A 144,179-nucleotide genomic window follows, 5' to 3' on the forward strand; every position below is an offset into this window, starting at 1 on the left:
GGCCCATAGCCTTTGCAGTATCCAGTGGTCTTCAGCTATTCTCATGATATCACATGGAGTGAATCGAATTGACGGAAGACTGATATCTGTGCTGCTGGAGAGCTCTGGAAGAGGCTGAGATGGATCAATGACCCGGCACATCTGGTTGAAGATTGTTGTGAATGCTTCAGCCTTGTGTTTTTGCAATGATGTGCTGGGCCCCTCTGTCATTGAGAGTGTGATATTTGTCAAACAATATAAGCTGGGAAAAGATAGTGGGAGGAAAGAGGGCTCACTGTATGAGTTGATTGTGATAAGTCGGTTCCAGAGCATAGACTAAGAACAATGTATTTAGTTCGGAGTAGAGAATGTGATTTGAGGATGTAAGAATATTGGGGAGCTCTTTCATCCCCTGAATCTCCTTCCTGTTTTCTCTGTTCCCCAATTTCTCTCATCCATATTGTCCCAGTCTTTGCCCCATCAGTCTTTGTTTTCTGGTTGCTCCACCTAGTTTTACACTATGACAACTCTCTCATCTTGTTTCTGTCATTCCCGTTATCCCCTTGATCAGATATGCAGACAATTCACTGAGGTCTACAAGAATAATAATGGGATAATTATACAAGGGGATTTCAACATCCTCAACATAAATTGGGATAGTCATTGTGTAAAGGGTTTAGAGGGGGTGGATTTCTTGAAATATATTCAGTAGATTTTTTTTCTATCAATGTGTAGAAGACCCAACAAGGGATGAAGCCATGCTAGATCTGGTTCTGGGGAACGAAGCTGGGCAAGTGTTCAGTGCAACAGTGGGACAGCATGTTAGTGATAGTGGTCACAACTTGGTATGGTTCAAGGGAAAAGATGGCCTGTAAAAGATGGCTCTGGGTTGGGACAGGACAGATTTTATTAAAAATAAGGCAGGATCTGGCCAAAGCTGACTGGGAACAGCTCCTCACAGTGCTGGGAAATTTACAGTGGAGCAGTGGGGGGTGTTCAGAAAGTAAATTAGGAGAATACAGGTCCAACATGCCCCCTATATGGGGAAACGTAGGAACAGAAAGCTCAGGGAACCCGGATGTCTAGGATAATTCAGGGCTAGATGAGGAAGAAGAGAAAGACTTTTTAGCAAGTCCAAAGTGAGTAATTCAGCTGCGACCCTAGAGGAATATAGGAAGTGCAAGAGGGAACTTAAGAAAGCAATTGGAAGAACAAAAAAGGGGCATGAAAAAGGACTAGCAAACAAGATTAGGGAGAATTCTAAGATATTCTATAAATACATTAAAGGGAAGATGTTACAGGAAAAGAATAGGGCCCATTAGAGACCAAAGGGGCAATCTGTGTATGAAGTTGCAGGACATTGAAAGGGTGTTAAATTAATACTTCTCATTGATCACCACTGAGACTGATGTAGGATGTAGATACAGAATTCAGGAAAAGAAACTGAGAGAACGTTAAGTAGTTTGACAAAGGAAATGAGGAGGTATTGGAAGTTTTGATGGGCCTAAAAATGTACATTCCCAGGTCCAGATGAATTACATCCCAGACTGCTGTGGGAGTTCAGGCAGGAAATCTGACACAATTTTTTGATTCCCCTTTTCCATGGGAGAAGTGTCAGGTGACTGAAAGATTGCTAATGTGGTTCCAATATTCAAGAAGGGTGGTGCAGATGAACTAGGGAATTACTGGTGAGTCTCATTATCAATGGTAGGGAAATTAGCAGAGAATATTTGAAGCAGAGAACGAATCGCCACTTGGAAAGGTATGGATTAATTAAGGATAGTCAGCATGACTTTATCAGAGGGAGATCATGCCTAACAAATTTTATAGAATTTTTTGAAAAAATAATTGTGTGTGTGGATGAGGGAAGTATAGTTGATGTGAATTTTAGGAAAGCCTTTGACAAGGTCACACATGGAATTCAAGAAACTTAGATCAGAAGCTGGCTTAGTAATGGGACACTAAGGGTCATGATAGAAGTCTGGTAGAGTGACTGGAGGTCAGTATCCAATGACGTACCACAAGGTTCAGTGCTGGGTCACTTATTATATACATAAATGATATAGATGATATGGGGTGAATGATCAATAAGTTTGAAGATGACACCAGATTAGTAAGGTGGTTGATAGTGGAGAAGGTCGTAGACTACCAGAAGATACAGATGGGTTGGGCAAATGGTATTTAATCCTGTTAAGTGTGAGGTGATTACTTTGGAAGTAATGACAAGGGAGTATTTAACGAATGGTAGGACACTAGGAAACTGAGATGAGTAGGTGGATCTTGGGGCACTTATTCACAAATCCCTGAACTGGTAGAGTAGGTGAATAGGGTAGTTAAGAAGGCATGTGGGACACTTGCTTTTATTAGTCATGGCATAGAGTATAAGAACAGAGAGGTTGTTGGAGTTGCATAATATGTTGGTTAGGCCATAGCTGGAGTACTGTGTGTGCAGTTCTTATCACCTCACTATAGGAAGGATGTGATTGCACAAGAGGGGATGCAGAGGAGATTCATCAGAATGTGGCCTGAAATGGAACATTTGAGTTGCAAGGAGAGATTGGACAGGCTTGGATCATTTTCTTTAGGGCAGAGCAGGTTGAGGGGGTGATTGAGGTGTATGAGATTGAGGATTTTGGGCATGGTTAATAGGGAGCAGCTTCCCCTTGGTTAAGAGGAAATTCAGAGGGGATTTGAGAAAAAAAAATTAGAGGATGGTGAGGATCTGGAATGCACTGCCTGGGAAGGTAATGGAAGCTGGAAACCTTATAACCTTTAAGAAGTATTTGGATGAGCACTTGAAATATCGTCACTTTCAAGGATATAGGATAAGTGCTGGAAAATGAGATTAGCAGATTTTAGTGGTAATTATTGTTAGTGCAGACTTAGCAGATCATAGAGTTGTACAGTGGCACATCTTTTGGTTCATCAAGTCTGCAGAACAGTAGATCATAGAGTTGTACAGTGGCACATCTTTTGGTTCATCAAGTCTGCAGAACAGTAGATCATAGAGTTGTACAGTGGCACATCTTTTGGTTCATCGTTCCTTGGCTCTTCCTATTTGTTTGATCCTGCCTCTCACCGCCCCTACCCCGACTCTCCCATCTCAAGGCCATGCGATCTTAACCCTTCAAAATCATCAGGATATTTAATTTCCCGTTTAAATAAATTGCGTTGAATGCCATTTCTGCATTGAAGGGTCAGCCTGAACCTAAAAGTGGGCAAATATTGACGTGCAGTAAGGGATTGAGTCTCTAGACCTGTTGAGTCAGGTGAGTGTGCTGTGACCTGGGCCCTTAGCGATGCCTGTTTTCATTTTAAAATACTTGGTGACCTTAAAAAAAAACAAACTTTCCTCCACCCAAATTAAGAGCTTACAGACTACAGCCTTCATCCAAGCTCAATGGCGCACTGGTTGATTGTAGAAGAGCTGCTGAGGCGCACGCGCAGAGTGGGCTGTGGCAGAGTGGGCTGTGGAGGAGATACGCAGGCGCAGACACGGTGGGGGTGACTGTGGAGGAGCCGCTGAGGCGCACCCGCAATGGGGATGGTTTGGAGGAGCTGCTGAGGCGCAGGCGCAGTGGGGGGTGTCGTGGAGAAGGCGCTGAGGCGCAGGCGCGGTGAGGGTGGTCGTGGAGGGGATGCTGAGGCGCAGGCGCGGTGAGGGTGGCTTGTGTGGGGTGGAGGAAGAGGCTGTCGCGGCTGCGCACCAGGATCAGTGGTTGCAGTTAGTTTTCAAGTGTGTGGTGGTGGTGGCGGCGGTGATGCGGTAGCTGGAGCCGGAGAGAAGGCGGTGAGGTAACCGGGCGGGAGCGAGGAAGGGCAGGGCTAGGCCGGGCACAAGCACGCAGGCTGGGCCTGAGGAAAGGAGCGTTCTGTGTTTTTAAGGCCGGAGAGGAGAGGTGGAAGAAAAACCTGTTAATTAATACGTCGTGAACGATTAATGTGACTGGAGAATTTCCACACGGAGAGAGAGGCCTGAGTTTCGCAGCCTGAGGGAGGGAAGGGGAGGCGATAGAGGAGAAGGGAAGGCGCCATGGCTGGTACCAATTACAATTGCCTGAACCGAGCTCAACTGACCTTCGAATACCTGCACACCAACTCGTGAGTACCAAAATAAGCGAGGAAATCGCCTGTATGTTGGGGCTAAGGGTTAAAACATCACATGGATTTTGTTTTGTAAATTTGGACGAACTGTGTATGTGTGTGCATTTTATGTGTGTATGTGCATACACATTTAATATAGTCACATTGTATGCATTTTTGTTTATGTAACTTCCAAATTGTAAAGCGTTTAATTTTTAAATATAAAACAAAAATCTGACTTAACAAAGTAATGTAATACGCATATCACTGTTATCTACTAATTTAAAATATGTAAATATGCTGTAACATAAATGTGGATGAATTGGAGCCCATCAAAATAAAAACAAATTTCTGTCAAGGCAAGGTACAGTGACTTGTTGACACAGATGTTCTTCTGACTAACTGAAGATGTTTGTCCATTAGCACAATTGTGAGGTGCCCAAATAGTGGTAATTGAAGAGCACAAGGCATGCAGACATTTTGTTAAAATAAAAGGTGATAAGAAATCAAAGCATTAAAATGACTCGCGGTCTTTCCACACAAGACCACTTTTCTGGTAATAGTGTTGTTCATGTTTACCATTTAGTCGCTTAGTTTAATTCCGTTTGACTATTCTTATGTGCCTAATTTGTATTTTTTGTCCTTTTTGTGAAGTGAACACATTGCAGAAATAGTAGGTGTTCTGTTTTGATTCTTCAGCCAAAAGAATTGGCTTGTGTTCTCCTGTATACTTTGAAATGGGGGTAAGGGAGACTAGCTAACTTGGTGATGTGGAAGTTTATTTTCAGACAGGGCTTGTTATGGTTATAACTTGCATCAAATCATAAAATTATTTAACATGGCTCATCTGTAAGGCAGACATATGGAATACACCAGGCAGAAAATGAAATATTTGACATTTAACTCAATCGGGTAGTATGTCAACAACTAATTGCATCAATATATAAATAAAATAGTATTTTATCTTAAAATTGTAAAAATGTTTGAGTGTGATTAGATCAGAAGACTGGGATTTATTCAGAGACTGTGTATTTGAATAGGCATAGGTAACACACCCACAAGACGAGCAGAAATGCAAATGCTTATTCAGTTTTTCACACCACCTGCCCCACGCTGGCACACTTTTAATTTGGAAAGGAAAGTGAATGTAAGTAGACCATGCAGCCTATCGAGCCTGTTTCATCATTCACTACAATCATAGCTGATTTATGGCTTCAGCACTACATTCCTATCTGCTCCCCATATCTCTAGATTTCCTGAGAGACCAAAAATCTATCTTGGCCTTGAATGGAGCATCTGCAACCGTCTAGAGTCAAGATTGCTAAGTATTTACAATCTGTTGGGTAAAGAAGTTTCTCACCTCGGGTCCTAAATGATCATCCTGTGTCCCCATGTTCTAGATTCCCCAGCCAACAGAAACATCTTGTCTATCCTGTCAAGCTGCTTCAGAATCTTATGTTTCAGTGAGATCACCCCTCATTCTTCTAAACTCCAAAGAATACAGACCTAGTTATCAGCCTCTGATCATAGAACAACTCTCTCCTCAGTTTTAGTACCTAGTTCAAATGTCACTGCAGAAGGCATCTTCGCAATGGGATATGCCTTTGCCTGATCTTGAATGCACTTTCCAGATGTCATTGAATAACAAAGTGTTTTTGCTCCAAATCTGAAGGTACTAGGGTCAACAAAACACAGCTTAGAAGCTGGATATGGAAAATTTCTTGATTTTGTACTGCACCCAGCCACATACAATTATCAAGGGAAGCAATGCCATCACTTGTCTCCCCCACGACCCCCGCATGTGTTTGAGGCAGCCGTTATTGGCCTTCCAGAGACTGATTCCACAGGTCATGGATCAGCTGCTGTAATCATAGCTACATATGTGCCACCTTTGTTGCCATGTACAGACCTAATGGGAACCTGTCAAATTGAAGGTTCTTAAAATGTAGGGGGATGTATGTTGAGGTTCAGTTATGTTTTGGGTTGGGTAAATAAACTGAAATTTTAAAGATGGCAGTTTTACAGAACTGCATTGATATGGCTGTAGACATAGTGTATTTGGACTTCCAACAGGTATTTGATACGGTGCTGCACAACAGGTTAATACACATGATAAGATCCCACAGAGTTGGGGTAATATATCAGCTTGGATAAAGGATTGGTTAGCCAACAGAAGGCAGGAAGTGGGGATAAATGGGTCTTTTTCTAATTTGCAATTCGTGTTGTGTCCAGTAAGGTTCAGTCCTCGGAGCCCCAGCTATTTGCAATCAGTATTAATGACTTAGATGCAAGGATGGAATGTGCTGAACCAGATTTGCAGATGATGCTAAAATAGGTGGGAAAGCAAGTTACAATGAGGAAATTTTAAAAATTGCAAATGGATAGGTTAGGTGAGTGGGGAAAAATTTGGCAGATCGAATTTAATGTAGATAAGTGTGAGGTTATCCATTTTGGTTGGAGAAATAAAAAGGCAATGTATTATCTATATGGAGAGAGACTTCTAAATGTTTTGGTGCAGAGGGATCTAGGTGGCCTTGTGTGTGAATCGCAGAAAGTTAGTATGCAGATATAGCAGTTAATAAGGAAGGCAAATGGAATTTTGATATTCATTGCTAATGGAATAGAGTATTAAAGTAGGGAAGTGATGTTAGTATATAGAGCGTTGGTGAGATTGCATCTGGACTGCTGCTCACAGTTTTGGTCCTCTTGAAAAAGGATGCAAATGCATTAGAGGCAGTTCAGAGAAGGTTCACTAGATTGATTCCAGGGATGAAAACCTTGTCTTATGAAGAGATTTGAATATTTAAGGCCTAAACTTGCGTTTAGAAGAATAAGAAAAGATCTAATTATGGTATATCAGATGATAAAGAGGGTTGACAGAGTAGACATTGAGTGGATATTTTCCCTTTTTGGACATTCTAGAATTAGAGGCCATAGTTTTAAGCTAAAGGTTGGTAGATTTAAGATAGGGAGGAATTATTTTACTCGATCATGAAACCTCTACTCAAGGTTGGACACCAGAACACTAAACAAATTTGAGGAGATAGAAGTATTTTCTCAGCAGTCAGAAGGAAAGTGGAGATGAGGAAGCAATAGTTAGTTTTTTAATGGGGAGTGGGCGGGAAGGTGAAGAATGAGATGAGATCAGCCATGATTGTGTTGAAGGGGCAGTCTGAGGGGCTGAATTGCTGACCGCTGATGGTGGCACAGTGGTTAGCACTGCTGCCTCACAGCGCCAGGGACCCGGGTTTGAGTCCGGCTTCGGTCACTGTCTGAACATAGAACATTACAGTGCAGTACAGGCCCTTCAGCTCTTGATGTTGCGCTGATCTGTGAAGCCAATCTAAAGCCCATCTAACTTACACTATTCCAATATCATCCATATGTTTATCCAATGACCGTTTAAATGCCTTTAATGTTGGCGAATCCACTACTGTTGCAGGCAGGGCATTCCACGCCCTTACTACTTTAAGTAAAGAACCTACCTCTGATATGTCTTTTATCTATCACCCCTCAATTCAAGGCTGTGTCCTGTCATGCTAGCCATCTCCATCTGAGGAAAAAGGCTCTCTCACTCTGTCCATCCTATCTAATCCTCTGATCATCTTGTATGCTTCAATTAAGTCACTTCTTAACCTTCTTATGTATAACGAAAACAGCCTCAAGTCCCTCAGCGTTTTCTCATAAGACCTTCCCACTATACCAGGCAACATCCTGGTAAATCTCCTCTGCACCCTTTCCAATGCTTCCACACCCTTCCTATAATGCAGCGACCAGAACTGTACGCAATACTCCAAGTGTGGCCGCAACAGAGTTTTGTACAGCTGCAACATGACCTCATGGCTGTAAAACTCAATCCCTCTACCAATAAAAGCTAACACACCGCATGCCTTCTTAATAACCCTATCAATCTGGGTGCCAACTTTCAGGAATCTATGCACATGGACACTGAAATCTCTTTGCTCAACCACACTACCAAGTAACTTACCATTACCCCGGTACTCTGTAATCCTGTTACTCCTTCCGAAGTGAATCACTTCACACTTTTCCGTATTAAATTCCATTTGCCACCTCTCAGCCCAGCTGTGCAGCTTATCTATGTCCCTCTGTAACCTGCAACATCCTTCTGCATTGCCCACAACTCCACCGACTTTAGTGTCATCTGCAAATTTTATAACCCATCCTTCTACGCCCTCATTCAAGTCATTTATAAAAATGACAAACAGCAGTGGCCCCAGAATAGATCCTTGCGATACACCACTCGTAATTGAACTCCAGGATGAACATTTCTCATCAACCACCGCCCTCCGTCTTCTTGCAGCTAGTCAATTTCTAATCCAAACCGTTAAATCACCTTCAATCCCGTGCCTCCGTATCTTCTACAATAGCTTATCGTGGGGAACCTTATCAAACACTTTACTGAAATCCATGTACACCACATCAACTTCTTTTCCCTCATCAACCTCTTTGGTCACCTTCTCAAAGAACTCTAAGGTTTGTGAGGCATGACCTACCCTTCACAAAACTGTGCTGGCTATCCCTAATCAAATTCCTTTCTAGATGATTATAAATCCTATCTCTTACAATCCTCCCCAAAACTTTGCCCACAACAGAAGTAAGGGTCACTGGTCTATAATTAGCAGGGTGTCTCTACTCCCCTTCTTGAACAAGGGGGCAACATTTGCTATCCTCCAGTCTTTTGGCACTATTCCTGTAGACAATGACAACCTAAACATCAAAGCCAAAGGCTCTGCAGTCTCCTCCTTAGCCTCCCAGAGAATCCTAGGATAAACCCCATCTGGCCCACAGGACTTATCTATTTTCACACTTTTCAGAATTGCTAACATCGCCTCCTTATGAACCTCTATCATTCTAGTCTAATAGCTTGTATGTCAGTGGATGAATCCTCATCAAACTTCCTTTCTGCCACCGTAATACTGTCCCTGACTAACAATGCCACACCTCCCCCTCTTTTACCACCTTCCCTGATCTTATCGAAACATCTAAACCCCGGAACCTGCAACAACCATTCCTGTCCCTGCTCTATCCATGTCTCCGAAATGGCCACAACATCGAAGTCCCAGGTACCAACCCATGCTGCAAGTTCATCCACCTTATTCCGGATGCTCCTGATGTTGAAGTAGACACATCTCAAACCACCTTCCTGCCCACTGGAACACTCCTGTGACCTTGAAACCTTATTCATGACCTCACCACTCTCAACCTCCAGTGCATTAGAGCTACAGTTCAGGCCCCCACCCACCCACCCACCCAGGATCTTGGTACCCCTCTGGTCCAGGTGTAGACCATCCCGTTTGTAGAGGTCCCACCTACCCCAGAATGAGCCCTGATTATCCAGGTATCTGAATCCCTCCCTTCTGCACTGTGCCTGATGGTTTGTGTGGAGTCTGCATGTTCTCCCCATCTCTGTGCGGGTTTCCTCTGGATGCTCTGGTTTCTTCCCACCGTCTGAAAGACATGCAGGCCATGTGCATTGGTCATGCTAAATTTTCCCTCAGTGTACCCAACAGGCGCTGGAGTGTGATGACTAGGGATTTTCACAGTAACTTCATTGCATTGTTAATGTAAGCCTACTTGTAACACTAATAAATAGATTTATGTTATGTGCTTATAAGATCTTCTGACTTCCATCTGAGCGAAGATTATTCCATCTATTACTTGCTTTGGAGGCTAATTAAAGCTTGGTGCCAGACATCCTAAGCCAATTGGTGTTTTTACACTCAGGAGACCTCTAATTGTCCTAAGAGAATAGATGCTCTAGGAGAGGTGATTGTTGAGTGAGTTATAAGCCTTTATTACATCATTCTTGATCATTTACCCGTTAGGTCTTCTGTTTGTTTGAGCAGAATTGTTCCTCATCAAGCTATTTCCATTGTGAGGATACCTGATGAAGTGCAGGTAATGAAGTATATGTTTGCAGGGACAAGGATCTCACTAGTTGTGCTGCATTGAGTTATGGGGAAGAAAGTTGAAGTTGATGGATTCATGTCAAGAGATGACTATTTGTAAATCAAGTAGATCCTTGTAAGACTTGAGGTGAACACTAGTTTTCTGAAAGATACTTGTAAACAGAGTATTTTAAAGGTGTACCTGATCCATTACATGAGGAAGGATTTCTTTGTGCCAAGATGCATTCCTTGGACTTTGATCTCAAATTGAAGGAGCTTCTGTTTTGAACTTTTTGTCAGCAGTTTGTTTCTGACATATGCATATGTGTAATAAGGTACAGTAAGTATCTTTTTTAATTTCTGTTATGTTGGCAGCCCATCAATTTTTACTCAGACTTTTGCCAACTAATTTGTTCTGTTACCAGGTAGTTCTATACCTTGTCATTGTGACTGGGCAATGGAGCTATAAATAAATTCTATTGAATGTTAGTCTCGATAAGGGCTAAATCTAAAGGACCCTTATGAGGCTGGATGCTGTCTTGTAGATTGAAGCTGTATGGGACATAACCAAATGGAGAATAACTTATAAAAATCTTGTTGAGGGCAACGATAAATGCTTCGAAGGTGAAGACAAGGGAATCCAGTTGAGAGGTTGCACAGAATGGGGGGAATCATTTTAAGGCGCTGATCAAGCCATGTGGAAATTGGAGATTGAGTGCCAGGAGCCGCTATTGGTGTAAATTGCATATGTTCTGTTGGAAGATTTTCACAGTAACTTCGTAAGTCTACTTGTGACAGTAATAAATAAACTTTTAAAAAGGGTTGGTACCAAAAGCATTGACCTGAATAAGAAAGATAGCTGTTTCACAAGCACCTCAGCATTTGGTGAAAGGAAAGATTTTTTTTAAAAAGTTGGCTGCTTTTGTTGTAGTATTAAATGCTCTGCTACTTGGAAAAGAGTAAGTTGCCTTTTATGTTGAAACACTAGGTTTGCAGCAATGGTTGCTTTTCAGAATATTGATATTTATATTTTGACTTTTACTGAAAATTGGTGAATTATACTACAGCAAAATGCTGATTCCTTTTCTTGGCTTGGATCACTTGAGTGTTCCTGTTGTCACTTATTCAACTGCACCCATCTCTTTTACAACTCTGAATCCTTCCAATGAGGTTTTCATCATTCCAGCAGCACCAAAGCGACTGTGGTATGTTAACTTTTTGTGTCTTGGGTGTGTTGATGGTGCATGGTTGCATGAATGGTTCATTTCTAGTTGCTTCTAAAAAGTTGTTGAGGCCACTTTATTACGTTAGCTCCATATTGTGAGGCAACAGTTGCATGTTGGCCGGATTGAGTAGGGATGGAAAGTTTGCATCTCAGAAAAACAAATAACTAATTGGATTGTTGCAGTAATCTTCAGCAATTTTTTTGTTGGCACGCTTTCGTGCATCAAGCTTCACTGAGTTTAGAGTTTTAACTTGCCTTAGTGAGATGTGAACTTATGACTTCTGGATTTCTAGTCTTGTCCCATGCTTCAAGGCCACTACACCCTTTTATCTTTGTACTATCTATTAGTATCTCCCCCATTGCCTAGTCTGCTGTTGGTTCACCTGCAACCGTCTGATCGCATCTAAATGCAATTGTTTCTCTTAAACTGCGCCAATATCCCTGGAATCCTCCTTTCCACTGAGACTGACTAAGCTGTTACTTTACGGAGGAAATGCCTTTAAAGTGAAATGATTTCTTGTGAAGCAAAATGGGTTCAAGGCATGACGTGGTTTATCTGTTGCTTTTTGTTAATTTAGATCTATAAATTGCATAAATACCATCCTTTTGAAATAGATTCTGATTGTAATAAACATTGTCTATTTTTAATAACTTGTTTACAGTGTCAAGTTGTATTCCCCACATAAACCACAATACAATTTGTTTTAATGGTGGTCTTTGCGATCTCAACAATGTGTATATTGTATTGTCGTCAATCATTATCTTTTAATTTCCATATGGAAAGTTGTCATTCTATCACCCTAAGAAGCACTTTTATAAATTGCTTTACAATATTCGGGTTATGCTGGTATAATTTCAACTGCCATTACATTTTCTAATTTTGAAGAAGTTCTTAATATGTTTGAACTTCCAGTATAGAAAAACCAGTGCATTGAACCTTGGAACAGTAACCTCAGCTCAGGCTGTAAGCAGGCAGTTCTTTGTAAATCGTGAAAGTTGATTTCTTTTTGGTCATTTATCTTGAAGCTGGTGTAGACTTGCAATAGGGTAAACTGGTCTGCATTGGTGGCATAAGCTCAGCAAATGTAACTTGCAGTTTTCTGTTTTTTATCATTCACCTAATGTGGGTGTTGCTGGCAGGTCTGACCTATTCCTAAATACCCTTGAAAAAGTGGTAGGTGAGCCTTCTGTTTGAAATGGCATCATTTCCTTGGGCTCTAAGACAAACCTCCTCTGTGCACCTGCAGCGTTGCTTAAGCTATTTAAATGCATTATAACCTGCCACCAAAACTGGCATGTTCCACTTTTTCCACAGTCTATAACCCAGTTACTCTTGTACCCTGAGCCCCGGCATATTAAAGAACCCCTTGATTAAAATTAAAACCATGCTTCTGGCTGAAATTATACCAATACCGTCAGAATATTGGGAAGCAATTTACAAAAGCATGCAATAAAATAATTTTCAATTTGGAGATAAAATGATATAATTAAAGGCAATAAAGTCATGAACACAGTTATGACAGTTATAAATCCTGGTTCATGGGTTGCAAAGGTCTGGCAACTGTAACTTCTGACAATGAAGAAATAATGCTTCTGTTGGTAGCTGTCAGGCTGACTTTATTACTCTGTCAAATGTGTGACATGATTGTTTTCAGGCATGACTTGTCTGCTTTATACTTTTTTTTTCACTGTCTCTTAGAACTGATTTACATTTCTGCCTCTGTTCATTTTCCAAAGTTAGAATGGTATAGCACACAGTGCACATGCACTGTTAAAGTGAGCAGGGAGTGGGTGGATACCATGGCCAAGTAGGCATCTGTGAATCTTTTGTATCTCAACCAGATGCTCATTCTTAATGTAAGGGTACAGACTTTGAGTGCTGACAGGCAAAATCTGTGATTATGCTTTAACCTGATATCATATGCTTGCTCCCCATGACAAGTCCACAGTTAATCTTGGGATTTTCCAGCATTACAGTACTTTTATAGAGATGTTGTAGTCTAGTATTTATTTTTGCAAATGCACGTTTGTTGGAACATTCTGAATATTTTTTAATATTTTGAAGATATTGCATCTTGACTAAATCACTTTATTTTATACAGGATGTTTAAATATTTTGAGATGCAAGTTCATTATTGAGAGGGAAATGTGTGTTCAGATGTAGTAGACTTCCTTAGCTTTATTACTCCCTTCAGATAGATCTGGTCTCTTACTTGCACACTAACCTTTGCCATTGATGGGAAAAAGTGTATCATCAACTGTGGGTGACGTGGGAATCGGATTTCACTGGAGCAGAACAATTTAATGGGGAAACTGCAGACTGACTTTGAGAATGAATCCCAGGAGTTTGTGAACATTTAACATCTCTGCTGATAGAAGGTTCTCAATTTGTAAAGTGTAGTGTAACTCTGCATTTGGCAGCTTGCAAAAGAAAAATATTCTGAAGGTTTCTGACAGTAAAATATTACAACTGTTGGTGTCTGCTTAAGTGTTGATGGGAACAGTGATGTCAGTGGGATTTAGGAAAATGTAATGGTGCACATTTTCAGATAGTTGCAATGCCCACTTAAATTTTAGAAAGTAGGTGATAGCTCCTTTCAGTTCAAAGTTGAATTGTACCGAAGGTGACCTATGTAATGCTGGAATGACTGGTTACAATTGGGAACAGTTTGAAGGATTGAATATTTCTCAAGAATTGTAGCATTGCATTAAACCACATTGACTAAAGTTGAAAAAAAATCTAAGCGCCATTACTGTCGATGTGCTGTAATACCAACTGACAACACTTTTTGATTTGTAAGTTACTTAATTTCAGATTTCACTCTTGCATGACTGTAACCTGACTTGATTTTTTTTTTGAATGCTCAAGTTGTTACTGTGCAACTACAGTAAGAAGTCCCACAACACCAGGTTGAAGTCCAACAGGTTTATTTGGTAGCAAAAGTCACTAGCTTTTGGAGCGCTTTGTTGAACAGAACTCCCACTTCCCTGACGAAGGAGTAGCATTCCGAAAGCTAGTGGCTTTTGCTACCAAATAAACCTGTTGGACTTTAGCCTGGTGTTGTGAGACTTCTTACTGCGTTTACCCCAGTCTAACACCATCATCTCCACATCATGACGGCAACTAGTCAGCAACTGTTGCAGAATTTTTTATTTCAAAAATATACTTTATTCATAAAAAAATCTCAATTAAACCATTGCAAACCTACATGTCTAAAAATTGCAAACAGTGCAGAAAAAAAAACATTTTTACAGTCCTTAACAAAATTACAGTCATTACATTTCAAAACTTAAAACTACATACGTGCCTCAAATTTTACTGCGTGCCGTTATTTCTCAGATTGGCACACAGTTATGCAGGCCGAGGGTATTCTGCAGTTCTTGGGCCCTTGGTCTGCCTCTGTTAAAGGGCCTTATAGTGTGGCCTTTCCCCATTGTGCCTTTGCGGCAGCTGTCCCAAGCTTCAGCGCATCCTTCAGCATGTAGCTTGGACCTTGGAATGTGCCAGTCTGCAACACCCAGTTGAGGACAGTTCTTTCAACTGGAGGATCAGCAAGTTTTGGGCAGACCAAAGTGTGTCCTTCACCGAGTTGATGACCCTCCAGCAGCAGTTGATATTTGTCTCGGTTTGCGTCACCTAGCTGCTTGGGATGAACCTCGACAAATACCACTGCGTCTCACTCCAGACCTTTGCAAAGGCACATTCCACAAGGAGGTGTGTGACCGTCTCATCAGCCCTGCAGCTGCTTCGAGGGCAGCGTGCGGTGATGTTGAGACCTCGAGCATGCATAAAGGACCTGACGGGGAGTGCCCTTCTCACCAGCAGCCAAGCCAGATCTTAGTGCTTGTTTGTGAGTTCTGGTGATGAGGCGTTCTGCCAGATGACACTGACAGTCTGCTCAGGGAACCAGCTGACAGGATCCACCATCTTTTTCTCTCTGAGCCTCCAGGATGTTACGTGCTGACCACTGCTTAATCGCCATGTGGTCAAAGGTGTGTTTGCGGAAATATTTCTCCACGAAGGGCAGGTGCTGCGGTACAGTCCAACTACTTAGAGCGTTCCGCGGCAGTGTGGCCAGACCCATCCTCTGCAATGCTTGGGACAGGTAGAACCTCAAAAAGTGGTGGCACTTGCTGTTAGTGTACCAAGGATCCCAACGCCGCCCTTGTCCTGATGACCACTTTTGTGTGCGGCTGCATCAAGCTGTGTGTAGATCCTCGGTACACTAACAGCAACTGTTGCAGAAATACTGCAACTGATCTGATGGCTTACGTAGATTGCACTGCTGTGCGCACAGTTTCCTTGTAGGGTTTTAGTAAACCTCTTCCAACAAACATGTACATTTGTGTCTATTGCTAAATTATTCTTCAATGTTAGTTGTTGTGTTATAGGCACGTAGCTGATTTAGGTGCACTGCTCACTCTCCTGGATATCTCAACTGAAGATTGATTTGACTGAATATTATAATTTGAGTTTGTAGAAGAAACACAATGGTGTGTTTAATGTAGGAGTTCACAGCAATGTATCTGGGTCTTTTTTTCAATACCTAATTACTGCAGCTGCTGATTTTGTTCCGTTATGGTAATAGCCAACGTTTCCCACTATCCATGTGTGCATTTTTCAAAAATGTTTCAAAAATAATTTATGGTGATAAGTTACATAACAATTTGCATAATAGTGTCAAGAATTTAAAAGAAATACTTGTTGCATATTTAATATGGTAATTTTATTTGATCACCACAAAGGGCTCCCAATATGTGTGACAGACCTGATAATTGGGAAGACTGAATATTTCACCCAGATTGCCGATCATGGGATCTTGCTGTGTGCTACCATGTTGGCCAACTTAACCATAATGATCATTGTACTTTCAAATTAATAAAGACTTGAAACATTTCTAAGGAATGTGAAAAGGCACTGAAGACATAATCACATAATTTAGAATACTATTTTTAGACACTCAAATTTGGAGGGAAAAGAATCTATAATAGTATTGATGTGCTAGGTTGACCATTCAAGTAGATATAATGTGAAAAGTTCACCTCATTGTTCTACTTGACTGTTCTAATACCAGATGGCGCTGAATTTTTTTGTATGCAACCAAGTTTTGCTGGCATTCTCATGGCAAGACTTGACTGAGAGTATCTTTTTCAAACAATTTCCTCCTTAAATTTCAGAACCACTCATGAGTTTCTTTTTGGAGCTTTGGCAGAACTAGTGGACAATGCCAGGTAAGAGAATGATTTTGCTGAGATCTTACAGCTCTTATCTCACATTTAGAAACTTCCTTGAAATGATCATGAGTGGAATAGTTGCAGGTGTTTACCATTGTCCTTTCTATACTTATTCAGTGAATTCAGTATCATTAAGGCCACTTGGCTTCTTTATTTTCTGCTTATCCATCTGAAAAATGTCTAACTGCACTCCCTTGTTCTTTTTTCCTCTCTTGTTTGCTTGCTGACAGTGAATTCTCCCTTGGTTTCCACTTGGTTTATGTAAATGCTCCTCCTCCTCGGTACCCTGATTTAATACCAAGTTGAAGCCCAAGGAAAATGCTTGGGCAATGTTGTTGTCATTAGAAATATCATCCGTGTGTGAAATAGTTTAATGTCTGCCTGATCCACTGGTCAAATAATATTAAAAGTTTCTACGCATTGGTTCTTTAGTGGGGAATTTCTGCAAAGTAATGTAAACGGGACTCATTGTCATAGGTATGGGCAGCTGGCCATTATTCTGATTTCCTTCATCCACTAAAGCAGCGCATCCATCCAAGAGCTCACGCACACAGGAGTTCGATATCGGCAGGGGTGGGTGCACCTGAAGGCATTACATTTGGACAGTGACACACTGGTAAGCGGCCATGACTACTGGGGCCAAGGCAGCTCTTGAAACAAGCATAACTGGATTGGTCCTGAACTGGGAGAATCTGAGAAAGGAGACAAGAAGAGTGGTGCAGTGGTTAGCACTGCTGTATCACGGTGCTGGGCACCCAGGTTCAATTCGGGCCTTGGATGTCAATGTGGCATTTGTGTGTCCTTCCTGTGTTTGTGTGGGTTTCCTCCACGTGCTCCGGTTTTTCCTCAGTAAGTTAGGGGGATTAGCCATGCTAAATGCAAAGGGTTATGGGGATACAGCAGGGGGATGGGTCTAGGTAAGATGCTGTTTCGGAGAGTAGGTGCAGATTCACTGGCCCAAATGGCTTCATCCTGCACTGCCCAGATTCTATGGAAAATGCCCCATTAGGAATGGATTTCCATAGCTGGGCTGGAAGAGGATTGGAAAGAGCTGGCATATGAGCCTTGTGTAGGAACCTAGAATAACAATCAAGCCAAGCTTCATGTTCTGTGTGTAACTGAGTGAAAATGGTTCCGGCTGTTGGAGCTGTGGTCTCCAGCTTCATTTTTATCCTTTGCTAATTGGGTACCCTTTAGGTTATCATCAATACCTTCCCAGGCAAATATGACAAGTGGGAAATCTGCTAACTCTGATAGTAAAACTTGCATTTATTTGGCGTATTTAATATTTACATGAAGTTTTTACATGTAAGTATTTACATCAAAGAAAATTTGATATCCAGTAACAGGAAATATTCAGGCAGATGAATGGGTGAAGATTTTTGTTCTCAGGAGTGTGTTAAAGGAAAGAGTGGTTAAGGAAGAGAATGCCAGAACTTGAGCCCATGGTAGATTAAAGCATGGGCAGCCATGCTGGATTGATTAAAATTGGGGATGCTTGATCAGAATTGGAGGGTTGCAGCTATATCTTGTATGTTGGTACTGGAGCAGATTACAGGAGTGGAGGTTGATGTTTGCAAATAGTTTCATCCGACCTTGGTCGCCAGGGAAAGGGATGAAGTTGGTGGCTTGGGGAATGGAGTTTGTAATTTTAAATAAATTACTGTGGCAGGCGGGATTAAACTGTGGAGTTCTAGGAAGGATGGGAAAGCATTCAAGGACTTTGGAGAGGAAGGTGGCAAAGATGGAGGGGGTTGACTTGTCTTTTTTTTGAAAGGATAGTGTCAATAGACTTGGAGATAGGACCGTTCACTGCTTTGGTTGCTGAGAAATACACGAGCAACCTACAGTTTTTTGCATGGGCCATGTGCTTTGCATTTACGCAGCCATAAGTGAATAACTCACTTATAACATTGAATGGGGCACACTATTTAGAAAATTTGCATGCCCTAAGCTTTATCCTGACATTTTGTTATAAACCTGCCAAATCTCTGGCACTCCTGCCATTCAATTCATTATTTAACGCTTGAAGCACTAGGGAAGGTTTCTAATGATTTTTCATGCATTCTGGGCATGACTGTGGGCTGTGTTTCCTACTGAAAATAGCAAACAGTCACATAACCCTACCACCATGGCTTAACCTACAATAGGATTTCAAGAAACTAATTCAGAACTGAACACAACAGCTGAAAGAGAAAGCCAGGACACCATTTTGTGTGGAATATCTGATGGAGAAATCTTAGTTTCCTATGGGATTGCTGTCTCCTTCAGTATCCTTTTTGCAGAAGTTTTAATTTCAGATTTTACCATTCCAGTTTTTTTCTTGAGCATTATGACCCTTAGAATGGGTCACAGAATTGTGTCAGCACAAAAGAGGCCATTTGGCTTCTTGTATCTGTACCGCTTGCTGCAAAGCAACTCAACTAACTCTTATGCAGCTATTCCCACTCCTGTGATTTTTTTTCCATGTAGCCCTGCAAGTCTTTTCTCTGAATAATTATCCAATTCCATTTGGGAAGTCATGATAGAAACTGACTCTTCCTTTCCAGACAGTGCATTCCAGAATCTTAATCATTTGTTGCAAGGAAGAAAAGTGACCTAAAAAGAGAACCTGTTTCGCTCAACACCTAATCTGAACATTTCCAACAATTTTTTATTTTTCTTTCCAATTTCCAGCACCTGCAGTATTTTGAATTTGATTTTTATTTGCTGTTTTTTCACTTTTGAGAAACCTTAATGCTTCCTAACTTATTTAACCTAGCTCTGAATAATTGGCGCGGTAATTTGTTTATGAAACGTTTATTCAGCAACTTGAAGTAAATAGTCTACAATGTTACCTTTCATGAGAAATGTTTTTCAACACAGTTCTGTGCCATGTGAGTCATGGTGAAAACTCCCTGCGTTAAGCTTGGTTTTCTCCTGTAACCTATGTAGCTATTGTAAACCATACTTAATTCAGTTGGAGGGTCCTTTATTATAAAACATAAAATGTAAATAAGGATTCTCCAGTTCAATTGATAAGAGTAGACCTGAATAGATCTGTGAGGTCCAGGGTCTGATGCCTGGCCTGATCTTAATCGAACGTAGCAATAGGAGTGCAAAAATTAACCCCATTGCACTTGGGTTGCAGAATGGAAATCAACTAAAATTTATCTTTCTGCTGGCACGCTCATAAGTGGCAATGTTAGACATTGTTGTAATATGCTACATATTTGAATAACCTGTTGATACTCCTTGTCTGGACTGACAGATGAATTGGATGAAATACTGGAGGATAACTGTCACTCATAAATCCCTGCACCAGCGAGGTTCAGTACTTTCAGCAAAGAGAACGAAACAAAAACTAGACAGCTTGCATACATGATCTGCAATGAGGGCATAGAAATTAAGTACAATGTATTGTGTGTAAAATTGTCATATTCTGAAATTGGGTTTGGAAGTTTTTCAAGCTTTTGTCAGATTTGCAGCAAGTGAGCACATCCACCTACAGTTACGCCTCTTAATGAATTCAGCACAGACTTGGGATGCAATTATGTTGCTACTTTGTTTATCTAGTGGGTATGAGGCCACAGATGATTACTTCCCTTAGTTTACTGAAAAGGCTGCTGTCTAGTTGAATGTGAGCATTGGGGCTAATATATTCACATGAATGGAGGATTGGTTAATGAACTGAAAAGATTAAGAGTAAACAGAACCATTTTCAAGTTGACAGGCTGTTTAGTGGAGAGTTGGATCAATGCTGGGGCTCAGGTATTTACAATCTATATCAATGAGTTGGGTGCATTATTGTTTCATCATCAAAGCTAGGTTAAATAGTAAGTTGTGAGGGGGCCATTGGTGTTGTAGAGGGATATAGGTCTGTTAAGCAGGTGGGCACATGGAATATAATGTGGGGAAATATAGAGTTATTCACTTTTGGTAGGGAGAATAGAAAATTAGAATACATTTTAATGATGAGAAATCTAGCAATGGATGCCATTGTATAAAAAACATAATGCAAGTACAGCAAGCAGTTCGTTAGACACAGAGCATGTTGTATTGCAAAGAGATTTGGGTGTAAGAGTAAGGAAGCCACAGTTGTATATGCTTTGGGGAGACCACATCTGTCTTGGTTTCTTTGTGAGGAAGGATATAATTGGCAGTGGAACAGAGGTTCACTGGATTAATTCCTGAGATAAGAATCTTGTCCGCCAATGAAAGTTTGAGGGGAATCGGCCCATACACAAGCTCAGAGAACGAGAAGGGATTTCATTGAAATGTAGGATTTGAAGGAGGCTTGACAAGGTAGACAGATTTGTTTCCCTGGCAGGAGAGTCTTGAACTAGGGGGCATGATCTCAGGATAGGGGGTCAATCATTGAAGATTGAGAAGGAATTTCTGCACTCCAGATTGTGAATTATTAAGATGTGTGGTGAAGGTGGTTGGAGGAGGCTTGTACATTCAAGTCTTATTTCTTAGGTTCTTACATAACTGAGTAAATCCTTTCTAAATCTGGTAACGTTTCTATTCAACATCTGATTTGCCTTCCAATTGGGGATGGAGAACGTTGCTGCACTAAAATGTTAGAAATGAAATTATATTGCATGTTTAATGGCTTCTGCATTAATTTTTCTCCATTCCAGTACCGTGAATAGAAATGACAAAATTAAAAACTAAACATGATAGAAACGCATATCAGTCAGTATCTGAAAAGAGAATAGTCAAGTTGCTGTTTTGGATAAAGTCATCTATCTAAAGGTATTGATAGAATTTCTGTAAATTTTTTCATTTTCTATGGATTGATCATTGCTACAACATATATTCTTAGCTGTGAAGCTGGTACAAATTTGGAAAAGGACAAGAGGTGCGGAGGAGGAATTAAGGCCAACAAGTAATAACGTGGGGTCTGTAATGTATCATGCCAAATGAATTGAATTGCTTTGAGTGCATATTTTCTGCCCCTACAACAAGCCTCATTTCCAACATATGCTAGTGTTCTGTAAAGCGTAAAGGCCCAAAATTTAAAAAGTGATTGTAGAGACCTTGAAAGATTTTACTTTCAGTCTCTTGGCAGTATGTTCTCAAATCTTCCATCGTAGATTTCAGTCAATTATTTCTTTGTGTTAAATTTTATAGGGATGCAGCTGCTACAAGAATGGACATTTACACTGGTAAGTTAAGGTGTAATCACTTCTATCTTTCTCAATTAATCAGGTGCTTAAAAAAAATCCTGAAACTATGGTTGTGCTATCCCGCAGATTGTCTCTGCAAGTCTGCACCCAGCAAATCCCCCAAACAGTGAGTTTAGATTTGTGTCGTGCTGAGGACATGAGCTAAATAGAGACTGAATGTTTCTGAGAAGAAAGAAAAATTGGCTAGGTGCTGTCCCTGGGCTGCTTTCCAACACCTAAGAACAGGTTGTTGAATACTGGCAAAAGTCTGGGAGCAGGTCTACTACCCACGCAGTCAGGCAGGAAATTTCATGTGGATTCTGCCTTGAGAAGCAGACGGATGATAGCTCTCAAAAGCACACGGTGTACACACCAGTTTCATGTTTTATCATTACCTGGGTCTTGATTACATCAGTTCTGCACTTGATTGGATGAATGTCACACCAAGGAACAATTATGTCTTCATGTACGCAGTGAGCTATAATAAAATTGAAAAAGTAGAATCTCAAGTTATTACCATTCAAGAACAGAATTGTTGAGATTGTTTGCATGAAGGCATAATTCATTTGACCTGTTTTTTTTTTGAGCGAAGTGGGTGCAGTATGAGAGATTTGAATTTTTTAATGGTCCCCAAAGCACCTTTCTGGAACACCTCTGTTTACTTTGTACAATGTAGCGACTATTTAAATTGCCTTTCTCACATTTTCTGCTCTTCATTCCACTCCTGGTGTAGAGTTCCAAGTCCACTGATAATTCTACAGTGCCACATCCAAGCAGCTATTGTTCATATAAATCTAGACATTGTAAGTTGCAGGCTGTCTAACCATGAAGGACATACTCTCCACGCCGCATCTTCAGGAGTTATTGTAAAATTATAATAGTTTGTCCCATGTTTTTTGTGTACATTATTTGTGCATCTGACCAACATACAGCATGGTGCCCACCCCTAAATTAATTGAATGAACGAAAAAACAAATTAAACTCCCTACTGATAATACTAAGACTTGTTGTCTTGGATAGTCGGTTGACATTTCCAATAATTTGGAAATTGGCAGATGGGAGGAACAAATTCAGGTCGTGCAGTAATAGCGAGAAATGATTGTAGTAATGAACAGGTGAAAAATAAAAGAACTTTGGTAATTTACTCACAGCTTCTCTGCAATTGCATCAACAAAAAAGGCAATGTAGACTAAGCGAATGGGAAATGACCTGAGGTATTTCAGTAGTCAAACTACATTAAACAAGGGTAACATTTTGACCACACAAGTGTTAGACAATGACCATCTCCAACAAGAAAGAATCTTAACTAACTTCACTTGATGCTCAGCTGTATTATCATCACTGAATCCCTGACCACCACCATCCTAGTATTCACCACAAACTTAAAACCAGATATATACTGAAGCCACAAGAGCAGGTCAGAGACTGGGAATTCTGTGACAAGTAACACACCATCTAACTCTGAAAATTCTGTCCACCATCTGCCAGGCACAAATCAGGAGTGTAATGGAATACTGTACTCTTGCCTGGTTGAGTGGAACTCTAACTGGGGAAGCTCAGCGCCATCTAGGACAAAGCAACCTGCTTGACTGGCACTCCACATGCTAGCTTAAACATTCACTCCCACCACCAGCACACAGTGGCAAAAGTGTATAAGATGCAGTGTAGCACTTATCAAGTCTTCTTTAACAGCACCTTTCAAACTTGTCATTTCTACCACTGAGAAGGACATGGGCATCAGATGCATGGGAGCACTGCCATTTGCAAGTTCCCCTCCAAGTTGCACATCATCCTGATTTAGAACTGCATCACCATTCCTTCATGGTTTTTGGATCAAACATCTCGAAATTCTCCCTATGGGTATACAGATACTGTGTGGACCCCAACAAACCATCATCACCTCAGGGCAACTATGAATGGGCAACAAATGCTGACCTTGCCACTGGCACTAATATTGTTTGAACAATTTTTTTAAACGTGCAAGAAGTGACTGCCATTTGCAGGATTTTTAATCTTAAGTGAGTACAAATTGCAAAACAATTGCTGTCAAATTACTGAAGTTAGTCAATTCCTTTATCTCATTCATCCCTCCCATGCCAACATATGCACACCATCCCTCCCTCCTATATTGTCCCCTTTTTAGTTCCCTATAAGCAGATGTGAATGGCAAAATATAGCAGTTTGCCATTTCCTTTTGCCTCAGAGACCTCCTAGGCCTATCTTGCATAGTATAGATGGCAGTCCTTTGTACCAATGACAATAAACTTAATGAAGGGAGAGGCAGTCTCCATTAATTTCTGGTGCTTGAAGATCCACAGTATAAACTACCCATTACTTGCCGTTTTAGGACATTAAATCGGTGGTGTTGTTCACCAGTGATGGCTGTTATGGGCATTACATGTTGCTTTGATGCTCTTCTGTGGGGAGGTTAGCTATTTCAAGTGTCTTTACTCAGCTCCTAAACCATGTTACGTCTGGCATGTGTTGCTTTGTGTTTACACTCTGATAGAAGTACTTCTGTGTATTTTGTGCCCCCAGTGGTTCTAACTAAAATTCAATATCTGTTTTTCAGTGCAGAATATAGATTTGCGAGGAACATTCATGCTATGTTTTCTGGACGATGGAGCTGGAATGGATTGCAGTAAGTAAACATCATCCTGATGTGATGCTTAAGAATTGGCATAAATAGGAATGCAATTCAAACAGTGGTATAATCTGAGATGGTGAATTTTCTTTCTTTAAAGTAACTGGAGATAAATAATTGCACAATGAGGGCTGTCTTTGCTCAAATATATTGTATCCGATGTATGTGTTCACAATTCTGCTCAGGGCAAGGTTCTGGATCCCCACCCTGCTGTCAAAGTGAAGAGAGGTGAGGAGTTCTTGCCATGGAAATAAGAAGTGCAAGACAATGCAGGCTGTTCAAGAGCAGTTGCCAATAGTGAGTTTAATTTGATGGCTATTAATTTTGGAAACAACCAATAGTAGTTACTGTTTTGTAAACTGCAATTGAAGCCAGATAGTGGACTCCAGGTAATAGAGCAGCTTGAGTTTCTTTTACTGCTGCAGTTTCTGGTTGGCTTTTTCAATACTACAATGCTTGCAATCTGCCATACAACCTTAAATCCAGAGTTTTATCTGATACTGCTAATAATTAAATTTGGCATTCTTTTTCCTGTCCCCAAAAATCCAAAGACTTGTTCAGCAGGCTTGAATATGGAACTTTTTTGATTCAGAGGTTTATAGCATGGAAACAGGCCCTTTGGCTCAACTTGTCCACGCCACCCTTTTTTTTGTACAACTATTGCCCCCGTTTGGCCCATATCCCTCTACATCCATCTTATCCACGAAACTGTCTAAATGCTTTTTAAAAGACAAATTTGTACCCACCTTGACTACTATCTCTGGCAACTCATTCTAGATGCTCATCACCCTCCTGCATGAAAATATTGCCCCTCTGGAACCTTTTGTATCTTTCCCCTCTCGCCACAAACCTATGCCCTCTAGTTTTAGACTCCCCTACCTTTGGGGAAAAATGTTGACTATCTATCTTATTTATGTTCCTCATTTTTATAAGCCTCTATAAGATCACCCTTAAGCCTCTTACATTCCAGAGGAAAAAGAAGTCACAGTCTACCCAGCCTCTCCTTTATAACTAAAGCCATCAAGCCCCAGTAGCATTCTAGTAAGTCTTTCCTGCACGCTTTTTATTTTAATATATCCTTTCTATAATAGGATGATCAGAACTATACACAGTATTCCAAGTTTGGCCTTACCAACGTCTTGTACAACTTCAACGAGACATCCCAACTCCTATATTCAATGTTCTGACCAGTGAAACCAAGCATGCAAATGTTGTCTTCACCATGGTGTCCACCTGTGATTCCACCTTTAAGAAGCTATGAACCAGTACCCCTAGAGCTCTTTGTTTTATAGCTCTCCCGAACGCCCTACCATTAACTGAGTTAAGCCCTGCACTGGTTCAGTCTACTAAAATGCATCGCCTTGCATTTATCTAAATTAAACTCCATCTGCCATTCATCAATCCACTGGCCCCATTGATCAAGATTCTGTTGCCCTATACCCTTCAAGGGATCCACTTGATTCCAACTGCCCACGCATGTCACATGCCTCCTTCTTTTGACCAGGGTCTCAATATTCAGAGTCATCCAGAGTTCCCTACTTCTATCAGCCTTGCCCCTCACTCTAAGAGGAATGTGTTTAGCCTGAACACACATCTGAAAGCCTCCCATTTACCAGATGTCCCTTTGCTTGCCAACAGATGCCTGCAATCAACTTTTGAAAGTTCCTGTCTAACACCATCAAAATTGGCCTTCCCCCAATTTAGAACTTTAACTTTTGGGCTAGACCTATCATTCTCCATAGCTATCTTAAAACTAATGGAATTATGGTCACTGGTCCCAAAGTGATCCCTGACTGTCACCTGCCCTTCCTTGTTCCCCAAGAGGAAGTCAAGTTTTGCCCCCTCTCTAGTTGGGCCATCCACCTATTGAATGAGAAATTCCTCCTGAATACACTCAACAAATTTTTCTCCATCTAACCTCCTAATACTATTCAATACCATACAATGGGAGTTTTCAAAATTACAGCCAGGCAATGCGAGAAAGGGATGGATTATTCATTGCACAGTTGAAGGCTACAAATCATTCTCATTATAGTGGGATTAATTACAATGAAGTTAATTTTGTTAGCAACATTAGGTGAAATCTTGACTAGAGTTTTCAGTTTATTTCTTTAAAGGGTACTGGGGGAAATGCAAATGAAGTTAATAAGTTATAAGGATTAATAAGCATTAATTTTTCATCAAGAATAAACTTGAAATTATACAGTCAGCTAATTATTTTGAAGTGTTGTCCCTGTTATGTTGACGATTTTAGACTTGTACTAACTTCAGTCATTGCTTGTGGTTGATAGTGCAGTTGATGGGACACAATTGTGGACCTTTGGTAAGAACTCAATAACCGTCTTCTCTCCATTATTTTAACTGGTATATCGGGTGTACCCACTACCCCTGCACAGTCAACATTTGCTCAAAAAAAACCTTACAAATTCTACATTATTGTCACCATTGTTGTTTTGGTTAGTTCACTTAAAGTTGATGGGGCAACACCACCCTAAGTTGTGCTTGAAATTACAGCTTTATTCATGGATTTCAGTCTTTGTCCAGCATCTTGCCTAAAGTGGAAACATGTTGGCCATCCTACATTTGTATGTAAAACTGATTATTATCCTCAGTACTGTCATTCTGCAGTGTGACAGTTTTTCAGTAAATAACTTGGCACAATTTGGGCTTTATCTCTTTAGTCTGAAGTTTGCTAAACTGTACCAGCAGAGTGTATAAAATGTAAGCTTATGTAAGGGCAGCACAGTGGTTAGCACAGCTGCTTCACAGCTCCAGGGACCTGGGTTTGATTCCTGGTTTGGGTCACTGTCTGTGTGGAGTTTGCACATTCTCCTCATGTCTGTGTGAGTTTCCTCTGGGTGCTCCGGTTACCTCCCACAGTCCAAAGATATGCAGGTTAGGTTGATTGGCCGTGCTAAAATTGCCCCTTGGTGTCCTGAGATGCTTAGGTTAGAGGGATTAGCGGGTAAATATGCAGGAGTATAGGAGTAGGGATTGGGTTGCATTGTGCTTGGTGCAGACTCGATGGACCAAATGGCCTCTTGCTGCACTGTAGGGTTTCTATAACTCTAATTGTGAATGTAGAAAAGCTAGAAGTTGACGAGAACCTAAATTGTACCAATCCAGATGGTGGGCAGAAAATAGTGTGACCGAGGAGTATTCATGCTGTTCTCTGCTGTTGTTACTCTTGATCTGTTCAAGCTACATGAAGGTGAGATTTTATTACTTCACTACTCCCCTTGTTCAAGATTGCAAACCACACACAATTTGTTTGCTCCAAGTAATCCCTGCTGGTAAACAAAAATGCCTCCTGATTGATATTGTTTATCCTTTAAGGGATTTAGTGAAGCATAATAGATTTCACAATGGGGTGGCAGATGCTGAAAAACTTTGTGTAGAACTGCATACTACTCCACTGCATGGTGCTCTGGAGTTGAATATGACTGCTTGAAAAAGCAGTATATATTGATTGTAAAAAGTAGTGCTGCAGTTCTGCCCAAGTATGCAAACTTTGACCTTGCTGTTTGCTGTCCCATGTAGCTTTAAACCTGGTGGTACTCAGAGTGGTGAATGAAGACAGCCATGGTTTGTTTCCCACTCCCAGCCACTAGCAAATTCTAACCATTTGTCATAATGTCATTTTCTTGGCTGTACTGCAACTTAATTTCAAGCTCCGTTAACTTGGCAAGCAACCATGGACAGGTTTATTCGCATAGGCCCAACCATGGTCTTAGCGTCATTGTCAATGCGTAGATCAGTGCTTAGATTTTATTTTTCTGGGGACCTTTCTAAGTTGTTTCTTCCCAACAGATGAGGCTGCCAGTGTCATCCAGTTTGGGAAATCTGCCAAAAGGACTCCAGAATCCACGCAGATTGGGCAGTATGGAAATGGACTCAAGTCGTATGTTTATCAATTTTTAGTGAATTCATATTTTCATTTTCATTTTGTGTTTATAATATGTTTTGGTGAAACACTGGCTTGTTCTTGTGACTCGATGGATATTGCTGACTGCTGTAGAAGTGCTTATTGGGTTTTTGTATTTTCCTTTGCCTTTTCACAATTGAAAGAACATTTAAGCAGTGGGAAAGTTAAATGCTTTAAAGCAAAAGTTCTCATCCTGCTTCTTTGAAGGTGTCGATCCTGTAGTCTTGGAAAATTTCTGCAGTCATACACCTGGAACTTGCCAAACTTCAACAAAGCCACCACTGTACAGCAGGCATAGGCAAAAGTGCTTCGGTTTGAACAACAGCTTGTGTTTTGATGTAGTCGACATTCCAAGCTTTTTTGGTGGTGGGTGGGTATTAAGCAATAGATTTTCTTTTTTAGTAGAGATAAAGGAAACAAGCAGTGGAGTAAGAAATTGGGAGGAGTGATTAAAAGCTTGCCCAAAGTTTTTTTTTTAAATGGGAAAGGGAAAATTTGAAAGATGTGGGCAGAAGAGTTTGAAAGAACGGGATGAAAGCAGTTGAGGACTTTGATTATTTTTGTGCAAGAGACATAAGATGTACAAAATGTCAGACACCTAAAATATGAGCCCTAAAATTGCAACAGATGAGACCATAGAAAGATGCATGAAGGACAAATGTAACAATGTTGTAGGAGTGTTATCGCCTCTCTGCAGATAGTTGTTAGGCATGTCAGGGAGCTAATGTTGAATAAAACATATTATAACATTTAAATCTCTTTGGTTTTCACTATACTTTGCACAGTGGTTCAATGCGAATTGGGAAAGACTTTATTCTATTCACAAAAAAAGAAGAGACAATGACCTGTGTTTTCCTCTCTCGAACATTTCACGAAGAGGAAGGGATTGATGAGGTTAGTTTTTATTTTGAAACTAAATATTCTACGTTTTTGTTTCGTTGTTGTCATTTTCCCTTTTATCTGACTTGCATAATCATTTTTTAAGGATGATATCAAGTATTTGGAGCGGAACGGTGGTGAGGTGGCACCATGGCCTAATGGTTAGCACTGCTGCCTCACAGCACCAGGGACTTGTTTGATTCTCTCCTGGAGGGACTGTCTTTTGCACATTCTCCCCATGTCTGCATGGGTTTTCTCTGGGTGCTTCAGTTTCCTCCCACAATCCGAAAGACATACTGGTTCAGTGCATTGATCATAAATTTTCCCTCAGTATACCTGAACAGGTGCCAGAATGTAGCAATTAGGGCATTTTCACACAACTTCATTGCAGTGTTAGTGTAAGCTGACTTGTGACAAATAAATAAACTTTAGCTTTAGTGCGCACCAAATGATCCCACTCCTATCCTCCCCTAATTTCCACATCAAAAGTTTATTTATTAGTCACGAGTTTACATTAACACTGCAATGAAGTTGCTGTGAAATTCCCTGGCGCTTGTTCAGGTGTACTGAGGGAGAATTTCAGTATGGTCAGTGCACCTAACAAGCACGTTTTTCGCACTGTGGGGGGGAAACTGCAGCATCCGGAGGAAACCTGTACAGAGACAGAGCGTACAGACTCCGCACAAACAGTGATCAAACCTGGGACCCTGGCAGAGGCAGTAGTGCTAACCACTGTGCCACCGTGCCGAATATCTTATTGCTCACAAGTAGGCGAAGATCGGGAACCCTGTCCGTTTCCCCTGTTTCAAACGCATGAAGCTGAAGAGAGTTTTGATACCCCTACTGCCAACCAAGCTGAGATCCAAATTTTTGAACAGAAATTGAGCTGGGGAGCTTCTGGTCTTTATCAGACAACCGTCACCAGTAAAGAAGCCTCTATATCTTGTGTTTAGTATCTTATGTTTATTAGCTGATGTGTGCACATAAGTCTGGGTGGTAATGTCCTGAACACATTGTCTGCATTCTCCATTTTAATGGCGCATGTGTCTTTTTTTTTGGGGAATGGAAAGGTGATAGTTCCACTTCCAACATGGAATTCCAAAACCAGAGAGCCCATCACTGACAACCCTGAGAAATTTGCCATTGAAACTGAACTTATCTACAAGTATTCGCCATTCAAATCTGAATCTGAGATCATGGAGCAGTTTGATAAAATCAAAGAAAGTAATGGTAAGGACCTTGTAATTTTGCAGCAATTACAACATAAAAAATGTATTTACAGTTTCACAGCTATTTTTGTGTAATGAAATGTGCCAGATGCTTTACTGAAGAAGTGATGAGCACCAAGAAGGAAGTAGAGGCATAGTGGCCTAAGAGGGCCTGGGTGCCTGTCTTGATCACTTGTCAATCCAAGTGTGCCTCTTGTGAGGTACCTTGTCAAACGCCTTCTGAAAATCAAGAAAGACCACATCCACCGGCTCTCCTCTATCCACCGCCCTAGACACATCCTCATAGAACTCCAATAAATTTGTCAGACACGACTTCCCCTTAACAAAACCGTGCTGTGTCTGCTCTATCAAGCAGTTCCCCTCAAGATGCCTCACTATTTCCTCCTTGATGACGGATTCTAACATTTTACCTACAACAGACGTTAAACTAACCGGCCTATAATTCCCTGCCTTTTGCCTGCCACCCTTCTTAAACAACGGCGTAACATTAGCCGTTTTCCAATCTTCCGGCACTTCCCCGGAATCCAGCGACATTTGGAAAATAACCACCAAGGCATCCACTATCACCTCCGCCATTTCTTTCAGAACGCTCGGATGCATTCCATCCGGTCCTGGGGACTTGTCCACAATCAGTCCCTCCAGCCTGTCGAGCACCGCCTCTCTAGTAACAATAATGTCATTGAGACCCTCCAGTCCTACCACCTTTCCATCGCTAACACCTGGCAAATTATTCACGTCTTCCTCCGTGAAGACCGAAACAAAGAAGTTATTCAAGACCTCAGCCATTTCCCCATTCCCTACCACTAAGTCCCCCCTCTCATCCTCTAAGGGTCCAACGTTCACCCTAGCCAGCCTCTTCCTTTTTATATATTTATAAAAACTCTTGCTGTCCTTTTTTATATTAAACGCTAGCCCAGCTTCATAGTTTCTCCTACCCTTCTTTATCAACTTCTTTGTCAATCTTTGTTGACATTTAAACGTCTCCCAATCCTCTTCTCACCCACTACTCTTAGCTACTCTAAACGCCTCCGCTTTTAATTTAACACTTTCCTTCACGTCCTTCGTTATCCACGGCTTATTACCTCTCCTCCTACGGTCCTTTTTAACCATCGGAATAAATTTCTGCTGAGCACCAAGAAAGATCTTAAAGATCCTCCACTGCTCCTCAGCAGACCTACCTTCCAACGCGCTCCCCCAGTCAACATTTCCTGTCCATGTCCATCATTATTGCCAGATGGCATCTGTAAAATCTTGGGCCGGTGTGTTCCATTATCCTTCACTTCGTGTTACTGTTTCAACAGGGACAGGTGTTAAGCTTGCATTCTCTTAGACCTAGCCTCATCCTCCCATTGTGCCTGCAGCCAACCACACAACTTGTGTCAGGCTGCATATTACAATTATGGTAATGAGACAGCATGAAGGTTGCCCCTTCCCCTCCCAATTAACAGCACAGATTAATTTTCAGCTGCCTTTGTTATGGATTCAAAGCACTCACAGAAATATTCAGGACCAATATGGTCACACTTTACCAATGTTGGAATTCTTTGGGAAAATGTAGTGGATATGGATTTTCAAAGCACTTGATAAGATTTATCACAAGAGGTAGATGGTAAAGGTTCAAGCATATGGAATTTGAAATATTGTGGACAAGTAGATTTGTGCTTTTAAGGTAGAAAACAAAATATAGGGACTAAAGGAAGATTCTTGAACTGGAAATAAATGATTCGTGTTTTATGGAATATAGCATTCTGTGTTGTGATTGCCAATAAGGATATAAATGACTTCAGGAAATTCGGTAATCCCCAATTTTGTGCTGTGGCAAATTACAGAAAAATGTGAAAGGTTACCAGAGGATATAAGATAATGAAGTGGGAAATTTTGGAAGTAAGAATGGGGTAGAAAAATTTGCAAAGATCTCAAACTGACGTACAGATACACAGGATGCTAAAAATGATAACATAAGTCACCACATTGTTAAAAGCAGACAACTAAACTTGTAACTATAAAGGGATTGAATGCGAAACTTAGGGAGTGTTGAATTGTTTGAGGAAAAGCGTTTGCATAGATGGATTGTGGAGAAACACATTGCAATCCTGGTACAATCTTGATGAGGTATGTGGCCTGTAATATTTGGATTCTTTCATAAATTGTTTAAAAATTGCTGAGGAAGCCTTAAGTAGTATATTTGAAATGTGACAAAGCTAAATGTGTTAATGGTGCATTATTCTGAAATATGTATTTATTTAATCCTATCCTGCATTCTGAACAATTTTCATTTAATCCTTTGTAGGGACTTTGGTGATTGTTTATAACCTTAAACTGATGGATAATGGGGAACCAGAACTGGATGTTACCTCTGATCCTACTGATATTCTGATGGCAGGACCACAACTTGAAGGAGTGTAAGTAATTAGTCTGAGGCACTCTGAGGACATTTTGGATTGGGGAACAGAAATCACCTGAAACAAACACTTAAAGTCAGAGTCTTATTGACTCAACGTTGGGAGTGAAATGGAGTTAGCAACTTCAAGTAACGAGTTCAAAGTGTAAACCCATGAGATTAGGCACAAGGCACGATATTAAAACGCTGTGTATAAAACTGGTAGTACTTTCTCACTGGTGCTGAAGTATCATTATGTAAGTTTGCTTTCTATTTCCAAGGAGAATTTGGGTTCTGCAGCTTTGTGTTATCCAGAATTGAAACTAGAACTTAAAACAATTGTTTTCTGAAATACGTTGACCCCACGGGCCCAACTTAAATTGAGTGTTGTAGTTGTCACATTGGTCAGTAAGACAGATTTAATTACAAATTGGTCTGTTTTTTCTAGTTTGTGGTTGTCACAATAATTACTCAATTTGATGTGAACCTTCCAGGCACCTTATCAATTCACTTTGAAAATTACAAGAAGAAAAGGGATGACGAGTAATCTAAAGATATAGTTCCAAGGTTACTGTCATCTGGAAACAATTATAAAGGCAAATGAGGTGTTTTCCTCTTCTTTCCACCCTTCCCCCTTTCATTTCACTGTGTGAGCAATTGTGGGGCGGCACAGTGGTTAGCACTGCTACCTCACAGCTTCAGTGACCCGGGTTTGATTCCCAGCTTGGGTCACTGTGTGTGTGGAGTTTGCATGTTCTCCCCGCATCTACGTGAGTTTCCTCTGTGTGCTCTGGCTTCCTCCCACAGACTGATAGATGTGCTGGTTAGGCGCATTGACCCGAACAGGTGATGGAGTGTGGCAACTAGGGGAATTTCACAGTGGCTTCATTGCAGTGTTAATGTAAGCCTTGTAACTAATAAATTTCAGGTGATTGAGGGGGGGAAAAAGCTCTGACAAACATCCATTAAAATATTTTTTAAAAATTTGCTCATTAACTTGATGCCCCTCTCTTTGTAATGCTGCCCCCTACATACTCACCAGAGCGTGTTCATAGGAGGATCCTGTGTTGGCATTTGCCCCTTTTTTGTTGCCCCACCCCCAATACACCCACCCCAAAACTCATTTTAGCTCATTGAGATTAATGTGAGAGTGATTCAGTCATTTAGCTTCGTACATGGAGGGACTGGCCTCTGATTTTCCCTAGTGAAAAGCTTCTCTTCCTGGAAACTGGATCACTCGTAAGATCAGGTTTCAAGTGAGTAAACAGCTGGTCCCCACTGAAGGTTACTGTGTGATTGTGAGCAACCAATAATTTTTTTGTTCTAATGTAGGTATCTATTTTACAGAAAACCAGAACGACGCTCCTTTAGGGCATACACAGCTGTACTGTACATTGACCCTCGCATGAGAATTTTTATCCAGGGTCACAAGGTGCGAACGAAACGACTCTCTTGCTGCTTGTTTAGACCCAGGTAAATAAAGGAACCTTTGTATCATCGATAAAAATTTGCATCTACGTAGTGCCTTTCGTTATCTTAGGCTGTCCTAAAATGCTCTGTAGCTAATTAAGTACAGTGCAGTTGTTATCGGGGTAAAGGTGTCAACCAATTTACAAACAGCAAGTTCTCACCAACAGTAATGTGATGATGAGCAGACTTTTTTAACAATGCTGGTTGAGATTAATATAAATTAGAACGTTGAGGAGAAATCCTTTGTTATTTTCAAATTAGCTTAGAATTTTTTACATTCGAGAGTGCAGATATGTGATCTCAGTTTAACAACTGAAACGGAGAACTCCTTGAAATTATAGCATTCCCTGTGCACTGCACTGGGACATCAGCCAAGATTTTGAGCTCGAGTCTCTGGAATGAGACTTGAACCCATCATTTGGATATGCAGAAACAATTTAACTGAATGATGGAGCAGGCTTGAGGAGCTGAATGACCTACTCTAGTATGGGTGGCACAGTGGTTAGCACTGCTGCTTCACAGCTCCAGGGACCTGGGTTTGATTCCTGGCTCGGGTGTGGCATATTCTCCTTGCGTCTGCGTGGGTTTCCTCCAGGAGCTCTGGTTTCCATAGTCCAGAGATGTGCGAGTTAGGTTGATTGGCCATTCTAAAATTGTCCTTAGTGTTGTGAGATGCGTAGGTTAGAGGGATTAGTGGGTAAATATGTAGGGATATTCTGATTGTTGGTTGGTGACTAGTGGAGTGCCGCAGGGATTGGTGCTGGGGCCTCAGCTATTTACCATTTATATAGACGATCTGGAGGAGGGGGCTGAGTGTAGGGTGTTGAAATTTGCTGATGACACGAAGATAAGTGGAAAAGCAAATTGTGCGGAGGGTGTGGAAAGTCTGCAGAGGGATCTAGATAGGCTGAGCGAGTGGCCGAGGACCAGGCAGATGGAGTACAATGTTAGCAAGTGTGAGGTTATCCACTTTGGCAGAAATAATAGTAGGAGGGATTACTATTTAAAGGGTGAAAAGCTGCAGCATGCTACGGTGCAGAGGGACCTGGGGGTCCTTGTGCATGAGTCGCAAAAACCCAGTCTGCAGGTGCAGCAGGTGATCAAGAAAGCGAATGGGGTGCTGGCCTTTATAGTGAGGGGGATAGAATATAAAAGCAGGGAGGTCTTGCTGCAACTGTACAGGGCACTGGTGAGGCCGTAGCCGGAGTAGTGTGTGCAGTTTTGGTCGCCGCACTTGCACAAAGATATTTTGGCCTTGGAGGGAGTGCAGAGGAGGTTCACTAGGCAGATACCGGAGATGAGGGGGTTGGACTATAAAGAGAGACTAAATAGACTGGGACTGTACTCAGAGTTTAGAAGGTTGAGGGGGGATCTTAGATGTATAACATAATGAGGGGGATGGATAGGGTAGAGATAGAGAGATTCTTCCTGCTCAAAGGACAGCAGGACTAGAGGGCACAGCCTCAAGATAAGCAGTGGGGGGGGACAGTTTAGAACGGAGTTGAGGAGGAACTTCTTCACTCAAAGGATGGTGAATCTCTGGAATTCTCTGCCTGTTGAAGTGGTGGAGGCTACCTCGCTAAATATATTTAAGACATGGGTAGATAGGTTTTTGGTAGGCAAGGGAATTAAAGGTTATGGGGAGAAAGTGGGAAAGTGGAACTGATCCACTTCAGATCAGCCGTGATCTTATTGAATGGCGGGGCCGGCTCGAAGGGCTAGATGGCCTACTCTTGCTCCTATTTCTTATGTTCTTACGTGGGGGGTAGGGCCTGGGTGGGATTGTGGCCGGTGCAGACTTGATGGGCTGACTGATCTCTTTCTGCACTATATGGATTCTATGATTCTAGTACCTACGTTCTTGTGAGCAAAGGCAGTGTTTTCTTGTGAATGGGATTTTCTTTACATTTGAGAGCCAATTCTACACCTAGAACCAAAATAATATCACCCAATAGTTTAAGATCTTGAAATAATGATTATGCTCGTCAAACATAATTTTTATATCTATATTTTGAATTGTGAAATACTTTGAAAATTATTTCTGCACAGACAATTTCCAGTTTGTCTTTACCTGTGCTCTGATTAACTTCTCTCCCTCCCTTTCACAGAATGTACAAGTATACATCAAATCGGTTTAAGACCCGTGCAGAACAGGAAGTGAAAAAAGCTGAACATCTAATGAAAATAGGTATGTAAGAGCAGGCGGAATAATGTTTAGCATTTTCCCATTGCATCGGTTTGAAGGATGCAAAACGTTTTTATGAATGATAAAGAATTAAATGATTTTCCACAGTGACACTTCATAAATAATTTCTTTGTTAAATGGAAGCCTTGGGTGGAAGCTAATTATATTGGTCAGCTATGACCCAAGTTCAGCTCTGAATTAAGAGTTCTCAGCTGTGGCTGAGATGGAAGATTGATCTAGCAGTCAGGGGTGGCACAGTGGTTAGCACTACTGTCTCTCAGTGCCAGGGATCTGGGTTCAGTTCGTGGCTTGGGTCACTCTGTGTGGAGTCTGCACATTCTATCCGTGTCTACATGGGTTTCCTCTGGTTTCCTTTCATAGTCCAAAAGACATTCTGGTTAGGTGCATTGACCATGCTAAATTCTTCCTCAGTTACCCGAACAGGCGCCGGAGTTTGGTGACTAGAGGATTTTCACAGTAACTTCTTCGCAATGTTAATATAAGCCTACTTGTGACACTGAAATAAACTTAGAAACTGGAGGTTTCCTGCTTCTGGTCTCTGTACTTCAGCTGAGATCACTAGATAATGTGTGTGTGCTTGGCTGAGAGGCCAATGGTGTGAAGCTACCATCGGACGCCTGTAGGTCAGATTCTCGCCTAAAAGTGATGTTCCTCTCATACTTCATTACCATTTTTCATTCAAACGCAAACTGTTTATATGTGAGATACTTGACTATGGGTCGGGAGAAAATGTAGAAGGTGGTATTGAAAGAGGGCAGGCATTAAATCATGGACATATTTCTAACTGATCTCTTATTTGGGGGTGCTAATGCCAATTGTATAATCCGACATAAAACAAGGAACAACTCAGTATTACATCATGCAAGTGTAACCACTACGCTACTGAGTCCCCATGCAATAACTTTGTCTATAACAGAGAGGCTGATTTTAGCATTTCTCAAAAGTAAACTTGGGAAATATTACAGGGTTTTCCCATGACCATTTTAAAAATACAGAACACAGTCCAGCTCCCATGATGAGCTGAATGACTGCCTCCTGTGGTATAATTATTGTGAACCTGTGATGGTGTTTTCAAGTAGGAGCTATAAGTAACCTATTGATATTCATGAGTAAGTCTAGACAATGAATGATATTAGGAAACCTTTGTCACCCATAAAAATAACTACTTGCGAACAGTCACACTATAGGAAAGGAAGGGAGTGAGGGAACAAATGGATAAACAGATTCAGAATTGAGCCTGTGCTTTATTGTATGAATTTAATTACCAAATTTATGTAAATCTTCTCAATTCTGATGGCAATACTATTTCAGTCTGTCTCAGACAAGATGAAGTCCTGGTTGTACAGAATGCAGAACAGGGATCAGGGTTTGATGGTGGGAATGCAGTGAGGAGGAGCTGAGAGAAAGATGAAGCACTTAGTCATGGGAGAAAAGTTGATGGACCAGCCTGTTGTCTGGTTTTTAATTTAAATGCCTGGCAAGCATTCAAATTTAATTAGACAAACAAGGACAGTAATTGACACACTCATTCATTCAATTATTTCTTTATTTAAATAATTGGTACCAACCCAAACAGTTGCAAGTCATTTTTTTTACTGAACTTTAATTTTTAATTGAACATCAACTCTAAACTGAACTTTAACTCTTAACTGCACACTAACTTTAACTGAACATCAACTTTAATTATTTAACTGAAAATAGCTATTACTGAGTTTAGGGAAAACCTTGGCCAAGAAATATCTTCAATGTAGAATCTATCATCTTCTCAGAAGCATCCTTCAGGGTACATGTCTTACAACGATTATTCTCTATAGAGCTGTCGCTGGCAAACACAGGACTGCACATGCCTTTCATCCATAAATTGTCCACTTGCTTCCAGAGGATTCTTAATTGGCTTCTGGTTACACAGTTGGCTGGATGACAGTGAAATTACTCTCAAACAACACCATTATACTTGCTTCACATGACATGTTCCATTCATAATGATAATAAATCGAAGCCATGATGTCTGAGTCATATGTAAACATCTTCCAGATCAGAGCCTTACCCAGAGCAACTTTACGACCTGCATCTGGTTTTAAATATAAGTTGACCGAACATCCCAGCATGCTTAACTCACAGCTAGAAAAACCATTTAAGCCACTATTGGCATTATTGATGTTAAGTCATTGTTGTAGCTGTTCTTTCTCCATCCACATGCCATTTTCATAGAATCCCTGTAGTGCAGAAGGAGGCCGTTTGTCCCGTCAAGGCTGCACCAACAACAATCCTACCCAAGCCTTTGACCTCACTTACTTACCCTGCTAATCCCCCTGACACTAAGGGGCAATTTAGCATGGCCAATTAACTTAATCTGCACATCTTTGGAATGTGAGAGGAAACCAGAGCATGTGAAGGAAACGCGCGCAGACATGGGGAGAACATGCAAACTCCACACAGATAATCATCCAAGGTTGGAGTTGAACCTGCGTCCATGGGGCTGTAAGGCAGCAGTGCTAACCATCATGCCACCCTTTTGCCTTCCTGTTTCACACACTGAGTATATGTTTAGTTTTTTTGAAACAATTGTCATTTTCATGAAGTTGAATGCTCAATGTGTTTTCTGCCCTTGCTGAAATTTATAAACATAGGAAATCAAGACATTAGGAAGCCATACGGCACTTAATGCTTGCTACACCATTTGTTAAAATCTTGATCCTTCCTTTCAACTCCACTTTTCCTCTGACCCTCTTATCCCTTGATTCCCTTAGTTTCCAAATCTCAGGTACCAAAGCATCCATTGTCCTCTGGGACAGAGAATTCCAAAGATCCATAACCCTCAGTGCAGAAATTTCACCTCATCTCACTCCAAATGTCTCTCCATTTATTCTGAGATTATGCCCCCTGGTTCTAGACTATTCACACAGTATAAGGTCTCAACACTAGGTTAAAGTCCAACAGGTTTATTTGGTAGCACAAGCCACTAGCTTTCGGAGCACTGGCTGCCCCTTCGTCAGGTGAGTGGGAGTTGTAATCACAAACAGGGCATATAAAGAGACAAACTTGATTTGCAGAATAATGATTGGAATGCTATTCTTTGCAGCTAACCAAGTCTTAAAGGTACAGACAATGTGAGTGGAGAGAGCATAAGCATAGGTTAAAGAGATGTGTATTGTCTCCAGACAGGACAGGTAGTAAGATTTTGCAAGTCCAGGCACATCGTGGGGGTTACAGGTAATGTGACATGAATCCAAGATCCCAGTTGAAGCTGTCCTCGTGCAAAACTTGGCTATCAGTCTCTGATCAGCGACTCTGCGCTGTTGTGTGTTGTGAAAGCTGCCTTGGAGAATGCTTACCTGAAGATCAGAGGCGAAATGCCTGTGACTGATGAAGTGTTCCCCAACGGGAAGAGCACAGTCTTGCCTGGGGATTATCGAGCAGTGTTCATTCATCTGTTGTCGTAGTGTCTGCATGGTCTCCCCAATGTACCATGCCTTGGGACATCCTTTTCTGCAGCGTATCAGGTAGACAACGTTGGCCGAGTTGCAAGAGTATGTGCCATGTGCCGTGTACCTCGTGGATGGTGTTCTCGCATGCGATGATGGCATCCGTGTCAATGATCGGGCATGTCTTGCAGAGGTTGTTGTGGCAGGGTTTGTGAGGTGTCGTGGTCACTGTTCAGAAGGCTGGGTAGTTTGCTGCGGACAGTGGTCTGTTTGAGGTTGTGTGGTTGTTTCAAGGCAAGAAGTGGGGGTGTGGGGATGTTGGCGAGATGTTCATCTTCATCAATGATCTGTTGAAAGCTCCAGAGAAGATGTTGTAACTTGTCTGCTCCGGGGACGTACTGGACGACAAAGGGTGCTCTGTCCACCGTGTCCTGTGTTTGTCTTCTGAGGAGGTCAGTGCGGTTTTTCGCTTTGGCGCATTGGAACTGTTGATCGATGAGTCAAGCGCAATATCCTGTTTTTTATGCGGGTATCTTTCAGTGTCTGTTGCGATCCTCCTCACCTGAACAGATCCTGTGTATACGGAGGGCTTGCCCGTAGGGGATGATGGCTTTAACGTATTTAGGGTGGAAGCTGGAGAAGTGGAGCATCGTGATGTTATCCATGGGCTTGCGGTACAGTGAAGTGCTGAGGTGACTGTACTTAATGGAGATGCGTGTGTCCAAGAATGCAACAGATTCTGGAGAGTAGTCCATGCTGAGTCTGATGGTGGGATGGAACTTGTTGATGTTGATGTTGATGTTGTCATATAGTTGTTTCAGTGATTGTTTATCATGAGGCCAAAGGAAGAAAAGTCATCGATATATCTAGTGTATAGCATTGGTTAACGGTCCTGTGCAGTGAAAATGTCTTGTTCGAATCTGTGCATGAAGATGTTGGCATATCGAGGTGCGAATTTGGGGGTTCTTTGAACAATGGGTTTCAGGATGCCCTTGACACAGCTGGAGAGGTTCTAGCACAGGGTCCCATGCCAATACGATGGGACGGCCAGGTGTGTTTGACTTGTGTATCTTCAAGAGGCAGTAGAGATCTCCAACACGGGGAGTACGTGGGATGAGAGCACAGAGGGTTCTCAGGTCTCGATCAGAGTGTTGAGTTGACGGGTGTGTTCTTTGGTTGGATCTGCGGGTAACTGTTGTGCTGCAGGAAAGGATGTCCTGAGACATGGTCCATCGAGGAGACCATGCAGACGCTATGACAATGGATGAATGGACACCAGTCGGTGATCACCAGGCAAGAGTGTTCTCTTCCTCTTGGGGAACACTTCAGCAGTCACGAGCATTCAGCCTCTGATCTTCGGGTAAGCGTTCTCCAAGGCGGCCTTCACGACACACGATAGCGCAGAGTCGCTGAGCAGAGACTGATAGCCAAGTTCCGCACACATGAGGACGGCCTCAACCGGGATCTTGGGTTCATGTCACACTACCTGTAACCACCCCCCCCCAACTTGCCTGGATTTGCAAAATCTCACTGACTGTCCTGTCTGGAGACACTACACATCTCTTTAATCTGTGCTTAATACTCTCTCCAGTCACGTCAGTTCCTTTTAAGACTTCATTAGCTGTAAAGAATAGCATTTTCCAATCGTTATTCTGTAAATTGAGTTTGTGTCTTTATATGCCCTGTTTGTGATTAGAACTCCCACTCACCTGACAAAGGGGCAGCCAGCACTCCGAAAGCTAGTGGCTTTTGCTACCAAATAAACCTGTTGGACTTTAACCTGGTGTTGAGACTTCTTACTGTGTTTACCCCAGTCCGATGCTGATATCTCCACATCTAGACTGTTCAGCCAAGAGAAACCAATTCTCAGCAACTACCTTGTCAACCTCTCAGAATCCTATGTGTTACAATGAGAACTTATTTTTAGGCCCATTCTACTCAATTTATTAAATCGTAAAATGGGTGATGGCAAAATGGCACAGTTGCCCATGCTAAATTGCCCCTCGTTATCCAAAGATGTGTAGGTTGGGTGGATTAGCCACGGTAAATGCACGGGGTTACAGAGATGGGGCAGAGGGATGGGCCTGGGTGGATGCTGTTTCAGCGGGAGAGTTGGTGCAAACTTGATAGGCCGGATGGCCTCTTTTTGCATTTTCTATGATTCTATGGTTCAGTAGCTTTTTTTGTTAATAGTAAAGATAACATATTAAATATCCTTATGGTTCGGAGGAGAAATGCATGATAAACTGCAGAAGAAGAGTTGAACAAGAGTTGGCATTCAGCTGGTCAATCCTGCACCACCATTTAATACGATCATGGCTGATCAGATATTTCATAACTACTTACATCGTTGTTAAAGTTATCAATCTCTATCTCAAACATACTCAATGAGCTTCCACAGCTCTTTGGGTAGAGTTTCAAAGATTCAGAACCCTTTGTGACAAAATTTTTCAATCTTGGTCCTTGAAATTACAGCCCCTGGTTCCAGACTCCCAATCAAGGGAAATATCTTACCTGCATCTACCCTGGTCTACTCCTTTTAAGTATTTTGTAGGTTTCGCCTGAGATTACTTCATTCTCAGGCGAGAATAGTGAGTTTAAGAACATCCTACCATCCCTGGAACAAGTCTGGTGAACCTTCATTGCGTTCTCTTATGGCAATAATATTCTTTGAGGTGAGGGGACCAAAACTGGATGTTTCTGCAGGTGCAGTTTAACCAAGCTTGAACAATTGAAGCAGGACTTCATTACTCCTACACTCACATCCTTCAGCAATAAAGGCAACATTTCTTCAAACAATAACAAAAATATAGTCAAGTTGAAGTATTTTGAGGATGCTTTTGCAAAATGTTGAATGAATTAACATGACAGATGGATGTAAGGAGGGAAGCAGTATACGACCGCTGAAGGCTGTCCTGCCCACACTGACAAGAAAGGAAGATGCACGGGAGCCATACTACACCATCAAAAGCATATGGCCATGTTTGACGATGATGTCTTTCATTACACAAAGCTTGTAACATGGCTTCACTCAATTCAAAAATCTCACCAGTTGGGCCAGAGTAATTTAACCTGGTGTTGTGAGACTTCTTACTGTGTTTACCCCCAGTCCAATGCTGACATCTCCACATTGTTAAAATCTCACCCTGTAGGACCTATGCAGGAGAAGAATTTGTAAATCAGGGCAAGGGTGTGGAAATCTACTTTGAACCTGAGACATTGCATTACTACCTTGTGAGGTTTATTAAGTTATGAAGGAAGCATTGCATTATTCACTGAAAATGCAGATCATTCATGTCTGAATACTTAGGGGGCAGGGCTGTCGTGCACCAGATATGGCAAAATGCAACTTCACACCTGAATTTTCTTTTTGAGTATTTTCTCCATAGAATTGGGCAAGGGTAAAAGCAAACCTCCTTGGACTGGTTTGTATTGAAGTTGCAGATTTCAGATCAACATTGCAACAACTGCAAAGCTTTGCGCCATTGCCTTGTTGGGTATAGTGCATGGCAGGAGCAGCTCTTAACAAGTAATAGAGGAGAAAAACTTAAAGATGAACTCTTAATTCTTCTAGAGTTTTTCCACTGTCAAGTATGTGTGTGTTTTATTTTAATGAAGTTGTGAATGTTCACACTCGTGATGCTGTGAACCTGCCTCATGCTGTTCTATTGTTTTCAGCTGAGGAGAAGTCACGGGAAGCAGAAAGCAAAGCACGATCCCTTGTATTAAAGTTGGGAGATGACTTGAGCAGGGAAGCAAGGGTGAGCCAGTTTGATTTATATTTTAAACAATTACAGCACGATCATCATACTCAAACACAAATCATGTGCCTGAATATAAAATATGCGCACAAATTTGTATGTGTCTTATAGTTTGGAGTAAAGCAGCCACCTTATAATAGGCAGCCACACGAGGCATCAAGGTGGTCTGTTTCCTTGTCTGATTATCAACATTCTTGTTTAATTTGCAAGAGCTTTCAATGTTCTTTTATATATCTTTGTATGACCAAGAGGTTGTGTAAAATTATATTGGTTATATGTTTTCTTGAGTGCTAAATGTGGTTATGCATAAAGTATCACGTTTAAAGTTAACAAGATTTGGTTTTACTTTAAGATGTTAAAATCAGGAGTTTTAATGTAAACATTGCTACTTATAAAATCTGGTTTGTCACCATGAAGTGTTCAGAATAATTTCATTGTTAATGGATCTCAGATAACTGTGCGCTAAAGATCGGCAAGATGAAAAAGTTGAATTTGCTGCTCAGAAATATAGCTTAATTTAAGTTTTACCACAGCTAATATTCATTCCAAGATGTTGTTATAGAGTTCAGTTAACCATTTTAATAGACATCCTCATTTCATGTATGTTTCTATATTTTAGTATTTAGGATTTTTACTTTTGAAATTGTGTGTGTGTGTGTGTGTGTGTGTGTGTGTGTGTGTGTGTGTGTGTGTGATATGAGACTCTAGTTTCTAACTCATCTGAGATTTGGTAGAGTTTGATAGTATGATGGTTAAATTGAGAACAGCTGCAGAATTTCAAGCTTCTGAAGAATTTAGGTGCTCTTGTGCATGAGTCACAAAAGTTTAGTATGCAAGTGCAGCCTGTAATCAAGAAGGCTAGTGGAGTGCTTAGCCTTTTTACAAGGAGAAATGAGCATAAAACTAAGGATGTTCTGCTTCAGTTTGTGATGATACTGTGCCTTTAAGAAATGTGTTTGCATCATGGTTCTTGTGATGGGTATGTTTAAGAGCATATTGTGTTTAGTTGGCACTGATCTGTTTGCCCCAGCCAGCCCACAAGTAGAAGAATAATTGATCCTAGATATTGTAATTTGAGCTAAGGCAATTTTGTATTTTGTGGTTGTTCCCTGGGATATCAGAGTAGGGTTGATTGACAGGAGGTAGAATCATATGAATGGGAAGAGCTATGCTTACAGACACAAGCAAGCAGTTTTTTATTCATTCATGGGACTTGGGCATTGCTGGCTGGCTAGCATTTATAACCAGTCCTTAATTGCCCTTGAGAAGGTGGTGGTGGTGAATCGCTGCAGTCCATATGTTGTGGGTTGACCCACAGCCCTCTTAAGGAGGGAATTCCAAGATTTTTGACCCAGAAACTGCAAAGGAAAGCAATATGTTTCCAAGTCAGGACAGTGAGTGGCTTGGAGGGAAAATTGCAGGTGGTGGTGTTCACATCTGTCTGCTGCCTTTGTTCTTGTAGATGGAAGTGACCGTGGGTTTGGAAGGTGCTGTCTAAGGATCTTTGGTGAATTGCTGCAGTGCATCTTGAATGTAATACATACTGCTGCTACTGAGTGTCGGTGGTTGAGGGAGTTGGTATTTGTAGATGTGGTGCCGGTCAAGCAGGCTGCTTTGTCCTGGATGGTGTCAAATGTCTTGTGGTGTTGGAGCTGCACCATCCAGGCAAGTGGGGAGTTTTCCATCACACTCCTGACTTGTGCCTTGTTGATGATGGATAGACTCTGGGGAGTCAGGAGTGAGTTACTCGCTGCAGTATTCCTAGCCTCTGACCTGCTCTTGTAGCTACTGTGTTTATGTGGCAAGCTTTCTGCTTGGGTCTGCAAGGAGCAAGCGATCTTTTTTTTTCTCTCTGGAGATTGCAGTTTGGGACCTGCTAGAAAATGGGTATATCTGTCCAGGGGCGTTCTGGAGGCTTGAGGACTAGCAGCCTGTATTAAATTGCTTAAGCCTATTATTTGCTAACTGATTTTGAAGAAGAGTTTACATCAATGAGGAATATTGCTTAAATTGGAACTAATAGAGCCTAACAGTTAGAAATTATATCTGGTCATGTTTAAATATTTCAATTGGTAAAAGTTACATAATTCTTTTTGTAACAGTCAAAAGTTTGTTTTGATAAAAGCTTTCCAGTGGGTCAACAGAATCACACCTGGAGTGAAACACCTTATCCTCACACTGGTGTTAATGTACCTTCAAGAGCTTTTTTTTAAAAAGTCATGCTGTCTGCAGCTCATTAGCTAATGACTTTGTTGCTGGCTTGACTGGAGATGACTGTTTATTGCTGCTTAATTGGGGGTTTGTTTATTTTATCTCTTGACTCTGCATTGTTAGGTGTAGAACTGTTTGGTAGTCAAATGATAGGAGCTTTTTCATTTTCAGTTTGGAGCTGCAGGTTTTAGTTTTAGAAGGACAGCAAGCTGAAAAGAGATCTCTCTCTCTGGTTTTGGAAATATTGCTGGTCATCTGAAAGCAAAGTCCCGTCTTTCTGAAGGCAGGAATCAGCTGTTGGTAGCTTGCTTAGAGTCCCTGGTTTTTTGGGAAACTGTTCTGACTTCAAACTGTTCTCAGTCTATCCAGAGAAGCGCAGACAGAATCCAAAGGATTCAATTCCAGTATCACATGAGCCCTATCCTATGCTGTGTTGAACCTATTTGAAGGTTGTTGTCTGCGGCAAGGGTTTTGTTTGATTGGGACAGCTCCCATATTCATTAAGGGTTATATGTTACTGTGATTGTGTTGTTTGTAATTGATAGCAGTTATTGCTAATGTTCTTACTATACATGTTAACTATATTCTTAAATAAACTTGCTTTGGTAAAAGCTCCCTGGAGGGTCATTTGAATCATACTTGAAGTGAAACCTATCATGCTTACCTTAGCCAAAGTCTAGATGTAAAACTTATCCAGGCGCGCTGCATAAAACACTTTGGAGTTTCGGATCTGAACCATAACACTAATGCCAGAATCAAAAATAATTAGGGTCTAGTCTAACTTTACAATATACCTTGGAATTTCTGATCTGGCCCCTAACAAGTTACACAGAGCATTGGTGGCACTGCATCTCACATACTGTGAGCAGTATTAGTCTCTTGATTTAAGGAAGAATGTAAGTAGATGGAAGGCAGTTCAGAGGTGGTTTATTGGATTGATTAAACACATGAATAATGGAAAAACCACAGGAGATGATGGGATTCCAAAGGAGATTTTAAAACATGGAGCAGAAGAGATCACCCTTCATCTTTATCTGCTGTTGCTGGAAATGTGTGACAGAAGAAATCGCTGCCAATCTCAAGGATGCCACCATCTTTAAGAAAGGAGACAAAGAGGACTGTGGGAATTACTGAGAAATTTGCATATTCGCCATGTCAGGAGGATCATTGTCTGAATCATCACTAGCTTTCTCCAGTCTCTGAAGAAATCCTTCCAGAAAGCTAATGTGACTTCTGACCAAACCAAGGAACAGTGTAAACCATGATTTACACTGATCAAATAAAATTACAGCACAGGACTAGGCCCTTCGGCCCTCCAAGCCTGCACTGACCATGCTGCCCGACTTAACTAAAACTCCCTACCCTTCCAGGGACCATATACATCTATTCCCATTCTATTCATGTACTTGTCAAGACGCCCCTTAAAAGTCAGTAGCATATTCGCTTCCACTGCTTCCCCCGGCAATGAGTTCCAGGCACCCACTACTCCGTAAAAAAAAATCTGCCTCGTACATCTCCTTTAAACCTTGCCCCTCACATCTTAAATCTGTGCCCCCTGGTAATTGATCCACCCTGGGAAAAAGCTTCTGACTATCCACTCTGTTCATGCCTCTCATAATCTTGTGGACTTCTGTCAGGTCTTCCCTCAACCTCCATCACTCCAGTGAGAACAAACCAAGTTTCTCCAACCTCTCGTCACAGCTAATGCCCACCATACCAGGCAACACCCTGGTAAATCTGTTCTGTACCTTCTCCAAAGCCTCCACATCCTTCTGGTAGTGTGGTGACCAGAATTGAGCACTATATTCCAAGTGTGGCCTAAATAAGGTTCTATAAAGCTGCAACTAAACTTGCCAATTTTTAAACTCAATGCTCCAACCGATGAAGGCAAGCATGTCGTATGCCTTCTTGACTACCTTCTCTGCCTGCATTGTCACTTTGTGAACTTTGTACCTAAACTTCCAAATGGCTCTGCCTATCAATACTTCTAAGAGTTCTGCCATTTACTGTGTATTTCCTATCTGTATTAGACCTTCGAAAATGCATTACTTCACATTTGTGAGGTAGACAACTGTTAGACAACTTGAGGAAAAATGCCAAGAGCAGCATGGTCTTCATTGATCTGACTAAAGCTTTGACTTGGTCAGTTGGGAAGTGCTTTGGAAGAGCCTGTGAAAGGCTAGCTGGCCAGAGAAATTCATCAGCATCCTCTGACTCCTCCACACCAAGATGTCGGTGAAAGCCCTCACCAATGGAAATAAGACACATCTTTGCGGTCAAGACTGGAGTTGAGCAGGAATGAGTCATCACCTGCACTCTTTTCTTCTTCTTTATTGCCACCACCCTTGTCGAGAACAAACTTCACAGTTGAATGGCCATTGTCTATAGTATGGACGACAAACTTCATGGAACTTCAGTATGCAAATGACATTGCCATCTCTGATCTCTCAGAAGAGAATCTCCAAGCAGTGCTTGACACCTTCACAGAAGCATACCGAAGAATCTGTCTTAATCTCGAAGACTGAAACCCTTTTACCAACCCTAGAGCAAGATCGATCTCTCTATCAAGATCAAACCCTCCCAAATACGGAACATTTCTCTACCTGAGGAGTCATCTTTCATCGAAAGATAATATTGATGCAGGGATCTAACACTGTGTCCAATCTGCGAGTGCTATCTTTGGACACCTAAGAGTGAGAGTCTTCAATGACTACAATATTTGTGCTGACACCAGGACACTCATTTACAAGGCAATTATCTTTCCAATTCCTCTGTATGGCTCAGAAATTTGGATTGCACACAGATGCCACCTCAAAGCTCTAGACAGCATTGATTGTACCTTTCCAGATGGATTTTCCCCATCAGCTCAGAGGACAGGCATACTAACATCAGTGTCCTTGAAGGAGCCAAGAGCATCAGCATCGATCATTTGAAACCGACTCTGCTGGTTTTGGGGTGACAAGGAGTCTCGACTACCAAAGCAAATAATCGTTGCCCAACTCAAGGAAAGCTTCTGAACAAGAGAATACAGGGTGCGTTTCAGAGACACCCTGAAGGCTTACCTCAAGAGATGGAACATGGACATCAATACCTTAGGAGAGGCCTATTTGGAGGAACCTTTTTTCAAAGTTTATTTATTAGTGTCACAAGTAGGCTTGCATTTACAGGGCAATAAAGTTACTGTGAAAATCCCGTAGTCACCACACTCGGGCGCCTGTTTGGGTACACGGAGGGAGAATTTAGCATGGTCGATGCACTTAACCAGCATGCTTTTGAGACTGTGGGAGGAAGCTGGAGCACTGGAGGAAACCCACACAAACACTGGGAGAATGTGCAGACTCCACACAGTGACCCAAGCTGAGAATTGAACCCAGGCCCCTGGCACTTTGAGGCAGCAATGCTAACCACTGTGCCATCGCCTCCTGATTGAAGGGACACGATTCTCAGAGAATCTGATGGAAAGAAGAGATCTGGAAAAAGGCCCCTGAAAAAGGAATACCAATGACCTAGAGTCTTAAGGACTGAACCCACCTCTCAGAAACACCTGCCACATATGAGGTTAAACACGTGGCTCTTGGATTGCGCTCATCAGCCGTGCAAGGATCTACATAACCCATGACCAGTAACGCAGATTTTCTTAGGTGAATAATTATATTCATTTGTGAGTGATCATTGAAGGAGGAGGACTACAATCATACCTGAAATGAAGGTGTTGTTTTACGAGAATAAGTTGGAACGGCTGTGCTTGTTTCTGCTCAAGTTTAGAAGAGTAAGGCCTAACTTGATTGAAACATATAAGATCCTGAATCTTATTGACAAGGTGGATGTTGAAAAGATGTTTCCTCATGTGGATGAGGCCAGAACCCAGGGGGCACTTTTTAAATTGGGGGATGTCCTTTTTGGACAGATGCAGAGAAATCTTTTCTCCGAGAATTGTGCAGCTTTGGAACTTTCTGCCTCAAGGTGGAAGTGAATATTTTTAAGGGAGAGGTTCTTGTTACGCAAGGAAATGAAATGTTATTAGAGACAGGTGGAGAAGACCGAACTCAACACCAGCAAATCAGCTATGATACTGAACAGCAGAGCAGGCTTGGGGGCGCTAAATGGCCTCCTTCCCCATTTCATTACAACTGTAAATCCTGTAAGATTTGTGCAATTGGAACAGTTGGTCTTTCTCTCACTCTCTCTCTCTCTCTAACACACGCGCGCGCGCGCACACACACACACACACACACTCTCTCTCACTCCCTAATTCAGAACGATTTGTTTTCACAGGTTCATCTGCGACAGGTGCAGGATGCTGCATTCAACCTAAGCAGAGAAGCTGATGTGAAGAAACGAATACATGAGGCGAAACTCAGGTAAGGGTTGTGTGGTGAGAATGTTGTGTTTTAAGTCAAAAAATAAGTGCTTAATCCAATGTTCTGATTATGAGTATTTTGCTTTGCAATGAATTACTATCAAAGAAATCTTCACTTGACTCGGTTAGTGGTCTTGTTGCCTCGAGTTAGATTATACTTCATACCATAAGCTGGGACTTCAGTATGTTACTCCATTGCAGTACTGATGGAATACTGTACTGTCAAAGGTGACACGTTTGGATGAAATGTTAATCCAAAGCCCTGGTTGAATGTTGCAATGGATATCAAAGATCCCATGGCATGATTTGAAGAAATACTTAAATATTGCAACATGGAACCGGGTGTTTGTGTCATGCAAGCAAATTCTTAACCACACTCACTCAGTTGTTCTTATATCCCTTTATTCCCCTTTTCCTGAATCGACCTGCCCAAGGGTATAATTCTTTAAAGATATTTGTTTTGCACAATCCTGAATTTTGTAAGATTTAATTTTGTATCTATGGTTTCTTGTTATTGAACTAAGTTTGTCATCTTTTAGCATATTTCCTTTTGTCCCATTGCTGCTTCCTTTAATCTTCTAAAATAATACCCATTTGATTTCAATACAGTTACCTCTGACCCTGTGTCTAAAGTATTTATATGTACGGAGTGCAAAAATGATCCCAGAACTGAAGCCTGAGAGATGCCAATGCTCAATTCCAAACATTTGGAAAAACTGTCCATGCATACGCTTCTATTAACTTGTTGGCTTTCTGCTGGAGGGTCAAGAATCAAGATCAGCTAGTTCAGAACAGGCTGGTTTATACTCCTGAGCTACTCATCAGTTTAATTAGCTGTGCTACTTGGGCAGGTTTTCCCACTGTGTGAAGTTAAAATAGATGAGAGAATAACAAAATTTGTGAAGAACTGCAGATGATAAGAAAAAGAGTGTGAATTTGAATTTATTACACTGGGTAATTCCCAAGCCAAGATGCTAAACACCATCTTGATGCCGGTCTAGTTAAAGACAAGTATATTTATTTATTCCTTGATCACACTCCACATGTAACTACTTTCCTTGCTGTCAATTTGGTGTTTTAAAAGTTAGTAACTTATAAGACTTGCAATATAAAAAAATGTTTATTTTGCCAGGCTTCTTGAAGAGAATCCTTTGTTGCGGAGATTTTTTGTTAATGTCAGTTTCTGACTCTTGCAGAGCTTTGAAGGAGCCAAAGGAAATGTGCTTTATTTTTGGTGTGAACATTGAACATCGTGATTTGGATGGAATGTTCATTTATAACTGCAGTCGCCTCATAAAGATGTATGAGAAAGTTGGACCACAGCTGGAAGGAGGAGTGTGAGTACTTTGAAAATTGCCCACACGCTGACTTACATTAACATTCCCCTAATGGCCTGCTAAGTTTTCTGTCAGTGCCACTCTACAGAATATGAGTAACTAGGTTTTTTTGAGGAGATGTTCCATGTCCCCTCTGCATCTCCCCCTCACATTGTGCATTGAGTTCGGAATGCTATATGAGAAATCAGGGCTATGGCGCAACTTCCTATTATGTGATACCCTGTGTCTATTTGACAAGTTGTCATGTCGCTGAGTGAATACAAAATACAATACAGCTGTGACCTACTGATGTCCTTTAGTTAACTGCAATTAAAAGACAAAGGAGTGTTTTGAAGGGGTGTGTAAAGATTGAGGCAGTGTCACAGAAGTGGCAAAATTTGGGATGGACTTCCAGGGAGTAGAGTTTGATGGTCCTATCGCGAAGAGCGAGAATGGGAAGGAATGATGCCTAGATTCCAGCCAGAAGACTGGAAGACATGGAACAATGCTTAGGCTCCAGTCAGAGGACTGGAAGAGACAGGACTGCAAGGCTTCTGAAAAGTGAAGAGAGCGCTTTGGGTGAAGTTATAAAGGAAGATAACATAAGGATTCTAAATTCAATTCCGTTAGAGGCCTCGGTGCCGGTTAGGGCAGGTGAGCAGAGCTTACTGCCCAACAGGTTGTAGGTGACGGTTTTGACAGTTTGAATTTATGGCAGGTGGAGATCAAATGGTCAGGAGAGGAAGGATTAAGTTGAGCCCAGAGAGATGATGGTGTGGTTAAGAATATACCAAAGAGGAAAATTTTCTGTAACTTGATTTCCTTTCTTTTTATTTATCCTTAGTTCATGTGGTGGAGTAGTGGGTGTGGTAGATGTCCCATACCTGGTTCTAGAGCCCACCCACAACAAACAGGACTTTGCAGATGCCAAAGAGTATCGGCATCTACTGAGAGCCATGGGCGAGCACCTAGTACAGTATTGGAAAGACATTGGCATCGGTAAGGAGAGAATTTGTAACCTGACTAAACTGGAACGTCTGGGTTTAACCAGAACCTGTCTGAGATTTCAGTTCTCACATGCGTGTCTTTTCTTTCCTTTAATATTTTTGTTTAAAATCAGTGCTGGCGAAACCTGTCGGAGCATGACTTGAGTTGGGAGGAATCTGGATTAATGCATTATTTGAATTGATGCAGTTGCCAAAGTAACCCCAATTTATCTATACCTCGCAGACTTGCCTACCAGCCTTCTCAATTTTTATGCAATTAGCCCTCATTCTTTGAAACAAAATAAAGTGAAATGACTGGATTGCAAGATGATTCTTGTATGATTTTGTTTTAAACTGTTAACATTATTAATGTTAATTTATTTTTCATTTTTCAATGAACAGCCTTGATGTACACAGTACTGTCACCAGGAGAGCAATGGTACAATTAAAAATATAATTGCTTCCCTTCTGTATAGATTTACATCTACTCTGGGGATCACTTGATTGTTAACTGTGAATTGAGATACAACTGTGGGAGTAAAGTTGCATTGTGATGGGATGGATTACCTTCGGATGAGGTCTACACGTTTTTGCAGCGCATTTTCGTTAGGGATTTGAAGGATTTCGTTTTTTTCTGTGCAGGAGGGGAGGAGGATCCCTCGAGTGTTTCAAAGCAACTGTTTCATTATTCTTGGATTAATCAGTCACTTTTTTTTCTTGTTCAAACTGTCCCCTCAATGCTGCTTTTTTTAGCCTACAAGATCAGAACTAGATCACCGAGTGCATTTAATTCCACGGTTTCTGAGGCCTTAATCATTTGTTTTAGCTGTTGTACAGATCATATGGAATAGCAATTTCACTTTACAATATAGGTGTGACTGCACCAGTCCAACCAGTTTTAGGGTATTAGGTAATCACAATAGTGTGTTTATCTTGTTAGTCTCATCGTGCCCTCTCCAAAGATCCTACCTGATTGAATTTGCTTTTTTATGCCAGTTTCTGTAATCTGTTTTTATTTTTTAAACATGAGACTGTCCAAGTGATCCCATTGACTTCCAGCACTGCCACCCTAGACCTGGGCCTGGGAGGCCAGGCCCCTCCACACTGAGGAAGCATGTTTATTATCTCCCAGCAAGGGTTTCAATCTGTTCTTTTTATGTTAGTTGCAATTGTCCAGTCATTTTCACATTCACATAATCTTGTGCCAATCAAACTAGAGGGCATGACCTTAAAATAAGGGGAAGCAGATATAGGACTGTTGAGGAGGAACCTCTTCACACAAAGGGTTGTGAATCTCTGGAATTCCCAGCCCAGTGAAGCAGTTGAGGCAACCTCATTGAATGTTTTTAATGCAATGATAGATTTTTGAACAGTAAAGGAATTAATGGTTATGGTGAGTGGGTGGGAAGAAGAGCTGAGACCATGAAAAGATCAGTCGTCATCTTACTGAATGGCAGAGCAGGCTCGAGAGGCCAAATGGCCTACTGCTCCCAGTTCTTATGCTCTTGTTAAATGTACTGTGTTTTTATACTATGACCTCTTATAAAGTTAACAAAAATTCCCTTGGCTTACAGCACAGAAAGGGATATTGAAATTCTGGGATGAATTTGGTTATCTATCAGCCAACTGGAATCAACCACCTTCTGATGAGACAGTATACAAGAGGCGGCGTGCTATGGAGATCCCGACCACCATTCAGTGCGGTATGTCTTACCCACAATGCTTTCTGTGCTTAAGTTGGTAAGTTCCATAAGCAAATATTAATTAGGTTAATCCCAGTATTCTACAGCTCATCCAGAAAGCCAAGTGGCTTTTTGATTTGATTTATTATTGTCATTTATTAACATGCAGTGAAAAGTATTGTTTCTTGCATGCCGTACAGACAAAGCATACTGTTCATAGAGAAGGAAATGATAGTGTGCAGAATGTAGTGTTACAGTCATAGCTAGGGTGTAGAGAAAGATCAACTTAATGCAAGGTAAGTCCATTCAAAAATCTGACAGCAACAGGGAAGAAGTTGTTCTCGAGTCGATTGGTGCATGACCTTAGACTTTTGTATCTTTTTGCTGATGGAAGAGAATGTCTGAGGTGCTTTGCCGAAATAGTGGGAAGTGTAGACAGGGTCAATGGATGGAAGGCTGGCTTGCGTGATGGATTGGGCTACATTTACGACCTTTTGTAATTCCTTGTGCCCTCAGGCTTTTCTTGGCTGAGGGAGCCTAGATAGTAAGCATTGGCCAGCTAATTGACAGTGTTCTAATCTTATCCTTTGCGCAGTATCTATGTGAGCTTCCAGTAGGGTTTGTTATCGTGGACCAGAGCCATGCAGAGTTTTCATACAATCTAGTAACTTTTTGTTTAAAATAGAGAAAAGTTTGCGATCCAAGCTACTTGGAGAATAAAGCCACATGATTCTATACATTTTAATAAACAAAAGTAGACTTTCCTATTCAAGATCAGAAAGATAAAATAATTTCCAATATCTACCTTTTATGCTGTAATGCTCAGGGTTAGCTAACAGGCAAACTATGGCCAAATGCACCACACAGCACAATAAATGGCAGGCACAGTCAGCACTGATTCTGCAGATTTCTCAACACCCCAGCCAGAAGTCAGTAAACAGAGTCAACTAATTTTGTTGCAGCTGGCTGTCATGAGGGATTCCAGTCTTCACCTTCAAAGATCTTATCTTGGAATTCTCTCCAAATGTGGTCTGTCTCGCAGGGTTTCAAACCTCCCCTGCTCCCCCCACCGCCGCCGAGACTCCATTCTCCTGGATTCCCAAGTTTGCACTCCACCAGTGCACAACTTCAGTTGTTCAGCTGCACCATGCGCAATTGGACTACTCAAAAGGGGTACATTCACCTTAACAACCTGCCACAGAGTCACCAGTCAGCTGCTGCTGCCTTAGATCTTCAGGGCTTTTCCTGATTCCCCATTACTTAGTCTTGTCAGCTGCATCACTACTTCCACTTGTGTTTCTGCTTGGAACCTCTTTCTTTCCTCTTCTCTCTCTCTTTCTTTCCTTTTAACTGGGCACTGTCTCTCTCCCCTGCCTGGAACTCCTCTTGATTTACAGCGAGGTCTTCCTCATCACGTGATCCAGGGGCTTGCACTACTTAGGTGTACTGGGCCTATGTCCTTGGCCTGAAGAAATTTGAATGGAGTGTTGCGCACATGCAGTTTACCCCTGTCTGTGCATGTGTGGAAACTCCCAGGGCCAAACTTGCCCTCTGCCTGATGATAAGGTAAGTCAGGTCTCCTAATAGTTTCCTTCACAGCGATGAAGTGCTCCCACCCACCCGTGCTTCCCGTACTCTACCCTTCCCCAAGTAAGTGCAGGGGATTTCTAGTTTGATATTGACTCAATCAGGCAGCTGAACACAGACCAAGAATGGAAACTCAGAATTTTTTGACTTGAATGGCCCAGCACTACACCATATATTGGACTCAATTCACCAAACTACTGGGAAGCTACTATGCAAAGTAGAAAAAAAGCCATAATTCAGATGCTTGGGTTTGAACCAAGAAACACAATTGCTCACAGGAAATTAGTAATAATCATCGTATCTGGTCACCATATTGCATGCAGTTCCATAGAGACATTGTATTGAAAACTGATGTATTAATAATTAGTTTCACAACCCATACGCAACTAAACATTCATTAGAAATCTAACACCTTCAATCTAAATAGCAAAAGTGCTCATGCCTCAGATTACAAGATGGTCATTTAGTTCACCTTGTTTCATCTATTCAGAAAGATGCTCCAGTTTTCCATTACATCTAATTATTTCTTAAATAGTTTGTTTTTGTTCCAACTGCATCTAGAAGTTCATTCCATTTGTTGATCACTTAACCAAAAAAAAAACTTTCATTCAAAAAAAAACTTTTACTAGTTTGAACTGGTATGTTCTTGCTATATTTTGCAGTTTTATGTGAAGTAATTTTCTAGACTGACTTGAGAGAACATTTGAGAAGATGTATGAATTCCAATGAAATTGTTCTGTTATATATTTAGTGGAATTCATATAATTTCAGATTTGCACCCAATAGTTTGGTATCATCTGCAAACTGGGCATTTTCTGAATCCAAGTCATTGATGTAATTTGGAAAGTGGAATGATCCCAATTCTGATCCCTGAAGCGCTCAATTCTAAATTGAGAGGGATGGACACTCAGCAAAACTTTGGTGTCCTCGTGCATCAGTCGCTGAAAGTAAGCGCATAGGTATGACAGGCAATAAAGAAGGCAAATAGTATGTTGGCCATCATAGCGAGAGGATTTGAATGTAGGAATAGGGGTGTTTTGCTGCTATTGTACAGGGTGTTCGTGAGGCCACACCAAGAGGATTGTGTGCAGTTTTGCTGTCCTTATGAGGAAAGATGCCTTTGCTATAAGAGGAATACAGCGAAGTTTACCAGGCTGATTCCTGGGATGGCAGGCCTGTCGTATGAGGAGAGACTAAATCATTTAAGATTATATTCACTGAGGTTTAGAAGAGTGAGAGGGGATCTCATAGAAACTCTGGACAGGGTGGATTCTGAAAGAATGTTCCCAATGGTGAGGGAGACCAGGACTGTGGGAGGGGGGCTGCGGCTGGTGGCTGAAGGGATAATGGGGCAGGGGTCAGAATCAGGATATTGAATTCAACGATCAGCCATAATTAAAATGAATAGCAGAGCAGCTCAAAGGGCTGAATGGCCTATTCCTGCTTCTAGTTTGAATGTTAAAATGTCAACAAGAACTTGTGCTCGTATAGCACCTTTAATGCAGTAAGTGATTAGCAAACAAAATCTGAACTGCGATGCATGAGATTAGGACAGCTGACCAAATGTGTGGTCAAAGAGGTAGATTTTAAGGAAATAAGGTCCAGTCAACTAAAGGCTTAGCTGCCAAAGGTAGAGAGATGAAAATTTGTGTGTGGGAGACCAGAATTGGAGGATTTCTTGTTCTTGGAAGTTTGTATGACTGGAGGAGATTGTCGAGATGGGTCAGTGTAAAATTTTGCAAGGACCTGAAACCAGGGTTGAGAAGTTTAAAATCAAGGTTTTGCTGAGTGTGGGCCAGGAGGTCCGGGATGATGTGTGAGTGGAACATGGTGTGAGATAAGGTATGGAGAAGAGTAGAGTTTTGGTAGTGTTTGCAGGATGGTGCAAAGGGAGGAACTAGCCTACAGCAAATTGGAATAGCCAAATTTAGGATTACATGTTCTTTTTGAATTATCAGCCAATTTCTGATCTATTGCTTAGATTGACCCTGAATTAATTAACGGACGTTCACATGGATTGTCATATTTATCATCTGGAAGTCTTGATCTAATATTTTGTTGGATTTCCATGGTCCACTTAAGTTGTGCATTTCTCACAAGATAACATCAAGGAGATTGGTCAAATACAATTTTTCCTTTCTGAATTCATGTTGACCCTAGTTTGTCAAGTAATACCTTCCAGATAAGCCTCAAATTGACTCTTAATCGGTTCCATATTTTGCATGTTATTGACACGAGACTACAGCAACTGCTTGGATTGTTGCATTTTAAAATAAGGACAATTATCTCTAAATGTTATTTCCCTAATTTTCTTTTGTCCCCTTCACAGTGATTCTTGCTGCCTCACAAATCTCTTCCCAAATTTCTTTGGGGTTAATATAATCTATCCTTGAGCCTTTAGTTATTTTGAATTCTTCAAATTTAACACAATCTGATATATAAATTAATTTTATTAATGCTTTCTCAGCATTTGGAGGGATGTTGCTGATGTCTTGTGGAAACTTGGAAGAAGTGATGATTCAAAATATTATCTGCCTTATGTTCATCTTCTATTTCAGATCCATTTATATTGATTCTCACCTCAATTCTCAATTTTGAAATAGTCAAAAGAATTTTATTTCAGTTTTACATCTTAGGATGCTTTTTTTGTCATGTCTTTGACCATCCTTTCTGAACTTGTTCCAGTGAATCTCTTTCTCCATTTCCCTGCAGGATTTATTGACCTTATTCTTCCTTATCTCATTTTCTGATTTAACTGCTTTCAGGTTATCTTACTATTTTCCCAATCTACTTTAGCCAACTCCATCATCATACCTTTGTCATTAAGTTCAAGATGCTAGTTTCAGTCCAAGTTTCTCACTGTCATAAGAACATAAGAACATAAGAAATAGGAGCAGGAGTAGGCCATCTAGCCCTTCGAGCCTGCCCCGCCATTCAATAAGATCATGGCTGATCTGTTGTGGCTCAGTTCCACTTTCCCGCCCTCTCCCCATAACCCTTAATCCCCTCTCTTATCAAGAACCCATCAACCCGCTTCTTAAAAATATTTAGCGAGGCAGCCTCCACCACTTCAACGGGCAGAGAATTCCAGAGATTCACCACCCTTTGAGTGAAGAAGTTCCTCCTCAACTCCGTTCTAAACCGCCTCCCCTTTATCTTGAGGCTGTGCCCCCTAGTCCTACTGTCTTTTTTGAGCGGGAAGAGTCTCTCCACCTCTATCCTATCCATCCCATTCATCATCTTATACGTCTCAATGAGATCTCCCCTCATTCTTCTAAACTCTAACGAGTACAAGCCTAGTTTATTCAGCCTCTCCTCATAGCTCAATCCCCTCAACTCCGGTATCAGCCTAGTAAACCTCCTCTGCACTCCCTCCAGGGCCAAAATATCCTTGCGCAGGTGCGGCGCCCAAAACTGCACACAGTACTCCAGCTGCGGCCTCACCAATGCCCTATATGTCAAACTGTGAAATTCATTATGTTAATGTCACTCTTCCCTAGGGGATCCTTTACAATAACATCATTAATTAATTCTGTCTCTTTATACATTACCAGGCCTAAAATGACCTGTTCATAGTTGATTTCACAACATATTGTTCTAGGAAACTGCCCCAATAACACTTTATGAATATGTCCTGAAGGCTATCTTTGCCAATTTAATTTCTCCAATCTGAGGAGGATACAAATATCGGTAAAGACTGAACAGTCTTCTTCCCTGTGTTAATATGATGGCATGTGATAATATGATATCTTTAGTTTGTCTTTTTCATATTAGAGTGATTTGAACCATTAATTACATTAACCTACCTGGTTTCCTTGCCCTAAATAAATGAATCTAGAAAGGAACAGCAGGCGCCTCGCACAAGCCAGATTACTGACTGCACAAATTGGCTAATCACAGTTGGCTGCAAAGCACTCCAAGTTTTCTAATCAATTAGATTAGAACACTTCCCTATTTCTATACTCTATTCCATTAACAATGAATGTCAAAATTCCATTTGCTACCTAAACTTCAGTTCCGTAAGCAAATCTTACATCATAGATCCATTGCCCAAGAAAAATTGTAAAAGTCTCTACAAATATGTTTAAAAATGAGTAACAAAAGGGGTGAGACAAATAAGGAACTTGCAGACATTGAGGAAGTATTTTGCATCTCACTTTTGAGTAAAGACATAAAGAACATGGAATTAGTGGGGAGCCAGTGGTCTAATGCGAATGAAAAATTTAGAGTAATGAATGTTAGTTCAGATAAAGTACTGCAGAAATTAATGAGACTAACAGCAGCTAAATTCTCTGGACCTTACAGCCTACATCCAAATGTTCTGAAAGAGATTGAAGAAGGAATTGGTTCCTTTTTTCAAAATTTCCTAGACTCTGGAATGGTATGGATGTATCTCTCCTCTGGAAAGGAGAGGAAAGAAAGTAGAAACCAAGGATCAGTTAACCTGACCTCAATGGTCAGGAAAATTCTAGAATCCGTTATTAAGGAAATGGCAATTGAGCACATATGGGGATTATAGTTTTATGGATGGGATATTGTATTTGAGAAATCTTGGAGGTTGTTGAGGTTGTAACAGCAGAATGGATGAAGGGGATTTTATGGATGTAATATGTTTAGATTTTCAAAGTGCATTTAATACGGTGCCACACGGAAGATGGATGTACAAGCTAAGGGCTTGTGGGGCTCAGGGTAATATGTTAGCATGGACACAGGATTGGTTTAAGGACAAAATAGGGAGGAATAAACAAAGTTGTTTTCAGATTACTTGTTGGGTGCTACAAAGCTTGCTGTGGCTATTTACAATCTATATTAAATGACTTACAGCAGTGTATCTAAATTCGCTGATGATCTGAAGATAAGTGAACATGTTAGATGTGTATGAAAACTGAAAGTAACGTGCTAGTATAAAATCAATTATGGAAGCAAATGGTATGTTGGCCTATTCCAAGGAGATTGGAATAAAATAATGAGGAATTCTTGCTGCATTTGCACAGGGTTAAGGTAGTCAAACTGCTAGCATCCCAGGAAGGGTTGATGGTCAGATTAGATGGTTAGAAAACTAGGGCAAACTAACAAAAATGGTAGTAAGGTGGTGGATTATTAGAGAGAGTTTCACATTGGCAAAATTGTTAAGATGAAATAAAGTGATCAGTCAAGTGAGGCTACACCTGAAATCCAGTGCACAGTTTTAGCTCCATAAAAAGGAAGAATATATTAGCTTTGAGGGCAGTGTTGCAAAGTTCATGAGAACTAGGAGCAAGAGTAGGCAATTCAGCCTCTTGAGTTTGCTTCTTCATTCAGTATGATCATGGCTGATTTTATTTCTGCCTCATCTCCATCTTCCTTCCAACTCCCCATAACCCTTCATCCTGCCATGAAAGAAAAACATTTCTATCTCAAATTTGTTTAGTGTTCTTGGGTCCACTACTGGGTAGAGAATTCCACAGACTCATGACTCTGAGTAAAGTAATTCCTCCTTTATTTCTATTTTAAATCTATCACCCCTTAGCTTAAAACTATGGCCCCTCATTCTAGAATATCCGAAAAGGGGAAACACTCACTGTCTACCCTATCAATCCCTTTTAGCATCTTGTATATCTCGATTGAAAACATAAGAACTAGGAGCAGGAGTAGGCCATTTGGCCCCTTGAGCCTGCTCTGCCATTCAGTAAGATCATGGACTCAGCTCCACTTACCTGCCCACTCAACATAACCCTTAATTCCCTTACTGTTTAAAACCTTTGCCTTAAAAACATTCAGTGAGATAGCTTCTCTGGGCAGGGAATTCCACAGATTCACAACACTTTAAGAGAAGAAGTTCCTCAACTCAGTCTTAAATCTGCTCTCCCTTATTTTGGGGCTATGTCCTCTATTCTGGTTTCACCCACCAACCTCCCAGCTGCTATCTTATCTATTCCCTTCATAATTTTATATGTTTCTTTCAGATCTCCTCTCATTCTTCTAAATTCCAATAAGTATAGTCCCAATTTACTCAGTCTTTCCTCATAAATCAACCATCCCAACTTCAGAATCAACCTAGTGAATTTCCTCTGTGTCCTCTCCAGTTCCAGGACATCCTTTCTCATGTAAGGAGACCAAAACTGTACACAGTACTCCAGGTGTGGTCTCACGAGCACCTTATAAGCTGCAACATAACCTCCCTGTTTTTAAACCCCATCCCTCTAGCAATGAAGGACAAAATTCCATTTGCCTCCTTAATTACCTGCTGTACCTGCAAACCAAATTTTTGTGATTCACGCACAAGGACACCCAGGCTCCTCTGAACAGCAGCATGCTGCAATTTTTTACCATTCAAATAATAGTCCATTTTGTTGTTATTCCTACCAAAATGGATGACCTCACGTTTACCAACATTGTATTTCATCTGCCAGACCCTTGTTTACTCACTCACTCACACACTGTCTATATCCTTTTGCAGACATTGAATTTTCTCTGCATGCTTTGCTCTACCACTTGCCTTGGTGTCATCTGCAAACTTTGACACACTACACTTCGTCCTCAACTCCAAATCATCCATGTAAACTGTAAATAATTGCTGTCCCAACACTGATCCCTGAGGCATATTACTAGTCACTGATCGCCAACCAAAAAAACACCCACTTATCCCCACTCTTTGCTTTCTGTTAGTTAACCAATCCTGTAACAGTGCTAATAGATTACCCATAATGATGTGTACCTTTACCTTATGCAGCAGCCTTTTGTGCAGCACCTTGTCGAATGCCTTCTGGAAATCCAGGTGCACCACATCCTCCAGTTCCCTGTTGTCCACTACCCTTGTAATGTCCTCAAAGGATTCCGCTAAATCAATTAAACATAACCCTCCTTTCATGAATCCATGCTATGTTTTCTTGATGGGACAGTTTCTATCCAGATTTCTCACTATTTCTTTGATAGATCCCCTCTCTTCTAAACGCCAGTGAGTATAGGTCTAAACTATGCAATCTCTTCATAAACCAAGACCTTCACCGCTGGAATCAATCGAGCAAACATATTCTGAATTACCTCTAATGTATTTACATCCCCCCTCAAGTAAGGGGACCAAAACTGTGTGCAGTATTCCAGATGCAGTCTCACCAATGGTCTATACAGTTGCAACAGCACTTCCTTACTTCATATTCTAATCCATTAACAATGAATACCAAAATTCTATTTGCCTTTTTTATTACCTGCTGTAACTGCATACCAACTTTCTGTGATTCATGAACGAGGGCACCCAGATCTCTCCGCAGCGCAGCATTTTGAAGTTTTCTCCATTTAGATAACTTGCGTTTTTATTCCTCCAGCCAAAGTGGATAACTTCTCACTATCCATCTACCAAATTTTGGCCCACTCACCTGCCCGTATCCATTTATAAATTTCTTATTTCTTCATTGCAACTTGGTTTCCCACCTATTTTCATGTTGTCTGCAGATTTGGCTATCTTGCCTTCTATTCCTGCATCCAAGTCATTAATATAGATTGTAAATAGTATTAGGGTATGGATCAGAAACATCAAGGTATATTTTGAAGTTAGACTAGACCCCCACTATTCGGCATTAATGTGAGGATATAATGTTTCATTCTAGGCACATTTCTATTGAGAAATTGGGAAGCATTTGTCAAAATAAACTTTGTATATCAACACAGTTTAACTATAACAAATGAATTAGCTTAACGTTAACATTTGAACAATGCTTAAACGTGACCAGATACAATTCTTAACTGCTAACCTATCGCTTTGAGTTTGAATTCAAGCACTATTCCTCTTGCAGACTTAAAACCCCTTTAAGATCAATTAGCAATACCCGGGTTTACATGCTTGTAAATAGATTGCCAGTCCTAGAGTTCTCGGAGCACTTTTGGAGGAAGACAGAGACAGACGTCGTGTCTCAGAACAAGGCATAACCTGACGGTTTTAAAACACTGTCTGTCCTGCAAGCTTAGCTCCTCCCATTAACATACGCATCTGCCACTAAAATCAGTCATTATCCTGCAGTTTCAACATGGAGTTGCATGTTTCCCCAGACAAATTAGCACCTTGTAAAACAGAGCTGACTTTAAATATACCCCTTATAAGAAACATTGTAAAAATGCATTTCTTAAAGGTGCAATATCACCACAATAGTTGGGACCTGAGGATCAGGTCCTGTAGCACATAAGAACATAAGAAATAGGAGCAGGAGTAGGCCATCTAGCCCTTCGAGTCTGCCCTGCCATTCAATAAGATCATGGCTGATCTGAAGTGGATCAGTTCCACTTTCCCACTTTTTCTCCCCATAACCCTTAATTCCCTTGTCAAAAACCTGTCTACCCGTGACTTAAATGTATTTAGCGAGGTAGCCTCCACCACTTCAACGGGCAGAGAATTCCAGAGATTCACCACCCTTTGAGTGAAGAAGTTCCTCCTCATCTGATCTAAACTGCCCCCCCACTTATCATATAGCATACTGCAGCTTTTTGCCTTTTGAATAATAATCCCTCCTACTATTATTTCTGCCAAAGTGGATAACCTCACACTTGCTAACATTATACTCCATCTGCCAGGTCCTCGCCCACTCGCTCAGCCTATCCAGATCCCTCTGCAGACTTTCCACACCCTCCACGCAATTTGCTTTTCCACTCATCTTCATGTCATCAGCAAATTTCGTCATCCTACACTCAGCCCCCTCCTCCAGATCATCTATATAAATAGTTGAGGCCCCAGCACCGATCCCTGTGGCACTCCACTAGTCACCAACCGCGAAGCAGAATAGCACCCATTGATACCAAACCACCATTAGTTACAGCTTGTCAACTAGAAAAAGATCAGTTTATCCCTCTCTCTGCTTTCTGTTGGTTAGCCAATCCTCTAAGCTAATATATTGCCATGTTACAATCTAGCTTCCTCTCTGGAATATATTTTAGTTGGGAGGATTTGAAAATCTTCTTAAGTGTCAACCACTATTTATCAGTTATCTTACCTTTTAGTCTTTCGGCCCAGTCCACTATGGCCAAATCTATCCTCATGCCTATGTAATTAGCTCAGTTTAACATCAGTGTGTGACTCATGTTTATTGAACTCAAACTGAATTTTAAGTTCGATGATCACTCTTCCCTAGATGATTCTTTACTGTACAATCGCCAATTAATCCTATCTTACTACACAATACTAAACCCAAAATAGCCTTCTCCCTGGTTAGTTCAACAACGTATTCCAAGAAACAATCTCTAATACACATAATGAGCACCCCTTGAAGCTATGCTTGCCAATTTGATTAATCCAATCTATATGCATATTAAAATATACCATGATATGGTTGTACCTTTCTTACAAGCCCCAGTATTTCCCAGTTTATACTGTGTCCTACTTTGGGACTATTAGGGGACTTGTAGATTACTTCCAATAGGGATTTCTTTCTCTTGCTATTCCTTATTGTTGATCCTATATCTTGATCTCCAGTGCCAATCTCACTACATTACTGATCCCTTCCTTTACTAATAAAGCTACAGCACCACCTTTTCCTTTCTGCCTACCCTTCCAAAACAGAGTACCCTTGGATATTCAGTTCCCAGATCTGGTCTCCTTGTAACCATATCTCTGTAATCACTAAATCGTACCCTTTTGCCTCTATTTGTGCTGTTAACTTGTCCATTTTATTCAAAATACTACCTGCTTCAGATACAAAGCCTTTAATTTTGTCCTATTATTAATTTTCCCTATTTCTTTAAGCTTCACTAGATAGGGTCACAAGATTACTTCTCCTCAATGAGTGGGTTGAGTAGAAATAATATTCTGTATTGAATTTATAATTAGATGCAGTTTCATTGAAACAAAGATAATGAGAACTTGACAGGATGGATGCTGAGAGACTGCTTCCCCTGTTTGGAAATTCTAGAACAAGATGTCACAGTCTTGGGATAAGGGATCAATCATTTAGGAACAATTTCAGCAAAAACTCTAGGAATTTGAGGATTGGGCAAGAAAGTGGAGTTAAGGTTGAAGGTCAGCCAGGTTCCTATTAAATGATAGATCTGGCTCAACAGGCATTACAGCCCCTTCTATTTCTTAAGATGTTGTATCTGGACTCAGCCAGTTGGAATGTTTGCCATTTCTTTGCCATTGAAAGTTTCAAAGAAAATGCACCAGTGCTGCTTTAACTCCACAGCCAACTCAAATTCATAGAGAAAGGAAGTCTGACAGGAAGAGGTTTTTTTCCCCTTGATTGTTTTTTAAAAAATTGTTAAAACATTGTTTTGGAAAGATTCTACTTCTTGGCCGCACAGCATTCTGCCATCTGTTATTACCGCATGCTTTGGCAGCCTGAAGAAAAGATTCATATGCTTCAGTGTTGCTGAGGCTCACTGCCTAAGCTCTTGAATGAAGTGTAGTGACTTGGATGAGGTAATAAAGCTGTTGGCACCCTTGGAAAAGTCAGTGGTCAGATTGATGGGTAGAAAACTAAAGCAAGTTAACAATAAATGGTTGTGGTTTGGTGGTGATTGGAAAGATTTTACATTGGTGAAACTGGTATGGTGAAATAAAGTGATCAGTGAGAAAATACTGAAATTAAATATTTTTCTAAAATGAAACATTCTTTTGTGAACTAACTTTTTTGGTATCTGCTTTGTAGATCAATGTTTAAAATGGCGGACACTTCCCTACAGAGTGGATGATGTCGGTAAGGAGTATCCAGACAGTTGGGCATGTTCGATGAGTCCTGACCACATACAGAATCGGTATGTATGACATACCAAGCACATAACTGAGATGAGTCTGTTTTATGTCCTATCCTGTAGTGCCTAACATTATTAGGTGATGCTTGGAATCTCTCTTTGATCTAACCTGGGTGGATGGTATAACTGTTGTGACGTCTGTGGAAGATGAAACTCTTTAGAGAGTACTGTACCAAAAACTTCAAGGCCAGAATCTATTTGAAATGCCATAGTGGATAGATGCAAAAGGGAAATATTTACTGTGGGGGGCCAAGCTTTAACACAGCTTCCATTCTTCAATGTTTGCTTGCTTTGGTTTTCTTCAGGTGTGATGCTCCAGAACAGAAGCAAAATGTACCTATAGGCACACTCCGAAAAGAGGTGAAATCTCATGAGGAGAAAATACAGGCACAGCAAAAGAAGCTGGAAGCATTGAAGGTAAAGAGTGGGGCATAAAATGAATTTGGTGTAAATGGGGCAGTTATTTAATTTATTTAGTTCCCTGATAATCCCAAGTGTTTTAAGTTTGAGCTGAAACCTGAGATCTCCATGATTCTTGACTACAGCTGCCTTTTCCACATTTCTTCAGCTTTTTATGCCAGTTTTCTGTTGCTAACTTGTGCTTGGTCTGTAGTTCTAAAAGTGCCAGTGACGCTGAACAACATGCCCCAAATGTTAGCCTGTTCAACTATTTGGAGGTACATTAATGTACTTTTCATGAGGCATTCTAGTCTTTAGGGTAGAAAGTTATGGGATGAAACCCTTTTTCTGTCCACCAACTGTAAGTGTTCTTGTGCAAGATCAGTTAGGCAGTGAACCAATAGCATGAAATCATTGAATTTGGTATTCATTTTCATTACTACTCAGGTCTAAAAGGTGTTGCACTGGTGCAGTAGGAAATACTACATTTAGAAACATGTAAAATGTGGAGGCAGTTTTAACTGGTATCTAGCTGTGCTATACCAACTGTAGCTAATTCTGAACATGTGCATTCATTACCACTTTCGAACTTGAAGGTGAAACCCTAGCTGCCACTCAGTACAATCGCGAGGGAATGTTGCACGTCTGGCAGTCCTGTATTTCTGATGAGACTTCAGATGAGGCTTGTCTGCACGCTCAATGGAAAATAAAAAAATCCCAATTACAATTTTGAAGAATTTTTGAAGAAACTATATTTCCTATATCCTGGCCAATGTTTTTATCTCTCAATAACATCTCAAAAATGTGCAAATTGACTGCTGCGTTTCCTATATTACAACAGTTAACTATACTTCAAAAGCTTCATTGGCTGTACAGCTATTCAGAACATCCTAAGATCATGAAAGGTGCTACATAAAATGTAAATATTTTCTTTTTGATGCTAACACTAAATGTCAGAAGTGAGGTGACAGAGGTTTAATGTAACAAAATTTTCTCACTTGGATGAGAAGGAAAAACATTTTTTTACACCTCAATTTTTAAAATTTGCTTGACTTGTGGTTGAATTTTGGTGTGAATGTTCTTTTATTTCTCCAAAGGACTTTATTTAATGCTGGTTTGCCACTCACATCCCATTATAACTCCAAGCTCTAATGTAATTGTAACACATTTTGTCCTATAGTTTGAGCTATATTGCTGTTTTTATTTTCCCTAGTATGTCACCTGAGCATAAGCAAAGAGCATTTAAAATAATGCATTTCATAAAATTAGGGCACCACAGTGGTTAGTGCTGCTGCCTCACAGCGCTAGGAACCTGGGTTTAATTCTAGCTTGGGTGATTGTATGGAGTTTGCATGTTCTCCCTGTTTCTGCGTGGATTTCCTCAAGGTGCTCCAGTTTTCTTCCACGGTCCAAAGGTGTGCAGATTAGATAGGTTGGGCTTGTTAAATTGCCCCTTAGTGTCCCAAGACAAGGTTATGGGGATTAGTGGGGTAAATATATATGGGGTTAGTAGATAGGCTCACCCTCTTGCCCTAAGTAAGATGCTGTAACAGAGTTGGTGCAGACGCGATGGGCCAAATGGTCTCTTGCACTGTAGGGATTCTATGATTGTGTTTAGGGTTTTGCTCTTTTATATTTTTTAATTCAGCTCCTTCCATAGGTTACTATGTTTCAGGTAATGCTCTCAATTGTTTAGATATCAGACCAATTGGCAATCCTCTTCACTTAATTGCAGCTTACCAGTTTTATCATGAGAACTCATATGACCTACCTTGACTTCAGAAGGTAACGGAATAATTCTGCACTAGTGTGTGACATGGATTTTAAGTATTAAAAATGATCAGTTAGAAGTAATGAATAGCAAGAATGCTATAATATGTTTGAAAGGAATTGTCAAGCTTATTCATAGTTGAGAAGCAAAATTAAAATTGACTTTTAAGCAGTGATCTTTTTCTCACTGCCCAGGAAATTGCCAAAATATGATGGCTTCAGATGAGCTTCCACTTCACCACCCTCAACAATTTAAATAGACCTGATATCCTTTTAAAGGAAGTAACTCAGACCAGACAAATTTAAATAACATATTGATTCATGTTTTAAATAACATATTGATTCATGTGCCAAGCACACATTCAAACAGAACGATTTGCTCTGTTGGACATCTGCATGAGGCATAACGGGACCTGTAATATTTGTATCAGAGTAAATGCGAGTGTTTGAGTGGATTTGATTTTTAACACCTTATGAACCATCAAAAACTGAAAGAAGCAAATACCATGCAAAATCTAAAGAATGTTTCTCATCCTCAGCATAAAATGTCTAGAGAATTGAAATGTTTCTACTTTATGTGAATTAAAATACTTCAATATTTAATTTTTTTTGCTTTGATTATATCAATTAAAGTGAATATTTTTGCTGAATTTTGGAAGAGGATTTCATTTGATGTTGTTTGTTTCCAGAAAAACATGCCTATCCGTTCACAGGCCGATTTAAAGAAGCTACCACTGGAGGTCAGCCGTAATCCCTCGCTGGAGGTGTGTAGCACCCAGTGTAAGATAATAAGTGCTGTGAATCCAGAGATTGTGCATTATACACTTTTAACTTTGGTAGTGCAAAAAATGGGGACTATTTAGTAAATGTTCCTTTTTTTCCCTAATCGTCTGGTACTAGCTGGCACAATATTTATTTCTCTGTGAAAAAAACATGAACAAGTAGTCAGAGACTAAAATAAGGTCATAAAGATTTCACTGCACATATTACACTAAGCTCTACAAATATTCCTGAACCAATAGCAAGAACTCTGGTGCCCTGCATACCTCCAGTGACCTCAAGCCACGGTGATGAATGGGGAAGGAGATTGACCACCCTGACATCTTGGATATCTGTCCCTGAATTGACATCCAGGTAAACTATCAGCCCCTAGAATTAAGCATATTAAGGAATGTTTGACAGGGGGCAATGCTCGGCAGGCAACTGTCACCTTCAGATGGAAGATGAATTGAGGAGGATCGGAAACTGAGGGAAAAGGGAATGCTATCACAAGCTGCTGAGATTAGGGCACTCTGCCAACTGTCCATTTGTCCTCCAGGATCAGAGAGTTGTTTGTAACTGTTATGGTGTATATTGTTTTTGTCTAATGCACCGTATCTGAGCTGTTATTTTAAAACTACTTCCCCAAGGTGGTCCGTTGAGTATTTTTGTCTGGAGCTCCCAAATCTTACACAATAGTAATTTGTCACAACTTTTTCATGTATGGTATATACATTAGGTATGAAATTGGCACTTTGTTATATATTTTTTCAAAAAGTAACTTTTTAACATCATGAGAGTTAATTTTATTAGCCTGTGTGTTTAGGCCACTGGACTTTGCTTTTTCCTTCTGGGGTGTAGCTGTGACTTATTTCTCAGAGATAGAGTGGGAGCATGGAAACTAAGGTTCTTTTTGATGTCTCTAAATGATAAGGAAAAGTGAACATGGGCTAGCATGATTGCCCTAATAATAAAAGTATAGCCAGTTTTTAAAATAAATTAGACTTGGGATGTGGTGGATACTAGCACAATTGCATTTATTGTTTGTCCATAAGTAAGGTGGTGTGCTGGATATACTAGGTGAGGAATTCCAGGGTTTGATTTGATTTACTACTGATACACAGTATACAGTGAAAAGTATTGTTTCTTGCGTGCTATACAGACAAAGCATACCATTCATAGAGAAGGAAAGGAGAGGGTGCAGAATGTAGTGTTACAGTCATAGCTAGAGTGTGCAGACAGATCAACTTAATAGAAAGTTAAGTCCATTCAAAAGTGACAGCAGCAGGGAAGAAGTTGTTCTTGGGTTGGTTGGTACGTGACCACAGATTTTTGTATCTTTTTCCTAATGGAAGGTTGAAGAGAGAATGTACGAGGTGCATTGATCCTTAATTACGTTGGCTGCTTTTCCGAGGTGGCGGGAAGTGTAGACAGCCAAATAATGGGAGGCTGGTTTGCATGATGGATTGGGCTTCACTCTCAACCCTTTGTAGTTTCTTGCAATTTTGGTCAGCAGGTGCTGTACCAAGCTGTGATATAACCAGAAAGAATACTTTCTATGGTGCATCTGTAAAAGTTAGTGAGGGTCATAGCAGACATGCAAAATACCCTTAGCATCCTAAGAAAGTAGTGGCATTGGTGCACTTTCTTAACTTGTAGTGTTGTCATGGAGGGACCAGGACAACGTATTAGTGATCTGGAGGCCTAGAAACTTGAAGCTCTCGACAGTTCCCACTTCGTCCCCATTGATGTATGCAGGGACGTGCCCTCCACTACACTTCCAGAAGTCAATGGCTATCTCCTTCATTTTACTGATATTGAAGAAGAGATGATTGTCATTGCACCAGTTCACCAGATTCTCTCTCTCTGGATAATGGGTCAGTGAAGATATCCAGATCAGGACATGTTATTCGGAGGGAATCCTGGAGATGATGGCTTTTCCATAATCTTGCTGTTTTCATTGCTTGATAGAGAATGTGGGAGAAACAGTACTTGCCAAAGTAACTAGAAGTTGATACAATTTAGTCTGGAGATCGTAATCTCACTGTACACTGGTGATGGAGGAGGTGAATATTGTGCCTACAGATGGGAATGATTCCAGCATCTAGGATGGTGTCGTGCTTTTTGGATGTTGCTCCTGCATCAAATTAGACAAGTGGTGATGATCTCATCGTGCTCCTTACTTGAGCCTTGTCGATGGAGGAGACATAAAGCAAGTCATTTGTTGCAGAGCACCTACCTACTTCCATTGTCTTATAACTGGTTGATGGGTCTAGTTCAGTTAAGTTTCTGCTCACAGACTCCCAGCATCCTTTTAAGGGACTTGGTGATAGTGCTAGTCAAGGTCAAGGAAAGATGCTTAACTATTTTCTTATTTGAGGTAATGAAGTGGTCATTTTCAACAACTTAAATGGTTGTATTTGCTGGTTTTGAGCTCAGTTAGGATGTTCTGTAGATCCTGCAGTGGACTGGCGTGACATACTTCATTAAAGGGTTGAGGGGTTGCAGGGAGAGCGAGTGTTACAGGTGGAGCTGCATACTGTGGAATTGTTGATGAATGGACCTGTTACCTATCTTATGACAGAGGGAAGGAAAGATCATTGAAATGGCTGTTGATTGTTGGGTGAAGGCAATTCCCTGTAACTCCTGTATACCCCAGGACTGCATTGTAACCATTAATTTATCATCCTTGTCAGGTATGTTACCAACCCCTGGAAGGTTTACCCTTAAACACCTCACCCCCAATTGACTTCAAGTTCCAAATAGCATCTTCAAAGCATTATTTGTTGAATGCTCTCTTAAGACAGATGTCTCCTGGCATTCAACTCCTGTATCCACATCTGGACCTGCAAAGAGGTTTGAAAGCAAGTGCTTGCAGTGGAATCAGAATGGAGCATCTGAGATGAGACCACTGGCTCATTAGATGGTTCTAAAAACAGTGCTTCTGTGGCTCTGTTATCCCAAAGCAAGAATGTATTCTTCATGACTAATAAACTTTTGTGGTGGGTTAGTTTAAAGGATGTTTAATGTAAAAAGTTAATCACCAGATTAGTAAAGTGAGGATACAATGATCATCGGCCTAATAGCAGAGCTTCGGTAGTGGTTAAGAAAATGAAAACTTGTTAAAAGTGACAGAATTCTTTGCCATGGGCTTAACTCTCTCAGACTAGCTTTCATGTGGCCTTTCCAAGGGAGATTGCCAATTTACTGCCTGTAGCAGAATTCAACATTCATAGTGTGGACTCCGCCATTAGAAGCTGTATTGAGATTATCTGAGCACAATTTACATGCGGCCTTTGCAGTTGCTTGAGAAGGGACCTTAAGTTCATAAATAATCTCCAGTTTGCTCCTCTAAGCCAATGTCAGAGGACAAATTGAAGGAGGCGTGGAAACTTTTCTGCCATGTAGCTTTGCACATTATTGTCTCTGAGACACGAAGGAAAGAAATAGAGCTAATAATGGATGCATTTAACATGAACAATCTGAAGTCTTTTTAAAGTCACTCTGAAGAGCTTTGTGTTTTCTTAAAAATAATGCTTTCATTTATCTGTAGGGTCAGTCATCTGCAAGTATTCAGCGACCACGATCACCACCTCTAGCTGATATCCTCAAAAATGCTCCAAGTCACCCACCTTCAAAGCCCCAAGCTTTACCACGTAAGGGATCTTCAACCAGATCTATAAGCAAAGCCATGACCACTCACACCAACCTTACCAATAAGAAAGCAGCAATCAGTACAGGACGATCCCAGCAGCAGCCAGTGGTCTCTGCAAAGCAAAATGCTGCCTCTTCCAGAGTTGGAGTTCAGCCTTCTACCTCTATGAGGAATGCTCCTGCCGTCTTGGAAAGCTTGAAGAGTCAACCGGTTAAAAGAGCAAAGAACTTGGGGCTCAGGAAGGAGACCCTTACTAGGGGAGCACAGGTATTTAAAATAAATCTTTAAAGGAACACACTTCTCTGTCAACTTATCCTTATTTATCAATGTGCTGGGGAATGGGCAATTATTTTGACTCAATTCATGTCACGTGCAGAATAAATGTCTTAAATTATTTCAACAAGATGTCTTAAAACGAGCCTCAGAAAAATACCTTGTATCAATTCAACAATATTTTTCTGGCTAAAGTCCCATTTAAACATAGCCTGTTGGGGATAGGTTTGCTCAGTTGGCTGGACTGCTGGTTCGTAATGGGAGTGACACCAGCAGTGCGGGTTCAATTCACATCGTCACTGAGGTTATTCATGGAGGTTCTGCCTTTTCATCCTTGCTGCTTGCCTGAGTGTGGTGATCCTCTGGTTAGATCACCAGTCAGTCACTAAGACACTTGTTCTTTGTATATAATGTATAAAATATTATAAATATATGTATTATAAAATATATGGATTATAACTCCAGTCAGTCCACATTCCTTCCAGCAAGTGCTTGCAAAGTTTTGGGGAGGCTGTTTTCCCCTTTCAACCAGGTTATACCATGAGTTGATTGGACTTCGAGAAGTGAAATCCAGAAACCTGACAAAGAACGTCACGTGCAGTCCGCAACTCCAAAAAAAATTACAAAAAAATTGCTCAGAATTAGGTGGAATTTATCAAGATTTCATTTCCATACTTCCAATTCCAGAACCTTTTTCAACAAAACTAAAATATTTTCCTTTCCGTAGCTTGCAGGAACAAGGAAAAGGAACACAGTGATAGAAAGCAGTGAGGAGGAGGATGAGGAAGAAGAGGAGGAGGAAGAGGAACAAGAAGAAAGGAAAGTGAAGATATCTGCAAAGGTTTCTGACTCAAAGCGACTCAAAAAGGACATAACTGATGTTGTAGAGGTAGTATGTCAAACTACAGTTTTACATGTAGTGTCTTAGTTGATGCAGCCCCTTGCTCATTTCCTCCCGAGAGTGTGTCTGTCCAATTTGTTCTTCAGTCATCTGGAAAATGAACAGACTATTTGCTCCCAATCTTCCAACTCACCTCTTTGTTGCCATTTTCTCACTTGGCTTCCTGAGCTGCTGGGAATGTTACCACGGTGCTGGTCACCATCCAGTATCATGCCTAGTCAATTAATACTTGGGTAAGCCTAAAGAGAGAGTGTTTTTGCAGCTGAGTCCAAGGCTATCCTCATCCAGCATCCATAAATGTTTCCAGCTGAATGATGGTCAGCAGAGACACTGTCAATATTTCTTCACTGAAAATACGTTTTAAGCTTCAATTGTAGCACCCCTACCATAGGCTAGCTAAAGAACTACTAACTCGGAATAGATTAGGTTTGGAATCTGGCACATTTCTGGGTTACATAGAACCTAAGCTCCCTACACTGACTAGTCAGCAAAAATGTTTTAACATTAACAACATGTTACTTAAAGTTGAAGATCCAATACATTGGATCATTTAGTGCTACAGACCACAGTTTTGCCTTGCAATGAGTTACTAGTCTTGGTCATACAATTGCAGAGGCACTTGCTGATTTCTAGTCTTGAATCGCCTCTCCCCACCACCCCCACCCCCTCCCTCCCCACAACCACCACCACAGCGTACAGCAGTTGCAGTGTTTTGAAGTATTCCTCCCTCCCCTCCACCTTTCTGTTAAGCAGTTCAAAGAGTAATGGGGACCGTTCTCAGATCTGAATTACCATTTTGGGTAACTACATGAGAAGTAAGGGGACAAATAGGCCAAGCTAGCTTCATGCAGACAATCCACTTGCTTCATATACAATGTCATAAAAACAATCCGGAAAAGGTATTTTACTACTGCTCTATGTCTATAGCAAGATGACAGGAATTGTCTTTCAACACTTCCTTAAAACAGTGTCCCTTTAAGATTGCGTGTTTTCCTTTTTTCTTGTAGGATCCAAATGAAGATTGTGTCTGCTGGCTTGTTGTAGATAGAAGCAACTTTTACTTCTATAAACTATAGAGCTAGGATTTGTGTTCACCCATGAGAAGTATCTAACTGTATGTTTTATTATAAGATTTCAGATAGTGGAGGAGAGGTTGAGGAAGAGGCCAGCACTTCCAAAGGTGAGAATGTGATTCTTATTTTCTGATTGAACGCATTACTTTGCTGAAATGTCCAGGAATACTGAATTGAGAGATGAGTAAGTCAGATGTTATGGAACCTGTATATTTGAGATAGGAGCGGCACATTTCCCAGAATGCATCCAACTTGGATTGGAGTGAACAGGTTAGGAATTCCATTGGGATACATACCATAATTTTATTACAATCCTGAACAGAGGGAGGCTTATCGCTAATCCAGGAGCAAATGTTATTCTTCTGTGCTGCAAATGTTAGGATGCTGTAGAGCTGGCGTCAATTATCTTTTTGTCTGGGAGCCCCAGAATCCAGTACAAAGGATCAAGTTCTGAGACTGCATCAAATACCTTAAGTGTGCCCAATCAGTAGGATTTAATTTCGAGAGAGGACCAGACATATGTTGTCATCTGTCAGCAGTTTGCATTTTTGACACATTGAGAATATACTGGGGTCTATCCTGTGTCTTAAGCTTGGTGTGATGTGTAAGCTGTGAAATATTTTAAATGGATTCTTTCGTTCTGTTACAAACTGAGATTCTATTGGCATTTTCCCAGATACTGTTCCAGGTCTCCTCATCAATGTTCACTGTGATCTTTTTCCAAGATTAGAATCTTTAGCATATTCACACAGGATCTAGAACATAATATTCCATAAAACTTGCTGATTGCTTTGGTTCTGTAGGAATCAGGATTATTTTCTACAGGAGAAGCACTACTATCAAGATGCAGAGATGTATTACTAAGGGTAAAATCTAAGTTGTAAAATCCCAAAAAGAACATAGTCACAGTTGCTCAAAAGATTAAAAAGGAGGCACCACTAAACATGGCACCTACCTTTCCAAAAAATCGAAACTTGGTGAGAAGTCAAGGTTACCCTGAATGGGAGAGAGGACGGAAGTAAAATTAAATCTTCCTTCCATCCCAAAAACCATCCTCCACGGTTTGGAATATTAGATTCTCACATTTGTCAGGCACCATCTTGAAATTGTTAATTACAGCAGAGTACTCAGACTGGTAGCTCTTAAACATTTGTATAGATCTAAGACGAGAGGCTAACTGATGCATCTGAATAGTCAGCATCCCTAAACTTACCTTAGAACTAGGAAGCTGTATAAAATTAGCAGCACGGTGGCACAGTGGTTAGCATTGCTGCCTCACAGCTCTAGGGACCTGGGTTCCATACCGGCCTTGGGTCTTGTGTGGAGTTTGCATGCTCTCCCTTTGTCTCTGTATGTTTCCTCCGGGTGCTCTGGTTTCCTCCCAGTCTCCAGAGAAGTGTGGGTTAGGCTGATTGGGCATGCTAAATTGCCCCTTAGTGTCAGGGGCTAGCAGGGTAAATATATGGGGTAGTTACAGGGATAGGCCTGGCTGGGATTGTTGTCGATGTAGGCTTGATGGGCCAAATGGCCTCCTTCTGCACTGTAGGGATTATAAAGGAGCAAAACACCCCATTAATTTGCTTAACATAAAGCAAAACTAGCAATATCTAAAGGGTGCAGCAACTTAGGCAGCCCTTTCATCTTAATCAGTAGTATCCTGTCCAGCCACTATCAGTAAGGAAGGCCAATGATATAGGTCCCACTTCATGGATGTAAGTATTGGGGTGGGGGTGGGGGGGAGCTTGTTTTATATAACTCAGAATGGGGGGGGTAATGGGAATATCCAAATAAGTAAACCCTAAAGGGGAAGAGAACAATTGTGGGGGGGACGTCTCCCTCTAAGCCTTACAAGAGATACAGCCTCAAATTTTGCAAAATTACTTTTATAGCCAGAAAAGTAGCCAAGTCTACCCACAATATCGATAATAGCAGAATTACAAAAAAATTAGATTTAAGACATAAATGCCAACACATTATCTGTGAATAATGTGATCTTAAGTTGCTTTCCACCACTAGACAACTCAAATATCAAAAGGATTGCGTGTAATTGCATGTGTCAGGGATTCAATAACTGTTGCAAACAATAATGGGGATCCCAGGCAACCCGAATAGTCCCTCGTTGAAGTTTCAAATGATCAGATCTGTAAGAACTGCTGCCAGCCAGTATGTTTTTATTAACCACTTGTAGCCACTTAATGAGCTGCAAACTGATCTGTTTTATGCTAACTTTGCAACTGGAAATCCCTTAGGGCTGGGGGTCTGGACAAGGAGGAATTTGTAAAATATGTCCAGGAAGGTTCTTTGGAACAATATGTTGATAGTCCAACTAGAGAGGGGGCTATACTCGACCTAGTAGTGGGGAATGAGCCCGGTCAGGTCATCAAAGTTTATGGGGGAACGTGTGGCAAATAGTGACCACAATTCTGTAAACTTTCGGATAGTTGTGGAAAAGAATGAATGTTGTGTTGGGGGAAGGCTAACTAACTAACTACAGCTGGATTAGGCAGGATTTGGTGGCTGTTGATTGGAAGAGTCTTTTAAGGAGCAGTTGATAGGTGTGCCTGTAAAAAGGAAGGATAGGAAAGGTAGGATTCGAGAGCCGTGGATAACCAGAGAAATCGTGGGTCTAATCAAAAAGAAAAAGGAGGCATACGTAAGATCCAGGCAGCTAAAAACAGATGAAGCACTGGAGGAATACAGAGAAAGTAGAAAAGAACTCAAACGGGGAGTTAGAACGGCAAAAAGGGTCACAAAATGTCCTTGGCAGACAGGATTAAGGAGAATCTCCAGGCATTTTATACATACATTAGGAACAAGAGGGTTGTCAGAGAAAGAGTCAGACCTCTCAAAAACAAAGGAGAGAAATTATGCTTAGAACCTAAGGAAGTAGGTGAGATCCTAAATGAATACTTTTGCGTCAGTCTTCACAAAGGAGAGGGATGCATTGATTAGTAGTGTCTGAGGGATGTGTAGACCCATTAGAACAAATTGCAAGGGAAGAAGTGTTAGGTGTTTTAGGAAGCATTAAGGTTGACAAATCCCCAGGGCCAGAAGGCATCTGTTCTAGATTATGGAGAGAGATGAGATGAAATTGCTGAGCCTCTAACAAAAAATCTGTTTCTTCATTGGACACAAGTGAGGTTCCAGGGATTGGAGGATAGCAAATGTGGTCCCATTATTTAAGAAGGGTAGCAAGGATAAGCTGGGTAGTAATAGGCCAGTGAGCTTGTCATCCGTGGTAGGGAAATTGTTGGAGAAGATTCTTAGAAATAGGGTCTATACAAATTTAGAACTGAATAGTGTCATTAGCGATAGACAACACCGGTCTTGTACGAGGGAGGTCATGCCTCACAAACTTGGTTGAGTTTTTTGAGGAGATGACAAAAATGATTGACAAGGGAAAGGCCGTTGATGGATTTTATAAAGCATTTGATGAGGTTCCTCGTGGTAGGCTGGTGCAAAAGGTTAAATCTCACAGGATCAAAGGTGAACTAGCTAGATGGGTACAGAACTGGTTTGGCCATAGAAAACTGGGGGGGGGGGGGTGCGTAGTAACAGTGGAGAGGTCTGTGACTAGTGATGTTCCGCAGGGCTCTGTACTGGGACCTCTGCCGTTTGTGATCTATGTGAATGATTTAGAAGATGTAGCTGGTCTGATTAGTAAGTTTGCAGACGACACAAAGATTGCTGGAGTTGCAGATAGTGATGAGCATTGTCAGAGATTACAGCAGGATATAGATAGGTTGGAAAATTGGGCGGAGAAATGGCAGATAGAATTTAATCCAGATAAATGCAAAGTGATGCATTTTGGTTAATCTAATGCAGGGGGAGCTATACAGTGACTGGCAGAACCATCAGGAGTATAGACACAGAGGGATCGGGGTGTGCAAGTCCACAGATCCTTAAAGGTGGTGACGAAGGCATATGGCATGCTTGCCTTTATTGGATGGGGCATAGAGTATAAAAGCTGGCATATGATGTTGCAGTTATATAGAACGTTGGTTAGGCCACATTTGGAATACTGCGTTCAGTTCTGGTCGCCACACTACCAGAAGGATGTGGAGGCTTTGGAGAGAGTGCAGAAAAGGTTTACCAAGATGTTCCCTGATATGTCTTAGCTATGAGGTGAGATTGAGTAAACTAGATTTGTTCTCCCTGGAAAAATGGAGGTTGAGGGGCGATCTAACAAAAGTTTATAAAATTATGAAGGGCATAGATAGGGTCAACAGTTGGAAGCTTTTTCCCAGGTCAGAAATGTCGAACACAAGGGGGCACAACTTCAAGGTAAGGGGGGCAAGGTTCAGTACAGATATGCGGGGGAGGTTTTTTTTACACAGGCTGGTTGGGGCCTGGAATGCACTAACAAGCAAAGTGGTTGAGGCAGACATGCTAGGATCATTTATGACTTAGCCACATGAACAGACTGGGAATAGAGGGATACAAACGGATGGTCTAGTTAGGAACAAATGATCATTGCAGGCTTGGAGGGCTGAAGGGCCTGTTACTGTGCTGTATTGTTCTTTGTTCTTCCGATGATACAAGATATGTATAGGGACAGGTAGTGTTGAAGTGGAGAGGCTGCAGAATGATTTGGACAGATTAGGAGTGGGCAGAGGAGTGGTAGATGGAAGACAATGTGGGGAAGTGTGAGGTTATGCACTTTGATAGGAAGAATAGAGGTGTGGACTATTTTCTAAATGAGGAAAGGCTTTGGTAATCTGAGGCACAAAGGGACTTGAAAGTCCTGGTTCAGAATTGTTCTAAGGTTAACATGCAGGTCCAGTTGGCAGTTAGGAAGACAAATTCAATGTTAGCTTTCATTTCTAGAGGGCTGTAATATTAGACCAGGGATGTGCTGCTGAGGCTGTATAACGCTCTGGTCAGACCCCATTTAGAAGATTGTGAACAGTTTTGGATCCCATACCTAAGGAAAGATGTATGGGCCTTGGATGAAGTCCAGAGGATGTTCACAAGAATGATCCTAGGATTGAACGGTTTGCCATATGAGGCGCAGTTGAGGAGTCTGGGTCTACACACAATAGAATTTAGAAGGATGAGGGGGGATCTAATTGAAACTTACAGAATACTGAGAGGCCTAAATAGAGTGGACCTTGAGAAGATGTTTCCACTAGTGGGAGAGATTAGAATGCGAGGGCACAATCTCAGTGATGAAACGCACTTTTAAAACTGAAATGAGGAATTTCTTTAGCCAGAGGGTGGTGAATCTGTGGAACTCATTGCCACAAAGAGCTCTGGAGGCCAGGTCGTTGAGCGTCTTTAAGACGGCGATAAGTTCTCGATCAATAAGGGGATCAGAGATTACGGGGAGAAGGCAAGAGAATGGGGGCGATAATCATATCAGACATGATTGAATGGAGGGGTAGACTTGATGGGCCAAATGACCTAATTCTGCTCCTATATCTTATGGTCTTATGTAAATCAGCATTGAAGCTTTTAAAGGCCTTATTAATATCCTTGTCTTAATCATCCTGTTGTCCTTGGAATCTAACACAGAAGGAAATAGCCCCAGAGTGAGTGTACTTCCTCCTTCGTAAGGAGAACCAAATATCTACTCAGTTTATTTTCAAACTCGTGTAGTTTTTGTTTGACAAACTTAATACTCCTCTCAGCATGTTGAGACAGCAAGGAGTCCGGTGCCTTTCGGGTTGATTAGTTTCTCTCAGTATTGAGTAACAAGAATTCTTATCATACTCTGTCCTTCTGTTTTGGACAGTTTTACTTCAAGCTGGCGCTCCAGCATTTTACACTTTTTGTTGGCTATACGTGAAATGACTAAACCCCTTGCAAGTTTCCCGCAGGGTTGAGAGGCTTACCTCAGAGAATTGACTTGAGCAGAAGAGATCAAATTCAACTTTAAAGTACAAGATAAAGTTATGATCCTCAAGTAGAGATGCGTTAAATCTCTAAGATCTAGACCGAGGATGAATCCCCTTGAATAAAAATTCCATAAAGAGAGGAGTGCAATCAGAGAATAAAGACTGCCTATGGAGCAGGAGACTACAAAGAGTAATATTATTTTTGGTATGAAAAATAATAATCAGTTTTAGTTTTAAATTGGTGAGGAGTGGCAAAGAAGGTGAACTCATTATCTTTAGGGTGTTCTTCAAGCATTCAAGTACCCCACTTCCTCACATACTGATGCTAACGCCTTTGAGTTGGAGGATTCCTAGTTATGGGAAGTTTATTCGTCAGAGGATTAGGAATAGTTGAAGTCCCCACCTAATGAAGGAGTTTGTTGATGTTAGTTGAGCAAAATCCACAAACTGAAGACTTCAGTTTACAAAATCAGGTGAATAATTTGGGGGGAGGGCCCATAGACATTCATCATAATGCTTTCCTTGTACAACGGCCTCTTAACAATTACCTACCTTTTACCTTACCCTATACACAGTTCTCCAGTGTAAAAGGCACATTCTTATTAACTCAAACCACAATCCATCAGTTACAGTCAAGAATGAGGCAAAAGTCACCTGTCCCACTTATTCCTGTTTCATTTTTAGGTGCTCCTTGTCATCTAGATGAGTTTCCTGCAACAAAGCTATGTCAACTTACTCGTCTTTAAGGAAAGACAAAATCTTTTTTCTTTTAATAGCATCATGTATCCCCTGTACGTTCCAGAAGCAAAGTTTCAAAGTAGCTACTGCCATTGCTTATTCAACCAAAGAGCGTACAGGACAGAAAATGGCTTGCCCATCAAAGATTTTTTTGCCCCACTCAGGCATGCACCAAAACATACTTCCCTGTCTCCAGCAATACCAGAAGCACCAGTGACACTTTATAAAGTCTTTCTGTAAAACATGAGACTTTGGAACCTATTAATGATTCTTTAACCCCAGAAAAATAAAAAAAGAAACCATTAATTCTAAGGGGACTTTCCTCACCAAACGTGAAGCTCTAGGGCTATACCTGCAAGCCTGCCATAATTAAACCAAGGAGTCTTTCTCATCAAAAAAGAGAAGACAAAATATGCCACAAAATGGGCGAGTACAGAATGCCCTTTCTGCATTCCAACTCCTTTTAAAACTTAAGCCACTCGGCCACCTCCCAGAAGTGGAGCTACTCATGTTTACCATGATCAGAGCGAAGAAGACCATAAAACATACACCACCATTATAAGCAGACAGGTTAAAGGAAAGAAGGATATTTTTACACAACTCTAGTATTGTACCAATGGCATGATCCTTAACAAGAAGGACCATGTTGAGGAACAAATGGAAGTCCCTGTCAATCTTAAGGATAAAAACTCACTAGTGCTCAATTACTAGATCATCCCTGTCAGAATGATAAATGCCAGTACGGAATCAGGAAGGAGTTACAATGACAAGGGATAGAGTCAAGATATTGCAGTAAACCGCAGTCTGCTACTCCAAATGATCTCCTTCCGTGGATTTCACAAAAGCCGTGGCTTTAGCTGGATTGTCAAACGATAGTTGTTGAATGTCACCCTCAGTGTAGCAGGATGTGATAGGGCATATTGCGCTCAAACCGCCTTCAGTCATCTTGTAATTTCATCAAAGCCCTTGTGCCTCTATTGTATTACCACTGAGAAATCTTCAAAGAGACTTCTGTTCCATCGTAAAGCAGGTCCCATAAGTTGAGCTGCCTCCAGTACTCTTTGCCGATCCTTGAAGTTATGAAAACAGATAATTATGGGGTTGTTGATTGTCTCTAGGCCTCAGACACAGAATACTAACTTGATGTGCCCAGCTTGCATTTCTAAATTATGGAAACATGGTAGTCAGCTTTCAGAATTTAGTTGGGAGCCTTCCCTCCTCTCCTGGCAAACCAACAATCTGGATATTTTTATCCTGGCCTCGATTCTCTGGTTTGTCATGGAATTCTGACATACCCTGCAGCTGGATTGTAAGTGGGCCTTAATCAAGGAAGTTGCGTTTTTGACAGTAACAATTCTGTCTCCCACTTCATCAAGCCTTTTGCCAGTATTCTGCACTTCTATAGTATGAGCACTGATATTTTGTGCTCCTGGATGCACTAGGGCATTTCACAACTTCATTGCAGTATTAATGTAAACCTACTTGTGACACTAAATAAACTGCCAAACTTCCAAAAACTGGACTGAGTTTCTCTTCAACAACTTTGATAATACTAGCAGTCATCAGTTGTAATGAGTCGGATCGAGAACCTGTTCACTAAGTTGCCATGTTGAGAAGTCACCTTCACCCCAGTTACTTCTGACTGCTTTTGTCAACAATTTTCTTAATGTTTCTTAGCATTTTATTACAAGTGTTTACCAGAAATCTTCCAGGGACATAATAGGGAGTTCTCCCAGATTAGGTAAGTATGAGCTGTATAAGTATAGTGTGAAAGGATTATGGGCTGGGTAGCACCAGAGATTACAAAAACACAGCAATTCCTGTGCTTGAATCACTTGACTCATCGCCCAATCTCTTTTTGTTTATATTTTTTATCATTCCTACACAGATCGAGGAATTCTTGTGGAAGTAAAGGTGAACAAGGAATGGTACACAGGCCGAGTTACTGATGTTTCGGCAAGCAAACAGTCGGTGCGGTGGAAAGTCAAGTTTGATTATGTTCCAACTGCAACCACTCCAAGAGACAGATGGTGAGATTATTGTTCTGTTTCTTTTCATTCTCGCTCCCTGCTGCACAGTACCAGAGACGTACAAACCTGTTTAAATGTGGCAGTCTCATGTAACCTGGAATAAATCTGCTTTATAAATAGGACTAATGATTTGTTGCAGCAAAACATCTGCCCACGAACCAGTTTTGTATAGTAAGCTCGTAAACAATGAAAATGCCACTGAGTAGCAAATCAGTGGTCCTATTTGCAGAGCTATCCTACCTTTGTAAGAGGAATTTTTTTGGGTGACCCTCTGGGGGGTCTTGTACTCATCTGACCTCACTCAACCAATACAGACACTTATAAAAGACAGCATATAGTTAAAGAACAAAAGGAAGTTTATTGCTAGTACATGCATCAGGAGAAAAAAATAGAGTGCCAACTACCCTCTAACTTAACAGTGCATGTGAGATAGATGTACTTTTTCTGAACATTTAGATCTCCTGCACAGCTTGTCACTCAAACTGGAGAATCCAATTACAATATTATACATTACCTTAGCCAATAACACTCCACTGGTCAGCAAGATCAGGAGCTCATCAGTCCACTGCATCCTCCCTCATTACTAAGAACTTTAACTACGTACATCCGGTAGATTCAAGGATATTCTCTGAAACCTGCACATTTTAATTGGTAATGGGAGTCAGTTCTTTTGCTTGAATCCAGCCCCTTTATCAGCATGAGAAACTGTATCAGCCTTGCTAACCATGAGTGAATGTATTCCCATACATTCCAACACCCTGATTTAACTTGCAGCTGCCTGACTCAAGCTGATAAGGAGAACTGCTCTCTCAATGCCCCATTGTCCCAAAGAATTTGTTCTGTCTATTACTGTCTACTTCCCATCATGCTAAGCAGTCAAATCGTCAGTTGGCCAAGGTTCGCAAGGCACACATTAAGAATAATTTAATTTCATAATACTTGTAGCTATACAGACAATACCTTTGCGTATATTGCATTAGACATATGGTGATTCCTTATTCTATATATAAGGAACCTTGTAATCTTCACCTTAACCTAGTCTACTTATTATAATAAATTTAAAATGAGAGCCTTTTATACCAGGAGTTTTATACTATCCTCCTTCATATCTTTTCATTATTTTGAAATCATTGTCTTCTGCTTCAATTCATTCTATCCCAGGACTTCTGTTTTCCTTCCTTCTGCAGTCCAGTGTATTTAAAACTTAAGTTTGTTGTCATGTAGCTACTACTTTATGATCAAATGTCTTCTCTCTTTAAACCTGGTGTAAAATCTTGACTCAGCACCCAAGTTTATCAGTATAAAAAATTCTGATTTGCAGACATCCTGATTGTTCCGTGTTTGTTTTGTCATGAACCATTTTCCAAAATAATGCTGTTTTGAACAATATTCAATATTTGGAACCTGAAAATATGCATTTAAAGAAATCTATCCTTTTCTATCTTCTCACTCGCACTGTGCTTCTCCAGTAATGGAGCCTAAAATGTATTGAAGGGACGTGAGTGTGGATTTCTTTTCTGCAGAGTGCAGTGAGTGAAGGTCATTGAATAGTCTGAGGCTTGAGTTAGATAAATTCTTGATTGACAAGCCAAAGGCTGTAGGGACAGACAGGAAAGTATAAATCAGCCTTGAAGGGCCAAATGGCCTATTGCTGCTAATTTGTATGTTCATATACCTCTGTTTGAATGTTTGCATTTTTAATGCAAACTAATGGGATTGGATTATTATTTCACCTTTGGTACCCGATATTGGCTGTTACAAAGAACAACCCAGCACGGGAAATAGGCCTTTCGGCCCAACGAGCCCACGCTGCCATCTTAAAGCATTTTCCTACACCTACCTTGCCCTGTGTGTATGCGAATGGTACCCCTATTGTAATCAGATTCAGGGGAGAATAGTGTAGGGACAATTTGGTACACCAATCAGCCTAAGAGCACATCTTTGGGGTGTGGGAGGAAACTGGAGCACCCGGAGGAAACCCACGCAACCACAGGGAGAATGTGCAAACTCCCACAGACACTGGCCCAAATCCATGTATCTGCACAGCTAGCAGTGATAGTCACTGAGCTGTTGTGGTGCCCATCTGCTGGTCCAGGTTTAAGCACACACAACGACGCGAAGTACTAGGCCACTCGAAACATCCAAGAGCAGCCCACGCACGACCCACTGTGTGCATGCCCCTCGTTAGACAATAAGGTGGACTGACACACCTGCGGATTAAAAGAGACAAAACATTAACATGTAGTATTACATTTCCAGTATCGTCCCGAGGCTCTGACCCTTTTTAAAACCGTCTCCTATAACCCTCCATCCCTGTTTCACTCATGTGCCTATCTAAGTAAACCTTAGTCCAGCGTGCCTGCCTCCACCACCTTACTTGGTAGCACATTCCATACCCCCACGACCCTCTGTGAAAAACCTCCCTCTAGTATCCAAATTATACTTCTCCCCCCCTCACCCTTAGCTCGTGACCCCTTGTGATATTTGTCTCCAATCTAGGAAAAAGCCTGCCACTGTTGACTCTATTTATACCCTTCACCTCTATCAGATCCCCCCCTTCTTCTCCGTCTTTCTAAGGAGAAGAGCCCCAGTTTACCCAATCTTTCCTCATAACCCAGTCCTTCCATACCAGGCAGCATCCTGGTAAACCTCCTCTGCACTCTCTCCAGGGTCTCCACGTCCTTCCGGTCGTAAGATGACCAGAATTGGACGCAGTCCTCCAAATGCGGTCTAACCAACGTTCTGTACAACTGAAGCATTAGACGCCAGCTCTTATACTCTGTACCCCTTCCTATAAAGGCTAGCATTCCATAAGCTTTCTTCGCAACCTTCTCCACCTGGGTTGCCACCTTCAGAGACTTGTGCACTTGCACTCCCAGGTCCCTCTGCATTTCTATACTCTTAATTGGTCTACCTTTTATCATGTAACTCCTCCCTGCATTATTCCTTCCAAAATGCATCACCTCGCATTTGTCAGGATTAAAGTCCATCTGCCATCTATCTGCCCAGTATACCAGCCTATCTATATCCTGCTGTGTCACCTGACAATCCTCCTCACTACCTGCCAATCCTGCCATCTTGGTGTCATCTGCAAACTTGCTGATGACACGTACACCCTCTTCCAAGTCGTTTATATATATTACGAAGAGAAGAGGTCCCAGTACTGAGCCCTGCGGCATACCACTGGTGACAGGCCTCCAGCTAGAAAAGGACCCTTCCAGTACTACTCTCTCTCTCCTGTTGCCTAGCCAGTTAGTGCTGAATCAGGTGAAGAATAGCTTTGAAGCAAAGACCTGAAATGTTACAACAAAAATGGGTTGAAGCTGCATTCCAGAGCCAACTCCCTTATGAATCTGCCAGCAGTATAAAACAATGTTGTGCTGTAGGTTCATACTCATAGCAATGTCGTGAATATCCTTTTTTCAGATCAATTGAATATCCGAATGTGGAAATCTTCCCCTTTCTTGAGCTTTCAAAGAAAGCTACTCAGATCTGTCACCTTTTCATTTGCCTGATATGGAACATACATGTGTTTACTGTGAGGTCAAACCTCATTTACTTAGGCCTGGACAGCTTGGGTTTATTTAAGCATGGTCAAGATTTTGGGATTGCATTGGATGCATTTGGCTTAGGTATCAATGCTTTTTCAGCAGTAGATCAGTACAAGTACAGTGGTAGTGAACGAATGAACAAGAGTAGGCAAGTCAGCCCTCGAGCTTGCATTGTTGTATAGTTACTGCTCTGCTCTCCTGTACTGTCTAACTTGATTTGTTCTGTATTCTTTAATATGCCTACCAAACAATCTTTGTTTTAAAATTTTTAATTGCCTCAATAACCTTTTTGATAAGGGGAGTTCTAGATTTCCACTGCCCTTTATGTGCAGAATGTTTTCTGATATCAGCCTTAAACAGGTCAGTTCAAATCCTTGCTCTGGACTTTCTTTGTCAGAGTAAATAACTTTTCCCTATGTTGTGTCCTTTAATCATTTAAACACCATGATCAGATCACTTTTATTTGAGAGAATTCATCACAAGTTCTTTAAATTAATCCTTTGTCCTGGTATTTTTCTTGTGAATCTGCTACACTATCTGCAATGCCAGTATATCCTTCCTGAAGTGTAATACCCACACTCCAGATGCAAACTAACTAGTGTGTATCTGACTGTAACATAACTTCCATCCCTTGAGGTGAAGGTTAACATTCTATCAGACTTTTCATTATATTTTGGAAATTGATTTAATTTTTTGCCACCCACTATTTAAATAATTTCCAAAAACAATTAGCAAAATCATGATTAAAACGCATCCAGCTTTCAGTCTGTTTGTTTCTTCAGTTCTTGAATCAAATCATGTTTTCTTCCTTCAGTCTGCTTCACCTTTTTCATCTTCCACTTGATTACTGTATATCTTTGAGCTTTGGTCTGGCTGTTTTTTTGCATGTCCATCTCTGATGAGAGTATTGGTTCATCTGTTCAGCCTGTTGGTCAGTCTCTGTCGTTATGTATCAGACCGATTTGCACCCTGATTGATTCCATTTATGCCATTTAGTGTTAGTTTTCTTTGCATGCAAATTGCAATTTATAAAATGTTGGTGCAGATAGTTTGAAAAACTGGCTAATTGCTGTGAAAGCAACCTACAGGGGCAGATGATGACTGTACCCAATTGTCGTTTTTGTGAAGATTTGATGTGGTTGAGAGGTGTTTTAATTGCCTCATTGGATGTGTTGCATTCCTGCAGGGTTGAGAAGGGAAGTATAGATGTGAGGCTGATGAAACCACCATCTCCAGAATACCAGACACCTGACACACTTGGTGTGGAGGAGGACATCTCTGTGGAAACAGGATCAACTTCAGACAGTACTAGGATGGAGCCAGACACTACACAACCGACAACTAGCAAAGAGACTGTCGAAGCACTAGTAGTCAGCTTCAGGTGAGAGAATGATGGCCCATTTACTTTTTTCTATTCATTCATGAAGTGTGGACATTGGCTAGGTCAGCATTTATTACCCTTCCCTAATTGTCCTCAGGAAGATGGTACTGAGCTGCCTTCTAGAGTTGCAGCAGTGAATGTGATGACTGTAGGTGCATCCATAGTTCTGTTAGGAATGGAGCTCCAGGATTTTGACTCAGTGACAGTGAAGGGACAGCAAATCAGGATGGTGTGTGGCTTGGGGGGGGAGGAAACTCTAGTGGTGATGTTCCCATGTGTCTGGTGCCTTTATCTCTCTAGATGATAGTGGGTCGTGTGTTTAGTGTCTAAGGAAACTTGATGAATTTCTGTGCTGCATCTTGTCGGTGGTGTACACTGCTTCCACTGTGCGTTGGTGGTGGAGGGAGTGAAGGTTTGTGGAAAGGTTGCCAATAAGCAGATTGCTTCATCCTGAATGGGATCCACTTTACTGAGTGTTGTGGAAGCTGCACTTATCCAGTCAAATTTTATAACACTGACTTTTGCCTTGTAGATGGTGGACAGACTTTGGGGAGTCAGGAGGTGAGAGTTACTTGTGCAGGATTCCTAGCCTTGACCTGCTCTTGTAGTCATGGCATTCAGGTGGCTAGTCTGGTTCTGTATCTTGTTAATGGTAACCACCAGGATATTGATTGTGCGGGCTTTTGTTACGGTAATGCTACTGAATGTGATGTGGAGAAATCACTTGTTAGAGATGGCTCTTGCCTTGCCACTTGTCAGCTGGATATTGTCCAGCTCTTGACATATTTTGACATGGACTGCTTCAATATCTGTGGAGTTGCCAGTGGTGCTGAATGTTGTGCATTCCTCAGCAAACATCCCACTTCTGACTTTCATGATGGAAGGAAAATCACTGTGGCAGCTGAAGATTATTGGGCCTAGAGCCCTACCTTGAGGAACTTCTGCAGTCATGTCCTGGAACTAAGATGATTGATCTCCAGCCAGCTTTCTCTGTGCAATATATGACTCTAAACAGCAGAGAGTTTACCTCCTGATTCCCAATGACTTCAGAATTGCTGGGACACTTTGATGCCACACTCAGTCAAATGCTGCCTTGATGTTGAGGGCAGTCACTCTCACTTCACCATGTCTAGCTTCCATTTGAAGGTCAAGGAAAATGTGTAACCTATCATAAGGAACATGATATTCAAACGTAACATCTTTGTGATTAAAACTGATGTGTACTGATTGTGCACTTTATCCTTCAGAAACAAAAATGGATCATTCCTCCATGTTTTGTTATTTTAAGGCTTGTTCTGGGATACATCAAGTACGATGGCCCATACTCAAATGGTGATTCTTGATGTCCAATCCTAAATATTGATAAACTGTTGTATCTTAAAGATGTAAAATCTGAGCGTAATCACAGTCCTACTGCACATTTCCAGCAGGGGTCATAGTGTATTAATCAGGAGTTGGAACCCTGTTCATTTGTATACTGGAATCGAGGATAGTATTCTTCACTGCTGTGACATTGTTAAATTGGGAATCTCTTCACTAGGTCTTATGGATCATTACTACACTGTACATTGATCAATTAAATGTCAGGGGATAAGCTTCCATCATTACGAAAGTATAATGTTAATGTGGCTGTCAGCTTTCAGGATTGGTACCTGATACACAGCCATGTGGCAATGCTTGAGATGAGATATTGCGTCAATCTGTTCTCAAGTTTATTTATAGTATTTTGAGGATGAATATGGTTTAATTAAAATATTTTTTCTCTTCTGCTTAGAAACGCTTTGCGATATTTTCTGCCACCAAATTACAGGATAACAAAGGAGGAATTGAGTTCAATGACACCAGAAGAGCTGGCTTCATTTCCGCTGGTACGTGTTAGCACAAAAATGTGAAACGTAATATTACTAACATGTCTTTGTTCCCCACCCCATCTACTACTTCCTGCCCCCAGGCTTCTGCAGTGCACATGTTGTATGATTTTTTTTTTAATGAATTGCAGTGGTTGGGGGTGTTTTTGTTACGCTAAAGACTTGCTACAGCCCCCTTACAGATCAAGTAGGACTTTCACAAGAATTAGCTTGGCTAAATGGTTGCATCCTTGTTGTGGGTTCTTGCCCCACTTTCAGGTGTGAGCACATAAATAAGGCTCGTACAGATGTACTACTTTGGATACTGTTGTGGGGAATGGCCTTTTAAGGGAAAGCAACAACAGCCAAGTTTATGGCACTATGGGTACAGTACATTCTGGAGAGGGAGCATGGTTGTGGTACATACTGATAAACAAAGGGATGAGGTCCTGAAAACAATATAGGAAATTAGATGATGAATTAAAATGCAGGACCTAAAATGCAGTAATCTCAGAACTGCTCCTAGTTCCACGTGCTAGCGAGAGCAGGGATAAGAGGATAGATCCAATGCTAAAATCAAGTGGCTTTGGCGTGGGCTGGCTTGATGGATACAGAACTGGCTTGGCCATAGACAGAGTAACAGTGGAAAGATGTTTTCAGAAGGGAGATCTGTGGCTAGTGGTGTTCCGCAGGAATCAGTGCTGGGACCTTTGTTTATAATATAGATAAATGATGTAAAGGGAAAATGTGGGTGGTCTGATTAGTAAGTTTACAGATGACACGAAGATTGGAGTTGCTGTTGCTGATTTTAGTTTTTGTACCAGTCTGCCATGTGGGACTTCGTTAAAATGAAGTAATGTCCATAAAAACTGCACCCATAGCCGTTCCCTCAATTATCTTTGTCATCTCTGCAAAAAAAACTCATTATAGATGGTGAGACATTACCTTCTTTGTACAAAACCATGCCGCATGTCACTAACTAGTCCACTTTCTTCCAAATGTACATATATCCTGTCTCTCAGTTTCTTCTCCATAAGCGTCCCCACCACTGATTTGGTTATTCTCCAATCATCTGGAACTCGCCTGTCGTCAAAAAAGATGTGAAGATATCTGTTAAGGCCCCCAGCTATTTCTTCCCTTGCCTCCCGCAGTAATCTCCAGCCCTCAGCATTCTAGTAAATCTTGTCTGCATTCCCCTCCAGAGCAATTCATAGAATACTTCAGTGCAGAAGGTGGTCATTCGGCCCATCAAGTCTGCATCAACTACAATCCCACCCAGGCCTTATCCTCGTAACCCCATACACTTACCCTAGCTAGTCCCCTTGACACTAAGGGGCAATTTTGCATGGCCAATCCACCTAACCTGTACACCTTTGGACTATGGAAAGAATTCAGAGCATCCGGAGGAAACCAATGTAACACGAGGAGAAAGTGCAAACTCCACACAGACATCCCATCCAGCCCCAGGGACTTGCTACCTTAATGCAATTTAGATTACCCAATGCTTCCTCCTTCGATATATTGACATTTTCCTGAGCGTTCACACACATATCCCTGGCCTCAACATCTGTCATGTCCTTTTCCTTGGTGAATACCAACACAAGGATACAACAGAATATAGATAGATTGGAGACTTGAGCGTGGAAGTGTCAGATGGAGTTTAATCCGAACAAGTATGAGGTGATGCATTTTGGAGGATCAAATTTAGGTTTGAATTATACTGCAAGTGGCAGAATCCTTAAGAACATTAGCATTGAGGGATCTGGCTGTGCAGGTTCACAGTTTCCTAAGAGTGGCAATACTGGTTGTCAGCGTGATGAAAAAGGCATTTGGTATGCTTGCCTTCATCGGAAAGAGCACTGAGTACAAGAATTGGGAAATCATGTTGCAGCTGTACAAAATCTTGATTGGGCCACACTTGGTGTTTTGCGTACAGTTCTGGACACCACACTACTAGAAGTGGAAGCTTTGGAGAGAGTGCAAAGAAGGTTCACCAGGATGTTACGTCTGTTGTAGGAAAAATGCTTGAATCCATAATCAGAGAAAATAGCGAGGCATCTTGAGAAGAATTGTTTGATAGAGCAGACGCAGCACAGATTCATTAAGGGGAAGTCGTGTCTGACGAATTTATTGGAATTCTATGAGGATGTGTCTAGTGCGGTGGATAGAGGGGAACCGGTGGATGTGGTGTTTCTCGATTTTTCAGAAGCCGTTTGATAAGATGTCGCACAAAAGGTTGTTACAGAAGGTTAGGGGGCATGGAGTTGGGGGTAAGGTGTTAGCCTGGATAGGGGATTGGCTGTCAAATAGGAGGCAGAGAGTGAGTGTCAATGGGTGCTATTCGGATTGGCGGTTGGTGACTAGTGGAGTGCCCCAGGGATCGATGCTGGGGCCTCAGCTATTTACCATTTATGTAGATGATCTGGAGGAGGGAGCCGAGTGTAAGGTGTCGAAATTTGCCAATGACACAAAGTGGAACAGCAAATTGTGCGGAGGGTGTGGAAAGTCTGCAGAGGGATCTAGATAGGCTGAGCAAGTGGGCGAGGACCTGGCGGATGGAATACAATGTTGGCAAGTGTGAGGTTATCCACTTTGGCAGGAATAATAGTAGGAAGGACTTCTACTTAAAGGGCGAAAAGCTGCAGCATGCTACCGTGCAGAGGGACCTGGGGGTCCTTGTGCATGAGTCGCAAAAACCCAGCCTACAGGTGCAGCAGGTGGTCAGGAAGGCAAATGGGATACTGGCCTTCATAGCGAGGGGGATTGAATATAAAAGTAGGGAGGTCTTGCTGCAACTGTACAGGGCACTGGTGAGGCTGCAGCTGGAGTACTGTGTGCAGTTTTGGTCGCTGCACTTGCGCAAGGATATTTTGGCTTTGAAGGGAGTGCAGAGGAGGTTCACTAGGCTGATACTGGAGTTGAGGGGGTTGAGCTATGAGGAGAGGCTGAATAGACTGGGCTTGTACTCGTTAGAGTTTAGAAGGATGAGGGGGGATCTCATTGAGACGTATAAGATGATGAAAGGGATGGATAGGGTAGAGGTGGAGAGGTTCTTCCCGCTCAGAAAGGACAGCAGGACTAGAGGGCACAGCCTCAAGATAAGGGTGTGGGGGGGGGAGCAGTTTAGAACGGAGTTGAGGAGGAACTTCTTCACTCAAAGGGTGGTGAATCTCTGGAATTCTCTGCCTGTTGAAGTGGTGGCGGCTACCTCGCTAAATATATTTAAGACGCAGGTAGATAGGTTTTTGGTAGGCAAGGGGATTAAGGGTTATGGGGAGAAAGCAGGAAAGTGGAACTGAGCCACTTCAGATCAGCCATGATCTTATTGAATGGTGGGGCAGGCTCGAAGGGCTAGATGGTCTACTCCTCCTATTTCTTATGTTCTTTCTTGGAGCCGAGGGTGTTAACTATGAGGAGAGGTTAAATAAACTAGGATTGTTTTCACTGGAAAGACAGGCTGAGGGGAGACCTAATAGAGGTCTCCAAAATTGAGGGGCAGAGACAAGGTGGATAGTCAAGAGGCTTTTTCCCATGGTGGAAGTGTCAATTTCAAAGGGGCACAGGTTCAGAATAAGAGGAGGATAGTTTAAGGGAGATGTGCAGGAGAAGTTTTTTTCACGCAGAGTGTGGTGGTGGAAGCAGACATATTAGCAACATTTAAGAGGCATTTGGATGGGTACATGAATCAGGAGGGAATAGAGGGATATGGGCCGGGGTTTTTAGTTCAGTTAGGGTTCATGATCGACACAGGCTTGGAGAACTGAAGGGTCTGTTCCTGTTCTGTAATTCAGAAGTGGCACAGCGGTTAGCACTGTTGCCTCAGCGCCTGGGTTCGATTCCCAACTTGGGTCACTGTGTGGAGTTTGCACTTTCTCCCTGTGTTGCAATGGTTTTCTCCGGGTGCTCCGATTTCTTTCCATAGTCCAAAGATGTACAGGTAAGGTGGATTGGCCGTGCAAAATTACCCCTTAGTGTCAAGGGGACTAGCTAGGTTAAGTGTATGGGGTTATGAGGATAAGGCCTGGGTGGGATTGTGGTCGATGCAGACTCGTTGGGCCAAATGACCACCTTCTGCACTGAAGTATTCTATGAATTGCTCTGGAGGGGAATGCAGAGAAGATGTACTAGAACGTTGCGGGCAGGAGAATTGTAGCTTTGGAAGTGATTGGAGGGGTTGGGGTTGTTTTCCTTGGAACAGAGACATGATTGAGGTATACAAAATTGAGGAGTAGGGAGAAAGTAGACAAAGAACCTGTTTCCCTTGGCAGAGTTCAAAAACCAGGGCTTATAGGTTCAAGCTAAGTGGCAGAAGGATTAGAAGGGACACGAGGAAACACTTTTTTTATGCAGGGAATGGAATGGTGGTGGAGGCAGAGACCCTAAACTTGTTTATTAAGAACCTGGACCTGCACCTTTAGTGCTGCAAGATACAGGACCAAGGGCCGAGTGCAGGAATATGGGTGCATTGGGTCAGCATGGATAAGATGGACTGTTTGGCTGCCTTCTATGGTTCTATTCTTTAGTACAGTGCTGAGATATTGGATAGAATTTACCCATGTCCCTGCCAGCCGATTCAATGGCCAGTGTGGAGGGAAGAGTCTGACAAGAGGCCCAGAAATGGGTTACATTCCGGCATGAATTTACAGCGGGATTTTTTGCTGGTGCCCATCATGATGGGTCAGAAAATCCTCTAGAGGCCAGTGCGAAACTCGCGCATCCTGCCAATGGGATGAAGGCCTGACCACCCACCACCACCACACACACCACCCCCCACCTCTCACCATGCCAGATTCTCCACAATATCGGTGTAAAACACATTTGGAACAGCGTGGCATGCAGCTATCTGGATGCAGTTCAATGCCTGGAGTTCAGGATGGAGGCATCCCACTTGGATCCTGCATGGAGATGGACCTTCCACATTGTGCCCTGGAAGGGGTCCATCTTCCAGTCTCGATGTTCTGCAGATCTATCTTCGTTCCCAGGTGGTCTATCTTCCGGTCTCAGAGATCTGTCGTCTTATTCAGGTGATCCATCACCTTTCCTCAATAGTGGGTCAGTGATGTTGGGCGCCTTTGCAATATGATACCCAAACATAAATGGTGGACTATGTGCCATCCAGACCAGCCCCATCACTGAATACAGTGTTAAAAGAAAACCAATGCATAATTAATGAGGTTGGGGCCAGATGATTTGGCATGTTTTCCCACCATCCTCTGCAGCAGGAAGCATTCCTCCCCCCACCATAGCACTTGGTCTCAAAATGGCTGAATTTGCTTCTTTTTGTTGAATGGTAAACCAAGACTTTGTTCCGGTTGTTCAGGTAGATGGAAAAGAGCTCGCAGCACTTTCTGACACAGTAAACTTCAATGAACTTCATCGAAGAATAGATTCACTGGTCATCAATTTATTTGATGCTGATAAGATCCTCTTGGACAAAAGGTCATCTGGACTCGAAACGTCAACTCTTTTCTCTCCTTACAAATGCTGCCAGACCTACTGAGATTTTCCAGCATTTTCTCTTCTGGTTTCAGATTCCGACATCCACTATAATTTGCTTTTATTTAGATCCTCTTGTAAGTTACCTCGCATTTGCTGACATCATGGCTGTACTTGAAGAGTAATTAATTTACGAAACACCTCATTAGATGCGCATGGGTGCTATGTAAATGTGCTTTTTTTTCTTGCCCACCGACTTTTCCCACTGAAACCACCACACCCCGCTCCCCCTGTATATTTTGGGAAAGTCTGATGCCCTGAATTGATATCTCCCTGCCATGGCAAAATTGTGATTGAAAATATAGAGGATTGCCAAATATCCTGCCTTGTATCCTAGCATTCTGGTCTGCTTCAGGTCCGACATAGACAAAAGGAGGATCTTTAGCAGCACAAGTTGAGCAGAATGGAATGGCAAGCTATTCACATCACAAGTTGCTGATCAAATTTAGTATGCTTTTGAGTGTGCAGTATTCGCTCAGTACTACGTTGAGTGCCTACGTTTTGTGATCTAATTTTTTGAAGGGCAAAGTACATGCACTGAAGGGGAAGGTTTTGGATGGTTAAAATTCCAGATCCATTAAAGTTGCTTTCTTGTGACTGCTATCCTGAAATTATATCTTCTTTTTACACAAAAACAGAAAGATTATTTTGAACAGTATGAGGAGGGGCTGAAGAACCTGTGCACTGCCTACCAGACACGGGCTGAAGAGCGTGTGCGAGCAACTGAAAAAAAATTGCAGCAGAATGATGCAGAGCTAACAGATGCACAGGAAAAACTCGGTAAACTGCGGAATAACATTGTGGAGCTGTTGAGGAAAGTTCAAGAGGTAACACTTGTTGAGTAAATGTTCAGGGTTATGGGTATAGTGTTTATACAGTAAAAGAAGCTTATTATCTGAATGGTGAATTGCAGAGGGATCTGGATGTTCTGGTGCTTGAATCACAATTGAGGTTTAACACACCATTGAAAGTGATTCTTCTTTAGAAAGAAAAGCTGATATTTGAAAGGAAACAGGTTTTTGAGCAAAAGAATCAGATTAATAAATTGATTTTTTAAGGAGTAATAATAAAGACAAGTATGTGGCAGCGAACATCCACATATCCAGATGCTCACTCATCCGTACCCACTGAGTGAGTAAGAACGTATGTTAGTGGTGAGGTGCATGCGAACCCTGAGACCACGAATGAGCCACAAACACACATGCACGCTGAGAAAAAAAGAGGTGAGTTGAACTAGCTGATTTGCTCTTGCAGAAGCTGAACGGACACGACTGGCCACAAGTCCTCCTGTCCTGTATCCCTTCCATAATTTGAAGTGGTGTTAGGCTGTGGGAATCTTCTCGCCACAACTCTGATCAGGTCCATTGTGGAACCAAAATTTGTATGTTGCATTCCATGACAATATAAGATGCAAATGCTTAGTGTTTGTACACAGTCCTTGAGAACAAGAGTTTTATGAAAAACATGCATTTTAAAAAGATCTTTTCAAAGTTAGGTTGATTGGCCATGTTAGTGTCCCAGGCTGTGTAGGTTAGAGGGATTAAATGGGTTATGAGGATAGGGGCTGGGGTAGGATTGTTGTTGGTGCATACTTGATGGGCTGAATGGCTTTCTTCTGCACTGTGGGGATTCTATGAAGAATGTCCACTTGTGTATGATATTTAAATGCTGCAGATTAAGTGAAAATGTACTTGTGCTGGAGTCAGCTACTGCAGGAGAGGAAAAAGCACTTCATTCTGTGAAGCATTGTGTGGTAAAGCACTGGATATTAGTAATTATTGATCATTTTGTTTGCTTTTACAGGATATTGAAATCAACACAGATGATGAGCTTGATGCGTACATTGAGGAACTGATCACAAAAGTGGACTGACGTGGATGTTACCATGCCTGCCACCAAGTGGTAGATAGAAAGTCTATCTGGCGCACTGCTGCAAAGTGGACTAAAAATGTTAGCAGTGTTTTAGAAAAAAGTTACTTCATTTTGAGGTTTTAGCTTTAAAGTTTTACACCTTGTTCAATGGACTTGGAATTTTGTATTATATTTATTAAAAATACAACTGTACCATTTTTGCCAGTCTCAGGTGCATATCTTGCCGCTGTTTATTTTCCCATAAACTTTCTAGGTTATGAGCACCAGCTTACAGTTGTCCTTATTGAAATTTCAGTGCATGCCACCTTGCACACTTTTTCACTTGTCAGCATCTTCAACGGATAAAACATGCGAGGGCATGGTTCCATGGATACTACCAATCCTCAGGTACCTCGGCACACTCTTCATATTGGATTGATGGTGTCAATCTTTGTGCATTATATCCTAGCTTGATCTTACCCTCATAACAAATGCACTTTGCAACCATAGTTAATGTCCCTCTTTTGGATGCATAATTCCAAAAATTTATTCTCTCGTTTCTGAAATGTCAGTCTTGATTACACGCTGAAGGTCTTGAACCACAACCTTCTAACTTAGAACTGAGGGTAGCCTTCATTCATGAGAAGTTATGGAACCTGGGGAGAGAGACTGAGATTCTAGAGCAAATTGTCATAGGAAGTGACAAGATATTGGCAGGCTTAAAAATAGACACATCTCCAGGTCTGTATGAATTGTGTCCCAGGCTGTTGTGGGAGCTGAGGGAGGAAATTGCAGGTGCTCTGACCCAAATTTTTAATTTATTTCTGGCCACAGGGGAGGTCAGGAAAGATTTCATTCTGAAAGCTAATGATTTTTGCTACCAAATAAATCTGTTGGACTTTAACCTGGTGTTGTGAGACTTCTTCTGTATTCACCCCAGTCCAACGCTGGCATTTCCACATCACGGGGGAGGTGCCAGAGGATTGAAGAAGAGCTATTGTCCCATTATTTGAGAGGTTGTAGAGCCAAACCAGGGAACTATAGACCAGTGAATCTCTCATCTGTGGTTGGAAAACTATTGGAGGAGTTTCTGAAAGAATGTATCTTCGTTTGGAGAGGCAAGGTTTGATCAGGGTTATTCAGTGTGGTTTTGTCAGAGGGAGGTCATGCCGAACAAATTTGATTGAATTTTTTGAGCTTGTAACCAAGTGGGTAGATGAGGATAATGCAGTAGTAGTTAACATGGATTTCAGCAAAGCCTTTGACACAGTCCCCATGGGAGACTTATGGCAAATGCACAGGGGATACAGGGTGATCTGATAAGGTGGATTCACAATTGGCTTAGCGGTAGGAGACAGTGATGACAGATGGCTGCTTTAGTGACTGGAGGCCATTGACCAGTGGCATACCACCAGGATCTGTGCTGGGCCCCCTCTTGTTCATTATTTATATAAATTACATAAATACCTTGGGGGGGTGGGGGGGAGGTAGAAAGATTGGGTGGTTAACAGTGAGGTTGAGTGTCTTGGGTTACAGGAAGCTATAGGCGAGATGGTCAAATGGGTGGATAAGTGGCAGATGGAATTTAACCCTGAAGTGAGAGGTGATGCACTTTGGAAGGAGTAATTTGACAAGGAAGTATACTATGAAAGGTCTGACGCTGGGAAGTTCTGAAGGACAAAGGGACCTTGGCGTGTTTGTCCATAGATCTCTGAAGGCGGAAAGGCTGGCTAATAGGGTGGTGAAAAAGACACAGCACACTCGCCTTTATCAATCAGGGTATAGATTACAAAAGCAGAGAGGTCATGATGGAGTTGTATAGAATTTCAGTGAATCCACTGTGCAGTTTTGGTTGCCACATTATAGGAAGGACGTGAATGCTTTGGAAGGGCTGGAGATTCACCAGGATGTTGCCTGGGATGGAACATTTATGAAGAGAGGTTGGATAGGCTTGGGTTGTTTTATTCTGGAGCAGAGAAGACTGAGTTGACCTGATTAAGGTGCTCAAGATTATGAAGGGCACGGACAGAGTGGATAGGGAGCAACTATTCCCCTTAGTTGACGGGTCAGTTACAAGGGGATACAAGTTAAGAGTGAGGGGTGGGTGGTTTAGGGGGGATTTGAGGAAAAACCTTTTTACCCAGAGGATGGTGACAGTTTGGAATGCACTGCCTGGGAGGGTAGTGGAGGTGGGATGCCTCACAGCCTTTAAAAAGTACCTGAATGAATACTTGGCACGCCATAGCATTCAAGGCTATGGGTTAAGTGCTGGCAAGTGGGATTAGGTGGCAGGTCATGACCTTTCATGTGTTGGTGCAGACTCAATGGGCTGAAGGGCCTCTTCTGCACTGTAGTTTTGAGATTCTGGTAGCTGAACTATGTAATTCAGTGGAGTGCAAGTTAAAGCAACTCTTTGTGGTACCATCCTCTGGTATCACTGTTACCTGCTTTGACCCAGAAAGTTTGAATGTTATTCATCTAAATGTTTTCTTTGCAAAACTGTTTATGATTAAAATTCTATCACACTGCATTTAGTTATATGATGTGGGTTCATGGCTGCAAATGGCTGTGCAGTTGAGATTGGTTATAAAATAATCATGACAAGCCACTTAGAGAAAAACTGAGGGGGGGGCAGAAACACTCAGTTTTAGCTGCCCAGACAGAAACCAGGAATCGTTTTGCTCGATGCAATATTTCCAGGTTGTGGAGATGGAGCACAGCTGAGAAGACAAAAGATGTCTCTGAGGTGGACTCACTTTTTGCAAATATTCAGGACTGGAAAGCTTTGAATAATATGAAATCAAAATATGGAAGATTGAAATCTGAAATTTGAAAAGAAAATACTGTTAAAACTGAGGCGAGCAGCATTTGTGAAGAGAGAAACAGCTTCAGGCCTGTGACTGTCCATGACAAAAGTTAAAAATTGAATAAGTATTGACTAAGTGAAGGGTGAAAAGGAGAGTAAAAATTAAAATCTGAGATTGGGATAGAGAGCAGGACAGATTAAACGGTAAAAGGTTGTGCAGTGAAAAGTCAACAGAAGTGGTAATAGGACAAATAAAAGATGTATCTAGATGAGGTGTGAATGGTAGAATAACAGCTGTCTGAATGGAAAACAAAGGCATAAAGAACTGAGATACAAACAGCAAATAATGAACAAAATTCAGTGTTAACTCTAGAAGGCTGTAAAGTGCCCAGTCAAAGGATGAGGTCCAGTTCCTCGAGCTTCATTAGAATGCTGCAGCAGGTCTGAGTGGGTGCATGATAGAAAATGGAAATGACGGACAGCAGGAAGCTGAATGTCATACTTGCAGACTGAACAGCAGTGAATTTCTGCCAGTTCTGATGAAATATCCAAGACCTGAAACCTGAACATTGTTTCTTTAGACTTATTGAATATTTCCAGTACATTCTGGTCTTTAAGCTTTGAGTAATATTACACAAGAAGATGGAGTCAATTCTGCAATTAACCATTGCTGATTTTATATATATATATATATATATATATACGTGCGCAATATCATCTTTGAATCAATCACATTTTCTAGAAATTTGGTTTATTAATTGTAAACATGATACCAAAATATGTTTAGAAAACAATGTTCATAGTGCATATATTAAAACTGTTCTAACCGAACATTTTGTCCTTTCTCAGATTCTCATGGTGTAGGGTTAACCTGGTCAATTGGAAAATTCTGGAATCATGATTGAATTTAGTCAGAAATAAAACAATCTTTTTGGAGAGTATCTCAGTGAGTTTTGTCAATTTTAGTATCCAAGACTAATTCCATTTAAGTCACAAACATGGTTCTCAAGGACTGGAAATGATTCGCTGGATGTTGGTTCGGGTAAGGCATTTCTCACATTGAATAGGGTAACTTTTTCTTGTATCTAACTCTCCCAGTGATAGTGTTGGGTGTGCCTAGTGCTCAAACAAGATAAAATGTAAGAATATATTCAATGCCCTAACACAGTTTGCATTTTGGAATTTTTCAATCTTAACATTTTTGGTGTTTTCTCCAAGCAAGATGATTTCTAAGATCTCCATGGTCATGCCCTGGTTTGGCTGAAAGATGTAGTTCCATTGCAGGAGAAACATAAATGATAGAAATACACTTGTCAGTACTTCAAAAATATGTAAGTCTTTGTTTTGATACAAATATACTGGCCTTTGCACTGGTGAACAATAACCCTGATTGAACTGGTTTAATGTTGCATGGAGAAAAACTGATTTGACTTTCTTGGAGCTTCATACCTGGCTAGATATAATAAAGAGACCTTTGAAACACTATTGCTCTTTCAATTAATGGATCAAGCTTTGATCATTTTCAATCCCCCATTATAACCCAATATCTGGACACACAGCTAATATGTTGGGCTAATAAAACAATAAAAAACTTCTACTAAGGCTTAAGTCACCCTATTTTTTTAAACTAATGCAATTCTGCGGAGGTCACAATGTAAGCATTTTCACAAACTCTGGTGCTACTCATTTTAAAATCTTTTTATTCTAATGCACAGCCTATAATTATCTGATAATTGAGTATATAATCTGTGTTATGATCCTGGAAGATCTTGGCTAAATTTGACAAATGGGAGCCAAGTTAATTCAAGAAAGCCCTTGTTTGATCAAGGCAGTTCAAGATGGCTGGGGTCAAGTCCAGTTTGTAATGGGGTCTGGTTTGTGATGAGGTTCAGTTCAAAGTGGTGATTTCGCTGGTGAGTGGACCAATGCTTCAGTGATGCTGTTGGTGTCAAGATGATGGCTGCCAGGTGAAGGTGTGGATGACAGTCATGGCTCCCTGGCACAGATTTTTGGTGCTCGTATTGATGAACTGTGAGATATCCCAAACAAGATTTTCTTCTCTGTTTCATCCAATCAATGCAGAGAACAATTTCCTCAGTGAAGGCTCACCTTCAGTTCTTGAAAATTCCTCTGCATGGTTTGCCATATGTCTTAGTTGACTCAAGGAGGTGGGGCCAGAGAAGGAGTTTCCGCACCTGGTCTCACGAGAGGTTCTGGAGATGCATTCCTAGCTGAATTTGAGAATTGGCTGCCGTGCATTCACAATCTTGATTTGAGGGCTGGGCATCTTGAGTTTGATGATGCACGTTGTATCCAATCTTCAAGACTTTGGAGTTGGTTTAAGACTCTGATCACTGATCTTGCATTGTGAGTTGAGAAGGGTTGGAGGGAGCAGGATATATAGGATCTTCACCACCCGCTGGAGCTTGGGCTTTTCTTTGCCAGGCCTGGGGACAACAATGTGATGGAAGTGCAGAGACTTTGGTGAATTTCTGCATGGATCCTGGATGCTTTTTGATGATCTTGTCATGATTTTGACCTTGACGAGCTCCATGCATGATTCTATTTTCCTGCAATTCATCATTAATCCTGAACTTTGTTCCCTTGAGATTGCAATGCTGATTTGTGATTGTCTTTTATCCTAACAAGGGAGTATGATAGAAGCACAGAGGTATTAGTTGCCTGTTATATCTATTTTGTTGTCTGGTATTCGTACACCAGTGTGCTCAGACAGTGGAACAAGGGAGGCTGTAGTGTAATTGTGGATTTCCTTTCTTATTTTCTGCTTTCCATTGGGAAGTATATTGAGTTGGTTATGTGACATGAGGGTTGTGCAGTGTTTACCTGGTTTGTTTTTATTTTATGGGTTGTAATCCTTTCACTTACACAGAGTACAACTTTTAGTACCCTTCATTTTATATTTTAGATGAGTAGCATCACAGCTGGCAGGTGGGCAGTTTGGTGTAGAGATGGTTGGTATGGTCTTAAGTCCTCGTGAGTAAGGAAAATCCCTCATTAAAACTATTGGGGTCATGTTTTTCTTGGGATTAGGGAATCCTTGTTTGCTTCCTGACAAAGTACAGACAGATCATGTATCGTGGAAAAGATTAGGTTTCTTTATCATTGGCGTCTCTGGCGTTGAAGGAGGGGAAATGTGTTCTGGTGCATGCCGGGTGTGGGGGCTGAATAATCCTTGGATGTCTAGCCTTGTTAGGTTGATCTGTTTTGGTTTGGCCACACAGGTAGTGGCAGTAGTTATTTGACTACTTGCCTCATGAAATGAATTGAGGGCATATTATTCAGTCGTTAGGATTTCTAGGGGAAATGGATTGAATCTTGTTGATAACGGAGCCTAAAAAGCGCTTTTAAGTTACCTAGCGAAAGGGATAGTTTGCTTTGATTAATATACAAGAGTGATGTGAATGTTCTTGGTTTGTTGGCCCTTGTTTTAGGGTGTCATTGAACAGTTTAGGGCAGTAGGTTGCTGTCCCTCAACACATCCCCTTTTGGGGACTTCTGAACTGCTCTCCTTCCTGAAACTTGTTTCCCCTGGGGAAGTCATGTTCTGCGGTTAAAGGGCGTGAGTGAGAGTTTGTGATTTTCAGTTCATTATTGTTGGAGCCTTACTTTGGTTGGAGGTTACGTTGGTTGGAGGAGTAGGTCACCTTCTGCAAGTGATCCTAGATGGTGACTTCCAATCTGCCTTCTAGGTTTGGATTCTCGGGTGGGAATGCTGACCCGTGTGAGGTTGTGTATGCTGTTTCAGCTTGCTTTCTTTCCTGCAAAGGTGTATGTGGAAAAACTACATCTGGCATCTGGAATGATTCTGCTGTTCTGTCACTTTGGAGCTTACTTTATTTGGGAAGGTGGGGTGTTGATATGGAGCTAACCATTGACCACACTAAATTCTCCCTCAGTGTACCCGAACAGATGCCAGAGTGAGTGTCTAGGGGGTTTTCATTGCAGTGTTAATGTAAGCCTACTTGTGACACTAATAAATAAAAAAAGTAAACAGATTCCTGTGCTATGTGACTGGACAATGATTTCCAGTCACTAAGTTTCAAGATCTAGTGAGATTTTCCAGCATTTTTCTGTTTGTTTTCAGATTCCAGCATTTGCAGTATTTTGCGTTCACCCCTCCATTCGACCTCCTAACACAAGTGTAAGTTTCTCTAAGGGCAGTGCTGTCTTGAAATTCTTCACTCATTGTGTATTTCCAAGAGGTTTTGGAAGTCTGTGGCTGTGGCAATCATTATTTCAATATCCAATACATTGCATTTTGATACATCTTCTTGACAAGTTTCAGCAGCTCTCTGGATTATTGGAAATGTCTTTCCTCTCACTCCCGTAAAGGTGATTTGTTTGTTTCTCAACCTCATCTTGGAGTGAGTGCTCTTGCCTTTTTAACCCTTTTGCTCTATCTCAGTTCACATTGCAATATTTCCAGTCAGTTAGGTCATACACCTGTGACACTATGAAAACAAAGATGATTTTTGGCCTGAACTTTAAACCAGCTGAGTTGCAAAGGGCAGGATGGATGAGAAATTAAATTGGTAATGATAAATGTAGGATTAAGTGCCTGAAGATTTTGAGAAGGAAAAAAAGACAAAAGCAGAGTTCCGTATGTTTGAGAGTGAAAGAATGTGTAGGAGGTGGCCAATTCAACACAGGAAATATGCAGCAAAGAGGAAATACAAGCCATAATGCAGCTCGGAAAGAGTATTGACAACAGTGACATTGTTGAAATAGAAAAATTAATTTCAAGGCAGCGCTGCCCTTAGAGAAACTTACACTTGTGTTGGGAGGTTGAATAGAGGGGTGAATGCAAAATACTGCAGATGAGATGAGAAGGGAATCACTATCAGGAATGCAAGTTGTCATAGTTTAAAAACATTTTCTGGTGACGTGTCAATTGTCCAGGATGTTGGACAATTTTGTCCAAGATACAAAGCAGGCAATGACTGCTTATTGACTTCCCCGGGAATTATAGACCAGTGAGTCTTTCTTCTGTTGTGGGTAAGGTTTTAGGAAAAATTATTAGGGATAGGATTTATAGTTATTTGGAGAGTAATGAAATGATTAGAGATAGTCAGCATGGTTTTGTGGAGGGTAGGTCGTGCCTTACTAACCTTATTGAGTTTTTTGAGAAAGTGACCAAAGAGGTGGATGGGGGTAAGGCAGTTGACATGGTGTATTTGGACTTTAGTAAGGCGTTTGATAAGGTTCACCATGGAAGCCTTCTGCAGAAATTGCAGATGTATGGGATTGAGGGTGATTTAGGAAATTGGATCAGGAATTGGCTGGCGGATAGGAGACAGAGGGTAGTGGTTGATGGTAAGTATTCAACATGGAGTTCAGTTACGAGTGGTGTGCCTCAGGGATCTGTTTTGGGGCCACTGCTGTTTGTAATTTTTATAAATGATCTGGATGAGGGTATAGCTGGGTGGATTAGTAAATTTGCTGATGACACCAAAGTTGGAGGTGTGGTAGATAGTGAGGAAGGGTATCTTAGTCTACAGGGAGACTTGGTCAAGTTGCAGAGCTGGGCCGAGAGGTGGAGGATGAAGTTTAATGCGGAAAAGTGTGAGGTAATTCACTTTGGCAGGAATAATGGATGCGTAGAGTATAGGGCTAACGGTAGGACTCTGAATAGTGTGGATGAACAGAGGGATCTAGGTGTATGTGTACATAGATCCCTGAAAGTTGGGAATCAAGTTGATAGGGTTGTTAGGAAGGCATACGGTGTCTTGGCGTTTATTGGTAGGGGGATTGAATTTAAGAGCCGCAGCATCATGTTGCAACTGTACAAAACTCTGGTGTGTCCGCACTTGGAGTATTGTGTGCAGTTCTGGTCCCCACATTATAGGAAGGATGTGGAGGCTTTGGAGAGGGTGCAGAGGAGGTTTACCAGGATGTTGCCTGGTATGGAGGGGAGGTCCTATGAGGAGAGACTGAGGGATTTGAGGTTGTTTTCATTAGAAAGAAGGCGGCTGCGAGGGGACCTTATTGAAACATATAAGATGATTAGAGGTTTAGATAGGGTGGACAGTGATAGCCTTTTTCCTCGGATGGAGAAAGCTAGCACGAGGGGGCATAGCTTTAAATTAAGGGGTGGTAGTTATAGGACGGATGTCAGGGGTAGGTTCTTTACCCAGAGGGTGGTGAGGGATTGGAATGCCCTGCCTGCTGCAGTTGTGGATGCGCCTAGTTTGGGGGCGTTTAAGAGATCCGTGGATAGGTTTATGGATGGAAAGGGTTTGGTTTAGGTTAGAGGGTCATTGTTTTTTAACTGGTCGGCGCAACATCGTGGGCCGAAGGGCCTGTTCTGCGCTGTTATGTTCTATGTTCTATGTCGTTGGAATGAAATTTGAGGGTAAATTCTGCACAAAAAGTCTGCCAGCTAGCAATTCTACCTCAGGGTAGCAAGTGTTGTGAAACACAGTAAATATCAGTACCTTCTTTACAATAAGATTGAGAATCATAGAGTAATACAGTGGAATAAAAATCCCTTTAAAATATTTTTTATATTGTCTCTGCCTTGGAAAGGATTTTTCATGCTGGAAGTGTCATGACTTACATCAATCATATATGTGAGTCCAGGGTGGGCATCATGTCTACTTATTCCTAACCTCTGTCACAGCTATGGATGTATGCTCCAACAAAAGACTGTGATCAGAACAGTGGATATTTCTCCTCTTCAGTTCAGGTAAACCACTGGACACTGGCTAAACCAACAATGAAAAGTAGCTTCCTCCAGCCATGCATGACATGGTACTATTATCGTGGACCATGTTTAGCAATTGGTGATTGAGAGAATCTACTTGTTCTTTAGTTTTTTTTCCCCTGAAATGATCTTTAACACAAACCTCATCATGTGAAATGAGTGTTTTTAATTTAGGTGTCCAAATCACCAACCTGTCCTGGTCCCCCCATGCTGACACTATAGTTAAGAGAGCCCACCACTGCCTCTATTTTCTCAGAAGACTAAGGAAATTCAGCCTGTCTGCTACAACTCTTACCAACTTTTACAGATGCACCATAGAAAGCATTCTTTCTGGTTGTATCACAGCTTGGTATGGCTCCTGCTCTATCCAAGACTGCAAGGAGCTACAAAGGGTCGTGAACAAAGCCCAGTTATCTCTCAAACCAGCCTCCCACCTGTTGACTCCATCGACAGGTCCCATTGCCTTTGAAAAGCAGCCAGCATAATCAAGGACCCCACGAACCTCAGAAATATTCTCTTTCACCTTCTTCCAACGGGAAAAAGATACAAAGGTCGGAGGACAGGTACCAACCGACTCAATAACAGCTGCTTCCTTGCTATCAGGTTTTTGAATGGACCTACCTCGCATTAAGTTGATCTTTTTCTACACCCTTGCTATGACTGCAACACTATATTCCACACCCTCTCCTTTCCTTCTCTACATAAAATATGCTGCTTCTGTATAGTGCACAAGAAACAATACTTTTCACTGTACTGAAACACGTGGCAAATAATAAATCAAACCAAATTATTGCTGAAAAACTGGTCTTGGACTGAAGATTGATTCAGTTCACCTGTAATGTGGTTAAACACTCTCTGATGACTCATTTGCAGATGCAGAAGCCGTGGCTATTTGTTTTCTTAAAAGCAACTGAAGCTCCCCAATTGCTATTTTGACGGAGATTGTGACTTTCTGCAGCTATATTCAATGCACCAAGTAATTTTTACAGAAGAAAAGTTACGCAAAATATCACAATGTTAGGGTTCCATATGGAGTTTACAATTGTTTCAACTTAGTACTTACTTGGCCTGGGTCCACAAAACTGCTCTCAAATTTATCATTGAATTTACAAGGGAGGCTGATCATTTACACTGGCCAGCAGAGGGTGCTCTGAGGTTGCCATTCAATTGAGGAAGCTTTTTACTCTGCTTCTACAATTCATCCTTTTTAATTCAAAAAAAAATCTTTTGTTTAAAAGTAATTTTAATTATCCAATATGCAAATTAAAATATTACTTCCCACAGCCTGAAAGACATGCCGGTTAGGTGCACTGGCCATGTTAAATTCCCCCTCAGTGTATCCGAACAGGCGCCAGAGGGTGGCAACTGGGGGATTTTCACATCAACTTAACTGCAGTGTTAATGTAAGCCTACTTGTGACACTAATAAATAAATGTCAAACTTTTAATGTTCCTTTTCATAAGAGTCGAAATTCTCTTCTGAATGCCTCAATTGAAATGGCCTCCACCACGCATTCAAGCAATGTAGTTCAGACCTTAACCGCTCACTACGTGAAAAAAAATTCTCATTTAGTTTCTATTTCCTTTGGCAATTAGTTTAAATTTATTCTCTCTCATTCTTGATCCTTTCATGAGTGGCAGTAGTTTCTGTCAACTCTCATTTCTGCATCACATACTTCAGTGTTGTAGCCAATCTCCAATAAGAATATTAGTTGCCAATACCACCTTGTTTTTTTTCTTTCTTAATTTTGACAAAGCAAAGAACTTTGAAAAATGAAGTTGTAATATTCCTGGTTGTCTGCAAAATACCCCCAATCCTTGTGCCCACCAGTCACCACTTGTCTTGTGCATTACTGATGGAGTCTCCCTGCTCCAATTCAGGCCCATGAGGGCATTAAGATGGGGGTGGAAAAGAAGAAAACCAGGGCAACCCAGTCACCCTACCATCACTCATCCTGCCAACCAACTGCCTCATCATGATGCATTCCTCTGACAATTAGAGGACCTTGATCAGACTCAGGTGTAGACCAATAGGAAGGAACTCCAACATGTTCACCACCACCCTTCCCTCAGCATTGTTACTAAAAGTGAAAAGGGTTAGATTGAAAGGAGCCAGAAAGACCTCCATATTGATGCTGTGGATTTAGTAACAATAATAGAGGAACCTGGGGGAGGGGAGGGAGTGGAATTTCCTTTTTTTTAGTCTTGAGCTATGTCAACGTTAGTTATGATGGTAATTCATGCTCAACTTTTTGTACAACTTAAGCCTTTTCCATTGGTGGAAGTTAGCATTTTGTAACTTTTTTGGAAAGAAATAGACCAATTTCAAAGATTTGTTGAGACTTGTAAGAAGATAACATTTCAAAAATACTATGGAACCAGCTTTATTTGAGAAGGGCTCATGTGTGGGCCTAAACTTGATTGCACGATGTTTTTTAAAAATTGTCAAAACTGGTTCTAGGTTCACCAATGAGTTTGTTCAATTTTTACAACAGATCAAGGTCAGATAGCCCAGGGATTTTTTGCTGCTTTGGTCTGTGCAGACTTGTTCTACAAAGCTTGACTCCACAGCTGAGGGGCACATTTTCTTCCTTTCACTGGAAATGAATACTGGCAATCCTGGTGATGTATAGTACATTTTCATATAGTTAGGAAGGCTGTTGACAGGACTTCTAAATTTCTGTGTCACAGCTTCCTTTTATCAACCTAGGTACATACAGAGAAAGATTCATATGTATCTATCAATTATACAATACCTGGAAGCCCCAATGGGATTTGCAGCCAATGTAACTATTGCAATGTAGGAACACTGTTAATCATTGGGTTGAATTCAAATTAAGCAGCACATCCATTGGTTAGGACTCATTTGCAATGAGAATTTGATCCTTTGGCAAAGCACCTGGTCACGTTCCCTCGTCCTTTAACAGTGTCCCCACCCCGCCTTAGTCTACGCATGTTTCCCTATTAATCTTTCCCATGTCTTCCTTCAAATTCTTTCCTCTCTCTAAATGCTAGCATCCCTTATGAGTTGTTTGTTTTACTTAATAAGTATAGTTGGATTTATTGTCTATCTTGATAACGTGCTGTGTTGTATCCTCGAGTACCTAAAGGTTTCTCGATTTTAAAAGCACAGTACAAATTCAGACATTTGTTCCCTTCACCCTTTTGGACATGCTCACACGAAGCTTTCACTCGGACAGATCTGACCCCACTGGCTTCTATAGCAAATGTCCATTCTTTCAGAGATAGATTCTGATAGGAGCGTGTTCAAACTCTTTGATAAATGTCTAGTTGAACAAGTCGACATTGTGTGCATCTCCCTTCTGCAGCCAGAATAAATGAACGAAACAAGTCCTAAAAACGTGTCTCCAAGGATACGGGGATCTCAGGAAATCTCCGACAGCTGGCTCAATTCGGAATAAAAGTGTTTATCTGTGAACGGTGAAGTTGGCTGTTTGTTTTTCAAATCCCACTCCATTCTGTTTGGATTCCAGTCTTCTTCCTGAGGATGAGGAGGAAGGTGGCCTGGAGCCGAGTCCTACAGAAAACCAACATGCACACACACAGGGCCCCTTTTTATTGGGAGAAATCAACAGCGACAAATCAGAGTGACCCTGGAGAAAAGGAAATCGTTTGGCAACACGGGTGCGATGCCCCTGCTTTTTTTTGAAGAAGTCAGCAAATTTCTAAACAAACTTTGCTAAACTTTTGTCTGTCATTATTGTCACTTCAATACGCCCGAAGTAAAATGTGGAAGGGCTGCTGAAGGCGTGTGACTATGAATGGAGCTAAATACAGACTCTGTTTGTGTTAAATTGAGTGTTTGGAGGCCAACTTCTCTACCATCTGTCTCTAGAAAGGAAATAGTCACGATTTAGAATTCCTCTTCCCCATTTTATTAAAAGGGCTACTGATTATACAGGACATTGCTGGAACAGCCTCACACACTTCTCTGAGCAGTTTTAAATAATTTATAAAAGCACCTTTGAGTCCAAGGCCAGATACTACCCGTCAAAGATGCTAATTACATAGACATTCTGTTTTTCTTATTTTCAGCTCCCTGGACCAGTAGATTTTATTGGAATTAATTGCATGCATGATTACAATCCTTCCCTGCCTACACCAATGACACACATTCACATACTTTATATTATGAAAATAATTTTGCCCCCATGTCACTAAAATATTATTCAAAACTTCCTTTTTTAAATATTTCCTCAGTTTGTTAAGTGATTTTTCAAACGTCCTTTGAAAATTTATGCTAGCCTTTAAAGCTACCCAAAACCTTCCATACACACAGCTCCATCTGTCTGGGAGACAACTAAGAATAATGATAGGTAGATAATCCAATTCCAGTCCAATGCTAATTCTTTGAAAATGTCAACTAGAATGAAATAGGAATAATCAAAATAAAACAAAGGATCACAAGCGCCCCATTTTAAAAGGATGCAAATAATAGATTCCAAATTGCAAGCAAAAAGAAAGGAAAATTACTGAATTAAAACAAAGTGTGGAGCCTTGCTTTGCTTATGCAAGTCTGTGTGTCCAGGCACCACTACCTCTGAAGTCTTCCTCCTATTTCTCCTCTACATCTCACTTGGTGACATTTTCTGAAAACACATCAGATTCCACACAAAATATTTAGTCTCTACTTCACACCACCTCCCATGAAACCCCTTCTGCATCTGATTTGTCACATTACATATTAGTTATAAATTTCTCCCATTAAATATTTAGAAGACTGAAGCCATTGTCAATAGTCCCTTTGTTCCCTAGCCACTGATTCCACTGTCATCCCTGGCCACTGTCTGAGACTGGAACCAGACTGTCCACAACTTTGGCATCCTATTTAATCCAGTAGATATACCATATCCTCTCCAACAACAAACTTCCACCCTCATGCTATTGCCGATATCCATCTACACTGATTCCAACATGGCTTATGTCCCTTTTCCCTGATGCCGATCGCTCACTGGATACATTGATAGAGGTGGGCACAAGATACTTATTAAATGCAATCACTTGGTTGACAACAGCAAATCATTTACATTGTTGCTCAGAATTTTACACAAAAATATTGGGGATTTTTAATTTTCCATTTACTGTTGAGGCATCTTTTTCTTAAAGGAACACAGTATTTTTCAAGCAGATTTACAACAAAATTAGTCTTTAGTTTACTATCCTTCTTGTTTCCAGTGTTTTATGTTACAAGTCCATCTCAATCTGTTGATAAAAGGATGATTGATTGACAATGCTGTTTCTTGGAGTATCACTGACAGTGGCCTTCAATTTGCCCACCCATCAATTCGATGATTTGGGTACTATTTTTAAAGATTGCCCAGCACACAGCTAGTAAACCAGGAAACAATCTTCATCCAGGTGCACTTCTCTGGCCTCAAATTGATATCCCCAGGCACCCCTTGGCCTATCCATGTTAGCCCAAGCACTGTGCTGACCTCTGAGCTCTCCGGGAATACAGCTCATCAAGTGCACACCTTTTGAGAACAGTTGTGAATTTGCCATGGAGACGTTTTTTTGATTCTGGTGTATGGCCTGATAATGATATGTTGGTTTATTTCAATGAGGTTCCCAACATTGAACAACGGGAAACACGGCCTACCAATGATGGGGGAAGGAACTGCCACATTCTCCAAATGTAAGTAACAGTTCAAATCCAAAACTTCCTGAAAAGAAATTCAAAAAATTCACAGGCTGATTTCTCCATGTACTGGCTGCTCATAGGTAGCCCCTGGTGAACCTATCAGCAGTCAATATACAGTGAGACCAGCCTGTAACTGGATGAGTGAAATGTCATCAAACCCAAAGTTGTTTTTATAAAGTTGTTATAAGTTGTTTATGGCTGAAGATCCAATAGTGGAAAAACACGTTCAGTGGGAGTGAGTGGGTCAGAGCTGTTGGGAACCTGGGCAGGCTGGAAATCTGAGCAGGGGAGAGGGGGGTGTTATCAGGAGGCTGGGATTCGGGCCCGGGGAAGGCTGGCTTGGTGGAATTTGGGGTGACGGCCGAATCAGCCTTGGCCTTGGACAGCAGCTGTGGCTCAGAGAATGGCCCCAGTCCTGACAGTGGCAGAGTAAACAAATTTACTTTCACTAGCTGGGGTGAGGGAGTTGAGTGCAAGTGAGTATGTGGAGGGCAGTGTGTGATTGGCAGGAGGTGAGGAGTAAAAGACACTAAGTGAGGTGAGTATAAGTCTCCCTTCCAGAACGGAATGCTTTGTCTGTATGGCATGCAAGAAACAATATTTTTCAAAGTACAGTAATACACATGACAATAGAAAACCAAATCAAGCCAAATCTCAGTATTCCCATTCACTTTCACCACCATTTACACATGCACTACTCACATTCACCTGCACACACATACTGACCCTCTCATATCCTGCTGGTTTTTATTACCTTGACACTTTATTGCTATGACATTGCTGCAATTTTGCTCAGCAATTGTTTCTTTCTTAAAATCACAAGTTTTAAAATAATTCAGAATATTGCCATGCCAAACAGTATCTTCCTGCGGTTTGATTATCTGCTTGTTAAATGTGCAAATAGGGTTCCGAGCAAAAAGGTTGAACAAGTTGTCCTAATACTATCAAGACTGTGAACCAATGTATTCTCACAACGTCACCAACATAACCTCATCATTTCAACATTTTTGCTTTTCATATAGTTAGTACATGTAACACAGGAAGTCTAAACGCTAACAACAGAGCAAACACTTGCTGGACAATGCTTCACTAAAAAGAGGCAAGGTGTCACCACCCTGTATTCGACATTGGCACAGTGGTTAGCATTGCTGCTTCACCGCACCAAGGACCTGGGTTCAATTCCAGCCTTGGGTGACTGCGTGGAGTTTGCACATTCTCCCTGTGTCTGTGTGGGTTTCCTCCAGGTGCTCTGGTTTCCTCCCACACTCCAATGACGTGCAGGCTGGGTGGATTGATCATGTTACATTGTCCCTTAGTGTCCAAAAATGTGTAGATTAGGTGAATTAGCCACGGTAAATTTGTTGGGGAGCAGGCCTGGGTAATATACTTTCAGAGAGTCGTGCAGACTCATTGGGCCTAATGGCCTCTTCTGCATTGTAGGGATTCTGTGGTTCTATGAGCTAAGATTACCTGCCCTACCATCTGAAAAGTCCTTGTTTGACTACATACAATTCTCAATTTACAAAAATAAACTAAGATCAGATTCATCTAAGTTCCAACAATTTGGTGCACTGAAACAGAAATTATACAGGTATAAGCAACTGAGGTAAGTTAGTAAAAGACTAAATGAATCTGCACAGCTCTCCTCTCATTTTCCTCCCAACTCACCACTAACTCACAAAATTAAAATGTGATGGACCTTCTCTGATTACTACCCCTGTTCTGAGCCCTACTCCTGGTCTCCTTCAAGTTTGCCATCATCCTCAGCCTTTCTCTTTTCCCTTGACCTCATCCTGGACCCGGAAGTTGGTGAAGAGCCACCTTCCTAAAATGCTGCGGTCCATGTGATGTAGGGACACCCACAGTACTGATAGGAAGGGAGTCCCAGGACTTTTGCCAAGTGTCAGTGAAAGAACAACAATATATTTCCAAGCCAGGATGGTGAGTGGCTTGGAGGGGAACTTGCAGGTGGTGGTGTTCACACTGATGACAGAAGTTGCAGGTTTGGAAGGGGCTATCAAAGAGGCATTGGTGATTTGCTTATCGCCGGTACACACTATTGCCACTGTACATCAGAGTTGGGGGGAGTGAATGTTGAAGGTAGTGGATGGGGTGCAAATCAAGCAGACTGCTTACTTGCTCTTCTTAGTGTTGAACTTCTTAAGTGCTGTTGGAACTACACGCATCCAGGCAATGGAGGATAGCCCACGACATTCCTGACTTGTGCCTTGTAAATGACAAACATGCTTTGGGAAATCAGGAGGTGAGTTACTCTTCTCAGAATTCCCAGCTTTTGACCATCTTTAACCACAGTATATGGCTGATCCAGTCAGTTTCTGCTCAATGGTAATCCCCAAAATATTGATAGTGGGGATTCAGCAATGATGATGCTATTGAATATCAAGAGGAGATGTTTAGATTCTGTCTTACTAGGAATGGTCATCACTTGGCACTTGTATGGAACAAATGATACTTGCCAATTATCACCCAAATCTGAATGTTGTCCAAGTCTTGCTGCAGTCATAGTTTGCTGCAGTATCTGAGGAGTCACAGCTACTGCTGAACATTGTGCAAACGTCAATGAACATCCCCATTTCTGACCTTATGATGGAAGAAAGATCACTGATGAAACAGCTGAAGGAGGTTGGACCTAGGACACTACTCTAAGGAACATCTGCAGTGATGTGCTGGAGCTGACATTATTGACATTCAACCCCCCCCACCAACCATCTTCCTTTGTGTTATGTATGACGCTAACCAGTGGTGAGAATCCCATTAATTCCAGTTTTGCCACACAGTCAAATGCTGCCTTAATGTCAAGGGCAATCACTCTTGCCTCATCTCTTGAGTTCAGCTTTTTTGTCCATGTCTGGATTATGACTGGAATGAGGTCAGGTACTGAGTGGCCACAGCAAACCAAAACTGAGCATCAGTGAGCATGTCATTGCTGAATAAGTGCTGCATGATTGCACTGTTGATGACCCCTTACATCACTTTGCTGAGTGTTAAGGGTGGACAGATGGTATGGTAATTTGCCAGGTTGGATTTGCCCTTTTTGTGAATAAAATATAAATACCTGGGCAATTTTTTCACATTTATGCCATGTTCTGGAACAGTTTGGCTAATGGTCAGTTAGTTCTTCAGTACAAGTCTTTGGCACAATAAAGGCCATTGGATTGCAGTGGTTCAAAAAGGCAGAACATCACTACATTCTCAAAGGAAATTAGGTATTGGCAATAAACACTAGCTTAGGTAGCAATATCCACATCCCATGATCAAATGTTTTTTGAAAAACAATTGCCAGAATGTTGTCGATGCCCACTGCCTTTCTGCTGTATCCAATGCCTTCAGCCATTTCTTGATATCATATGGGGTATATCAAATTGACTGAAGACTGGCATCTGTGATGCTGGAGACCTCAGGATTATCCACTCGACATTTCCAGCTGAAGATTGTTGCAAATGCTTCAGCCTTGTTTTCAGCACTGACACACTGGGCTTTGAGTTTGGTGTTGTTTGTGGAAACTCCCTGTCCAGTTAGTTGTTTAATTGTCCACCATCATTCAGTACTGTGTGCGGCATGACTGCAGAACTTAGATTTAATCTGTTGGTTGTGGGATTGCTTAGTTCTATTAATCACATGCCACTTCTACTGTCTGCAACACAAATAGTCCTATGTTATAGCTTCACAAGGTTGACATTTCATATGTAGTATAATCTCTTGCCTCTTCTGGCATGCCCTTCATGCATTCTTCATTGAACCAGGGTTGACTGGTGAGGATGAGGTCAAATAGGTTTTTCCCTTTTGTTAGGTCCTCATCACCTGCTGCTGACCCATTCTAGCATCTATGCCTTTTAGCTAGTCAGTAGTGATGCTACCAAGTCACTCTTGGTGATGTACATTGAGGTCCCCCGCCCAAAGTAATTCTACATCTTCTCAGTACGTTCTCCAGATGGTGGTCAATATGGAGGCTACTAATTCATCAGCTGAAAGGATGGTAATGAGCAGGAAATTTTCTTGCCCATGATTGATGTGATGCCATGAGACTTCATGGGGTCCAGAGAAGATGTTGCAGACTCCCAGGGCAACTCTCTCCTGATGGTATACCACTGTGTCACCGCATCTCTTCTGGGTCTACCCCACCTGATGGGTCAGGACATACCCAAGGACATTGTCTGAAAGGTATGGTTCCATCAGCAGGAATATGCCAGGCTGTTACTTGGCTAGTCTGTGAGACAGCTGTCCCAATTTTGGAACAAACCCTCAAGATGTTAATAAGCACAGTGGTTAGCACTACTACCCCACAGTGCCAGGGATCCAGGTTTGATTCCGGCCTTGGGTGATTGTGTGGAGTTTGCTCATACTCCCTGTGTCTAGGGAGTATGGGTTTCCTCTGAGTGCTCCGGTTTCCTCCCACAGTGAAAAGATGTGCAGGTTAGGTGGATTGTCCAAAAGTGTAGTGGTTAGGTAGATTAGCAGTGTGTGGGGTTTATGGGGATGGGGTCAGCCTGGCTAAAATGCACTTTCAGAGCATTATTGCAGATTCCATGGGCTGAATGGCCTCCTTCTGCACTGGAGAGATTCTATAGCTCTGTAGGACATTGCAGGGTCGACTGGGCTGGGTTTGCTGTTTCAATGCCAAGGTTGATGTCAGGTGATTTGTTCAATTTTGTTCCTTTTCATTGCAGTTTGATGCCATTCCATTTCATACAGCATTTCAGAGTCAATCACATTACTGTGGTAAGGATGGCAAATTTCCTTCCCGAAAGGATATTAGTGAACTAGATGGGCTTTTAACAACAATTAAGAAAGGTTTCGTGGTCCCAAAACTAGCTTTCAATTCCAGATTTATTAATAGCTGCCAGGGTGGAATTCAAACCCATGTCCCCAGATCAATAGCCTGGGTCTCTGGATTACTCGTCTGGTAACAGTTACCATTTCCCCTTTGGTCCTGAACTTGGATCCTGACAGGTTTTGGGCAGGATGGAAAGAGATCATTGCCTCTCTGTACAGCCATATGGAATACTGTATAGTTTAAAATAAGCTGCTAATATATGGCTATGAGTACAAATTATACACTTAGTGTATCCAATCAATATCATACAGCAAACAAGCCTGATAAAAGCCTGAACTCTGTGACTAGGAAAGCTGGAGGAAGTGACGGAAAACCCCACCTAAAGCACTTGTCAGCAGGAAATAATTAGAGTTGTGTGCTTATTAAATACCTTATTTACATTCTTGTAAAGGCTTAAAAATACAATCCATCTCCCGTTATAGTTCAGTGGACAATAATATTGTCTGAACCTGATAGACTGTTATTGTTTGTGTCTTTTCCAACCTCCCTTCTTGTGATTTTTTTTTGGCTTCATAATTTTAAATCATTCTCACTGGTGACTCAATCTCCCTGTGTCTGAGAGTATTTTCATGAAACTTGATATCTGGTAGGTTTTCAGTGAAATGTCTGGGTAGTGAACAGACTAACTTTTCAGTTAATAATTATTACTATTAGAATTATCCTATGGGTCTCCAGAATCAGGAAAGGGGTACTTAGGAATGAGGGAAAATGAGAAATGTGGAGGCAATTTAGAACAGAGGGGGCAATTGGGACCAAGGAACAACAATTGCAATGAGAGTAATTGGGGTGACACAGTGGTTAGCACTGCTGCCTCACAGCACTAGGGACCTGGTTTCGATTCTCGGCTTGGGTCACTGCCTGTGTGGAGTTCGCATATTCTCCCCATGTCTGCGTGGGTTTTCTCCGGGTGCTCTGGTTTTCTCCCACAGTCCAAAGATGTGCGGGTTAGGTTGGTTGGCCATGCTAAATTGACCCTAGTTTTGGGGGGATTAGGCGTGTAAATATATGGGGTTACAGGGATAGGATGGGATTGTTGTTAGTGCAGGCTTGATGGACTGAACTGCCTCCTCCTGTACTGTAGGGATTCTATGAATTGGAAATAGAACGATTGGGAATGGTGGCAACAGGAAACAGGAAATGCAATTGGGATTGGGGGACATTTGGTTTGGCAGGAAGGGATGGCTAGGGGTTTGCTAGTAGTGGAGATAATCAGAGTTAACTGGCAGTGCTCTTTCAATGTGATATTGGAAGGAGCAGAATGTGACCTGCAGGTACCCTGATGTTTCTCCTGGCTCATAAGAAAACAATGAAATATTGAAAAAGTGACCTTCTAGCCCTGACAGGATTGGGCTGGTGGGAGAGAGACCATTGCTCCTCTGCTAAGGCCACAGGTTATATTAACAGATTGGGCACTGATTTCACATTTGGAGCATGTTTAAAAAGGATCCCAACCAGTCAAATATTACTGGGAAAATAGTGGGTAAGTCCCTCATTCTATTTTAATTCCCATCCCAACCACAATTCTTTGCTTGATTTGCAAGGAGAAAATTATAGTACATTTGGTCCCACAATATTTCAAGCTGTGTTCTGAATTTGTCTCCATTTACACATGAACAGACTTGAGTATGCCCCCATGCCCCCGATAGTGTATGTACAGTGCCCATTTCCCACTACTCCACAGATATGACCTAATTCAGGTTAGTGAGACTATCTATTGTGTGGGTACCCAAGCAGTTGCTCCTAAACTCAGCACTGATCATGGACTGAATTATGGGCACCTGCATAATTTTGTGCAGGATCACTCATCAAATTGTTTGAAAGTCACAATAAGATCTTGGTATATATTGTGCTTCACAGCTTTTCAAACATCAAGGGAAAGTCAACAAAGTAAAACCTTTCACTGGTCTATGTGAGTGAGTTGAGAATTCAACAGAAGAACACAAGCAATAGGAGCAGGAGTAGACCATATGGCCTGTAGAGCCTGCTCTGTCATTCATTACAATAATAACAGATCTTGGACTTCAACTCCATTTTCCTGCCTTCTTCCCATACCTCTTAATTTCCTGAGAAACCAAAAAACTATGTATCCCAGCCTTAAATGTTTTCAACAATGAAGCATCCACATCCCTCTGAGGTAGACAATTCCAAAGATTCACAATCCTTTGAGTGAAGTGATTTCTCCTCATCTCAGTCCTAAATGATTGGCCCCTTATCCTGAGACTATGCCACCCCGTGTTTTAGATTCCCCTACCAGCAAAAATATTCTCTCAGCATCCACCCTATCAAACTCTCTCAGAATTTTGTAGGTTTGAATGAGATTGCCTCTCATTCTTCTAAACACTGAAGAATATAAACCCAATTTACTTAGCCTTTCATTACAGAATAATTTCCTCATTCGCGGACCAATCTGGTGAACCTTTGATGTACTGCCTCTAATGCAACTATGTACTTTTTGAAAGGTGATGACTAAAACTGCATACAGTATTCCAGATGCAGTCTCACCAAAACTATGTACAACTGTAGCAAGACTTATTTATTCTTCTACTCCAATCCGCTTGCAACAAAGGCTAACAAGCTACCTGTTTGCTACATTTTCATGTTAACTTGTACAAGTACACAAATGTCTCCTTAAGCATCAACACTTGCAAGGTTTACATCTTTTAAAAAAAATCTTTGCTTTGAATAACTTCATGCTTCCCTATATCATACACCATCTGCCATTTATTGCCCACATACCTAACCTGTCTAAATCTCTTTGCAGCTCTCTTTGTCCTTCTCAGTTTATCTTCCCACCTCACTTGGTATTATCGTCAAACCTTGATACATTATTCTGTTTCTTTATCTAAGTCACTAATATTGATTATTATTGGCTGAAACCCAGCACTGATGCTTACAGCATTCCATGAGCCATTGCCTGATAACTTGAAAAAACCCATTTATATTCACTTGCTGTCTTCTATCCATTAATCAATTCACTAACCATAGTAAAATATGATTTCCAACATCTTTAGTATCTTGCCTATTTAACCTTTTGTGTGGCACTTTATCAAATATTTTTTTGAAAATCCAGGTATACAATATCTACTGGTTCCTGTTGTGACAATGCTGCGCCTTTAAGAAATGTATTTTAATCATGTTTTTATTGTTGCTGTGATGTCTGTAACTGGTTTTGTGTGGCCTTGGAGAGAGCAGGAGCCATACCAAGTTGTGATACAACCAGAAAGAATTTTTGGCGGCCTTCTGCTGATTCCTAAAACACTCCCAATCCTCAGACTTCATACTTTTTTTCCAACATTGTAAGCCTCTTCTTTTAATCTAACACTATCCTTAATTTCCTGAATGATCCATGGATGGGACTTTCTCGTTGAGTTTTTGTTTTTCAATGTAATGTATTTTTGTTGACGATTTTGTTTGAATTGTTTATTTAATTGTTCCCCTCTGTTCATTTACTTCCATAACTTTTACTCAATTAACTATAGCCAGTTCTCCCCTCATACCTATGTATTTTGCTCAGCTAGCTTTGGTGCTGAGCATTATAGCCCAGACGTAGTTGGGACTTGTACCCTTTGTGTCCGGTACATTTCTTTGATGTCAAGTGGAATTAAGTGCATTAGGTGGAGTCTGGTATCTATGATGAATTGGACCTCAGGAGGAGGCAGAAAAGAATGACCAATCAGGCACTAATAGTTGAAGATGGTTGCAAACACTTTAACCTTGTCTTTTGAACTCACATGCTGCGCTCTACCATCATTGACAATGGATATATTGATGGAGCCTCCTCCAACTCCTCCTTCTATTGTTTGTCCACCACCATTTATGACCAAGTGAGGCAAAATTAGAGCTTTAGCTTGATACATTGGGCATGGGATCACAGTTCTATCTATAGCGTGATATTTTCTTTGGCTAGCATGGCATTGCATTTTAGGGTACAGGTGGTGCTGCCCTTGGCCCATTATCACTTGCTGTTTGTGGGAGATTGCTGTGTGCAAACTGTCTGATATGTTTACTACATTACAACACTGGCAACACTTCAAAAGTACCTAGTTGTCTGTGAAGTGCTTTGAGTCAATCCAAGACAGTGAAAGGTACTATATAAAACTGCATCAAGCAACTTGGGTGAAGCAACACAGAAAGTCATGAGAACAAGTAAGAAAGATAAGAAAACATCCAGTAACTGAAATAATGGGGAAAGTATGGAAGTGAACAGTAAATAATGTGGAGGAAAATGTGAAATGCTGTGTGTCACAGACAGCAAAACAGACAAACTGGATGAATGAATGAATGAATTTGTGTGAGTGGCAAACACAGAATTACAGAGTATAAGAGCTAAAGATGGTGTAAAATATGAATTAAAGAGATCAAATGGAGAACAGAAGAGAAGGAACATTCCTGTTAGTTATATTAAAATTGCAATAAAAACAGCCCAGATCATGTTTGAATCTTTACTCTCCAACTGAACACTTTTACAGAGTGTTTCACAGGAAGACACAAATTCATATTATACAAAAGCACAATAATAATAGACTGATATTGTAGTAATGATATAGGATGTCAAACTGATCCACAGTTAGACAATGAAAAAGTAGCTCTGAAACAATTCAAACAAGTAAAATGTAATATACAAGGTAGTACAGCCACATTAGATATTAAGGCAAATAATGTTTAACAGTCTCCAGTGTCTAACTGGTGCTTATCCCAAATTAATGGACCAACTTTCATCCAATCAACCACAACACTTGCTGTTAACTTTTATGCAATCCAATAATCCTTATAATACATTCAAAATTAATCCAAAGATATTTCAGTTATGCCCCACAGCACTCAGCAATAAAAGAAACTATCAGCAATAAACAGAAGCTCCAGCAGCTTCTGCAAAAAGATAGATTAACTTATCATAAAAATAGGGAAGAGGGAGGCCAAGCACACCCTTTTATAAACCTTACAAATGGAGATAACAGTGCATTTTTTTGGTTATTTTTATATGCACAGAAAGCTAATGCACTAGTCAACAAGACTCTCTGAATCAAGTTAATGAACAATGCATATATTCAATTTGCCCAGTATGGTGAGCGCTTTCTCCATGCAAGGACACACTCATTTACCTAACTCCAGGGATCTTAAAACAAATTGACAAAGTTAAGGCTATTATCTTATTTGAAAATTGTGGTGGTGTCACATTCCAGCTCGGAATGCATGAGAAATATGGCAGGTTGGCTTAGGACAACTAGTGGTTACAAGAAGCAGATGTCTTTGTGAGCCTGCTGCACTGAGACCCTATAAAAGTTGCTTTGAGTTTCATGACAATAAATTGTAAACTATCTATGGTCCTACAAAGGGACTTGTCTGCTTTCCCTATCTTTGATGAGTTCACTACTCAAAATATTCACCAATTTATTTCTTAATCTACTAGTCTCTAATTTCCAGCATTTCTATTTGTATTTCACTTAGAGTGGTAGAACCACCAGGTTCCCATAGAACTGTCTCTTCATCAGATCCAGCATTCTGAAAGAAGGTGAGAAAATTTGGGGTAAAGGACCATTTATAGAAATGCTAATATTTAAGATTAGAACTAAAGTTTTCCCAATGGTTGGGTCCATTGCACAAAATATGGAAATAATTTGTTTCGAGAAAGTGCATGTATGGGCACAGTCCACCATCCTGCACCTGTATTTAAGATCAGTAGCATGTGCACATGTTCTTTCTCAAAGTACTGCACACTTTTTGTTTTTACTTTCTGCAGTGTGCATTTCCTTCAGAAAATTCAGAATATGATGTTAAAAGTGGTACTTATTTTGTTTAAAAAATGCTTTCTGTTTGGGTAGCACCGTGGCACAATGGTTAGCACTGCTGTCTCACAGCACCAGGAACTCCAGTTCAATTCCAGCCTCGGGTCACTGTCTGTGTGGAGTTTGCACCTTCTCCCCGTGTCTGCATGGGTTTCCTCTGGTGCTCCGAAGATGCACAGGTTAGGTTAATTGGCCATGTTAAAGTGACCCTAGTGTCAGAGGATTGGCAGGGTAAGATGAGGGATTACACTAATAGGGCCTGGGTGGGATTGTGGTCGATACAGACTTGATGGGCCAAATGGCTTCCTTCTGCACTGTAGGATTCTATGATTCTACTATTACTTAAATAGAAACAACATGCAGTGGTAAGGGGACAAGGCAGGACAATGGCACTAAACCATAATACGGACAGACACGATGGGCCAAGTGGCCTCTGTCTGCACCATAACAATTCTGTGATTTTGAGTAAAACTGTTCCCTTTTGGATCCCTGATTTGCCATAAAAGAGTAAAAATAAATGAAGTAAATTCTGAGGTTTACTGTGTTTACTCAGCAATTATACTATTGTCATAAGCATTATTTTAAATTGGGGAATTAGCAAAAACAGCAGGTTATAATTATAAAATACATCTCAGCTTTCTATCGAGTGTTTCAGCACAAGCTAACGTGGCGCCAAAAGCGAAAAGTAAATCGCCATATTTACCTATAATAGTTCCCCAATATTTCCCCCTTTAAATCTTGCCGGATCGGTGCACCAAGTCTCCGCCCCAGCTGGTGTATTGGCCGAGGATGAACAACGAGAGCGCTAGGGCTAAAGACAGAGAGTAAACCGAATCAGCACTCCCGGAGCCGAGGCTCAGACCGCAGCATGAGGAGACAGTGCTTACTGACGCTCAACCACACTGAGGACCTATTTATTAATAAGCCCACCAGACTGAGAGAGCAGGGGAGAAGAGAGGATCAGAGGGAGGTGCAGTAGGAGAGAGGGAAGGGGAATGCAGCACTCGGGAGAAATGAAAGCTTGGGACAGAAGAATCCGGCTTCTGTCTTTGGATTGAAATCCCTTTTCCCATTCACGCCTCAAAATTCGGAAAGTTTTTTTAAAAAAGTCAACTGCAGCCCATAGACAGAGGGAGTGAGAGAGTCAGTGGCTGGTCCCAACCCCAGTCCCAATGGCGAACAGTCAAGAGCCAGGATTCAGCTTCATCTTCCGGGGGGTGATTCAGGGGCAGGGCCAGCCGGGAAGCTGGTCCGAGTCAAGACTGTCCCAGCTGGGTTGGGGGGATTGGCTTCATTTAACAGACAAGAAGCGGAGAGTTATCTGGAGTCTCCCCCCCACCCCCCACCGGGTCTGTTAGACTTTAGTGGCAGAGGAAGGAGCCTCGCTCTTTGTGGGGTTACTCATACTGGAAGAGATGGATGTGATGGGGGCATGGAGAGCTTTCTTTAACCTGGAACAGCGCAGCACACAGATACACTGCGATCGGAACCGCTGGTCAAAGAAGGCGTAGAGGAAGGGGTTGAGGCAGCTGTTGATGTAGGCGACACAGGTAGCGTAAGGATGGGCCAGGTGAAGGAATTCATCGAAGGGGCAGGGGGGGACTTCGATGAACTCCAGCCAGATGAAGGCGTCAATGGTCTTGATGATGTGGAAAGGGAGCCAGCAGATGGCGAAGACAAGGACCAGAGCGGTGATGATCTTCAGCAAGCGCTTCTTCTTCTGCTCCTCCTTCTTGACATTCTGGAAGTGTCTGGTGATGGTGTTGCCGATGGCACAGTAGAAGGTGGACATCAGGAGGAAAGGCAGGAGAAAGCCCATGGTACTGGCGAACAGACTAATGCCCCCAATCCAGATGTGCTCGGTGCTTTCAGTCGCTACCCAGACATAGTCCATGGCACAGGTGGTCTGGTTCTGGTTCTCCTTGGTGCGGCGCAGGAGTAAGGCTGGCAGAGCCAAGAGCCCGGCCAGGAGCCAGATGAGGGCGAGTGAGAGCAGTGTGGTCTTCCTGGAGCGCAGTTTGTTACTGGACAGAGAGTGCACGATAGCCAGGTAGCGATCAAAGCTGAGACAGCTCAGGCAGAAGACACTGGCGTACATGTTTATCATCACCAGGTAACTGCTGACCTTACACAGGAACCAGCCGAAGGGCCAGTGATAGTCCAGGGCCGCATACACAGCCCACAGAGGCAATGTGACCACAAACGCCAGGTCCGCCAGGGCTAGGTTCCCGATGTAAATGTCTGCAGATCTTCTCTTGGTGCGGGACCTCCACACTGTGCAGATAACCACTCCATTCCCGGACAGCCCGAAGACGAACACCAGCATGTAGAGAATGGGAACCACCGAGGACGTGTGTTCCCAGTCGGTATAATCGCACGGCAGCGGCAAATCATCTTCATAATAGGAACTGTTCATCAGGTCGCTGCCGTTCCCCTCTTCCATATCCATTCAGAGCAGCTTGGTAAAGTGGGGAAGTTTTAGTGCGGGCTCTGGCTGCTGTTCTAAGTGCGGGTCTGGCTGTTCTTCCAGCTGATATACCCCGGGGCCCGCCCCTGTGGACAGTAGCCCACATCCCAACACCAATCAGCAGCTCTTAAAGGGACAGATCCAATAACACCCACTCCCCAACATCAACGCTTAAAGAGACAGTCACTTGGTACTTTACAAACAAGTTCCCGCCCGTTCCCAATCCTGGGACACTTCAGTTTCTCCTTAAATAATGTTGTCGGGAATCAGAATGCTATGCGCTTTTTCGGGGTGCTAAACCCCGAATTGTCAGATATTCAATCTCTGTCAAGTTTTGAGATCTGAAACGTGTCAGAGCGATAACGGAACAATCCAATTTCTGTTTTCACGATATTCTGTCACAGACTGTTTATTCTGCTGGTAATTGCTGAGTTCGCGCCAACAATGTTACCAGGTAAACAAACCTTAGAAAATGTACCGACCCCACAAGTACACCTAAAGAAGCGCACCTAAATTATACAGAGACCACAAAACAGCATCAATCTAACATTCCCCAGACAACAAAACCCAACTAATACAACCCCCAGACAGTACCCAACTGATACAGCGAACACCACCAACTCCCCCCCCCACACGCACACACACACAATACCCAACTCATACAGCAACACCCAGACAACAACCCTCATACAACATCCAACTGATACAGTGACCCCCATACAACACACACCTAATACAATGACCCCCAGACTACACCTAACTGATACAGAGACATCCCAGACAGCACCCAACTAATAGAGACTCCCCAGACAACATCCAACTGATACAGTGATCTCCCAGACAGCACCCAACTAATACAGCGACACCCTGACAGCACCCAACTGATATAGAGACCCCCAGACAACGCCCAACTGATACAGAAACCCCCCAGACAGCATCCACCTGATAGAGACCTCCAGACAACACCCAACTGATAGAGACTCCCAAACAACACCCAACTGATACAGAGACCCCTGACAGCACCCAAATGATACTGAAACACCCCCCCCCCACAGACAGTGTCCAACTGATACAGAGATCTCCAGACAAAAACCAACTGATACAGAGACCCCTAGACAACGCCCAACTGATACCTCAGACAGCATCCAACTGATACAGAACGCGCCCCCCCAGACAGTGTCCAACTGGTACAGAGACCCCCCCAGACAAAAGCCAACTGATACAGAGACCCCCCCCCAGACAACACCCAACTGATACAGTGACCCCTGGACAACACCCACCTGATACTGAGACCCCCAGACAATACCCAACTGATACAGTGACCCCCCCAGACAACACCCAACTGATACAGAAACCCCCCAGACAGCATCCACCTGATAGAGACCTCCAGACAATACCCAACTGATAGAGACTCCCAAACGCCCAACTGATACAGAGACCCCAGACAGCACCCAACTGATACTGAAACACCCCCCCAGACAGTGTCCAACTGTTACAGAGACCTCCAGACAAAAACCAACTGATACAGAGACCCCCAGACAACGCCCAACTGATACAGAGACCCCCTAGACAACACCCAACTGATAGAGACCCCAGACAGCACCCAACTGATACAGAACACCCCCGCCCCCAGTGTCCAACTGATTCGGAGACCCCCCCAGACAAAAGCCAACTGATACAGAGACCCCCCCCAGACAACACCGAACTGATACAGAAACCCCCCAGACAATACCCAACTGATACAGTGACTCCCAGACAATACCCAACTGATACAGTGACTCCCAGACACTACCCAACTGATACAGAAATCCCCAGACAACACCCAACTGATACTGAGACCCCCAGACAACACCCAACTGATACAGCGAAATTGAGACCCCCGTTGCAGCACCCAAAATATAGAAACCCCAAAAAGCAATCAGAAACTCTCTAGGCAACAACGCCGATTGATAGGGTAAATAGTCTCAATGTCCCCTGCATATTAAATAGAGGACAGATGTGGCGTATGATAAGAGGCTGGAGCATAGTAAACACAATTAATAGCCGAATTTCACTGGCTGGTGCTTCTGAAGAGGTGAGAAAAACTGGTGGCATAAATTAAGTGTGAAAAGTCACAGCGAACACTTGGTCCGTTTGTTTTGTGGTTTCAGCCAGTTCACATTTGTCCAACAAAGCTAAGAATATTATTGACATACCGAAAAGGGCGTTAGAAACTTCGAAACCCCAAATACTCTGAATTCTGTCAATGTGATAATCAGGTCCCATTTAAGAGCACATTAGCTGTTGTGTAAATTACTGCTGCGATCACTTGACGATTTCCAATGATGGTGTAACTAAAGGATCGCCAGTGTCCCTCACCAAGGCGGGAGCATCGGAGGTGAGCTGCTGCTTTCCCAAAACTCAACCCACACGGGAATGTCCCAAAATTAACATTTCGTTCAGAATAATCATGAACATGATCAGGTAGATATTTTGGTAGATAACCCCGAAGACGCCAAAAAAATCGTCGTCTCTGTAAATGAGCTCCAAATTCAAGTTTAGAACTTCTCCCGGTTGAGCACACTGTGTTAGACAGCCAAAGAGAGCAGGGAGCTCTCAAGAGTCTGACCTGCGCTGAGTTAGTTGCACACTGGAATTTCAATAAGGATATTTCAATTGGACCGATTCTTAAATCGAGAGAGAGGCAAATCCAACAGAGTTCATCCCTCTCGGGAGCACGATCTTGGACGGAATTACTCTGTCGTGGTAAAATCGGCCCCTTGGTGAGGGCAGGTTTGACCTGGATTGTGACGTTCTAACAGTCAACGAGAATGCTAATAATCGCTGTTTAGGCTGGAGGCCATCAGAGCTTGTGGGACAACAGTCAACAGAAACCACCTTTCGAAACCAATCATGGAAGGGATAATGGTGAGAGGTTTGAAACGTAAATGTCCTCATGGTTTAACTAATTTATTTAGGAAAATATTGACAATAAATCTCATTTAGAGACATAGAGATTGATATTTAGACCATGTACAGTAGAAAGGTGAAAAAGTTAACTGTTCCAATAATTAAAATAGAGTATGGATTGCAAAGTTACATTTAATGGTAAGTGCAAACTATTGAATTGCTTCATAATCTTCATATTGCGAAGGAACTTGTCTATCTTATATTGGCTCAAATGAAACATAATCACAAAGGCACTGTAGCTAAAAATCACCAAACTAAAGGATACATTCACCTTTATTACAAAAAGATTGGAGTATAAATAACAGTAAAGTAGTCTTACTGTCATTACATAAGGTCTTAGGAAGGGGATGCTTGGAGCACTGTCTATAGTTTTGGTCTCCTAAGTGAAGTAAGGAAGACATACCTTCCTTAGGGAGCGCAATGAAGACTCACTCAACACTCAGTTGACACTGGGATGATGGGATTGTCCTGTGACAAGAGATTGAGTAGGCTTGGCCTATATTCCTTATTTTAGAAAAATGAGAGGTGATTTAGTTGAAATACAACGTTCTTAAGGGGCTTGTAATGGTAATTACTGAGAGCATATTTCCACTCGCTGAGGGATCTTGAACAGGATGTTCACAGTCTCAGGATAAAGAATTGGGCATTTATGAGTTAGACAGGAATGAACTTTTGGACTTCTCTACACAGAGCACCCTGTATACTGTGTCTGCAAGTATGTCAACAAATAGATGTTTGGATATTAAAATAATTTAGATATTGAGAATAGTGGAATGGTGTAGCAGAGATAGAAGATCAAGCCACTCACCATCCTGACTTGGAAATATATTGTGTTCTTTCTTGATTGCTGGGGCAAAATCCTCAAACTCCCTCCATTACAGAACTGTAGGTGTACCTACATCATATGCAGTTCCACAAGGCAGTGGTTCAAGAAGGCAGCTCACCACCTTTTCAAGGACAGTTAGGGATGGGCAATGAATGCTGGCCCAGCCAGTGAAGCCCACATTTCTTGAATGAATAAAAGAAAACTCATCTTAACGAATGGCATTGAAAGGCTTGAGGGTCCAAATGGCCTATTCCTGCTCCCACAATGAAGCACAAACTTGAGGCCTATTTAAATCTGTAAGGGTTAGTTCCACATCAAGGAGAACATTAATCAAATTAATTATTGCTGAAGCTTACCATGGCACTATCTTCCTACTTAAGAATATCATAAAGATTGCTCTGTTCACTCAGCAAGTGTAGCTTGTATTGAGTCATGGGGTAAAATTACATAATGCCAGCCTATCATTCTGAAGATCAGGGCGATGATCCCCAATGTACTCAATAAATGTCATTATAACAAATGATCTGGTCATTATCACATTGCTGCTTATGGGATCTTGTTATTCACATGACAATAATGATTATATTCGAAACTTACTGCATGTACTGTGAAATATCCATTAATGAAGTCTTTCATTAGATCAATTAACGAGATGTGATATAAAGAAATGGGTAAAGGCATTGGATACAGAAAAGGCTATAGTCTGTGAGAATATTCCGACAATAGTACTAAAGCCTTGTGCTCCAGAACTTGCCACACCTCCAACCAAACTGTTCCAGTAGAATTACAACACTGGCATCTACCTGGCGACATGGAAAATTTCCAGGTATGTCCTGGGCAAACTCAATCTGTCTAATTCATGTCTCATCAAATTACTCTTTATCATCAGTAAAATTATGGAAAGATTATCAACAGTGCAATCAAACAGCACTTTCTTAGCAATAAGCTACTTACTGACACAGTCTGGGTTCAGCCAGGGTCAATCAGTTCCTGACCTTATTACAGTCTTGGTTCAAACATGGACAAAAAAATCTGAGTTCAAGAGGTGAGGTGAGAGTAACTGCCCTTGATATTAAGAACATATTTGACTGAGTGTGGCATCAAGGAGTCCTAGCAAAACTGGAGTGAATGGGAATCGAGGGGAAAACTCTCTTCTGGTTGGGCTGACCAATGTACCATGGGGGAGGAGCCATGGGAAGAAGGCCATGGGGGCAGGGCCATGGGTGGAGGTTGTGGGGGGGCAGGTGTTTTGGGAGTAGTCAATGGGACATGGCCATGGGGGGGGGGGGAGGTGGCAGAAGAACCATAGCCTACTCTCTATGGTCCTCTTGGTCACTTGCTCATCTCTACTTCACTGGCCACTCCCCATTGCCCACCCCACCACTGCTCCATCAGTTGCCAACTCCGCCATCCTCCATTCCTGGGATCAACGTATTTCTCTAGACTGCCTCCAATGCTTGTATATCATTCCTTAGATCAGGGAACTAAAACTGTTCACAATAATCCAGGTGTGGTCTAACTAGTACTTTGTATAGTTTCAGCAATACTCCCCTATTCTTACACTCCATTCATAGAACATAGAACATAGAACACTACAGCACAAACAGGCCCTTCGGCCCACGAGTTGCGCCGATCACATCAACACCTACCAACCTACAGACCTATCTATAACCCTCAATCTCATTAAACCCCATATACTCATCCAGAAGTCTTTTAAAAGACCCCAGCGAGTTCGCCTCCACCACCACTGACGGCAGCCGATTCCATTCACTCACCACCCTCTGAGTGAAAAACTTACCCCTAACATCACTTCTGAACTTCCCTCCCTGCACCTTAAATCTGTGTCCTCTCGTTACCATTTCAACCCGGGGAAATAGCCTCTGAGAGTCCACCCTATCTATTCCTCTCAACATTTTGTAAACTTCTATCAGGTCGCCTCTCAACCTTCGTCTCTCCAGGGAAAAGAGTCCCAGCTCCCTCAACCTAACTTCATAAGGCATGCCTCCCAGTCCAGGCAACATCCTTGTAAATCTCCTCTGTACCCTCTCAATAGCTTCTACATCTTTCCTATAGTGAGGCGACCAGAACTGCACACAATACTCTAAATGAGGCCTGACAAGGGTCTTATAAAGTTGCAGCATTACCTCCCGACTCCTAAACTCAATCCCTCGATTAATGAAGGCCAGTACACCATACGCCTTCTTGACCACCTCCTCCACCTGCGAGGCCGATTTAAGAGTCCTGTTGACCCGGACCCCAAGATCCTTCTGCTCTTCAACACTACTCAGACTTCTGCCCTTGATAGTGTACTCGTTCATCCCGTTGGTTCTGCCAAAATGGACGACTACACATTTATCTGCGTTGAAGTCCATCTGCCACTTCTCCGCCCAGTCCTGCATCCTATCTATGTCCTGCTGCAACTTTTGCCATCCTTCCAGACCATCCACAACACCACCGACCTTAGTGTCATCAGCGAACTTACTTACCCATCCCTCCACTTCCTCATCCAGGTCATTTATGAAAATGACAAACAACAAGGGTCCCAGAACAGATCCTTGAGGCACTCCGCTGGTGACTGACCTCCATTCAGAAAAAGCCCCATCCACAACCACTCTCTGCCTTCTGCAGGCAAGCCAGTTCTGAATCCACAAGGCCAAAGGCCCTTGGATCCCATGCCCTCTCACCTTCTCAAGAAGTCTTGCATGGGAGACCTTATCAAACGCCTTGCTGAAGTCCATGTACACTACGTCCACGGCACTTCCTTCGTCAATGTGTTCAGTCACATTATCGAAGAACTCAACTAGGCTTGTAAGGCACGACCTGCCCTTGACAAATCCATGCTGACTATTCCTGATCATGTCAAACCTCTCCAAATGTTTGTAAATCTTGTCCCTCAGAAGCCTCTCCATCAGCTTACCAACCACAGAGGTCAGACTCACCGGTCGGTAATTTCCCGGGCTATCTCTGTTCCCTTTCTTGAAAATAGGCACTACATCCGCAATCCTCCAATCCTCCGGAACCTCTCCCGTCTCCATTGACGACGCAAAGATCATCGCCAGGGGCTCTGCAATCTCTTCCCTCGCCTCCCACAGTATCCTGGGGTACATCCCATCTGGTCCAGGCGACTTATCTACCTTGATAGAATTCAAAAGTTCCAACACATCCTCCTCCTTAATATTCACGTACTCAATCTTTTCCATCTGCTGCAAATCCATAACAAAATCTCCCAGATCAGCTTCCACCGTGAATACTGAGGCGAAGTACTCGTTAAGCACCTCTGCCATTTCTTCTGGTTCCACACAAACCTTTCCCCCCTCACCTTTTATAGGTCCTATCCCTTCTCTTGTATCCTTTTACCTTTCACATATTTATAGAAGGCCTTGGGATTCTCCTTAATCTTACCCGCCAAGGTCTTCTCATGACCCCTTCTGGCTCTCCTAATTTCCCTTTTAAGTTCCTTCCTACAGTCCTTATACTCCTCAAGATCTTTAACCTCTCCTAATTCCCTGAACCTCTTGTACACCTTCCTTTTCCTCCTGACTAGGTTCGACACAGCCTTTGTGCACCACGGTTCCCGCGACCTACCAAAACCCCCTTGTCTCATCGGAATGATGTCATTCAGAGCTCCAGACACACATTCCTTGAATATCTGCCACCTTCCTTCGATACTTTTCCCTAAGAACGCCTCCTTCCAGTTTATTTGTCCAAGTAACTTTCTGACTTCTTCGTATCTCCCCTTACCCCAGACAAACACCTTCCTAGCCTGCCTGATCCTATCTCGTTCCAATGCAATTGTGAAGGAGATAGAATTATGGTCACCATTTCCAAGATGCTCTCCTACCGAAAGATCCATCACCTGCCCTGGTTCATTCGCCAGTACCAGGTCAAGTACAGCCTCTCCCCTCGTAGGCTTATCCACATACTGTGTCAGGAAACCTTCCTGAACACACCTAACAAACTCCTCCCCATCCAAACCCCTTACCCTAGGGATATTCCTGTCGATGTTTGGGAAATTGAAGTCTCCCATCACGACAACTCTGTTATTAAAACATCTCTCCAGAATCTGTTTCCCTATTTGCACTTCAACTTCCCTGTCACTATTGGGCGGCCTATAGAATATACCCAGCAAAGTTTTCGACCCTTTGCTGTTTGTAACTTCCACCCACAGAGATTCTGTAGACAGTCCCTCCACAACATCCTATTTCTCTGCAGCCATGACACTGTCCCTGATCAACAGTGCCACTCCACCACCCCTTCTGCCACCCTCCCTGTCCTTCCTGAAGCACCTGAAGCCTGGCACCTGAAGTACCCAGTCCTGTCCCTGAGACATCCAAGTCTCCGTAATGGCCACCACATCACAATCCCAAACAGCAATCCACGCCCTAAGCTCATCTACGTTATTCACTACACTCCTTGCATTAAAATATATACACTTCAGCCCCTCAGTCTGGGCATTTCCCATCTCCACCGCCTGTCTAACCTCCCTCCCATACTGCCTGCGGTCCTCCCCTACCTGGGAGCGAACCTCCTCCGTCCCAGTTTCCCCATCACAGTTCCCTCCCCCCATCCTTTCTAGTTTAAAGTCCCCCCGGTAGCCTTAGCCAGTCTTCCCGCCAAGATATTAGTCCCCCTGGGATTTAAGTGCCACCCGTCCTTACTATACAGGTCCCACCTACCCCTAAAGAGGTCCCAGTGATCTAGGAACCGAAATCCCTGCCCTCTACACCAGTCCCTCAGCCACGCATTCACCCTCCACCTCATTTCATTTCTTCCCTCATTCTCCCGTGGCACAGGCAGCAATCCTGAGATTACTACCTTCGCTTTTCTCTTCCTCAGCTGCCTACCCAGTTCCCTATAGTCCCTTTTCACGAGTGCCTCCCTCTTCTTACCTGCGTCAGTAGTACCTATATGTACTACAACCTCTGGTTCCTCACCCTCCCCTTTCAGGATGTCTGGGACCCGCCCAGAGACATCCCGGATCCCAGCCCCAGGGAGGGAATGTTGGCCTCTATTTCCTTGAAATAGAGGCCAACATTCCATTTGCCTTTCTTATTACCTTCTGAACTTGCATGCTAGCTTTTTGTGATTTATGCATAAGGACCTTTGTGTTGCAGCTTTCTTTGTCTTTATCCATTAAATATCTTTAGCTCCTTTATTCTTTCTACCAAAGTGTAATACTTAACATTTTCCTCCATTATATTCCATCCGCCAAGATCTTGCCCACTCATTTAATCTATCTATATCCCTTTGTAGATTCCTTGTGTCATTCTCACTGCTTTGTATAATCTGCAAATTTGGCAATAGCACATTCATTTCTCTCATCCAAGTCACTTATATTGAAAATAATTGTTGCCCCATCATGGATCCCTGTGGCACTTCATTAGTCATGATATGGAGATGCCGGTGTTAGATTGGGCTAAACACAGTAAGAAGTCTCACAACACCAGGTTAAAGTCCAACAGGTTTATTTGGGAGCAAAAGCCACTAGCTTTCAGAGCGCTGCCCCTTTGTCAGATGAGTGGGAGTTCTATTCACAAACAGGGCATATAAAGACACAAACTCAATTTACAAAGTAATGGTTGGAATGCTAGTCTTTACAGGAAATCAGATCTTAAAGGTACAGACAATGTGAGTTGAGAGAGTGTTAAGCACAAGTTAAAGAGATGTGTATTGTCTCCAAACAGGACAGTTAGTGAGATTTTGCAAGCCCAAGCAAGTCAGGGGATTACAGATAATGTGACATGAACCCAAGATTCCGGTTGATGCCATCCTCATTTGTGCAGAACTTGGCTATCAGTCTCTGCTCAGTGGCTCTGCATTGCCATGTGTCATGAAGGCCACCTTGGAGAACGCTTACCCGAAGATCAGAGGCCGAATGCCTGTGACCACTGAAGTGTTCCCCCAACAGGAAGAGAACCCTCTTGCCTGGTGATTGCCGAGCAGTTTTCATTCATCCATTGTCGTAGCATTTGCATGGTCTCCCCAATGTCCCATGCCTTGGGACATCCTTTCCTGCAGTGTATCAGGTAGAACATAGAACATAGAACATAGAACATTACAGCGCGGAACAGGCCCTTCGGCCCACAATGTTGCGCCGACCAGTCTTATTTTTAAAAAAAAACATTGACCCACTAATCTAAACCAATCCCTTTTCGTCCATAAACCTATCCACCAATCTCTTAAACGCCCCCAAACTAGGCGCATTTACAACTGCAGCAGGCAGGGCATTCCAGTCCCTCACCACCCTCTGGGTAAAGAACCTGCCCCTGACATCCGTCCTATAACTACCCCCCCTTAATTTAAAGCCATGCCCCCTCGTGCTAGATTTCTCCATCCGAGGAAACAGGCTATCACCATCCACCCTATCTAAACCTCTAATCATCTTATATGTTTCTATAAGATCCCCTCTTAGCCGCCTTCTTTCCAGTGAAAACAACCCCAAATCCCTCAGTCTCTCCTCATAGGACCTCCCCTGCATACCAGGCAACATCCTGGTAAACCTCCTCTGCACCCTCTCCAAAGCCTCCACATCCTTCCTGTAATGTGGGGACCAGAACTGCACACAGTACTCCAAGTGCGGCCGCACCAGAGTTGTGTACAGTTGCAACATGACGCTGCGACTCCTAAATTCAATCCCCCTACCAATAAACGCCAAGACACCGTACGCCTTCTTAACAACCTTATCTACTTGATTCCCAACTTTCAGGGATCTATGTACACATACACCTAGATCCCTCTGCTCCTCCACTCTATTCAAAGTCCTCCCGTTAGCCCTATACTCAACACATCTGTTATTCCTACCGAAATGGATTACCTCACACTTCTCCGCATTAAACTCCATCCGCCACCTCGTGGCCCAGCTCTGCAACCTGTCCAAGTCACCCTGCAAACTTCGACACCCTTCCTCACAATCTACCACACCTCCGACTTTGGTGTCATCAGCAAACTTACTAATCCACCCAACTATACCCTCATCCAGATCATTAATAAAGATTACAAACAGCAGTGGCCCCAAAACAGATCCCTGAGGCACACCACTCGTAACCGAACTCCATGATGAATAATTACCATCAACCACCACCCTCTGTCTCCTATCTGCTAACCAATTCCTGATCCAAGTACCTAAATTACCACCAATCCCATACATCTGCATTTTCTGCAGAAGCATACCATGGTGAACCTTATCAAATGCCTTACTAAAATCCATATATACCACATCTACTGCCTTACCCCTATCCACCCCTTTGGTCACCTTCTCAAAGAACTCAATAAGGTTAGTAAGGCACGACCTTCCCGCTACAAAATCATGCTGACTATCTCTAATCAATTCATTACTCTCCAAATAACTATAAATCCTCTCCCTAATAATTCTTTCTAAAACCTTGCCCACTACAGAAGTAAGACTCACTGGTCTATAATTCCCAAGGAAGTCTCTGCTCCCCTTCTTAAACAATGGGACAACATTCGCTGTCCTCCAATCTTCCGGTACTATACCAGAGACCAACGACGACCTGAAGATCAGAGCCAGTGGCTCTGCAATCACCTCTCTTGCCTCCCATAGAATCCTAGGGTAAATCCCGTCTGGACCAGGGGACTTATCTATTTTCAACCCATCTAGAATATCCAACACATCCTCTGTATCAACTACAATACTTTCTATTTTACACCCCTTCACCCCAGTGACCTCCTCAGCTACATTCATATCGTCCTGCGTGAACACCGAAGAGAAATAATGGTTCAATGCCTCTCCAATCTCTTCCGGTTCCACACACAACTTCCCCCTACTGTCTGTAACTGGCCCTAATCTTGCCCTGACCAACCTTCTGTTCTTGACATACCTATAGAACGCCTTAGGATTCTCCTTAATCCTATCAGCCAAAGTCATCTCATGCCCTCTTCTAGCCCTTCTTAACTCCCTCTTCAACTCCCTCCTAGCCAATCTAAAGCTTTCTACTGCACTACCCGAGCCCTCAAGCCTCATCCGAACATAAGCCTCCTTCTTCTTCCTAACCAACAAATCAACTTTTTTGTGCACCACGGTTCCCTAGCCCTACCAACATTGTAGACAACATTGGCCGACAACGGATGAATGAACACTGCTCGACAATCACCAAGCAAGAGTGTTCTCTTCCTGTTGGGGAACACTTCAGCAGTCAGGGGCATTTGGCCTCTGATCTTTGAGTAAGCGTTCTCCAAGGCAGCTTTCACAACACACAACAACGCAGAGTCGCTGAGCAGAGAATGATAGCCAAGTTCTGCGCGCATGAGGACGGCCTCAACCGGGATCTTGGGTTCATGTCACACTATCTGTAATCCCCATGACTTGCTTGGGCTTGCAAAAATCTCACTAACTGTCCTGTCTGGAGACAATACACATCTCTTTAACTTGTGCTTAGTGTCTGTCCACTCATATTGTCTGTACCTTTAAGACTTGATTACAATTAAAGACTCACATTCCAACCATTATTTTGTAAACCGAGTTTGTGTCTTTATATGCCCTGTTTGTGAATAGAATTCCCACTCACCTGACGAAGGGGCACCACTCCGAAAGCTAGTGGCTTTTGCTACCAAATAAACTTATTGGACTTTAACCTGGTGTTCTGAGACTTCTTACTGCACTTCATTAGTTACAGGTTGCCATCTTGAAAATGCAATTCTTATCCCAACTCTCTGTCTTCTATCACTTAGCCAATCTTCTGTCCGTGCCAATATGCTACCCCCCAACACTACAGGCTCTTTTTTTTATTAAGTAGCCTTTTGAGCAGTACCTTATTGCATGCTTTGAAGCAAATCCAAATATATTACATTTACGGGTTCCCTTTTACATATCCCGCTCATTGCCACTTCATAGAATTCTAATAAATCTGTTAGATCAGGCATGATTTTCCCTTCTAGAAGCCATGCTGACTCTGCTCTTTGCCAATCTGTATGTTTTTCCTTTCGGTTTAATACTATCCTTCACTTCCTTGGTTAGCCATAGTTTATTTATCCCCTTCCCAAAATCCTTCTTCCTCACTGGAATATATCTTTATTCTGAGTCATGAACTATTTTCATAAACATCTGTCATTGTTGACCAACTGTCTTTTCTACTAAACTCCTTTCCCAGTCTGCTCCAACCAACTCTGCCCTCATCCCTTTGTAATTACCCTTACTTAAATTTAGCACAGTTGTTTCTGACCCATTTTCTCGCTCTCAAATTGAATTTTTTAAAAACTTTATTCCAATCCAATCAAGTCAAATTAAAGCCAATTCAGAGTCCCAACAAGTTGGAACATTCCCGATCCAAGCTGACACAACGGGCTCTCACCTCCTGTCTTGGGCTTGACCTACATGACCCAAGCTGATTGGAGTAGGTGTAGCTCCACCTCCAAGGCTTGATCTAATTTGCATCTTAGCCAAAAGGCCGAGATGCTGCTTTAAAAAATTGCTTCAAATGAAGCTGAAATGTAACCTAATGACTTCAACCAAGTGCAGTGTGTCAATACTACACTTGATCTTAGCCAAGAGGCCGAGAAGCAAATCGAATGCTAAATTCCACCAGGTTGTGAACACTGTTTCCTCACAGATCTTTTATTCTGAGATTATTTATTTAAGCTGCATCATTACACATTACCAATAGGTTGATTCCTGATTGGACACAAAAAATTTTGTTCTAGGAAACTATTTCTTCCTCATGGCTACCTTTGCCAATTTGATTTTCCCAATTCACATGCAGATTAAAGTCATGCATGATTAAAATACTGCCTTTTTTAAATGCCCTCATTATCTCCTGATTTATTCTCCACCCTACAGTTTATATACTCATAGGGGCTCCATACACTGTTCCTACCAGTGTCTTCTACTCCTTGTTATTTCTCACCTCCACCCATATGGATTCTACATCTTCTGATCCAAGATCATTTCTTACTTTTTTATTTATTCCATTTGGTACTAACAAAGCTACACTGCCACCCTTTTTTTTCCTGCCTGTCCTTACAAAAAGTCATACACCTTTGAATATGTAGTTCTCAGCTTTGATCATTCTGTAATCATATCTTTCTAATGGCTATAAGATCATATCCATTAACCTCAATTTGTGCTGTCAATTCATTTGTGACAAATGCTTTGTGCTTTAAGTGAAGAAACATTCACTTTACCTTTTCACCTTTTGTTCCTCCCTGGACCTTTCTAGTGGCTGTTTTCTTTTGTTTGTGCACTCTGTCTCTTTCTGTCACACCCTGGATATCATTACCTAAATAGCTGCCTTGCAATGCAGCCATATTGCTTTGCATTGTGAGTAATTTGCTGGTAACAGCCAGTTTTACTTCACCATCACGCCTCCTGATCTCAATGTCTCTAAGCTGTCAGACTGCTTGTCTGACATCCAGTAATGATGAGCAGAAATTACCTCCAATTAAATGAAGGGACAATCGCAAAGTCACTGACTTCAATCCCTGCCACAAATTCCAGACTCTCACCACTGACTCCATTCCTCTCCCTGGTAACTGTCGGAGACTGAATCAGGTTCACAACCTCACTGTCATAGCTGACCTGGAGATGAGCTTTCAATTACATATTTGTGCTTTTACTAAGGCTGCTTACGTCCATCTCCATAACATTACCCAACTATTCCCCTGTTTCACTTTATGGTGTGAAAAACAAATTTGTCACTGAACTGTCACTTTTTATTTTTTGATCATTTATTTAACTCAGAGTAAAACATCCCAAATTCAGTTCCATCTTATTATTTAAAAAAAGGAAATTTACTTCAAATCCCACTGTGGTGGATGGTAACATTCAATACAAATCTGGAGTTAAAAGTTTAATGATGACCATGGTGCCATCGCTGATTGTCAGATCAAACCAACTGGTTCAGTCCTTTAGGGAAGGAAATCTGCCATCCTTACCTGGTATGGCCTACACATGACTCCAGATCCACGGCCAAATGGTTAACTCTTAAATGCCTTCTGAAATGGATGGCAATTATGGATGGGCAATAAATACTGGCCCAGCCAGTGATGCGTGCATCGTGTGAAAGAATAAAGAAAAACTTTAGAAAATACTTCTCGTTCTGGCAATTGAAGACAAGTTGAAATATTGCACAAGTTGAACAGTTATGGGAAGAAAACGCCATTGCTACCTCCAGACATATCCATGCCTAACCAGCCTCTCACATTCTGCACCTACAACTCTGCTAAACACTTCCTAACTCACACCAAATAGCATTCAGCCATTCATTCCTGTACTTCCTGACATACACTGGCTCCTAGTTAAACATTGCCTAGATTTTATAATTCTCATCCTTGTTTTCAAATCCTTCCAAAACCATATATCCGTCACCACCTCCAGCCCCATCACCGTCACCTCCTCCAGCACCACCATCCTTCAAGTTTTCTGCCCTCTTCTAATTCCAACCTCTTCAGCCCCCGTTTTACTTATTCCACCATTATCCCTTCATTTCCCTGGGCCTCTGAGCTCCCTACAACTCTCTTCCCTTCCACCGCTCCTCCTCGAAGGCAATCCTTAAAAACTACCTTTTTGATGAAGTTTTTGATCACCTGACCGAAACTCCCATTTTCTGGCCGGGCCGGGGGTCATTAGTTTATTTCAAAACGCCTCTGCGAAGCTACTTGGGGCTTCTTATTATATTAAAGGTGCTAAGTTGTTATTGCCGATAAACCTCCTAAAACAAACTGTAGGAGAAGATCGTTCTTTCGTTGGTGCTGTTGAATTAATTATTTTGTTTGTTTTCATACTGTTTTGGTTCCGTGAAACGAAGGCACTTCAGCCTGTTTCTGTTCTGTCTCCCAGTGATTGATTGGTTTTGGTCTGTGCTGATGGATTGAAACAATGCTCCGGCACTCCGGGAGTTAACCGATTGCTCTGTCTTCCTGATTATATTTCACCTTAAGATCATTTCCTACACACAAAATATCCATCCGACATCATCAGAAGTCCATGTTGTGGGGAAAAGACAAAGCTTATTAAAGGAAGATAGGCAGCAAGCTGCTTCCTCTCACGTCCCGAGGGGCAATTTCAAGCGCTTTTTAATTACTTAAACATCTCTCCGAAGATTTGTTTTGTTATTAGGAAAACAGACTTATTGCTGAAGTGTCGTTTTCTATTTTTTGCTCATTTATTTGTCAGAAAAACATTCCCAAGTCAGTTCCGTCTTAACATTAAAAAAAGTTTATTTTAAATAAAATATTTGCAAAAGTTAAACTGTTACGAGAAGGAAACAGCAGCTATTCGGTCTGGGGGGTGGTGCAGGCAGATGCTCTTCCATTGTCGATTTGAATCAAAGTGGGACCATATTCAAAGGCTGGAAATAATAATCATAGGACACAGGCAGTTTGTTGTTTGACAATCTGATCCGGTTATCTGCTTCTGTTCCTGGTGTCCCGTTAAGATGCGGGAAATGGACTGTTAGTTGAGGGCACTTGGACATTGTCCGGGTTAAGAACAATTACTCATGAGGCTGAAATATTCAGATACTAAGGTGTCTGTGTGTGGAGATCAGTCATTCGCGAGCAGGGTTCCCTGCATTTCGTTCTTTAAAGTGCCATCAATTCTCTATTCTCCTGGATTGTTTTCTGTACAAGTCAAACTTTGAAAAATGGATACAAACTTTAAACTTTTTTTTACAAAGGCAGGTCTTAAAGGGCCGTTTGGGGACTAGATTCCTGTGTAGCCGGATAAGCAGCAGATGGTTTATGGGTGGGGAGAAACTGGGAACACTGGTGATGAGAAACTCTTAATGTGCACAGAATGTCTTTGAAGATGGTGTTTAAACAGCAGGTGATGTTATTGACGGGAACCAGTTGTTGTGACAAGGAGCTGACATCTTCTGATGGGTGGGTGCCAATCCAAGCAACTTTTGGGGGAATGTACTGGCTTTGGCTCAGTCAATGGCGCTGATAATTTTCACATGCAGTACAACAATGCTGAAGATGGAAGTCCAAAGTCGTTAAATATGCAGTCAGTTCTTGTGCTAACATGTTGTGAGTGACTCAGTGTGGTTCTAAGACACATGGAGCTCCCAACCTAACCCAAACAAACAAAGGAGGCAGCAATCAGAGTTTAGGAACTTCCAGTAACTCAGCTAATAGCTCTAATCATCCCAATGTAGAAACTTGCATTTACATAGCACTTTTAAATACAAAAACATTGCAAGGTAACAAAGAGATATTGGGGGGTGCAACTGAAAATGTGGTTAAAGAGACTGATTTGAAGAGGCTGATGCTCCTAAAGGAGGAGAGAGAAAGCAGAAGAAGATAAAGAATATTAAAGAGGGATTTTCAGAGCTTGGGGCTTGAGCTGAAGGCACAGCCACCAATGGTGGGGTAAAGAAAGGTAAGAAGTCTCACAACACCAGGTTAAAGTCCAATGGGTTTATTTGGTAGCACAAGCCAAACCTGTTGGACTTTAACCTGGTGGTGTGAGACTTCTTACTGCGCTTACCCCAGTGCAACGCCGACATCTCCACATCAGGGTAAAGGAAGTCAAGGAGGCTCTCAAAGAATCATAGAATGTACAGCGCAGAAAGAGGCTATTCGGCCCATCGAGCCTATACCAACAACAATCCCACCCAGGCTCTATCCTCATAACCCCATGTATTTGACCATGTTAATCCCACTGACATTAAGGAGCAATTTAGCATGGCCAATCAACCTAACCCACATGCTTTTGAAGTGTGGAATGAAACTGGAGCACCCGGAGGAAACCCATGCAGACACAAGGGGAACATGCAAACTCCACACAATTACCCAAGGCCAGAATTGAACCCAGGTCCCTGGCACTGAGAAGCAGCAGTGCTAACCATTGTGCGACTGTGCCACCAGAATTGGAGGAAGGAAGGTTGTGGAGATAGGGAGGGGTGAGATCATGGAGGGATTTGAACAGAAGGATGAAAAATTTAAATTTGTGGCATTGGAGACCATTTTGTTTTAATTAGAAAATTTTGGTGATTTTGTTAACTGATCAATGAACTGTTGATATTTACAGCATATCCTCTTATCTTTGCTAAATGTTTACTAATCCATGATCTGTGTTATCCACTGAACTTGCTAAATAAATCATCAAACTATTTGGTAAACTCGTCAACAGCAAACGTGTCACTACATTAATGTGCTGCAAATGAGAAGAAATTCTTGTCATTAATTGCATCTCATTAACAATGCTTTAGTGTTCAAGAGGATGTTTTGAATGG

At 41.8% G+C, this 144,179-nt stretch overlaps 2 protein-coding genes and 1 non-coding gene across 3 annotated transcripts; 1 reads left to right on the top strand and 2 right to left on the bottom strand.

The window, feature by feature from the left end:
• Positions 1 to 3,623: 3,623 nt before the first annotated feature.
• On the top strand, positions 3,624 to 98,134 carry morc2 (MORC family CW-type zinc finger 2). Its single transcript, XM_080208146.1, has 26 exons — positions 3,624 to 4,080; positions 16,375 to 16,428; positions 21,547 to 21,581; positions 24,154 to 24,222; positions 28,036 to 28,126; positions 28,936 to 29,044; positions 30,100 to 30,259; positions 32,549 to 32,660; positions 33,986 to 34,111; positions 36,217 to 36,296; positions 43,418 to 43,500; positions 49,987 to 50,072; positions 51,268 to 51,408; positions 52,232 to 52,386; positions 53,948 to 54,076; positions 66,253 to 66,358; positions 66,661 to 66,772; positions 69,214 to 69,288; positions 72,837 to 73,205; positions 73,939 to 74,100; positions 75,244 to 75,292; positions 83,649 to 83,790; positions 88,528 to 88,722; positions 90,497 to 90,590; positions 96,704 to 96,892; positions 97,869 to 98,134. The coding sequence occupies exons 1-26, from the start codon at positions 4,013 to 4,015 to the stop codon at positions 97,935 to 97,937; spliced, it is 3,060 nt and encodes a 1,019-aa protein (XP_080064272.1). The 5' UTR covers positions 3,624 to 4,012; the 3' UTR covers positions 97,938 to 98,134.
• Positions 98,135 to 122,390: 24,256 nt separating this feature from the next.
• aplnra (apelin receptor a) lies at positions 122,391 to 126,237 on the bottom strand. Its single transcript, XM_080208147.1, has one exon. The coding sequence runs from the start codon at positions 126,195 to 126,197 to the stop codon at positions 125,103 to 125,105; it is 1,095 nt and encodes a 364-aa protein (XP_080064273.1). The 5' UTR covers positions 126,198 to 126,237; the 3' UTR covers positions 122,391 to 125,102.
• A 13,081-nt stretch (positions 126,238 to 139,318) lies between these two features.
• Positions 139,319 to 139,511, bottom strand: LOC145356223 (U2 spliceosomal RNA). Its single transcript, XR_013889090.1, has one exon. It is a non-coding gene; the product is annotated as a U2 spliceosomal RNA (small nuclear RNA).
• Positions 139,512 to 144,179: the final 4,668 nt, after the last annotated feature.

Source organism: Carcharhinus amblyrhynchos, chromosome 20 (assembly GCF_965287045.1).
Source record: "Carcharhinus amblyrhynchos chromosome 20, sCarAmb.v2.hapA, whole genome shotgun sequence".
Lineage (NCBI taxonomy): Eukaryota > Metazoa > Chordata > Chondrichthyes > Carcharhiniformes > Carcharhinidae > Carcharhinus > Carcharhinus amblyrhynchos.

Bases quoted from the DNA above. Each gene is read 5' to 3' on its own strand.
- morc2 (XM_080208146.1), top strand. From the start codon at position 4,013: ATGGCTGGTACCAATTACAATTGCCTGAACCGAGCTCAACTGACCTTC. The intron at 30,260-32,548 runs GTAAGGACCTTG...AATCCTTTGTAG, and splicing joins TAAAATCAAAGAAAGTAATG to GGACTTTGGTGATTGTTTAT. The intron at 74,101-75,243 runs GTAGTATGTCAA...TTTTATTATAAG, and splicing joins ACATAACTGATGTTGTAGAG to ATTTCAGATAGTGGAGGAGA.
- aplnra (XM_080208147.1), bottom strand. From the start codon at position 126,197: ATGGATATGGAAGAGGGGAACGGCAGCGACCTGATGAACAGTTCCTAT.